This window comes from Typopeltis vanoorti, chromosome 11 (genome assembly GCF_054136105.1).
Source record: "Typopeltis vanoorti isolate ZY-2024b chromosome 11, IOZ_Tvanoo_1.0, whole genome shotgun sequence".
NCBI classification, from domain to species: Eukaryota; Metazoa; Arthropoda; class Arachnida; order Uropygi; family Thelyphonidae; genus Typopeltis; species Typopeltis vanoorti.
Genome location: NC_143559.1, coordinates 17805633 through 17949811, shown reverse-complemented (window position 1 = coordinate 17949811; position 144179 = coordinate 17805633). Strand labels below are relative to the sequence as shown.

The 144179-nt window shown below is 36.5% G+C and overlaps 2 protein-coding genes across 3 annotated transcripts in view; both read right to left on the bottom strand.

Moving 5' to 3' along the window:
* Positions 1-33552, bottom strand: part of LOC150101338 (uncharacterized) — a 51545-nt gene extending 17993 nt beyond the window's left edge. The window contains exon 1 of the mRNA XM_090400670.1: positions 33518-33552. The gene's annotated coding sequence lies outside the window, so the exon portion shown is untranslated. The remainder of the gene's footprint in view (positions 1-33517) is intronic.
* A 36741-nt stretch (positions 33553-70293) lies between these two features.
* Positions 70294-140578, bottom strand: mRpL48 (mitochondrial ribosomal protein L48). Of its 2 annotated transcripts, XM_090400234.1 has the most exons (6): positions 140188-140578; positions 136367-136470; positions 121921-122031; positions 95719-95852; positions 90127-90232; positions 70294-70840 (listed from the first exon to the last, which is right to left on the bottom strand). In XM_090400234.1, the coding sequence occupies exons 3-6, from the start codon at positions 121966-121968 to the stop codon at positions 70640-70642; spliced, it is 489 nt and encodes a 162-aa protein (XP_090256360.1). In that variant the 5' UTR covers positions 121969-122031; positions 136367-136470; positions 140188-140578; the 3' UTR covers positions 70294-70639. The 2 variants fall into 2 exon arrangements, with proteins under 2 accessions (XP_090256360.1, XP_090256358.1); XM_090400232.1 differs by lacking the exon at positions 136367-136470.
* Between the last annotated feature and the right edge of the window lie 3601 nt (positions 140579-144179).

Sequence of the window (144179 nt, the reverse complement as noted above, 5' to 3'; positions counted from 1 at the left end):
CTTCTGGCGACAAGCGTGCTCTTCATATGAAACGTTATGCTCACTACGTTTATCAAAAGGGGCTCTGTTCTCGAGCTGTTTATTATTATTTTTTAAATTTGAATTGGCATATTTTCAGTAATTATTACAATGGACACGCAAACTGTGTATCATTATTCTTTCCAGTCATTTAAATATTCATCCCGATCATACGTATATTCTTTATTTGTTTAGTTATTATCGGTTAAAAAATTATATATACTGTATATATATAAACGGCGGGAATACTCCATGCGATGTCCATATTTGCTAGTCGCCAGTACTTTATTTTATATATCCCCTCCCTCTTCTTCAATGGATACCGACGACCAGGAGTGATCACCAAATAGGCATTTGTAAAGAAATAAGCACTGTTTTTAAAAGTTAAAAATTAACGACGATTATGTATAATATAATATATGTTAATTATTTAGTAAAAAGAAAATTAAAAATAAATACAGGGCGTTAGAGAAAGATGAATTTGAATAACTTTTTAGGAGACAAGTGGCAGTTGTTTTCTTTGGCTACTCTCGCACCCAGAGATGTACTTTGCACGAATTTCAGTCGAACAGAAGTAAAGAAAATAGGTAGTGCAGAAGTGAATGTTTTGACGCGAATTTTTACATGTGTAAGGGAAAACGAGGGTTCATCGCTGGAAATTGAATAACGGGGTGCTGTGAAAGAATAAACTTCTTGCTTAGAGATTAATGAGAAGAACGAAATTAAAACATAAATTAAAGGCTCCTTCCTACAGCTTCAGTACCAGAAGATGCCATCCCACTGTCAAGGATAGCCTGGGGTAAGAACATTACTTTGTAGTACCTAATACATTTTGAACTTTTTTTTTTCTTTCAGTAATTACGTAAATGATACTGCAGTAACAGAAAACTGACGACAAAAGTAGGAATCACTTGTAGCGAAGAGTTATTTACGCATGCTGAACAGAAGTGCAAGTTTGCCGGTCTGTAGTATATTTGAATCAGTGAAACTCTCCGCGTCAGCTCTGCCATGTTATGTGGATTTTTAGCTACACGCACACACAACTATGAATTCCTTATGAATTTTTAAAACTAAATATTCCTTTTAGGACATCTGAAGAGATATGTTCTATCCAACATAAAATCCCGCCGAAACGGAATAGTGTATTCACTGAAATGGTTCAGTTCAGAGTTGCGAGAGAGGGGCGGGTTGCATTTGAGTTAAATTTTGTTGGACTATTTATCGTAAGCTGTTTAACATTTAAAAGGTCTGTTTCGTGAATGTAATTATAATTATCGTATTTAATGTAATTGAAACTTCGGAAATTCTTGTAAAAATTAGTTAGTGGTCATGATTAAACTTAAAAAATGTTAAACGTAGCGAAATCCATATAAAATAAATGTAGAAAAATAAAAAGCTATTAGCTCGGATCTTTCAAAATAGATGTCACCTATAGAAGTAAACCAACCGTAGCGAATCTTCCCTCCCATACTTTCCTAATATATTAGCGAAGCTACGGTCCAACTTGAATACGAAGTTGCTGTCACAAAGAACAAATAAAGTGCAAACTTAAATGGGCAGCTGATGAAAAAAAATTCAAGACATGAGAAATCCTTTAAAAAAAAAAATCCATTCCATCTGCGAGGGGTTGTAAACCTATTAAATATATCCAGTGGCAAAAAGTTTCCATGTTTCTCGTTTATTAATTTTTTTTTTTTAATAAAAATTAGGCTCACAAAAGGGAGGAGGACCTCTGGTTTTGCCAGAAAACATTTGCTAGCAAGTTAATACTAAACTGGCTAGGAGAATATTGTTATCAGGTTGACATCGCCGTACTTGACTTGTGTGATTATGGTGTTAATCATGGATATGTACTTCGAGCCAATACGAAATCCTCTGGTTTGTTTAGCATCCAATTGAATAACTAGTAATGGGACATGCTGGGGCAGTGAAGATTTGACAATCAAAAGCTTCAGTTGGATTCTCGCCATTTCTTAACTATGTAGTAGCTTCCTAGTTATGAAGCTTTGATTCGATATGAAAAAATTTCATTCATTCCACGAAAAACTCATGGAAGTTAAATTGTGTTAAACAGAATTTAATTAAACGTTATTACGATTTTTTTTTTCGAATTAAATTTAACTCTAACATGTTCATTGCCAATCACGCGATATCGTGCGACGCGAGTTCTCACCAAACGGCCGATCACGCGTTATCGCGTGGACGTCGCTAACTAAATAAAAAAAAAATTTGGCCACCACACGAAATTCCAATTTTCAGCTTGGCAATGAAAGTGTTAAAGAACATTTTCTTCGTTTGCCCACCTTAGCCAAAGCAATGTTGTATTCAGACTTCGTTAACATGTATCCCGGTACAACAGTACCACTCTGTAGGGGTAAAAAGGTCAGGCATTCAGCGATAATGAGGAAGCGTGAATGTCGCAGGCATATGACCTCGTATTAAAAAAAAAGAAGAAAAAAGGCTTGGCTTTCCTCGAAACGATATTTTTAATTATAGTAATAGTGAAATCTTAAGAGTTGTGGACACCAGGAACGTTGGGTGTTTAGATTAATATTGATGAAAGCTCTGCTAAGACTCCCCATTCTTCTCCGAACTTTGAGAGACATCCTTGCAATGCCCACATGAGACTAACTCGGATCTAGTTGGAAAGATGTAGAAAATGATCCTCGTCCTTGATGGAATCAGAATTCAAATCTTTCCAACTAAAGTGCAGTTGTTCTCCTGACTACATTACGGAGGGAAGATACCTCGCCGGAAGTAGAGGGATTTAGTTGATGCTTTGTATTTCTGTTCTATGTAAATACAGTAGACACTTAAATAACGAAAATGATGATGTATTGCGTTACGCAGTGATACTTTGTTCGTAACTTCTGTTATTGAACTGTCACTAATGATGTCGATCCTATTTATCAACCTTGGAGAAAACTGGAAGATTAAGTTGTTGGCAGCCTGAGCACTACGCATTCGTAGATACTTCCAGGAGCTCAATCATACAAGGAAGTCTCTTAATTTAGGGGAAACGAATCTGGATATTTTCATAAAATCAGATCTGTGCGTCACTTGTTTGCAAGCTGGTCGTTTTTGGCTGATGAATTTCTTCAGCTATAACAAGGTCTCCTAGTTTTTTTTTTTGAAAGGAATAAAATAATAAAAGAAACGCCGTTTAGCAGTGATCCTGACATCCGGGTATAATCTCTTTAAGAGTGATATCCAGCTCGCCGGCGTAAGCAACTCATTTCCGTAATCTAATAAATAAAAACTACAGTATACAATTTCAGCAGTCATTGTCCGCCATCCTTATGCTGTGGATCAAAAATTAACATCTCAGTTATTATGATATTTCAATTTTATTTCAAGTTCTTCCACCCCGAGAAGTTTTGGGTCCGCGCGCGCGCGCGCACACACAAAGCTCTGATCATGAAATAAACTAAATGGTCCAAATGAATATCTCCTCTTAACTCTTTATTTTCCGATCCCATAGCAAGACCCGATTCTCGTGTGAAATTTTCTATGTAGAAAACCTTCATCTCCTCGCACTCTTAAATTAAATCGTCTGGTAATATAAACATAGAAAATCGAGTGAGTATTATTGCTACCACCTACCTAAAGATCTCCTTCGGAATTAGCACCTTGAACTTAGCAGAGAACGTCTTGTGAGCACTGCCAGGACGGTTGACCTGGAACCGCTTTATATACTCAGGCAATCAGGCCACCAAGTCGACCGAATTCTATCCCCTCCAGTATTACAGCCACAGTTGGTGGCGCGTGCTGGAAGCCCATCCCCATCTTAGTAGTGCCCCTAGCTTTTCTGTACAGGTACTTGGCGGAGAAACGCGTGCAAGCGTCGTTGTCACGGTAGACCCGGAAACTGAAGCCTAGAATGTTGTCGGATGAGGCCGAAAGACGGGGGATGAGTGGGAAATGTTTTTACCGTTTCTGAAGTCACGGTCAGACAGAGCCCTTGAAGACGGAACGGACGAAGGTGAGTCATCGAGTGGAACTGCCGTCATAGTGACATTAATTAGCAAGCATAAACGGTATGGCTCGACAACGAGAGCAGTGAACCTTGGCCTCCAGTCATTGGCAGGTCAATCTTAAAAAAAAGAAAAGAATAAAATGATAATAAAATTATGAGCAATTTCTGGAGCGATTTTCAATGATTGCAGTGAAATGCTTTGTTCTGTAAGGTCAGGGCTTAAATAATGGCTCAAATATTACTGGTAGCATTCTATTTTTTTATCTACTGACTATTTAATATAAAAGATATTCAATGCGTAGGAATTAATAATCCATCGCTGCCCTCTCCTTGCCAAACAGGCTAAGAGTTCAGCTGTTATATACAATTTCGGGATTCGTTTTGCATTTAGAAATGGAAGGACTAAGAGGCCTCATTTTCGCTGATTAGCATTAGTTCGCAACACCGCTTGGTCGGTTTTGAGATCAATAACGTCGACTCTTTTTATCGTACAAGCGAGACCCGGGATTTAAGCACCTCATGGCTCATTTGGAAGAGACGATGCCGATTAATTAAAGATTGATTCGAATGATGTCTAAAATCCGTGGAATAATTACAGAAGCTTTCAATTAAAGATGAATCGGCTGATCTCAAACCGAATTGGATTGCAGTGGGTACCCCACTACAATCCAGCCAGAGAATACGCACACTGCCTCATTGTTAGGTGCTTTGAGATAGTCTAAACAAGTAACCAGCTGACAGGTTTGACGTGCTAATTCCAAAAGAAATATCAGCAGAATACAGTAGAATCTTTGTTCTTTATATTGCAGTGTTGACAGTTCAGTTTCCCACAAGTGGTGGAACTGCCAAACCTACAATGCGGAAGTAAGCAAGGGGGTACCCGAGAACTCGGTCTTAATAAATGCTCACAAGAAACCTGTGTTGAGCTGGAGGAAAGGGAGGGACAAAAGTCGTTATACTAATGTCTTTCCTGTTAGAATTTGCCTCCTTTCCCAGAATTGAATGCTCTGTATCCCTATGCGAAGGAAAGAAATAAGAAATTTTATTCATCTATAACAGCAAAAAAGGTAGAAAATAGCAAAAGAGATAATATGCAACTCAAGAGAGAACTATTAGAATTAACGAGATATTTTGCATTCATGCGGAAAGTAGAAATCTAGAACTTTGTAGCAGGTAGGTGGATTACTTTATTTTTATATATGATAATCCCATTTACCCAAGTTTGAAAACTAACCCATAAGTATAATGGATTGAAGGTTAAATAAACGTGGATCCCATGATCCAAAGACTAAGCATGGTTGTCTTTCATTCCACTTCAGGCTAGAGTAAAGTGGTATGTCATCAGACGATAAATTCATCTGCTACTTGATGAGACTTCTAAGCATCCACCAGTGACATTCATAATTGGCAAATATATTTAGTAAAGCTGGGTGACAAACATGACGCGGGTTGGTATAAGAAAACTACCTTCGGGGGAGGGACAAAAAAAAAACTTCGTCTACAAATGAACAGGAAGAAGCTTTTTATGAAATCATGTATTAATCAAAACTAATTTCTGTAATTTTCTCTCTCACACACATCTAGAGCTTCGGTGCATATAGTGCACTAAAACTTTGTTTTTAAAGTGTTCTTTGTACGTGTGTGGCGTAAGTTGAACGTAGAATGCGTTGAAATAGTTGCCACATACTAAGCTGCTGATGGCTTGCATTTCTTTTTGGTAACGTAGCAACAAGCTTGCTATATTTCTTCTGAGCAATGGAAGCAGGGACGAATTCTCCATACTTGCCATGCTTGCTGCGCAAGCTCATTAATTGAGAAAGAAGTAATATTTATTTGTTAATAAATGCATGCATTTATAAGTATTCCATTTAGGATTTTATTTTTTGTAGACAGAAGACGTTCTTAAGCTTGCGCGGCAATAATTGAGCTTTGCGTTGTGTATCGAAGGCCGATGCTCGGTTGTAGGAGCTTCCAGGTCCTCGCAGCAGTACTGTGATTTTATGCGCGCGCATAGCCATTTCACGTCGTCTCACTCTGTTGCTTAAACACAGGCCATACGCAGTCAAAGTAGCTCTAGCCAGTGAGCTTCAGGCGTGTTGCTTGGGAAAATTAAGTTACAACCAACTTTTTATGACGATGTTATTGACCAGTTCACAAAGAAGAACCGTAGGGTAGAATTCGTATTCAAGTAGCTAAATTGAAAAAGATAAAATATCATTTGTAAAATAAATGTTGTATTTGTATGATTAAATGTACATAAATTTCTAAATATATAGTTTTAAATGGTCAGTAATTCATTATTTCGCTAATCAGGCTATAATCACGCCTCTCACTCCCTGAATGATAACAAGAGCAAGCGTGAATTTCAAGACCAGCATTCACCCCTGAATGGAAGCAGCTACTCTGCCGCATGCCAACAGAGCAAGATTTTTGCTGTGGAAGCACAAACATAACATCATCCATTTAATAAATAAACGATGATATTTGATTACATAAGAGAAACGTGGCTAGCAGCAACTCTCTCCAGCATCACTAAGTCAAGCAACGAACTGCCTTGCATTTTAACATAAATCTACACAATGCACACACGATGTGTCGAATACACCGCTATGGAAATAAGCAAACGAATATTACCCAGCATATTTTCTTCGATTTGTGTGCGTGCGTATGACAGTTTTGTTTGAATATTCCCTGTTTGAAACGATGTGACGTATGGTTCCGTGCACGGGTACCCAGAACTAATTGATAATTATTAATTACTTTAATAATACTTAGCATTAGGAAAATAACAACTTGCAAAATTTTATTAACATCCTTGCTAATGGAAAATAACTTGCTCCTTACATCAGCAAAAACCAGTAAATTGTCTCGAGAGCAACAGACGATGACGTTGTACAACACGGTCTTGTCAAGTTGCTTTGATTTCGTTCTTGATGTAAACTACATGCACTTAATGGCTATTGTATACAAACATGCATCAGATAAGTGTGTGTGTGGGGGGGGGGGAGAATGATGGGCGGCTGGTTCTACTGATATGGTCATTTAGAGTTACTATATTTTCTGAGCCAAAAATCAGGACATTTAACCCGACGCAAGGTTGTTTTTTTTTCCTCCCCGGTGTTCTGAACTTAGGTCTTATTGCCGCACTTGCACGGTTCTGTGCGACACCATTAGCGCATGCTTCAGACTTCCTTGCTAGTAAGTCGAGGTCAATCGCCACCGCTTCCCCCCCGCACGCATACTGTTATGTAAGGAGCTACAGAAATAACGCGCTCTGCTGTGAGTGCGGTTTTCTTGAGTGATTATTTTCTTTAATTCCCAGCTTTCTGTGACTTCATAAATTACAAGGTGTGTATGCGCGTGCACGATGTGATGCATGCATCCAACCGTAAAAGTTGAAAATCTATTTTACATTGGCTAGGCTGTAGCAGGTACATTGGGTAAGCTGTAGCAGGTGCTTCTATCCCAGAGACCAAACATGCAACTCAATCTACTTCATGAGTCCTGTAAGCAGAGGTGATTCCCCGCAAAATATTTTTTGTTATCTATTACCTAAAGACATATTTTACAAACATCCATGCCTCAGTGGGATGATGATGTAAAGAACGTCAAACTGTTGTCCGAAATGCGCAATTTCTGATATATTTACGAGAGGGAGGGACCTCTCGTAAATTAATTTGCGAGAGGTGCCTAAGTCGTTATCGACGTTGCCCTTTGGTTTGGGAGGGGGAAAAAAAAACGTGGTTCAAATCCTGTCTAAGAGGCCAGAACTTTTTTTAAGGACTTTTCGGCTGAAGGTGAGTTAGTCTCATGCGGAAAAGGTTTTCATCCCGCAAAACAAACCGGCCAGAAGAACTCGCGCAAATAAGACATAATACGTTGGCCTCATAACTTTATTGCTTCGGCCATATTCTAAATAGTCCTTTACAAGATATTCAAAGGTTCCCGCAATGGCTAAAAAAGTATATGCTTAATTACAAATCGTTGTAATCTTCCCTTCAAAATAGTCCTCTTGCCAATTAATACCGAGTTCAGCGTTCCTCGCACTGCTGGAAACACTGCCACTTGTCTTCCTTTTAGTTGAACGTTGCCTGTTTTACTTTCGCTGAAACATTCTGAAATCTCTTTGAGCTAGAATTTCATCTTAGGAAAGGAAACCAAAATGAGTAACAAGAAGCTCGGACTAAGGAGTATACGGAGGATATGAAACTGCGTAGTTCTTAGAAATTATTGCATGGACCACAGTGTTTGCCGAGGAATTTTGGTAAAGCAACAAGTTTGTGTAACATCTTCTCGAAATGTCTTAAGGCCCGCAAATCATACATCCTAAACAATTTTGGCTTGTAGAACCAAATTTGTGATGCACTTCCTAACGCCAACTGACATTGTTCATTCTTAAGTTATTGCGAACATTTCGCAAGTCTTCGTTCTCTCCGTTGTCTCGTCTTCGGGTGCTGCTCGTCGTCATAGCACGTGATAGATTCTCTACAGCAGTTAAATTGCGTTTAGTTGAAACACTATGGCGACACAATCATATAACACATGAGGGAGTACAGCAGTATCAAGTAGAGGCAATCTGCCAGGTAGAATCGTACTGCTAGTCATGCACGATTCTTTCTATGACTCCTGGAAGCTTGGATAACACGTAGTACGATAACTATTCTTGTATGAATGCAAAACATCTAGTTAATTCTAATAGTTCTCTCTTGAGTTGCATATTATCTCTTTTGCTATTTTCTACCTTTTATGCTGTTATAGATGAATAAAATTTCTTATTTCTTTCCTTCGCATAGGAATGACTCAAGCTTTCAGTAATCTTACTACACAAGATCTTATTTTCAAAGCTAATGGAATCTATTCTTAGCCTATAATCATTCCAAACTACACCAAGTCCAGAACAGGACTGAGCAACTTGTGGCCCTTCTGACTTATAACTTCGATAGGATAATTGACCGTTTTTTCTTTCTGTATATTGAGCATCCCTGGATAATTTTGAATTCAGTTTTTTTTTTTTTTTAAATCAGATTTTCCTTTTGTTCTTTAAACATGGTTTCAAAGAGAGAGCTATTCTGACACGAAATACGAAATTTTTTACGTCCACGTTACGAGATTTAGTTCTGTGTGGGATGACAGCCCTATTCTAGGAGACAAAAAATTATCTACCTCACCAACATTCGTAATGAAACGGAATTAGAACTTCGAACCCACGGCATGTTGGTCGAAGAGTGGAGATGCTACCCTTCTCGCCAATTGAGACAGTAAATAAACCAGAAGACAAATATGATTTCGCGATTCTTTAAAACGGATAATAGAATGTATTAGCGTTATGTGGAAATTTCCACATGAAATCTAAATAGTTACAGATCGGTAACAACCCCCCCTCCCCTCAACATGCACACATCTCATTCTCCCTCTCCAACCCATGTACTACAGCGAAGTCACTGCTGTTCAGCCAAAAGAATCATTAGGCAAATTTGACATTCTTCAGGTTGTAAGTTGAATATTACTGGTTTGCTGCTTTTATTTTGCAGAAATGTTCAAGCGATCAGTACCTGTCAAATTTAGCGTTAAATTCCATTTTAAATTAACTGGAACACTTTAAAAAAAAAAAAAAAAAAAAAACAGAATTAAAAAGCGTTGTTTTTCTTCTCTGTCTTGCAGCTGTGCATATCGCATCATTCAGATGAGTTTTTCATCTTACGAAAGAAGCAAATTGGCCAGAACAACACACACACACACGCAATTAACAGACGTCATACACTTGGTTGCATCGTCCTGTAATTCAAAATAATCGTAATCCAACCCGCATCATTATAAACCGAATTTGGAATCTAGTTACTCCTTACGTTGTTTATGCTCCCCCGAAAATTTCAACCTTGTCGGACTGAAATGACGAAAGGGGGGTCTCCTCCGAACGCATCTCTACAAATCGCATCATTTCAATCTACAGTATTTCGACGAAATGTGGAACGTCTGTCCTCCATTAATATGCCCTGAGCAATGTCAACACACCTGAACCAAACTGGAGGCCACAATTGTGAAGGAGGAGAAAATAACGTGATGTGTTGTAGACGGCTCGGCGGGTTGCATCATTTAGTCAGTTTTGAAAAAGGATATCAACAGTACTACTGATAAATAAATAAAAAGTACAGTAGCCAATTCTAAGCTGCATTCAACCTCCTTGTGCTTCTTCAGTACTCAGTTCACTCTTACACATGAGATGTTTTCTTGGGATATTACAGTTTTCAAAGTTTATTGACTGTATAAAACTAACCCAGATAACTTTGCAGTGGACGAATGAACGTTTGTCAGTTCACAATGTGTTTGTTAGTTGAAATTCAAGTATAAAGTAACATGTTTACTATAATTGGAAGCATTGCTTGCCATAAAATTTATTTTTGATTTATTAAGGATTTAAATTGTAAGCATTGGCTAAGGTAACTTTAAATTTTTTGTTTGTTCTGTTTACGGTATAGGTATTGTGTTTACTCACGTAATATGTTTGATAACATTATTTGGTTTGCTATTTATGTTCCGATATGTAATTGAATTCTGCTTTTAAATTTAGAAATATGCTGAAATAATTTCGAAATTGGCGTTTCATTTTTTAACGTAACAGCAAAATAGTCAACTTCGCAAAGAACATTTTTGCTTATTCGCTTAAGACAGACATGAGTACTTCGGTGAATAAATTCCTAATATTGTTTCTTTGTGTACACTCATTGAGAACTCGATTGTTTATGGCTTTTTGTGAAGGTAACTGCACCGAAATAGTAGCTGGGAAATTTAAGCAAAAAGCCTTTTCGTGGGAAGCTTTCAGAATACGAAAGGGCTTCGGTGGTAATAATTCAGTGTTATCTAAGTGTAGGGGATGTTCTATTACTGCAATTAATTGGGTCCAAAAAAAAAAAAAAAAAGCAAATTTCGCGAACATTTGAGCAATGGGACCACTGTCCCCCACCCTCATAAAAGTATCTAAATGTTGCTTTTATAAAGATGCAGTAATATGCAGATTGTTCTAATAAAGCATGCGTAAAACAAACAAACAAAAAAATAGGGGTTTGAGACCTTTTTTGTTTTCACGAAGATATTTATGTTGACCACAACTGTAAATTACTCAGATTAAAAAAAAAAAAAAAAAAGATTAACAGAAATTTAAATACGATACCACTAAGTCTCCTTATCCAGTGGAACCCCTCTACTTGTGTTTCAGATTTAACACCCCCATCCTGTCTTGCCTGTAAGTTTTCATACTCATCTGGTATCTTCCAACAGCACGGAAACCATTACCCATCCTCTCTCTAAAAAAAAAAAAAAAAAAAAAAAAAGGGAATAAAAGTCGGTCATCAAGCTATCGTTCCATTATCCTCGTCTCGATACTGTCGAGACCTGTCAGTTATCACTAATAAGGATTCCTCTATTCTCATTCTACAAGCAGATCTTGCTAGCCTTATTAACCTTTGGATATAAGTCATGGATCGCGTCTGGCGTCGAGATAATTTTATTGCTAACTGTACTTTCTGTTCTTCATTCGAGAAATCGAAGTACTGAAATGATTCAAGCTCTAACATTTTCCGTAATTGTCTTAAACGCTGATTTCCTCGCTATTCCCAAGTGGGTAAAGATAATTTGGTTATCTTCTACGTAATTCCTAAGTTAAAAAAAAAAAAAAAAAAAAAAAAAAAACACCTTTTTTTTTTACCTGGAAGAAAGATTACCGGTTGCTTTATATCGCTCCGATTTCCATTCAAGATCAGCTTTCTGTCCATGGTGCTTTACACATGTAGCTTATCCTGGCATAAATCTATTTGCTTCATCCTGCCCAACTCCTAACACCTAATCAATCCGATCAACCTTACAATATCGTTTTCACATTTGAGATTGTGCGCTCAAAACCATCCTAAGCATTCTTGGTTGCATCTAGAAGATGCAGTTCGCTTGATAAGTTACCCTCTCACAAATTTCCTCCAGTTACTTTCTCGTCGACGCTCGGTTTCTGTCTTATGTTATTTTTAAATTTGGTTTTTGCTCCGTTAAACTGACCGCTACTAATCTTCCGCTTTCCTCTTTCCATGCAAGTAGCCACTGGTCAACATTCACCCAGTTCAACTCGAAACTTATTGTTTGGATAATATACAGTATATTTCTGTTCTTTCTCCATACTGTTTTTCCAATAAGTACGACCCCCAGTTTTTCAAGAAACGTGTTTATATATTACTTGCCCCCCCCACATCACCGATATGGGGGGGAAGTAAATGCTCTGGTGTGGACTTAATTATATTAATTTATAAAGAAGCCTATTCAGAGAACGACATAATACACATAAGACCGTCCATTAGATTTTAATTTAAAAAATATGAAAAACTTATAATAAATTGAAATGAAAAAAATGTTTTCTTTGGCCACCTGTTCTGAAGCAAAACACAACATCCATTAAAATCGTAGTTTATTCGAGCAATGCCGCACCCTCTGTGAGACAAGCTAGGGGGCGCTCCCTGTAAGAGAAAGTAAGTTTTATGCGATGAATTTCTTCGGTCATTTTCCTAGTTGCTTGCGGGATCAGCTGCTCCACTTATTTTTGGAGGGCACCCCAAAATAAAGAGACTTTCTACCTCTGGTGTCGTCCGTGTGCAACAAAGTGATGCATGGTATGAAGTTGATATGCAGTATCAGCGACACGTTCTCCTTTTTCAGCTTGTTCAATGATGCAAGGTTTCGTATATTCGTTGCGACTTTTCCGGTTCATTAGATTTGCTTTTTGTTTGAAACAGATTCACTGTCCTGAATCACTAACGGATGCTGAACACTAAAGTTCGCTTTTATTAATGAAAATTGTTCTGAAAAAAATTCCAAAACAAGCAAAAACTGCATTTGTGCTGAGTGCAATCTCTTTACGAGTGTCATCAGCGATACATCATCGAATATTTGTTTTGTTTTCTTTTCGCAAATGATTTCTGCCGACACATCTGTATATTTTTCATGTTTATTTGCAAATCACTTGAACCTTTTCTTTTCAAGAAGCAGTAAAAATTTTTCCTTGGCTTGACATCACTTTTATAGTGTTTACTGATAGTCGTCTTTCATAATTGACCAAGATGCGAAAACTCATATATATATATATATATATATATATATATATATACAAGGTTTTTCATCTGAAGGTAAGTGAGCTTGTCTCATACGAAGATGGGTGGGAAAATTTTTATTCCCGCACAACATAACGCAAGCAGTTGACAGGAGTACATTGGCTTCATTCATTCCTTAGCTGCTTTGGCTGTGATTCCGAAGAACAACTTTTTCGCTTTGGTGCTAGCTACGAAAGACAGGATTTGTTTTTCTTCTCTAATTAGAAACAAAATATAGACAACGCGGAGTAACTCAAAATTTGATATGTGAAAACATACATTGGGTACACATTTTTGTTTTAATATTGATTTTTTATTGTGCGACATCTTGCGATTTCACTGCTTTTCTCCTCAGAACATACGACTTGCTTGCAGCTAATAAGTGGTACATTATCAGTTTCAGCTGATGGGGGGATGGGAATACAATGTCTAGAAAAGCACGGTAATATAGATGTCACGTTCCTAACAATAATGTTAGGATGACGTTATATCCGTCAGGCCTGTTGAATCCGGATTCTTACTTCCGAAGAATCATCGCGGGAGACCCAGACTATTCACACAATCTATCACGTCTCTTCTTGAACTGATTTTCAGATGGAGCACTCGCAACTGAGTCAGGCAACGCATTCCATTCATTCACTACTATCCAAGCGAACAGTCTAGTCCCACACTCTTAATTTTCAGGGATGGCCTCTTGTTCACCACTAGCTAATTGCTGAAATGTTTCCCCTGCATCAATCCTATAAAACTCTTTTTATTCACTTAAATCTTTCTGTCATATCCCCTCATCTCCGCCTATCGACCCACTTCTACAACCCAAAACTCAATCCATCAATGTAGGGTGCATTCCTCGGAGTCGAGTGACCACTCACCAACTTGGTCACTCGACTCTGAATATTAGCTGCACTTCTCAATTTCCGTCAGTAGCACTGCTAACAGTAGTATAAAGAAGTGGCTCCTGTCTAACTATTTGAATGTTAATTTATACAACTTCTGTAGACATCGAAAGAAGTATTGTCCATTCATATAAAATTTGAAGGTAAATGTTACGAACGAGAACTAATTCGTATTGGCAGAACATTCTATGCTTTTTCTTACAGGCCTTCGTTTATGAGAATGACGATGTGAATCTTTATAGTGTCCCTGTAGTGACTCTTCAGACCTGATTAAGGTGGAAAAGTGGGGGAATGAATGCGAGATTCTAATTTAAAGTAGTTAAAGTTTTGAACTTTATTAATACATAAGTTATTTGGAAGCTAAAACTCATGCAGTTGTAAAGCTAGAAGAAGAAGGAAGTTTTTAACTTTGGGATCTACAAATGGGAGGCCATATTCTATTCTGGAACTCCACTCAAGGATGTGGAAGAGGCATGGGATCTTGGGGGTGACAGCGGATAGAAATCACCAGAGCCAGTGGTAGTTTCGCGGAGAGGTTTTCTTAAAACTAAGAATGTAAGGAAGGGTCAGGTAATGGTAGGCGGAAGTCGAAACGGTACAACGTTCCTAGAGGTGTGGATGACTTACTGTGGAATATATAGATCAAAGTTAGAAGTGGATAGAAATATTTTAAATTCAAGGGACATACTACAAAGATGGAAAAGACTCAGAAGATTGTTGCAGTGATAAGGACATTGATCGGAGCTAAAGTGACAGTAGCTCTATTGTCAATAGTTTCGATAAGACCTGGGCACAAATACACTTGGTCATCGACTTACGACCGACTTCCGTTCTGGCTGACAGGTCGTAAGTCGATCTGATCGTATGTCGGCCATATATTCTTTAACCCTTCTAATCTTTTTATCATCTTTATAATTTCTTTTTATAATCTTTTAAATTTATAATTATGTGCATTGTACATAATGTGAAAAATAATACTGTACTGTAAGCACAAAAATACAATCTAAAATTAATGTAAAAATTAATACAAATGAAATTTACAAAATCAATTTTTAATCTTTGCTTGTGCTGGGTTGTGGATCGTCAGGGTCATGTTCTTGGGTTGAGGTAGGAGATATTCTCTTGATGAAGAACATGCTGAGCATTGTTTGAACAGTTTGTTTTTTTCTTCATATATCTCACGATAACAACGCGCAGCATCTTGAATGATACTTTCAACCTTTGTGAATCGTTCGACATTAGGGTCCATTGCTTCGAAACTGGCGAGAGCTTTATTCAGTTGCGAAAAAGAATCTGATAAACTCTTTGCACTGAATTTCTTTTCTGGCTCTTCTTCTTCCTCTCTCGCTTTTTCTTCTGACACTCTCTGTGCTTCCAATTCAATCAACTCTTCATCCGAAAGTTCTTTTATTTCGCAATCCAGCAACTCCTCTGTCTTCTATTTCACATTCTAATTTAAGATTTTTTGAAAGTTTAACAATTTTTTCTGTAATCACTTCCAGTTCCTCTCCTTTTTCAAATCCTTCAAATGTATTCGCATAACATTTTAGACAATTTTTCAAAATTCCCGACATACAATTCTTTGTTACACATTCCCATGCGGTCGAAATATTCTTGATACACTGAAGAATGTTGTACTGCTTCCAAAAGTCTCGCAAAGATACATTTTACACTTTAAATCAATAGTTTTCCTTGACTTCTTAGCTGGCGTATCTGTAGATGAAGGCCTTTTCCTTTTACTGTACATTTTATGGGTAGTATTTCAGTAGAATTTTAATTAATACACCACACGCAACAGATGCTTGAAAGCGACTGAGCGTATGTGAGAGATAGTTATCGTACGCGGGTTATAGTACGATAACAATCTTATCCCATAGTTATCGTACACGCAGCTGCCTGATTTATTAATTTATTCATTAATATTTTTTTTTATTTTTATTTTTTGTGGTCGTAAGTCGACGACCAGGTGTAGTTGATATTGTGCTCAGATCTGGTCAAAGGATTTTTTTATTATTATTATTCGTGACATCTCCAAGGAGTCCGAAGACTCATCACGGGAAGACACCTACTATACAACTGTCTCCACCACTACACCGAACCTCTACTACCAATCATCTCCATCAACGCCATCTACCGCCCACCACCACCATATCTAGTATTTTTTGTCTGTAAATTGCGTGTGTTCTGAAGTACCGATTTGTCTGTATGCGGGATGAAAAACCCGAGTTTCCGGGAGGGAAAAACCCTGCTACCAGCGTATGAGATCGGCTAGCTCACCTTCGATTGAAAAAGGCCACATAAAGATTCCTCCCATCAAAACGAGAATAGAACTTAGGCCTATTCCAATCGAAGGGCACAATGTACCGTCGTTCTTCCAATTGCACTACGGAGGCGTAAAAAAAAAAAAAAAAAAATCATAAGCCATTAATTCACTGTAGAAAACTCATCAATTTGAAATACAGTATATATATATATATATATATATTAAGTGTAAATATTAAGATTAGTGATCAGAGCTTATTCTACTTTTACCATGAGTTGCCTTAGTCTTGCACTACGTGCAGGATCAGCTAGACTTGCAAAACTTGCAGGCTCAAACTTGACTTATTTGTCTGTTTGCTTACTTGGGAAATGGAGTAAAACCAGGTTAAAAATAGCTTGGTATCTTTAACATATATATATGTGTGTGTGTGTGTGTGTGTGTGTTAACTAAGAGGATATCTTGAAGGCGTGTATAAGGTTTAAAAGGCTTGTAAGGAAGAAGATATGATTGAGACATTTCAGGTGTTGAATGGTGCTGTATTTACCGAATGGATATAAGGTCCATTCAAATCCTCTGACCAGATTTCAGCACAAATAGTCCAGATGTCTGATCAAAACCTGTTAGAGCTACAAGAGCTGTTGGTATTTTGCTCAATGCTACAAGCAAGAATTAATTTCCGAGATTCGCTATATTGTTGCAGATGGTGTAGACCCTTCCTCGATGAGTCTGAACTACGTAGAAGTTAGTTGTAATAATAAGCCAGAATATCATTTGTTGAGTCTAGTGAAGAAGAGTAATCACCAGATTAATGTAGAAGAAATATGTCCTAGAATAGAGCGAGAAGGGTAGAATAAGACGCCATCCTTGGAAACGATATAAGGAGATTATGAGCAGGTTCTTTGCATAGAACAGTTGGCGGGCGGAATGCTCCGCCTCAAGATGTGAGTTGAGGGCATAGTTCGATTATCTTTGTGTGGTAGTAGGGACCTCTCCATATAAGTCTCGACTTCATAGGAATCTGTTATTAATATTATATTATAATACCGTACGAAACGAATTTCAAAGACGTTCTTTCTCTCGCGAAAAGATTGCAAGATTTTGTCTTCAACCAGTTAGTCGCAATCAGTATTTAAAGTGGAATAGTAATGATATATAAGAAACGGATGGACGTATGTGTTTACGAATATACACCATTCCGCTGTATCCAGTTTGAATGGTTAAATGTTTTTGATACCGCTTCCGTTTATACATTAAAGGAGACTGTGCATTCGCAATGTCGCTAAAAATCTACGATCAGGAATCTGAATTTGACTTGCATATTTCGGTTTCGTAAAAAAATTCTGATTGCTGTAGCTGGTGCAAAACCTAATGTTCGATTTCTTCTAATCGTTTACATTTTTTAACTTGCATCATTGCAAGTATAGTGAATTAGTATGGGAAAAATTCAAGGCTCAAAACTCGTTATTATTATTATTATTATTATTGCTGTTGTTTATCAAGTGCGCTACAGTTTGACAGACGAGGTCATGACATCACCTGTAAAAAGTATGTGCCCTTGACCCACTAGGAAAAGCTCGTCTTTGTCACCACTGATAATAGAGCATGCAGGGTACGGTGTGGGCCAGATGGGCGTTTCTCGTTTTTTCGAAGTATTCCTGGAAGGTATCCGGATGTGGAGGAAAGACTCGGAGGTGTGTGTGTCAGTAGGGAGGAAGATTTCATGAAACATAAAGTAACGTGCGATTTGCGAAATAACTCTGCATTGACAGAGTTATTTGTACTGCAAGACCGTAGTTCTAAGACTGTAGTTAAATGTACTGCAAGACCGATACAAAAACATACCCAAATGAAGTTTGTCTTTTGCAGAACCCAGGAGAACCGGCCCAAACATAAAGGGATCTCAAAGTGAAAATATTCCTTATTAAAGCAGGAGCTCCAAAAATCACATGCAGTTCAAATAAAAATAAAACATACTAATGATTTACATAACACTTCACTTTTTCATAAAACGAAATTTACATAATTCAGTAAAAATCCTTTCATTTTTATTCCATTCTTTCTTTCATTCACTCATGAAATATTGTGTAAAACGTCGATAATTAAAAACCGAGTTGCGAGAGCCTGTGTAGTTCAGCGAGTGTCGATGACGCTTTTCGGATGCAGATATATTCGAATCCATTTAGGACGCTAAGAACCCTTTATATAGAGGACTTCTCAAGTCATACGGACAGTGGCGGCTCATGGCTTGAAATCGTGGGTTGAAATGCAACTTTCGAAATATACAAACACACTGTAAGTACAGTGTATACGTGTTTGGATAAAATATCAAAATTATGGTAAAAATTTAAAAACAATTAAACATGAAAAAATATTGTTTATTATCGATAAAATTATACAGTTTGGTATAATTCAAAATTACTTTTAAAAAAATATATTCTTCTTGTTTTGTTTCGTGAAAAATATTGTTTATTATCGATAAAATTATGCAGTTTAGTATAATTCAAAATTACTTAAAAATAAAATCCATTCTTCTTGTTTTGTTTCGAGCGAAAAGGTCAATAACGTTTTCCTTGATGTTTGTGTGACTGTTGAAGAATTTTTTCTCCGTTGAAATCATCGCAAGTGCATTTAACTTATCCTGATTCATAGTGCTCCTCAGAAATGTTTTTATTCTCTTTAATTTGAAAAACAGCCTTCAGGTTCTGATGTAGTCATAGGAATTGCCAAGAGAATTTTTATCAATATAGTAATTTCACTAAGAACACAATCTAAATTATTTTCTGTTATAAATTTTAACAAGCCAATTAATTTACAATAATCATGCATGTCGGGTCTACTGTAGAATACTCGAAGTTCAGTTTCATGTTTTTCTTTGTTGATCATGGAATGCATCGTGTTTACGGAGTAAACACGATAAGCACTACGAACACTCTACTACTGGCAATCTGCATATAAACAACAGTGGAACTGCGCGACGGACAGTTCCGCATTACGCTAATAGTTCGCATCTCACTATAACGTGCATATGCTTGCGCGCGTAGCAGTATGACCCTGTGGTAAACACAGTGCTGCTAGCGTCCTTCGTCCTCCTAAAAACAGAATCTCTCCAATATAAAGAAAAAGACGTCGTACCTGTTCCGAGTTGAGAGATCTTTTACAGGAAGTGTCGTCAGAAGCTGAGAAATCGCCATCGAAAATATCGTTTTCTAATTCTACATCTGAATCATCATCATCGCTTGGCATATCTGATGAAGCAACTGACGACACTTCCTCTAAAAGATCTCTCAACTCGAAACTGGTACGACGTCTTTTTCTTCTTGTCATAATTATCTAAAATATCCACAGAAAATAAAATTCTTTATAGAATTTTAAGATATAAAAACTACAACAAAAAAATGTTTTTTTTTTGTTGTAGTAATGATAAGCAGTAATGAAGAAAAACAGCAATAAACACAGCAGATAGGAGTTCGTAATTCGCAAGACAATATCAAATATGAAAACCATGAACACTTACCACTAATTCAATAAAAAAAAAAGTATCTTACTTCTTTGAAACGCTAGCAAAGACGGAACTGAAACTGCATCAGATCATTTTAGAGATGTTGAAATAACGCTACAGTGTACACCAGTAAGCTGAACAAAAATTAACTAAAAACGAAGAAAAATATCCCTGCTCATACAAGAATCCTACATAGTTCCAAAGCGAAGATGGTAGCAAAGCAAAAAATATATATTTTTATACATGAAATATTTTTATACATATAAAAAAATATATATTTCAGGCAACAGGAATCCAAATACAAAACAAACTATGGAAAAATACTAACGCAGATGCCTACAAAAATCGGTTTTTGCATGTAGAATATCGGGGTGCATATGCATCCCTGTACACGGTTAAGCGCTGAGGTGCCTTTGAAGACTTACTACTACATTCAAATTCACCGATTTCAGTAAACTTCTTTTCAAATTGTGTGTAAAACATATCACAAATAGCATTCCTAAGAAAACTGGAAATTTTCCATTCGGCACCCCTGTACACAGAGAGAAGGTTAAATATGGCATTCACACACCCACACCCACACATGTCATTTTCTGATAACTGTCCATCAGTCACCCATTTATCCAGGCCAATGGTTTATACTCCAAACCCATATTCTCCAGTTTCTACACCTTTCTCCTGATGTCCAAAATCCAATAGTATGATAGTGTATCCATACCCTTTATATAACTCTCGTAACATTATAAAATACGAGCACTTTGCTCAGACATAACCTTCCTTTAGGAAACCCATTCTGTTTCTTGGAAAGTATAGCTTATTTGTTTACTAGTTTCTGTATGCGAATTCTTACCAACTTCTCTAAAATCTTCAAATTCACTCCAGAGATACTGATAGGTTGACGGACACATCAGTCTGTGCATCACCCTTGTGCAATGGGTTTATCATACATTCTTTCCGTTCCTGTGGGATCTTTTCTCAGCTAAGACTCAAATTATATAAGCATATCAAGGGCTTGGCCAGTTCGGCCGAACATTTTTGCATAAGTGTTGATATTCCATCTGTTCCTATCGTCGAATTATTATCCAGATTATACGAGGCTAGTCTGAAAAGTTCTCAGCCTAACAAGAAAAAAAACGAATTTATAATTTCAAAATGATTTTTATTTTTCAACATTATCTCCCTTATGACTAATACATTAATTCCAACGATGCTCCAGCGCCATTATCCCCGTCCCTGTAGTGGTTCTCAGTAAGATCTGCAAAATACCTCTCTACAGCTGCAATCACCTCTTGATTCGAAGAAAAACGCTGACCAACGAGGAAGATTTTTAGTTTTGGGAAGAGATAGAAGTGAGAGGGAGCCAAATCTCGGGAATAGGGTGGATGTTCCAACAGTTCATAGTGCAGATCCCTTAATTTTCCCATTGCCAAAACACCTTTGTGGGCAGGTGCACTGTCCTGATGAAAGATGATTTTTTTTTTTTTCTGCAAACCGGGTCTTTTCTCACGAATTTTTTCGTCTAGTCTGGTTAACAGATCGGAATAATATTCCCCGGTTATTGTTTTACCCTTTTCAAGATAATTTGGCATCCCAAAAACCGATGCCATCTTCTTTGGCTCTGAACTTCTGTCCACTGTTTCGACTGCTGTTTGGATTCTGGTGTGTACTGGTGAATCCAAGTCTCATCCATAGTAATAACTCGACGCACAAAATCAGTTTTTATTCTTGTTAAAACGCTCCAAGCACTGTTCAGAGATTTTCATGCGAGTGCGCACCGCACCCATCTTGCGCAAAGCGTTTTCATTTGCAATTCTTCATGCAAAATATATCCTACACGTTCTTTTGAAAGGTCTGTAGTCTTAGCAATTTCACGCACTTTGACTCACCGGTCATCCAATACCATATCGTGCACTCGATCAATGATTTCTGGTGTTATTACACTTTTTGGATGTCCTTCACGTGGATCATCTTCAAGGCTGGTACGGCCACGTTTAAACTCGGCAGTTCATTTCTTAATTGTCGAAAACGAAGGAGAAGAGTGCCCGTAAACTTTTATGAACTTCGAATGAATTTCTTTTGGCGTTAGACCTTCTTTTACAAAGAATTTTATAACCGCACAATATTCAATTTTATCCATTTCAAGGGATTCAGATAGCTGTATAAAACAAACTACTTGATAGAATGATTTGAAATTTCACATGGATGCTTATGACAGATGTACCAACTTTGAAAAAAAAAAAATCTTGCCGATAATGTTAATATCTATGGTTGAGGCCGAAAACTTTTCTGACCACCCACGTACAACAGTTCTAGAACCTCTTTCTCATGCAGCTGTTATCTCTTTATCCAGTGTAGTGGATAAAGTGGATTAATTGAACTGTTGCATCTGTTTCTGACAAGTGCCATCAGCATTCATTCTTTTTTTACTTGTAGCATAAAGATAAAATTCTTATGGGTCGTAAATTGACTTTTCTTTTCATACTCTAACTTAGCTTTCCATACAAGACTCTGGCCTGAGCTTTATGTATTTCATAACTCCTCTCATTCACTCTTATCTTACCATATTTCCTTCACATTATCGTCTTATGGATCTCTTGTTTAATGAGATTCCGCATCCATTTCACTCACATCCTATTTGTTTTTCGAACTCTAGGGCGCATTCAGATACATCTTTTCAAAGCTTCCCATCCCATGCACTGCTGTTATTCTTGTCATTCAGTGACTGATACTGCAACCAAAGTTCCTGAGTTTACCATAATTTCTCCATTTGTAGTTCAGCATGTATACCTGTCCTGATTGGAACTTTTATGTACTTGGCTACTTCCCTGGTCAGTACGTCATGATCACCGTCATCAAGTGGTGGCAAAAATCACATTCTTAACTTAGAGAGCTTCTAATGTTACAACTAAATTTAACACTTTGTCGTCGAGTTGCTTCTTTCACATGCTGCATGAGGAAATCATTTCGCAATAGCTTCAATAAATTCTTCGTTCTTACGAGTTTTCTCTGCTACCCAATCAACATTCGGATAATTAAGTTGTCCACAATAATTATTCATTTAATACTTAAGGAAATTTGGCGATGCATTTCTTCATCCCCAGCTGACGAACCGTCAGGTCTGTGGTAATACTCCTTCCCCACTTCACACCGGATAGCGTCATACTCGTTGCTACTCGTACACGGGACTTGATTGCTTTCATATGGTTCCATCTTGGCTGGACTGAAGTCATCTGATTAGATTAATAACATTCCTCCTATCTCTTCTGTCATTCTATTCCACTTACTATATCCTACTCGGAGAACCTTTTTGTGAAATTGTTGGTGTTTTGCTAATGCCAACAACTGCAGGCCGTTACTTATTAACCGAAGTAAGAGACTCAATCACTCTGTTTCTAATGCGCTTGGCATTTGTGTTTAGACGTAGCAAGTTAAGTCGTCGCTTTTTCATGTACTTAAATAAATGATCTTCTTGGCCCATTTGGGCAACTTTCTCTTTTCCCTCCCCATACACATTCATAATACCCTAATTTTTGGGTAGTCCTTCCCAAAACTACGCTCTGGGAAGGACTACCCAAAGCGTAGTCCTTCCCTTCAGCAGATTCATAACTATGCTCATTGATATTCGTATCACTATTACGTCTGCACATCCTAGTTCAACTTAGATATAATCCTCAGCATTCCTCCTAAGATTATCTTAGGTGTTCTTGACTATGCATTTATTTATTTATTTATTCATATGGAGTTTCCTCCCTTTTCTTCCCCTTCCCTATTGGGGCGAGTTGAGCCCCCCCCGCATGGGGGATTAAGTATTTATGGGTGTAGATCTGTGTGTTCACGGGGCCGGTTTGCTTGCTTGCGGGATGAACCCCCCCCCCCAGATAAACCGGGGGGAAAAAAACCCTGCTGTCCACGCCCAAGACCAACTAACATTGCTATGGCCGAGGAAGATCCTTCAGCTCCTCACGTCGGCGACGGGAATCGAATCCAGGACACTCCTTCCCCAGGCATATGGTTGCGAAGCGCATAGCCACTAGGCCAACCGCGCGGACGACTATGCATTAATCTCATTCCACTAAATAATTTCTCCAGGCAACTGATGCCAAATCCATTCACGTGCAGGTTAACTCTCTTATATTGTACAAGTGGCATTTACCATAATCACTCCATACATTTAAAATCTCGCATTCATTTTTCCATCTCGGTAATAAATTAACTATTTTTTTTAATTTTTCATTTTTCTTTCATATCCTCTCTCAGCATTAGCATTTTAAATCACGTATATAAATGCAACTGTTTTATTTGAAGTGATAAATTTCTAAATCGCCTAATGATATTTTTTAATGCGTATTCTATACTGTACTACATTACCGAGGCAGAAATTACGTGAGAGATAATATGGCGCAAGAGAGAATGGGGGGGGGGGGGTTAATGGCAAAATATTACTATTTACTTTCCTTTACTCATTTTTATAATTTAATTTTTTTTTTAAAGGCGATCTCTATGGGTACTTAAATGTGGGCATATTATTACATAGTTCAGCGGATTTGTACCGGAGTAAGTTCAAAAAATAACACCCGGAACCAAAGCCAGAACCTAGTTTCCTGTGAGGAGGCAATACTTGTAATTTGTTTATGTCAAGAAAGATTGCAGGTTAGATTTTTCTGGAAAGGGATTTCGTCTTGTTTAGAGATTCGGATATTTATTTAAAGGTTTGGCATGAGAAATAAAATCCACCCCTATGAAAAATAGATGTTGGAAATCAGTGTTTAAGCTTATAGAGATACATCGCATTGCTAAAATTACAAAGACACACGCGAACTTCACGGATTTAAATACATCGATCATTCACCTTTTGCCTGCATTTACAGATGCCTTTCTCTTCTCTGTACACTTCGCACTAAATTTGATAAACAGGCATTTGAGCCCAACTCCACCAAACTGGTGATCACTTCCAGTAATAATGAAGTTGAACGTATTGGTAGAGTGGACCGTGAATTCTTAGTTAAAAGCACGCAGTGATGTATACAGTGAAAGTGCGATTTCTATTTTATTTTTCATATGAATGACTTCAGGGGAAAACGCACTGAAACTTTGGAATTGCATGATGTTTCCCGAAATGTATACTCAGAAAAGGCTGCCTCGCTATTAACTCCCGAAGGTTGTTTGGCTAAAATTTCAATAGTTCCAACACGGGTACGCCAAGTTCACTATGACAGCCCACTGCAGCATTTCATTACGCTTCACTGGTGGAGTGGAGCTGAACAAAACTTCGCAGCTTAATGTGTTTGACCTTCCTGAATATTTCTCGCTATCCGAACTCAAAACCAGACTTAATTAGAACTAAGCACGGGTGTCATTTTGGTGCAACGCCGAGTTTTCATTTCTGCAAAACAGATGAATTTCATTAATGGATTTGTGTTGGAGGCTAAGAATATTATCTGGTGACTAAAATGTAAAGTAAATGATGCACAGATTTTAAGTCGAGTTTCGTTACGGGAGGGGAAAACTATCCCCTAAGTTGCCGGCCTAGTGGTAAAGCACCCTCTCTCCAACCAACCGGCTGAGGTTCGATGTTTAAGATTGTTTTTAGGCGACAGATGAATTTCATCGCCCAGCACGAGACCACCACCACCCTCCGGTAGTCTTGCACAGGAAGGCCTGACGCGACTTGAAAATGTTAGAGGAGAGTTTCCAGATTATGTAAAAGACACTGGAAAATAAAAAAAGACAATAATTCAAGCAATCTTAGCTCACCCACGATACTATGTTTGTGGCCCCTTTCACGAAAGGTTGCAAACCCAAAGTCATACGAGCACATTGATACGCAAAACGACCTTATTAGAAGAATATACCAGTGCCAGAGACAGCACCAGGTTAGCCATGAGTTATGGCTAAGCTGGTGCTGTCTCATGGTCCAGTTTATTTGTCCAGCTTATCCAACTAATAGGACAACAATGCATTTAACCAAAACTCTAGAAATAAATTCAATTATTATACTTTGCAGATGGAAGTTGCAAAAGCCTTGATCATCAGCACACTACCAGTCGGCATTAACGTCGCAGGCTTAGCGGTCCAAGGAAGTTTTGCGACTCTAGCGTTGATTTCTCTAATCTAACTATTATCACTCGCCACTATTTTTATGCCTCTGATATTGCTGATGAACTGGTAGTTTCCAAAGCACGAATGTTAAGGGGACTAATTGTTTTCGACTGCCGGACTTCTCCCACATCACCTGACATTCATTCGTTCATGTTTGAACTGGTCGCTTCACAAATTTATAGTATGGCGCGATAAACAATTATCAGCCTCCTACTGATAATTGGTCTTTGATGTCACAATTTGAGAATTAAAACTGTGCTGCATTTCATTGTTCCTTTGAATTAAAAAGATGCTCTGTTTGGGATGTCATCACCACCCACCAAACCCGAGGAACACGAGGATTCGCCTTTCATTTGTATGGACTGAGATGCTAATAACACTACAGTGTGTTTATGATAAAACAAACGTTGATAAAGGCTCTTCGATTTACTAGGAAAATCTAAAACTCGTTGCCGTTAGGATTTCTCTTGGGATGCGTGGGAAGGTCTTGAGCTTAGTTGTACTCAACTTTTTTTTTTTGCTTCATTCCTTACTTCTCTTCTTGCCTTGGTCTGTAGGCAGTTGTCAGTCACATGAACTATAAAACGGCTCATAGAATCCCTGGTTTTTGTTCTTGACAAAGGTTACCTGACCAGTCCCCCCCCGCCCCCCAGGATTCTTCCACGTCCTACAAGTGGATATAGTTTTCTCTGGCAATGCTGTGGGAAGGCAAATTATTATTATTATTATTATTTTTTTTTTTTTTTTGCTCACCAACTTCTCTGCGAACTGAGTAGAGTGACTATTAATCTCCCCATAACTATTTTTTCTTATTTGTCGGGGTAGGGAAAGCTAGTGTATGTAATCTTACTTTCTGCTCATTGAGAAGGTTTACCCCCCCCCCCCCAAAAAAAAGCTTACCCCAGATGTTTTTAAACAGGTAGACAGATTTCACAAATTTCACTCCGATGGGCCACAGATTCGGTATTTATATTAGACCTACCATCTCTGCCCTTTCAATCATCTTTCAATCTCAGGTGAACAATTATAGGTGAGATCTGTAATTGTCATCTCATTAAACTTTACTGATAACCCATTCGCCATCGATTCTCAGTATAGCTTCAAACATTATATCGTTTATGCTTCTTCATTAATTTTTACTGTCTTTAATTGGTGTAATGAACTTCATGCCAGAGTTTTCTAGGTTTTAACCATCTGTGGGTGGCATTGCACCAAAAATAAGGATAAAAAATAAACACAGGCTTCACGACAGGAATAATTGAGAAAGACGATACAATAAAAATAATGAAAAGTACGTTTTATTAATTGTTAATTAGCCACTGCTTTTTGTGTTACCATTTGGTCAAATTTTAGTTTACTCTCAAAACATTAAAGATCACATTATTGTTCAAATATGCATTACAGTTATAATTGGATACTTACTCCACAACGAATATCAGTGAAATCCATATGTTCTGTTTGTTTTTTATGTGCTGCCATCTATCGTATAAAAATGCGTTTTTGATATAACATTATTAACTAGTAGAAATAAATGAACTCAAAAGACTTAATTTTATAATTTAATTTCAACATAATACCCACTACTCAGGTCAAATAAACCTTTTCAATTATCAGTTGTTAATTCATTAGAATAATTATCACGAAGAAATTAAGTATCTTACTTAATTTCTTTAAGTTTAAGGCAGTGTTGTGGAATTGGAAGGAAAATAATGTTCATTAGATGTCAGTTTCTTATTTTCATCTCTAAAGGTGATCGTAAAGGTCTCATTATTTGGTTTGTATTTAATTACGTGGTTGATTCAGATGAATAATGGATGTTTCTCAAATGTACTATCTCAAGTACAGTATTTCTTGTTTATTATAGACTTTTATTCGCTGAAAACTAAAATCGCCTTAAGCCGATTGCGTCTAAAAAGCAAGAAATTTAAAATATGTCTCTGAAAATAGCTTATAAAAACTATAATCAATAAATGTAGTTAATTTTTAATATTGTTTACTAGGATATTTTCGATTTAAATCTAGAAGTTTATGTTTGTGCTTTTAAGCTAGCAAACATATGTCATCGGTGAAATGTAGATCTTTAAGAATGGGGAAATTACGTGAAAAAAAAAAAAAAAAAGTGAGATTAGCGTGTCAGTAATGCATGACTATGCTTTTTCTAGAACTATCTTCCCAGAGATTTTTTTTTTTTTTTTTTTTTTTTTTTAATCTCCGAAGGGAGCCGAACTCTAAACACTGTTTTTGGCATGCATTTAAATTTGTTGAATTTCCTATTCTCCTTACTTTTCCTATATTCTGACTTTTATATCAACGTCTCTGTAAATCACTCTTTGAAAACAGCTTGGTGAACAATGATCATTGAACACTTTTTTTTTTTTTACACCTTCTCACATAATGCGAGATAAAATTATAAAATGGAACTAACAGTTTTTTTAACACATGATGGTGAACATGAAAATATAAGGAATATGTAACTTCATAAAATTAAAAGATCATAGGATATATTTCAGAGAAATATAATTCTAGTATATCCTTCCCCATCCAAATCCGCTTCTTCCCACAGTCTCATTATGGAGTTCTGTTATGCAGGAGGAAGCTTCCTACTCCTGTTGGAGTTTGAAGGCCATCAGCAGATAGTCCTCAAAATTCTCAGTTAGTTCTTGAAGTACAGATTGCTTTATATCAAAATGCACTAATGGAAATTCGGCGAATCCACAAAAGTGAACTAATAAGTGCTAGATATTAGCATGCAAAAATCGTTAAGTGCGTTGCTAAACAAAGACACTTGTTTTCAGAATTCTAGTTCCTTTTATACAAGTTCACTAGCAGAAAGCTAACGAAAACAATTCGCGTAAAGATTTCTCTTGGATTCTAATTCCATATACCATGCCGCGATTTATAAGTTTTCTGATTGCAAACCCATCTTCTTTCTTTAGTATGTATTAGGGCTGAATTTAAGGTTCGGGCCGCAATAACCTTTTGAGGTCCTCATTCTACTGAGTAAATTTTAGGTTTAATCGCCTTCATGCTCATCAAAGAGTGCGTATAAAATGCTACATACATCGGTTTTTATTATTAAAATATTTTTGATATAGGTAACATCAAAACTGATCATGTAAAACATTTTATTCATTTTTATTTTAAAAAATCCACATATTCGACACCTATCATATCTTACCTTAAACTCATCGCCGTCTTGGCACTCACAACTAATTCTGGCAGTCCATTACAATCATTCGCCTCTCTCCAAGCAAAAAATCTAGTCGCACACCCTTACTGACCAGTGGTGGCTCATGGTTCTCTTTCTACTAGTCATGTATTGAAAAATCTTGTGTCAGTCTTATTATTATTATTACGGGCAACTCCAGGGAGTCCTTAGACTCATCGAGGGAGGCCCCAAATCATGTTCATCACAACTATTCGACATTCATACGGTATCTATCATACCTTGCCTTAAACTCATTCACTGTCACAGCATCCACCACCGACTCTGGCAGCCCATTCCACTCATTCACCACTCTAAAAGTAAAGAACCCAGCTCTAACACCCTTACTAACCACACTTTTGCCGAGTTTTCATGGATGTCCCCTAGTCCTCCCACAACCAGCCCTGTTCTCAAAAATATCTTCTGAATTAATTTTATAGAAACCCTTCAGTAATTTGAATGTCTCAATCATATCTCCCCTCCTCCGTCTATCAACCAATTTTTGCAACCCACAAATCCTCAACCTGTTCTCATATGGTTCATTCCACAGACCTGCTATCATCTTGGTCACTCGCCTCTGGATCCTTTCAACCTCCTCCCCATCAAGAAGAAACCTAGGTGACCAAATCTGGGCACAGTAGTCGAGAGGTCTTATCAAGGCTCGATACAGAGGAATAATAACCTGCTTGTCTCTGCTTGTCAACGTATTCTTCAGCAACCAAGTGATTTGATGAGCTGATTTAGCTACTTTTGCAATGTGCCCCCTAAACTTCAACTCCTTATCCACCAACACTCCTAAATTTCGTGCCTCATCAATTTCCTGGAGTACAGTTCCACCAATGTAGTAAACTGCTGCTAATCTTTTCACCCCAAAATGTATAACCTTATATTTTGCCACATTAAATTGACATCTTATAGAGTGTCTTACGTCTACACGTCCCCTCTTATCAACTAGACTCTGCAACCCACACATCTTGAGGTTATCCTCAGGGGTCAATTCAGACCTGGTACCATCTTGGTCACTTTGGATCTTCTCCATCATCTTTAGATCCCAAGAAATCCAGGTGACCAAATTTGAGCACAATAAAGAATGCGGCCGAATCATAGTCTTACAAAAAGGGATAATAACTTCCCTATTTTTAATTGTTGGCGTGTTCTTCAACATCCGAATGATCTTATGAGCTAATCTGCCAACTTTTGCAACATACCCTCAGAACTTCAACTCTATCCACGAAGATTCTCAGATCCCTAGCGTCGTCAATTTCCTGCAATCCAATACCCATCTCTGGGTAAACTTCTTTTCATTTTTAATCTTGAGCAAAATTTATTCTCAGATAAATGGGAAAAAAATGGGAAAAATATTTTTGAAACTTCAGTAAATAATAATAATTTACTATTGTGTTTATTAGGATATTGCGAATGTTGTTGTTATTATTATTATTACAACGGGTCTCCATGGATCGTTTAATTATGCGAGTTAACTACTTATCGAAATTAAATGATATTGTCAGTAGATTTAGTTTGGTCTTTAATTTATGTTACATAAAATGATTCTATTCACCATGCTATTTAAATAGAGATTTTATTCAATAATAGTTTTAATCGTCATCATATACCCTCGGCGGGATGTACAGGATGTTATGGATAGTACTACATGAAAAAAAATTTACATCATTACAAACTTTCTATCTACAATTTTCCTCCAAATCAGTCTGTTACTTGTCAAGACTCCAACATTATCAGATCTTATATTTCTATCTTCTAAGGCACTTTTTACCATATTAATCCATCCATATCCTGGTCTTCCTCTGGGTCTTTTTCCTGCCAACCTGGCAGAGAACACTTGTTTTGCTAATCTTTCCTCCCCCATTCTGTTCAAGTGACCATACCACCTGAGATTAGCTCTGCTAACGCATTCTTGGATGCCAACAATGTCAAGTTCTTTCCCAATATCCTCATTTTTAATGTGATACTGCCAAATGCCATCTGTTCAGTCTTTCTCAGAACTCACATAATATCAGAGGTCTCTAGTCTTTGATCAAGTATTTTATTTCTAACCCAGCTCTCAGATCCATAAGTCAAAATTAGTTTTGAACACTGCTTTGTATACAGCTAATTTAGTATCTTGACTAAATTTATTTGTTATTCGATATAAATTTATTCACTTAACTTCCCACCTTCTCTGATAATTCTGCAGCCTGTTTCAAAATGTAATTTGCCATTTTCACTGAAAAGTTGTGCCTAAACTGCTGAAATGTTTTACTTGATCTGTAGATTCTCCATTCAGGATGCAGTTGTATTTTTCATGTTTTTAATATATTTTAATTTAATAGTTTTAATCTATATATTATTAAACTATTCTTAGTGTTTTTCACGTTAACTTCATACGCAATTACAATAAAGCTTGAAAGCTCTGTTTAATTTCCTTGAAATTCATAAAAAAAATGTCAAATAGAAAAAATCATAACTGAAAGCTGCAGCAGCCCGTTTTCAGTTTCGCTAAGAAATGACCGTTAGGAGAAGGCAAAGTCGTGCAAAATTGGATATCCTTATCTTGGATGGTGAAATCTAGTAGCCAATCTAAGAAATTGCACCGAACAAAGGACTAGCTACCCTGTTTGGGCCTCCACTTTCCGCTACTAGTAAATAAACAATTTATGGTTACCGTTGGGGCATTCCTAAGTTATTAATTCCACGAATAGGTGCACATTGTAAAAACAACCAAGAATTATTATTATTATTATTATGTGACACCTCCTAGGGGTCCAAAGACTCATCGAGGGAGAGTGTACCAACAGCATCGAACGATTGATTCCCTTCCAACTACTAACCACGCTCAAACTTGCTTAATTTTTTTTCGTGAGCCATTAGTAGCAGAGGCTCTACCAATCAACCAACCTTTATTGCGATGATTTTTTTTTTAAATAATAAAACAATTTTCATGCGTTTGTATGCTGTTCGTTAGTTATAAATTTAAGTTGTAACTTGCACATAAATTTAGCTTTGTGTATGCGTGTAATACTGCTACAAAATATATCTCTACACTGTGGGGTATTCTTGGCAAATTAGCCAAAAGATCAAACGGTGAAAGTAAAACGAGCGTGTGTAAATAGAAAACGTAGACGGATATGAGAAAATGAAGACGACACTTATGTTTTACGCACCCAATCCACGGTCAAAGAAGCAGCTCAAGGTGAAAACCACGGGAAGAAATCTGGAGGGCAAATATATTCAGCCAGCATAACGTTTACTGACACTGCGCGAAAGGAATTCAGCTAAGATGTAAGCATTTATTAAGGCTGACATAGCAATCATTGAAGCTTAGCTAAATTAAGCGCAGGTCAGTCGAGGAAAAAACGTCACAGACGTGAACCGCAGAATAACTATGAAAATTTGTTTTCACCAAAATCTCCGAGTTTCCTAAACTGCCCATGAAAATATGGCAATTTCTGCGATATCTAGTACCGCGTCTTATGGGATGGGGGAAGAAGTGATAGAGCAGAGCGCAGTCTGGTTGTCTACGTAACTCGAAACGTGTGTCGATCGACTTGTATTGTAAATGGCATAATTACTTAAATATCAACTTTCCACTTGACCAAAGAGATAAATTGGTGCTAGCTTAAAGTGCTAGAACGATACGAGGTGGTAATAAACAGTGGCGGCTCGTTGCTTGAAATCATGGGGGTGCTGCAACTTTCGAAATATACATACACACTGTAAGTACAGTGGATATGTGTTTGGATAAAATATCAAAATTATGGTAAAAATTAAAAAAAAAATTAAACATGAAACAATATTGTTTATTATCGATAAAATTATACAGTTTGGTATAATTCAAAATTACTTAAAAAAATATATACTCGTATATATTTCTTGTTTTGTTTCATGAAAAAATATTGTTTATTATCAATAAAATTATACAGTTTAGTATAATTCAAAATTACTTAAAAATAAAATCCATGTTCAAAAATAAAAACTATAACATATGTTATGTCTTTAATTGTAATGTCCAAATATTTAAAGAGACGGAGTAAACACGATAAGCACTACGAACGCGACGGACAGTTCCGCATTACGCTAATAGCTCGCATCTCACTATGACGTGCATATGCTTGCGCGCGTAGAAATATGACACTGTGGTAAACACAGTACTGCTAGCGCCCTTTGTCCTCCTAAGTGCTACAACAGCGTTTCCCAAACTTTTCCTACGACGGAACACTTCACAAATCCTGAAATTTTCACCGAACACCTTGGTTATTTTGTAATGTATTAATTAATAATTAGTTGTTAATTTAGCTGATTTTTATTATTAATTAATAATTGATCATTAATTAATAATTAATTAAACATAAACATCATCAAATTAATTTGCTGATTTTCATTGACATATCCCATTCTGATCACCAAAAATTTATAATATTATTATAAGTACTTACCAGTGAATGCAGACTTTCTCCTGTGTGCTGGTAGTTTCTCCCTCCATTTTTACATCCTGGAGATCGCTTTGTAGGCTGGTGGTGGATCACTCACTATCTGTTGCGTCACAAGCACCTTCAATAAGAGATTTCTTAATATCAAAATTAAACTAAGTCCTTTGGCTCTTATTCATATAAAAATATAAATCTGTAGGCCTATTACTTTTAAAAAATCACGGCACTACGGTTTCGAAACTTCCACCCAACAATACGAACTTGCGAAGGAAGTATTCAGTATAACTAGATTTAAGAACCGGATACAGATTACCTTGATCTTCAATTTTAGTGGAAAAATTTTCTTTATACTTAATTGCTGATTGGTCACTAACATTTCCAACTCAGATGTTATTTCGTTCAGTTTTGAGAACAAAGGATAATCCGCCCATTGTTGTAATTGGCTTGCAGGCAATTTTTATGATGGGTCATAAACAGTGGTATTCTCTTTCTCGCTTGTTGAAAGATTTCGATGTGTGAAAACTAACGATAATTCATGAATATTTCCATGTTTAAAAATATGCTGCTTGGTCAATGACATTTGCTACACAGATGTCATTTCCTTCAGTTTTGAGAACAGAGGATATGCCACCCATTGTTATAATCCGGTTGCAGGCAATTTTTATGACTGGTCATAAACAGCGATATTCCCTTTCCTGTTGAAAGGTTTTGATGTGTTAAAATTAACGATACACAGATTCACGAATATTATTCTCCTCAGAATATTTCCACTATAAAATATTTATTCATGAAAAATACTTATGAAAACATTGATTGATTCTGCCAGAGAGGCATGTGGTGAGGTTGTCTGCAAGGATAAAAAATACCAGAACTCCCTGGTGGACATAGGAAGTTAAAGAGGCAGTGAAGGAAAAGAAGAAAGCATATCAAAAGTTCCTGTCAAATAAGTCAATTTGTGCTCTTAGAGAATACAGAGACAAATGCAAGAATGCTAAACACTGTGTAAAACTAGCTAAACAAAAGTCATGGGAGGACTTTGGCAAGAATATAGAAAATAAATATCAAGAAGGTGGCAAAATATTCTGGAGGTTGTTGAAGAAGCTTAGGAATGGAGGAAAGAGTGGTAAAAGGAATTAGAGATGATAAAGGTGATATGAAAACTGGAGAAAAAGATATCCTTGAAGTATGGAGTAATTACTTTGAAAAACTGCTAAATGAAACAAGCAGTGATGACAGCACAGTGGTAAAAAAAAACACTGACCAATACTTGAAGTAGAAAAAGCCTATCCATACTTGAAGTAGAAAAAGCCATCAAAGGCTTGAAATGTGGAAAGGCAGCAGGAGTAGATGATATTTGACCAGAAATGCTGAAGTATGGTGGTGCAAGAGTCTTACAGTGGCTGCACTGCATAGTTCAGAAAGCCTGGACAGAGGGACAAATTCCCGATGATTGGAGTAGAGCTCTCATAGTACCCATATATAAAAAGGGAAATAAAACTGAATGTGAGAATTACAGAGGTATTTCCCTACTGAGTGTTCCTGGCAAGATCTATGCAAGTATACTTGAGAAACGGTTGAGAAGAATTGTGGAAGAAAAGCTTGGTGAAGAACAAGCTGGATTCAGGCCAAATAGAGGCTGTCAGAATCAGATCTTCACTTTACAACAAATAGTCGAGAAAGCATGGGAATATAACAGAAATCTGTATTTAAGTTTTGTCGATCTGTAAAAGGCATATGACAAGGTGCCAAGAGAGAGAAGCTATTCAATGCGCTACAGTTATATGGTGTCAATGGAGCATTATATCAAGCAATACTTAGTCTTTATTTGAGTTGTAAGTCAGCAGTTAGAATTGAAGGAAGTACAGGAAGATGGTTTAATGTTAAATCTGATGTGAGACAAGGATGTACATTATCCCCTCTGTTATTCATTATCTATATGGATCACAATTACTATTATTATTACTATTATTATTACGGGCAACTCCAGGGTGTCATTAGACTCATCGAGGGAGGCCCCAAATCATATTCATCACAACTATCTGACATTCATACAGTATCTATCATACCTCGCCTTAAACTCATTCACTGTCACAGCATCCACTACAGACTCAGGGAGCGCATTCCACTCATTCACTACTCTAAAAGTAAAGAACCCAGCTCTAACACCTTTACTAACCACACTTTTGCCCAGTTTCCATGGATGTCCCCTAGTCCTCCCACAACCAGCCCTGTTCTCAAAAATATCTTCTGAATTAATTTTATAGAAACCCTTCAGTAATTTGAATGTCTCAATCATACTCCCCTCCTCCGCCTATCAACCAATTTTTGCAACCCACAGATCCTCAACCTGTTCTCATACGGTTCATTCCACAGACCTGCTATCATCTTGGTCACTCGCCTCTGGATCCTCTCCACCTCCTCCCCATCAAGAAGAAACCTAGGTGACCAAATCTGAGCACAGTAGTCTAGATGGGGTCTTATCAAGGCTCGATAGAGAGGAACAATAACCTGCTTGTCTCTGCTTGTCAACGTATTCTTCAGCAACCAAGTGATTTGATGAGCTATTTTGGTCACTTTTGCAATGTGTCCCCTAAATTTCAATTCCTTATCCACCAACACTCCTAAATCTCGTGCCTCATCAATTTCCTGGAGCAGGGTTCCACCAATGCAGTAAACTGCCGCCAATCTTTTCATCCCAAAATGCATAACCTTACATTTTGCCACATTAAACTGACATCCATTCTCCTTAGCCCAGACCTCCAATCTATCCAAATCATCCTGCAAAATTTTGACGTCGTCTGCATTCACTATTGCCCTACCCAACTTCGCATCATCCGCAAACAAATGTACTGTTCCTCTCAGATCATTTCCTATATCATTTATGAACAAATTAAATAGCAGTGGTCCAAGAACAGATCCTTGTGGCACACCACTAGTCACAGGCCGTCTTGTGGACTCTACTCCCGAGTAAACCACTCTCTGATATCTCTCCGTCAACCACCCTCCTATCCATCTCACCAACCCTATGTCCATTCCCATATGCTGCAATTTACTGATTAGAATTCCATGTGGAATCCTGTCAAAGGCCTTGGCAAGGTCCAGTAGAATCACCGTAAACCCATTACCCTTATCCAGTTCAGCCGTCACTGTGTTATAATACGTGAGCAAGTTACTGAGGCATGACCTACCCTTCACAAAACCATGCTGTCCCCGATACAGTATCCCATTTTCTTCTATCCAATCTTGTATTTTCCTCTTGACTATTTTCTCTAAGACCTTGACAATGATTCCTGATATGCTAATCGGTCGGTAATTTACAACAGTAGTCTTGGAACCACCTTTATGCAGTGGAACTATTTTCCCCTCTTTCCACCCGCTCGGGACTAACCCAGACCCGAATGAAGGAAAATCACAATATGAAGGAAAGTGGTATTAAACATGATATCAAAATTGGAGATGTTAATGTCAGCTCTTTGCTTTATGCGGATAATGTTATACTTCTAAATAAATCCGCTACAAGTCTGCAAGATTCTCTGACAAAATTGAATAGCTGTTGTAATAGATATGGTATGAAGGTCAGCAGTAAAAAGACAAAGACGATGAAAATAGGCAGAATCATTGAAAATGTCAACTGTGTTGTGAATGGAGAACCTGTGGAACATGTGAAACATTTCAACTACTTAGGCATGATTTTTAGTGAAGATGGTAAATTAAATATAGAAATAGACAACAGAATCAGCAAAGCTGGTATAGTAGGAAGTCAATGGAATAAATTCATATGGAATAAGAGAGAAATTAGTCGGAACACTAAATTAGCTATATACAAGACAGTGTTCAAACCAGTTTTAACTTATGGATCTGAGAGCTGGGTCAGAAGTAAAACACTTGACCAAAGACTAGAGACCGCAGATATGAGAGTCCTGAGAAAGATTATAGGCGTGAGCAGATGGCATCAATGGCAATATCATATTAAAAACGAGGATATTAGGAAATAACTTGATATTGTCAACATTCAAGAATTCGTAAGCAGAGTTAATCTCGGGTGGTATGGTCACTTAAACAGAATGGGCGAAGAAAGATTAGCAAAACAAGTGTTCTCTGCCAGGTTGGCAGGAAAACGATCCAGAGGAAGACCAAGATATAGGTGGATTGATACAGTACAAAGTGCCTTAGACGATAGAAATATAAGATCTGATAATGGTTGGAGTCTTGACAAGTAACAAACTGATTTGGAGGAAAATTGTAGATAGGAAGTTAGTAATGATGTAATTTTTTTCATGTAGTACAGGATATGAATACTATCATATCCTGTACACCCCTTGAGGGTACATGGCAGGAATTTGGTGATGATGATGAAGATGAAAAATACTTAGAAAACTAAAATGACAAATTCCAGGAGAACTTCTCGTGGAACAGTTATTCACCTTCCATGGAACACAGTTTGGGAAACCCTGTGCTACAAAAGGGATTTTTATTATTTTTTTTTATAAAATAAGAGAATTGTATAGGATTGTTGATCATAAAATTAAATATTACAAGCAAATATAAATAAATTAATAAATATATTTATATATCAAGAAAAATTGGGGATGCTGCAGTTCCGCAGTGCCTATGCACGAGCCACCCCTGGTAATAACTTGGGGTCAAAAAAAAAAAAAAAAAAGAAAATGCAGCTCACGATTGCTATGCAACTGTAATGCAAATATTGTGCACTTAAAATAAAAAATAAATAAAATAAAAAAATGTAATGGATGAAGCTTTAACACTAATACTTGCAAAGGAGATTAGTGAGCACCTGTATGGCATTGTATTTTCCATGACAAGCAGTTGACATTAAAAATACCATTGGTTACAAAGTATACTAAAGTATATTCCATCTAAGTGTGCACAGCCACACAGTGGCCATACGAGACTAAAAAAAAATCAGCTAACGCCTTTTATTCGCATATAGGGAGTAGGCAAGGCCGTTTTTGCCCCAAAACTTTTCAGAGACAGGTGGTGGTGGTGGGTTCAATCTCCACCAGTAGCCAATCAAAGAAATAGCTGGCCCAGACTCACTAATTATACATGGAATCCAGTGAAGAGAGCCTCTGTAGCTCAGTCAGTATAGACGAAGTCCTTTGGTGAGAAAGATGGATTCGATTCCCGTCAGTGACATGAGAACCTTTATCTGGTCTCTTTCGACTTAAGGTGAGTTAGCTGGTCTCATACGGAAGTGGGGGGGTTTCATCCCCCAGAACAGGAAAACCGGCCCCATGAACACACATGGATTTACAGTCATGAATACATCCCAGTCATATGCTAGTCCTGAGCCTGGTTAAAATTTGAGGGGGGGGGGGGGAGCAATGGTGAACTACCCTGTAAAAAAAAAAAAAAAAAAAAAAAAAAATCACCAAGAGCACTTTGTGGGCAATACCTACAAAGTCACCTAGAATCAGAAACAGCTGAAAAGGAAAAACCACCACCACACCAGTGAAGAGAGGCAACTGACTAGTGTTGCTATCTCATAGTCCCTAATCCTAACACTATGTTTACTTTCTGAAAATAGCGTGGATTCTATGGTCAGTCAATTTTCATGAGTTCACAGGACGAAAAACCCAAGTGCCCGTGCCAGAGATCAACTGACTTGAGAACCAGTCGAAGAAAGGATTAGTGAAAGTTTCTCTAGTCGGCGACTAGAATCGAACTTATGATACACACACCACTTCCACTGAGCTACAGTTTAAACCTCTTCTAGATTTCTGTACATTATAGAAATAACTGGCCCAGACTCACTAATTATACATGGTATAAAAAAAAAAAAACTCATATTGCTGAGCATGCATGAGATTCATGTGTTCATCTTATAGCTCAGCTCTGCAAAACTTGTTTTTCATCTTAACAACATTCATAACTGCATTAAGTTCAATATTGAATTAGAAACAAAAGATCTGCCTTTTTCTTTCCTTTTTTTTTTAAATAGACATTCCTAGATGTCTGGACAAAATAAAGTTTAGGTCACCGATGACTAGGGATCCCAGATACAAAATACGGGACACTTATGACTGAGGGTGAAAGTTTAGTATGCGCGTCCATCACATATGCCAGTCTTACAAAATGATTCTAACTTTCCAAGTGTGTGCGTGGTAAGGTTTACTATGCACACACTTTACTAAGTATAAGTAAACAAATAGTAAATCCAATTGTTAGGCTGCATATTTTCATTAAGCCACTTTAAGTTGCCTTCAAATCGTTTTTTACTTACTATTATAGATACAAAATAGATTGTTAATACAGTAATGCTCTTCTCACCCGACAATATTCTTATTAATCAATCAGTCTTGCTCACTCTTGCAATACTTTTCTGAAGAATGAATTTCGTAAAACGTCCATAAAATACGGGACGTCTGGGATCCCTACAGATGACACACTTATAGCATCATCAAAGCATGACAAAAATTGATAGGAAGTGATAATTGTTTGTGCTAAGTTGTTTTGATATACGTATATTTTTATGTACAATTATATTTTCTCAGTTTTCTTAAATAATTTTGAACCTTTATAAACTATTTATTCAAGACATCGCCTAAAATATTGGAACCAAAATGAAGGGTCCTCAACTTCTGGATAATATTTGTATTTAAAAAAAAAAAAAAGTCAATTCAAAAGGAAGTACACCTGCAAATATCCAGCAAAAATTCCTAGTACGATGTGGCACTAACCCTGCAGCCACATGAATAAAATTACAATTTATTTCTGTAATGTGAGTGAACATCAGATTGACATTCACCAATTGTTGGGGTTTGAAGGGAGGGGGGGAAGTAAAAATCTCTTCTATTTTTGTGAATGGTTTGAGACAAAGTAGTACAAAAAATTAATGATAACTCATTCTCCAGAAACATCTTAACTGTATAAGGGTGTCCATGCCTTAAACACTACAATGCTTTACAGTTAGCTTTTTTTATATTAAATCTTGATTTACTGGAAAGTTATTATTATTACGGGTATCTCCATGGAGTCAGTAGACTCATCGCGGGAGACCCAAACTAGCAAAACAATATCTGTCATATCTCTTCTTGAATTCATTTACAGACGAAGAGCTCGCAACTAAGTCAGGCAATGAATTCCACTCATTCACCACCCTCCAGGCAAAAAACCTTGTTCTGACACCTTTGTTAACCACACTCTTCTTTAATTTCCAGGGATGACCTCTTGTTCTTCCATCACTATCACACAGCTGAAACATTTCCCCTGCATCAATCCTATAAAAACCTTTCAGTAATTTAAATATTTCTATCATATCCCCTCTTCTTCGCCTATCAGCCAATCTCCGCAATCCACAAGCTCTCAATCTATCAATGTAGGGAGCATTTTTTACATCACTCACCAACTCTGCTGATTTATCATTTCTTATATTTGAGTTCATATTGATTATTTTCTAAGAATTTCACCTGATTCTTGCTAACTGAAAAGTTAATGGAAGAGAGTGCTGCCATCTTAATGTAATTTGCAAACAGCTGCTCTGTTTCTGTTGCTACAGCAATTTTCTGTGGCTCCCATGAAAAGTGAAAACACAGAACACATTGGTATATCATCCCTCTACAGTACTAGAATACCTTCTTTAGATAACATAGAATTTTTTTTACCATTTCAAGTCTCCTCTAAGCAGGGTGGTGGTTTCATACTGGGTAGTAAACTCATCTACCACCAAAAGATATTCACAAAAATCCATTCCCAGGGTAGGATATGAAACCACAGCTAACCCGAAATAAGAAAGGTGAGTCACATGGAACTACATTCATTCCTTTCTACTAGCATCTACCAAGTTCTGTCTGAGTCTTACTTTTCTTACTTTGGACAAACTGGCCTTTCAATGGAGAAAAAAGATGTCAGAACACCAATCCATCATGATTAATAGAAAATCTGGCCTTGCACAACATGGAATTGATACAGACCACAATATAATATGGTCTGAAAGCACCGAAGCCTCACTCTACCGTCCAAACCTGAATCAGAACGACTGCCTCTGGAGTCTTATTGTTATCATGCATCATTAACATTTTCGTCTCTTTTTTAAATCTGTTTAATTTATTACTAATTTGTGCTGTTCTGTGTATAATGGCACTTGCTGTTTTAATTAATCCATTGTTTGTATTCAACTGCCTGATGACCTGTAATTTTCATATTGAAATACATGGCTATTAAATGCATTATTCACTTTCTTCTTGCTAATTTGTGAAACCTTCTGGCACAAGTATCACTGAAACAACAATTACAGTTGCTATAGCTGCACATATACAAAGCTGAGAGTGGTGATTGAATTCCTTAGTGGGGAAGATCTATTGGAAATTCATACCTATCTGAAAAATGTGTAGGAAGATGATGTGAGCACAGTTAGATGCCGAGTTGGAAACTGAGTGGTGAGGCCCTTCTCCCTGACAACCTCACACCAATTTGCACACTAGAGGTGCAATTGCAACATTTGGCTAGACCGATCTCCATCCCACTCAGTCTGGATCTAGCACTTCTGACTACCACCTGTTTGGCTTTGTGAAGGATGCAGCCTGAAAATGTCATTTTGTGGACAATGACCAGCTGAAACAATCTGTTTGGAAGAATTTGGACAGCGAAGTAAAGATGTATAGGTCAGTATACCATGTCTGACTTAGCAATGGCAAAAGTGTATAGAGAATGATGGAGACTTTGTTAAATAAAAAAAAATAAAAATGACCGTAGTATGAGGCAATGATCCAGATGTAGGATTAGTCCATTGTTAAAAAGATCATATTTTTTTTGAGAAAAAAAATAGGAGGCATGATTTTCATACAACCTGTCATATATTATTTGACAAGATATTATTGTTAAAGGAAAATTTAATAATATTAATAAATAGCTTCACGATTATGCTGGAAAGTAGCATACTTGTGGAGAAGTATGTTGATGTCTTATGAAGCTGCTGCTATTCTATAATACACAGCACTTTTTGCAGTATTTATCTTTTCAAAAGAAATCTTGTTACAGATTTCAAAAGAAATCTGCTTCCCAGATTTCTTTTGAACGTTAATGAAGTCAAAAGTACAGAGTACCCAAAAACTAAGTGATCTTTTATATCACTTACATGCATCATTAGTTCTGCAGACACCGTGCCAAACCAAATCTCTAGCAGTAGCAAACTGGAACTGCCTCTACTCTTGGGATAATTGCATTCTCCTGAATGCCTTCATTCAGGAGAATGCTTTCATCAGTGAGAGCTAGAGCTGTTGGAGATGCTGAAACATATTTCAATAGCAGAAGTCATTCTCAAGAACCTTCTTTGCTACTTGTATATCACCATATTATTACTATACTCTGGATTTGACAATTGTAGCATAGTTATTTGATATGTACATACAGCACAGTAAATAACGTTACTCAAAACAACCGAGGTTTTAAGTCTTGTAAAATATCTTTAGTGTAAGTTGAATAATACTAGAAATTTGAATACAACTGAAATGCATGCATTTCACTGTTTAGTCATTTGATTAACGAAGTTAATTACCATGGTATATATATATATGTATGTATATGTGTATATATATGTATATGTGTACATATATGTATATATGTATATATAATGTATGTGTATATATGTATATATAATGTATGTGTATATATATGTGTGTGTGTCAAATAACCATGGAAGTCCCACAGGTGTCTTTTATTTAACAAGTTGCATGCTTTTCAGTGGATTAGAAGTTTATTATTCTTGGCAAGAAATCATATTCTTGTTTTCATTCATATTTTACATAGTGTACGCACATGATTTTGCAAGACTTCTGCTTCAAGATAACTTATATCTCAACCACTAGCTCCCAATGATGAGACGTTGGAGAATGACACCAGTTTGGGTTTCAGTTTTAATATACTTCCACTATTATTGTATGGCATTTTACCTTACATATCCTGTAAAGGGAGAGTGATGTACATAATGCAGAGTACTCGATGTGAAGTCATGCAAGTAGCTTCGTTATAAAGATACATAATGTGATACCCTGTTTGCTTATGCCGGAGCAAAATATGGATGAAAACAAGAATTGTCAGGTAATAAAATATTTTAATTAAGGAAAATGCATATTAAAGAAACTCTTTTATTGTGAAACTGTAATCTACAATATGAAGTTATGTTGAGAGAAGATTCATCTCATGTTATCTGATTTTTATTATTATGAAAGAAACACTTCAGACAGCTGACCGAAGATGGGTTATTCTAAACATGTTTCCCAATTTGTCAGTGGTGTTAGATCTGTTTTGCTAATCTTGATATATCTCCAGAATTCCTTATCTTCAATGCTTTTTTGTTACTGTTTCATTAGACTACAGATGACGAAAGGTTTGTTTATTTTTACCTATGAGAGAGTAATCTCATGAAAACAGCAACTCATTAGTGATTCGACTTGTTTTGTATAGCAGAGAATTATTTTTTTTAATGCTTGAAAAAAAGTGGTAAATTAAAAATAATCTCTAGCAAATAAATGCAAGCTGTATCACAGGTCTACATCGGTCTGCTTAAAGTGAGAAAGGTATATCAACTGTTTCAGAACACCATAAACTTAGTTTGTATTTTTGTACAGGTAACAACAACTAAGGTGCAATTTTTTTTTTCTTACATAACAAGACCGTAAATGTATTATTATTATTATTATTACAGGCAACTCTAAGGAGTCCTTAGACTCATAGAGGGAGGCCCTAAGCATCATGTCGAGAACTATTCAGCATTTGCACAGTATCTGTCATACTTTGCTTTGAATTCATTTAGTCATGGCACCCACAACAGACTCTGGCAACCCATTCCACTCATTCATCACTCTCCAAGTAAAAAACCTAGTTCTAACATCCTTGCTAACTAAACTCTTGCTCAGTTTAAATGGATAGCCCCTAGTTCTCCTACCACCACACCTGTTCTGAAAAATTTCCTCTGAATTAATCTTGTAAAAATCCCTCAGTAATTTGATTGTCTCAATCATATCGTCCCTTTTCTGCCTATCAGAAAGTTTCTGTAACCCACAAATCTTCAACCTGTTCTCATAAGGTTCATTCATAGACCTGCTACCATCTTGGTCCCTCGCCTCTGGATCCTCTCTACCTCATCCCCATCACCAAGAAACTCTGGCACCCAGATCTGTGCACAGTAGTCAAGTTTATAAGGCTTTATTGAGCCTTATCAAGGCTCAATAAAGAGGAACAATAACCTGCTTGTGAAAGTATTCTTCAATAACCAAGTGATCTGATGAGCTGCTTTAGCCACTTTTGCTAAAGTGGCTAAAGCAGCTCATCATATGCCCCCTAAACTTTAATTCCCTATCCACTAATACTCCCAAGTCTCTGGCTTTGTCAGTTTCCTGGAGTACAGTTCCACCAATGGGGTATACTGCTGATAATCTTTTCACCCCAAAATGCATAACCTTACACTTTGCCATATTAAACTGACATCCATTCTCCTTAGCCCAGTCTGCCAATCTGTCCAAATCATCCTGCAAAATTTTGACACCATGTGTATTAACTATTGCTCTATGCAATCGGCATATAACTGAAAGTTCCTCTCAGATCCTTTCCTATTGTTATATCTCCTTTCTTTCTTTGTTTGTGTGTGGCGTCACTTTCTTGTAAATTTTCTATCTTAAATCCTTGTTGTACCAACTAAGCCTGAAATCTCTAACCTATCTCTCTGGGGCCGTTTCTCCATTCGGAACTTCAGCCATACTGATCCGCCTTGGAACTATGAGCAATAAGCTCGCTGCCACCCTGCCGTCTTATCAGATATCAGCCGTGCTGACCCGCTTCGGAATTACGAACCATAAACTCGCTGCCACCATGCCGTCTTATCAGATATCAGCCATGCTGACCCGCTTCGGAACTACGAGCCTGTAATCCATGTGGGGGGGGGGGGGCACGCGCGAACAGGGAACACCACAGGAACCAAAATGTAGAGGGAACTAAGAGAGAGCCTCCAGCCCCGTGAGTTCGTTTTTAAACTCTTCTATAGCGCCCTCTTCTGTACTCCAAGCTTGTCTATGACGCTTTCCAATTGGCTGTCACCTCCTCGCTGAACGAGGATCGCTCTCTTCGGGGAATGCAAAATTCGAGCGCCTTCCACAAATGCCTACTCATCGTTTGTTACATCGTCTTTGGTGGTCACACAGCAACCTTTGTACTTTCATTTGCACGACAATATGCGATTTTATACATGGCATAGTTTAATATTGGTGCTTTTGAAAGTTTAAGATTTCCATCTGTTTTAGACAATACTTTAAACATAGTACAATCTAATACTTATTTCCTTCTTCAATTTCATTTTAATTTAGGATTCAATTTCTTCCTTTATATTTTAATTCCCTTCTTAAGCAAAGTTAACATCTGCATTTTTACATATTATGTCTGTTTTGCGAAGAATACAAGTGTGCTTTTGCTTGATATGGTTGTTCTTGTTAAATCTTGAATGGAGGTTTTATTCCTGATAGAACCATCATTCAAGATCTAACACTATATCATTAATGAACAAATTAAATAGTAATGGTCCAAGAACAAAACCCTGCAGCACACCACTAGTCACAGGCCTTCTTTTGAACTCTACTCCTGAATAAACTACTCTCTGATATCTCCATCAACCACCCTCCTATCCATCCCCATGTACTACAGTTTACTGATTAGGATTTCATGTGGTATCCTGTCAAAGGCCTTTGCAAAGTCCAGCAGTATCACTGTAAACCCATTACCCTTATCCAATTCATCCATCACTGTATTATAAAATGTGAGCAAGTTACTGAGGCATGATTTACCTTTCATAAAACCATGCTACCCCCACCCCCCATACAGTATCATATTTCCATCTATCCATTCCTGTATTTTGCTCTTGACCAACTTCTCCAATACTTTGATGATTCCTGATATGCTGATCAGTCAGTAATTTGTAACGGCAGTCTTGGAGCCTCCTTTCTTTCCTGCAATATCACTGCAGGAAATGTTCCCTCATTACACTGTCTGGATGATATACTCTTGCAAAGTGTTCATTTAGTAATTCTACCATTTCAACTGATTCAGTTACCTTCCCACCATTGGTATTCCTTAAAATCATTTTGCCATATACATTTTTTCTTTTACTTGCAGCATATCGAAAGAACTGTTTGAGATTCTCCCGAGCCTGCATCGCTAACTTCCTTTCATAATCTGCTTTTGCTTTTCTTACCACATTAGTTACCCTTCTGAACTGTGCCTTGTACTGTTCATGTGCCTGCAGGTTACCTTTCTCCTTAAATTCCCTCCGCAATTGTTTCTTTTTTTTGCAGTTCCAGCTTAATGGTGTTATTCATCCATTTAACTCCCGCTTGATTTACTCTCCTGACTCAGGTATGCAGTCAGCTGTTACCTCCCTCAAACACTTCTTTACCACTTCCCATGCCCTATCACCATCCAGCCCTTGCAGTTTTACATGCCATGGCACTGATCCAAGCAATCTCCTAAGCTTGTCATACTTACCAGCCCGGTAATTCCACATATACCATGTCTTAACTGAAAATTCCACGCATTTAGCCACCTCCCAGGTCAAGATCATATGATCACTCTCACCAGTTGGTGGCAAAGTGGCCATATTTGTTATAGACAAATATGGCCACAAATTCTCATATGCAGTAGATTGAGCACTCTCAAACCTCTAGAATATTCCACTGCATGCTGTCTCAGATAATTATCCCTTAGTAACTGCATAAAATTCATTTCCTTCCTCCAATGTGTCCTGTCCTCTCTCTAATCAATGTTGCCATAGTTGAAATTCTCCATAATAATTACCTGTCTGCTATTCATTGAGTCTATTTGCTGATGCATACTACTCAGTCATCTTTTCCATCCCCTGGTCTATAATGGTCTTAGTTTTAGATGGTTATAATGGTCTTAGATAATAATCCACTGGTCTTTCCATCCCCTGGTATGTATAGCATTAATATTGCATAAGGGTGGTAACAGACTGGAAGTGTTTAATTATAGGCCAGTCTGTGTGTCATCAGTAGTTGTTAAGATCTTGGAGAAAGTAGTGAGGGACTGTATATAGCATTGGGCAGATGAGGGTAATGCTATCCGTGAGAGTCAACATGGATTTGTGAAAGGGCGCTCTTGTTTTAGCAATATGTTAGTCTTTTATAATAAAGTTACAAGAACATTAGATGAGGGAAAGGCATATACTGCAATTTTCTTAGACTTAGCGAAGGCATTTGACAGGGTGCCACATGATAAGCTGATATTTAAGTTGCAGCACATGGGTCTGGATGTCAGATTGGTCAACTGGATTCAGGATTGGCTGTCTGATAGGTATCAGAGAGTTGTAGAATTGTGTATGGTGGAGCAGTTTCAAGGAGGCAGAGGGTTACAAGTGGGGTCCCACAGGGCTCAATACTAGGACCTATATTGTTTAACCTTTATATCAATGACATTGCAAGGGGATATTCAGTTGTTTGCAGATGATGCGAAGCTGGGAAGGATTATTAGTAATAGTGCAGATGTGGTAGCCCTGCAAGAGGATTTGAATAAGCTAGATGGATGGGCAAATGAATGGGGGGTGTCAGTTTAATGCAGCAAAATGTAAGGTCTTGAGGTTTGGGAAACATCGATGGGATGCTGCATTCTCTATGGGAGGAGTTATACTGGAGGAAATAGGGGAGACAAGAGATCTGGGGTTGATGATTGATAGAAACCTGAAATTTAGGGGACATATTGCAAAGGTGGTGAAGGTAACACAGAGGATTGTTGCAATTATGAGAAGGACACTGACCTGCAGAGATAAAAGGGTTATCATTCCGTTGTATAAGTCTCTGATCAGACCACACTTGGACTATTGTTCTCAGATTTGGTCCCCAGGATTTGAAGGAGATAATTAGAGGGAATGAGGATCGGCTGAGGGAATGTGGACTGCAGAGTTTGGTGGATAGAAGAAGGAGAAGTGATATGATTGAGACTTTTAAACTGTTGAGAGGTGGTTACAGGGTTGACACTGGGGAGTTCTTTTGCTTGGTTGAACAGCGGGAAGGAGTGATGACAAGAGGTCATCCCTGGAAGTTACGAAAGGAAACTGTGAGCAAGAGGGTGAGGAGTGGTTTCTTTGTGTGGAGGGTGGTTGAACCATGGAATGCATTGCCTGATGGAGTGGTGAGAGCGAGAATGGTCAATGAGTTTAAGGAGTGGTATGATAGACTTTGTGTTTCTTGGGGGGGGGGGACCTCCCCTCGATGAATCTTAACAGACTTTATGTTCTTAGGAAGGACCTCCCACGATGAGTCTTTTGACTCCATGGAGGCCTGAATAATAATAATAATAATAATAATAATAATAATAATATTTTACTTTTCCTTTAATGTAAGAAGACTGTGAAATAGTGCACACAGATTGTATTCATAATTTCTAGGATCTATATCTGTAACTTAGCAAACTATTTTTAATTACTTATATTAAATTAAACTTAAAAGTAGGATTAAGAACATTATTTAAATTAAGGAAATATTAAATTCCACATTGTTTTAAAACCGAATACGAAACTCAAAGATTGGAATCAGAGAGTTTCATGCCAATATAGAAAACTATAAAGTATTGGCGACACTAGCGTTAGCCAATGCAAGTGACCCTAGTACGTAGTACAATACCAGACAACTTGTAGCAAAGGTGGTGAAGTTCTGATCGCTATTCTTAGGTATTTTCCATAATGTAGAAACACATTTCCTAGGAAATGTATGCTGTTATTACATTATGGTGGAGGTCACTACCCAGACTGGTTTCAGCCTTTTTTGAGGCTTCATCAGTGAGTAGCTAGACCATATTGATACCAAAGTGTATAGCGAAAAGAACTTATATACTCTGCTGTACGAGTTTCCAAACAGGTGCAACCGTTAAGTTACTTAAATATAAAGAGCTAATAAGCTTCATTTCTGCGATATAAACATTATTTAAATTAAGGGGATACTCACTGATGAAGCCTCAAAAAAGGCTGAAACCGGTCTGGGTAGTGACCTCCCACCATAATGTAATAACAGCATACATTTCCTAGGAAATGTGTTTTTACATTATGGAAAATACCTAAGAATAGCGATCAGAACTTCACCACCTTTGCTACGAGTTGTCCTGTATTGTACTACGTACTAGGGTCACTTGCATTGGCTAACGCTAGTGTTGCCGATACTTTATTTATAGTTTTCTATATCGGCATGAAACTCTCTGATTCCAATCTTTGAGTTTCATATTTGGTTTTAAAACAATGTGGGATTTAATATCCCCTTAATTTAAATAATGTTTATATTGCCGAAATGAAGTTTATTAGCTCTTTATATTTAAGGGATTAAAAACAGTTTCTCATTTCTCTCCTTCAAATGAATGTCAGTATAAAGTTTCTGCTCATCATGAAAGAATTAAACTTGATCTTTTCCATGCGAAAGGTGCATGTCCCATCATTCTCCCAATAAATACTTATGTATAAAACATATAAGTATTTATTTTCTTGCTTGACTACTTTCCCCTGGAAGTAGTTAAACAAGAATTTTTAGGGAAGCTTTAGGTGCACTACCCTAAATGTGTGACCAGTATTCTAAGGTTAGTGGATTTGGGATTTATATAGGGTTTAGTAGCTTGGGGAGGGTGGGGCGGCCTGGTTGGCCGAGTAGTTGGTGCATCATGGAATCTGCGACCCTACCACTTCTTCTAGTGGAAGACTCCACTTCCAAAACCGTGAGGTGTGGGGAGTGACATATGGCATCTACGGACATCAAATGTGGAGTTCTTTTATTAGTGGTTGAATGAGTGTAAAAATAGCATTCTTGAGAAGTAAAAAATGCTCAGTTTTTTAGAGACTCAGGAAGCTTGTGATGTGATGTGTTTGTGCCAGGAGAGGCTGGAGGGAAATTTCAATCCAAGGAGGAAGAGTTGGGGGAGGGGAGAGAGAGAGAGAGAGAGAGAGAGAGATTTGATCTGATTCTGTCTGGTGGTGTGTTTTATTGAGTAAGGGAAAATGAAGTGAGATCCCTTTTGTGTGAAAAAAAGGTAAGTGTATTTTGAAGATGACCAGGTTATCTTGGCCCAACTGAAGTATGGTATGAAGATCAGTATTTAAGGCATTGGTTGCAGATGAGTTATTGATGCTTGAGATATCTGAGCTAAGAACTACATAATTTGTTGGAGTAGGATGGATGGAGTGTGCTATTATTATTATTTAGTTATTGTATGGGTATCTCCATGTAATCAGAAGACCTATCATGGGGGGGGGGTCAAACTATCCATACAGTATCTGTCATACCTTTCTTTGAACCCATTAACAGACAAAGCACTCCCAACAGTCTCTGGCAACCCATTCCATTCATTTGCCATTCTCCAAGCAAAACAAAATCTTGTCCTCATTCCACTTCCAGGGATGACCTCCTGTTCTACCCTTGTAACCGAGTGCTGAAACATTTCCTCTGCATTATTCCTATAAAATCCTTTAAGTAACTTAAATGTTTCTATCATTATCTCCTCTTTTTGCCTATCAACCAACTTCTGCAACCACAAATCCTCAATCAATCCTAATTAGGGAGCATTCCACAGACCACTCACCATCTTGGTCACTTGCCCCTGGATCCTCTGCTTCTTCGTCCCCAAGGTGACCAGACTTGAACACAGTAATCCAGGTGTGGACATATCAGGGCTTTATAAAGAGGAATAATTTCATTTTGTCTCTACTTGTTGGTGTGTTCTTCAATAGCCAAATAATTCTATCTGCTATCTTGGCAATCTTAGCAATATGTCCTCTAAACTTTAACTCTGTCTACCACCATCCCAAAATCTCTAGCTTCATCTATTTCCTGGAGTACAGTTCCATCAATGTGGTACACAGCTTGTAATCTATTTATCCCAAAATGTGTAACTTTATATTTGTTCATATTAAACTGATACTCATTATCTTTTGCCCATACTGACAGTCTATTTAAATCATCCTGCAAGCTCTCCTTATTGCCTCATCAGCAGCAAATAACTGAAAATATATTTTGTTTCATATTACTTCTTATATCATTTATGTATAATTTAAACAGTAATGGCACTAGCACAGAACCTTGCAGCACACTGCTAGTCACTTGCATTCTCCTGGATTCTGCTTCTCCATATATCACCCTCATATCCATCCACATTTGTTCTTAGTTGCATAAGAGTTCCATGTGATATTCTGTAAGATGCCTTCACAAAATCTAGTAGTAACACTGTGTAGCTATTTCCTTTATCCAACTCAATTTTCACTCTATTATAAAATGTCAGTAAATTACTAAGGAATGACCAACCATCCACAAAGCCTTGTGTCTCTCATACAGTATCATATTCTTATCCACCCATTCCTGAATTCTCATTTTGATCATTTTTTCTAGTACTTTTATCACCACTCCTGAGATACAGTAATTAGCTGATAATTTGTGACTGTAGTCTTAAAGCATTCCTTATGGAAAAGAATTATTTTGTCCTATTTTCACCCCTGTAGAACTCTGCCAGAGATGAGACAAAGAGCCTAGTCGGAGGCATTGCCAGTTCTCTTGCCCTTTGTAAAATGTGAGTTGAAATCCCATCTAATCCTGTGGCTGTATTTTACATTAAGATTCTATAATATCCTAAGAACCTCCAATTCATCCACCTCTGTTCCCATACCAGTCCCTGTTTCATAAGTCACAGCATTAACTTCACTTGGATGATATACCCTTGCAAAGTGGTCACTCAGTAACAACTATTTTGTCTGCTTCTGTCATGTCACTCCCATCAGCACTCCGTTAGGTCATCCTTCCACTTACTTGCCAAGTAGTGAAAGAACTCTGTGTGATTTCCTTCGGGCTTGCTCAGCTAGTTTCTTCTTACAATCTGATTTTGCTTTCCTTATCACATTGACCATGATTTTTGTCTGAATCTTGTACTGTTCATGAACTTGCTGGTCACCTTTTCCTTGTCCTCTATAACAATTTTTTTTTTTTTTTTTTTTTGCAGCTCATGCTTAATGCTACTATTCATCGATGTAACTCCTACCTGATTTACCCTCCTTACTTTAGGTATGCAGTTCAATATTGCTTCTTCCAGATGCGCTTAACTATCTCCCATGCATTGCTAACGGTCTTTCCTCTGTAGATGTTTATGCCAAGACACAGCTTCAAGCTTCCTCCCAACCTTATCATAACTTCTTGAAAGACTATTCTTCATGCTTTACAACATCCCAAGTCAAGACCTGCATGGTCATGCTCTCCAATTGGAGGCAATGTGATAATATAACCTTGGTGATAATTCTCTCTTTTAAGGTTACACAGTGGTCAGCATCATGGTGTAAAATTTATGGAGACACAACACACGTGTTAGAATAATTGCTTTATAATTAATAATATTCAACATTTTGACCTCTGTATTGAGGTCATCAGGAAAAACATACATATGTACAGGACACAAGTAACATGACACTACACTTAATCATTTACCTTAGCTTGACCTCTTGGTGCAAAAATAAAAAAATAAAAATATTACTAAATAAAATATATACAAAATTAAAAATTAATTCACAAAATAAAATAAACTTTTCATACATTATCAGTATAATAATATACAGATAAAAAGTTTTATAGCGGAACTACGTTAATCAATTTCTAAAATCCTTTCATATTAGGGTTTTCTTCTGTTTTAGGGTTGTTCTGGATACTACATGGGTTGAAGATGGGTCCTCCAAATTCTTGGAATTATTAACCCATCATTTTTGTTTACATTTGGATGATGATTCAGCATCTCACAGGCTTCTTTGAAATGTCTTTCAAACTAGGTTTGAAAGACATTTGGAAAGACACCAAGTGCTCTGTAGGGACTTGGTGTCTTTCCACTCAATTCTGTGCCATGTTTGAAGTGTGTGGTCTGACACACCTGTTTTACCATAGGGGAGGAATTTAATGTGACATTTGTGTTCTTATTGGGATGGTGCACCCTGTTTCCCCCCTATGTAAGGTAGGATGCAGGTGCACTGAATTTGGTAAACCCTTGGGTAGGCAAGGTATGGAAGATGATCTTTGGATGAGCAGAGTAGATTTCTTAATTTTGCAGGAGGTTTGAAGGTTGCCTTAATATTGTTTTTTTGCAAACATAATTTATTTAGTGTTCTATCTATATTTTCTGATATTCCCCTAATGTATGGTATGGGCCTGTGTGTATAGGTTTGCAGTAGACTGTGAAAGAGAGGCATATTATTTTCATCAAATATTGTTTTCTTAACTATAGGTAAAGTAATTATTCTAACACGTGTGTTGTGTCTCCATAAATTCTTAACTATGACACCTTGCTGATGGAATGCTCTTCTTCCCTGAGTCCCTGCCATAATAATTACTTGACCTGCACCTCATTGTATTAATTTCCTGAAGCATGTCTTTGCATTTGTTGGTCATTCTCGCATGCTCACTTGCATCTACCCTAAATGTTTGTTTTAATTATAAGTAAAGTAATTATTCTAACACGTGTTGTGTCTCCATAAATTCTTAATTATGACACCTTGCTGATGGAATGCTCTTCTTCCCTGCCATAATAATTACTTGACCTGCACCTCATTGTATTAATTTCCTGATGCATGTCTTTGCATTTGTTGGTCATTCTCGCATGCTCACTTGCATCTACCCTAAATGTTTAAGTTTTCCTGACTGTGCACTTCAGCACTCTTGGTGAACAAAACTCACTCTCTCTCTAGAACTCTGACACTAAAACTATTTAAGTGCAGACCATTAGCATTATACAAGTTCTTCTTTCTGTCAATCACAGACCATAGATCCACAAACCCTACATCATTCTTACTCACAATCTGCATATTAACCTTTTCATACGTGTCCCCCACATAAAATTTTAATTTATTTGCAACCCTTTACATCCATTGGGACACGTGTCCCATGAAATTCTATAAAACCTACGATTTTTTCCTACGTAATGATGATGTTTTATGTTAAATAGATACCTTAATATCATTTTAATACCTAAAAACTTTGTATTACTTCATAAGTCCTTCTGGTCGTGAAAGGGTTGAGAATTGAGGAAGAGAGCAAAATATCCTTTCCATCTGTTGTGACTAGTGTCATATTCTTGGCTGTTTTTTTGCAAACATAAGTGGAAAAAAAATAACATTAATTGTATGAATTTTCCGTGAATTGTAAAGCTGTGAAGGGAGTCCAATAAATTTTTTTTTGCAGGGGGGGGGGAGAAAGAAGAAACAGTTATGTCACTACCCAAGATTATCTATTAGTTATACAAATTAAATATTCTTTCAGTACTGAAAAAAAAAGCATGATTTATTAGATGTAAACTGATCAGATTTAATTGATGAATTAGCATTTAATAAAGCAAAAGTGCTTAAGGGTTAAGGCTGGATAACTGGGAGGAGACCTTTGCATGGCCTTCTGGGAAATGCAGAGAACCAACCAGGGCTTCTGACTTGATGTCCAATCTTCACCTTCTTGTGGTGCAGCCTGTTGGCTGTACCACGAGAAGTCAGAAGCCCTGGTCGGTTCTCTGCATTTCCCAGAATTCTTTCGGTTCTCTGCATTTCATTCAGCACCTGATACTGAATGAAAGAGGATGGGCTGGCAATTTGGGATTTAGCTGAATAAATTGCATTCTTATTGGCTTAAACCATAACTCAAAATAATGGTATGACATAATAGCATTTCATGCTGGCTGGGGCATCGCCCAGTTGAATGAGGCCCCTCTTGTTTTCTTCAGGGAATCAGGACAAATAGCAAAAAGTCAGCTACTGGAACAAACCCAAACCCCAACATCAGAAATCAAGATTGGCACCATCAACATAAGAAGCATCAGCAGAAAAGAAATGGAATAAGATAAGAAAATAAGATAAGATAAGAAATGGAAAAGAAATGGAATTGGATAAGTACCAGATCAACATAATAGGAGTTGCCGAAACAAGGAAAACAAAAACAGGTGAGATCTTTCTAAGCAATAAATACAAGATGTCATATTCATGAAATAACAATAGGGAAAAGTAGTAGCTATAATATTGAGGATAATCTTCTTGAATGGCCAGCAGTATCAAGTGGTGATGTGGGCTAATATTATTAAAATGGGGAAATGGACAATGAGACTTATTTATGCCTATAGTCCTACAGAAGGTTCTACAAAAGTGGAGGAATTTTTCGAGGTATTAGAGAAGGTACCTGACAAAAAAAAGGAAAAGTTGGTCCTTGTTAGAGATCTAAACAGCAGAGTAGGAAATGATTACCAGACATATAAGAATGTTTTGGAAAAATTTGGAGGAAAGAACAAAGATAATAATAATGGTAAGTACCTGCTAGATTTCTGCTCAGGACATAGACTAGTTATTACTAACACCATGTTTCAACATAAAAAAAAATGTGCACAAATCCACATGGAGAAAAGATGCAAAGAATAGTAAAAGTCTCATTGACTATGTTATTGTCAACAGTGATGTTTTCCCACTGGTTCAGGACACGAGTATACAGAGAATTTGAAATAGAAAGTGATCACCATTTAGCATTGAGCAGGATAAAATTGAACGTCATCTTGAAAAGAAGGGTGTGTAAGAAATTTTTGATCAGATGTGAACAGTAGATTCAAATACACAAACATTATTCAAGAAAAACTGAAAGAGTTTGAAAACAAGAAACAAACCTTGGAGATTCGGTGGGAAACTCTAAAGAAAACTGACTGATTCAGCCAGAGAGGCATGGTGAGGTAATCTACAAGGATAGAAAAATCAGAACTCCATGGTAGACTTAGGAAGTTAAAGAGGAAGCCAATGAAAAGAAGAAAGATCGAGAAAGTTCCTGGCAAGAAAGTCAGCTTGCTCTTAGGGAATAATGTAAGAAAGCAAAGCACTGTGTAAAACTAGCTAAGAAGAAAGCAAAGCACTGTGTAAAACTAGCTAAGCAAGTCATGGGAAGACTTTGGTAAGAACACTGAAAATAAATATCACAAATGTGGTAAAAATGTTCTGGAGGCTACTGAAAAAGTTCAGAAATGAAGGAAAAGGTACTGTAAAAGGAATTAAAGATAATAAAGAGGACAGGAAAACTGAGGATGAAGATATTCTTGATGTATGGAGTAATTACTTTGAAAGATTGCTAAATGAAATGAGCAGTGACAGTATGGTGTAGAAAACACTCGACAGAAATGCCATCTGGAATATATAGGAATTATATGTAGAAAGTTTTTACCTTGGGTTTATAATATGTTAAAGATACCAAAAAAATTTATACTTGGTTTTAATCCTTTTCCCAAGGAATATATTTCATGTGCAAAACTTTGTTTTGTTTCCTTGCGAAAAGGATTAAAACCAAGTATAAAATTTCTCAGTATCTTTAACATATATATATCTGTACTTAAAGTAGAAAAAGCTATTGCAAACCTCAAATATGGAAAGGCAGCTGAAGTATATGATATTCATCCAGAAATGATAAAATATGGAGGTATAAAAGTTTTAGTTGCTACACTGCATAATTCAGAAGGCCTGTCAAAGGGTTCAATTCCAGATGAATGGAGCAGAGTGCTCATAGTACTCATCTATAAAAAGGGAATACGGCTGAATGTGAGAATTACAGAGGAATTTCTCTACTGAGTGTGGCTGGTAAGATTTATGCAGGTATTCTTGAGAAATGGTTGAGGAGAAGCTTGGAGAAGACAATCTGGATTCAGGCCAAACAGAGGTTGTCAGGATCAGATTTTCACTTTAAAACAAACAGTTTTAAAGTGAATTTTCACTTTTTATATTCCCATTTTCATGGGGATATAAAAAGAATTTATATTTAAGTTTTGTAGATCATGAAAAGGCACATGACACAGTACCAAGAGGAAAGCTGTTCAGAACTCCCCAGTTATATGGTGTAAATTAGACATTATCAATACATAGTCTCTACTTGAACTGTAAATCAGCAGTTACAATTGAAGGAGGTACAGGAAGATAGTCTTATATTAAGTCAGGTGTGCATTTCCACTGTTGTTCATCTATATGGATCAGAGTACGAAGGAAAGTGATATTAAACCTGATATCAAGATTGGAGATGTTGATCTCATTTCTTTACGTTATGCAGATTATGTTATATTCCTAAATAAATCCAGGAAAAGTCTGCAGAATTCCCTGAACCAAACTGAATAACTCCTGTAATAAATTTGGTATGAAAATCAGCATTAAAAAGACAATGAAAATAAGTAGGAACATTGAGAACAACTGCATCCTGAATGGAGAACCTATACAAGAAGTAAAATATTTTAGCTGTTTAGGCAAATTTTTAGTAAATATGTCATTAAATTTGGAAATAGACAGCAGAATTAGCAAAGCTAGTTTGATAGGAAGTCAATTAAATAAATGTATATGGAATAAGAGAGAAATTAGTCAAAACACTAAACTAGCTGTATACAAGACAGTGCACAAACCAATTTTAACTTATTATTATTATTCATGACACCTCCAAGGAGTCCGAAGACTCATCGCGGGAGGACACCTATTGTACAACTCTCCGTCTCCACCTACTACCAATCATCTACATCAGCGCCATCTACTGCCCACCACCAATCACAGCTACTATTTTTTGTCTGTAAATTGCGTGTGTTCTGAAGGGCTGATTTGTCTGTATGCGGGATGAAAAATCCGAGTTTCCGGGAGAAAAAACCCTGCTACCTCCGTATAAGATCGGCTAACTCACCTTCAATTGAAAAAGTCCATATAAAGATTCCTCCCGTCATGACAAGACTCGAACTTAGACTTTTTCCAATTGAAGGGCGCAACGTAATGTCATTCTTCCAATTGCGCTACTGATCTGAGAGATCTTATTTATATGAGAGCTGGGTTAGAAATAAAAGTCTTGTTCAAAGACTGGAAATCACAGATATGAGGGTCCTGAGAAGGATTAGGGTACTGAACAGATGGCATCAATGGCAGTATCATTAAAAAAAATGAGGCTATTAGGAAAGAACTTGACATTGTTAGCATTCAGGAATGTGTTAGCAGAGCTAATCTCAGGTTGTATGGCAGGAAAAAGACAAGGAGGAATTTTTTGCATCTGGATTCCATTTTAGAAATAACTTAATCTATACTGGTTTCCATAAATTAAGGAACAAAGAGAAAAAATGTTGATAACTTAGGGTTGGGGACATGAAAGTCAAGTACATTATGTGAGAAAGTGACACAAGTCTAGTCTGGTTATCATATACAAATGAACCAAAGCATAAAAGTAGGTGGAGTGGTTTTCCATTTTGTGTCTGCAGTTAGAACAACACCTTTTGTGAAATACAATTCTTGGATATGGCTACAAGACATCAGGTAACTGATGAATTCAGGTGGTGAGCATCTTAAGATTAGAGGGAGGCAAAGATAGCCAGATGACAGTTCCCTTCTGTCCTCAAACGCCCTCCAAGCATCCACGTATTCCAATCCACTATTCTCACACATTCTGGCTATTATGCGATTCAGTATTGCTGCTCTTCTGCTCAGCTCTTCACTATCATACCTGGACAACACACACACACACACACACACACACAATCTTCCCTCTCTGTGTTTTCTTTTGCACAACTTCAAGCAAGAACCTCAGATCTCTCACCGTCTGATTTACACTGCCTCTCAAGTCATCTGTGCCCACCATAATCATTTCGTCCATCCTTTCACCCCTCTTAATTGCCATAGCCACATTTTCTATAATCCCTCCAGGCAAATACACCTCTGGCATCCAATCTTGCACACTAGAGATCATCGAGTCTCCATACATCACACCTCTAACCACTCTGTTCCTCGATTGCTCACCTGCATCCCTCTCTCTCTCTCTCTCTCTCTCTCTCCTCTAACCCTTTCTCTCTGTGTTCCCCCTACTTACCTGCTGTCCTCGCATCACTCTGTCCCTGGTTCCAGCACTCCCTCGCATTCTTCTCATTTCCTCTCTCTGACTGTTTCCATTCTCCCCTCCTCTATCATTCCCATAACTCTCTCACTCCCTCTCCTCTACTGTTTCCATTCTCTCCACTTCTATCTTCATACGCTTCTCTCATTCCCTCTCTCCTACTGTTTCCATTCTCTCCTCTTCTATCATTCCCAAAACTCTCTCCCCCCCCAATCTGATTTGCCTTGCATTTATCTCTTCCATTCTCCTAATCTCATCTTTCATACTTCTCATCTCATTCACAAGACATTCCACTTCCTCTTTCAGCTTATCTCTCTCTCTACAAGTCAGTCACTCTTAATCGAAATTCATTCTCCAAAACAAAACCATCTCCTAAACTTTCACAGACACTCAAGCCTTCCTCACTATCGACTATTATTTTCTCATTCGTATTTTTTCTTCATTCTCTCCTATCACACTACTCGTCTTCGGATATTTGTTTCCCGTTCCTGGAGCAACTAAGTCAGTTATCGATATCTCTAATTCATTTATTTCCTCCCACTGCCTGCATTTTGAGCACATATGCACTCCTCCCCCCCTCTCTCACCAGCCACATATCCAACTCCTGAGATGCATATATGCCGCAAGCACTGCATGCCACAAAGTCCCCTAATATATTACTTATAATAGAGTTCTTAAATGGCAGAGGACTTGGTGACACGCCATTTGCGATTGTAGCTGAATCCGCCATCATTCCTTACTGCCGAGGAACCACTAAAGTAATCATTAATGATATATAAATGCTATATAAACACTGTATTATATACATACATATATATATAAATGCTAAATATATATATACATATATATAAACGCTATATTCATCTATACCAAATAGCAAAAATTATTATAACTAAAGTTGATAATGGAAATACTAGTTATTATGAACCAAGCAGATTACAACAGAAAAATCATCTTAAAGACTCCTCCACTTATCAGATGGACTGGGATCTTACTAAACTGCAAAAGAAAGTATAAATGATTATAAAAAAAAAATTACATTTTGGTCCAAAGAAATTACCAAACCAATCAAACCTCATCATCATCAAATTCCTGACATGTATCGTCAAGGGGTGTACAGGATATTATCATACGAGAAACTTACATCATTACTAACTTCTTATCAACAATTTTCCTCTAAATAATTCTGTTATTGCCTGCAAAGGTTGGTCGATTGGTAGAGCCTCTGCTACTAATGGCTCACAAAAAAAGTTAAGCAAGTTTGAGCGTGATTAGTAGTTGGAAGGGAATCAATCGTTCGATGCATATAATCCAGCTCTCAGATCCATAAGTTAAAATTGGTTTGCACTGTCTTGTATGCAGCTACTTTAGTGTTTTGACTAATTTCTCTCTTACTCCATATACATTTATTCATTTGACTTCCTACCATACTGGCTTTGTTGATTCTGTTGTCTATTTCCATATTTAATTTACCATCTTCACTAAAAATCATGCCTAAGTAGCTGAAATGTTTTACTTGTTCTATAGATTCTCCATTCAGGATGCAGTTGATATTTTCATTGTCTTTGTCTTGTTATTGCTGATTTTCATACTCAATTTATTACAACAGTCATTCAATCTTGCAGACTTGTACTGGATTTATTTAAAAGTATAACATCATCTGCATAAAGTAAAGATCGCAAAGATTTATTAATAGGAGACTCAACCTATCATCTGACAGATAAGAAAGAAGAAAACGTTACCTGCATAAAGTAAAGATTAACATTTCCAATTTTGATATCAGTTTTAATACCACTTTCCTTCATAATGTAATCCATACAGACAATTAATAAGATGGGATACTGTACATCCTCGTCTAACACCAGATTTAGCATCAAACCATTTTCCTGTACTTTCAATTCTAACTGCTAACTTACAACTCTCATATAAAGATTAAGCATTACTCGATGTAATGCCTCATTGACACCATATAACTGTAGCGTTTTCTCTTGGCATATGCGTTTTGCAAATATAAGAACTTTCTTATATTTGCAAAATTTTCTCAACTATTTGTTATAAAGTGAAAATCTGATCCTAATGGCTCCTATTTTGAATGAAACAAGCTTGTTCTTCACCAAGCTTCCCTTCCACAATCCTCAACTGTTTCTCAACCAATTCTTACTCTTGCACAAATTTTACTAGGAATACTCAATAGGGAAATACCTCTAATTCTCACATTCAGTTTTATTTCCCTTTTTATATATGGATACTGTGAGAGCTCTACTCCAATCATCTGGAATTCTTCTCTGTCCAGGCCGTCTGAACTATGCAGTGCAACAGACTTTTATACCTCCATACCTGAGCATTTCTGGTCGAATATCATCAATCCCAAAATGCTTTTCCACATTTCAGGCTTTTGATGGGTTTTCTATATCAAGTATGGATACGTAATCCTGATTGTATGCCTGTTGAGTGTCTTTTACCACTCTGTTGTCACTGCTTGTTTCATTTAGCAATTTTTCAAAATAATTATTAATCAAGGATACCTTTTTCTCCAATTTTTATGTCACCTTTATCATCTCAAATTCCTTTTACAGCACTTTTTCCTCCATTTCTGAGCTATTTCAACAACCTCCAGAATATCTTGCAACCTTCGTGATATTTATTTTCTATATTCTTACCAAAAAATTCTCATGACTTTTGTTTAGCTAGTTTTACACAGTGTTTAACTTTCTTACATTTGTCTCTGTATTTTCTTAGAGCACAAGCTGACTTACTTGCCAGGAACTTTTGATATGCTTCTTTCTTTTCCTTAACTGTCTAACTTCCTGTGTCCAGCATGGAGTTCCGATTTTTCTGTTTTTGCAGACAACCTCACCACATGTCTCTGGCTGAATCAATCAATGTTTTCTTTAATAAATTTAATTTAATCCTTTATCCAAGCATAAACAAACAGAGTTTTCACCTGAAGTATCTTCAGGACTGAGGCAACTTGTGGTAAAGGTGGACTAAGCTCTCATCACTTGTCTTAGTATCTTCCATAATACAAAGCACATCTCCTTGCTGACATGTATAATGCTATGCATTAAGGGAAGGGCCACTACCCAGACCGGTTTCGACCTTTAGTGAAGTCTCGTCAGTGGAAGCCAGATCCAGAAGTGATGATACTAAGGCAGAAGTAATGGAGAATTCATACTTACTGGCACGTACATACGAATTGCCAAAAGGTGTCTCACCTTATTATTAAATCACTCTGGATTTAGAGAAAGATGTTGGAAGTTTTTTTTCCACTTGGTTAGACTATAATAATTTTAGTTTAATCCTTTATCCAAGTGTAAGCAAACAGAGTTTGAGCCTGAAGTATCTTCAGGACTGAGGCAATTCGTGGTAAAGGTGAACTGAGCTCTCATCACTTGTCTTAGTATCTCCCATAATGCAAAGCACATCTCCTTGCAGACATGTATAATGCTATGCATAAGGGAAGGGCCACTACCCAGAACGGTTTTGACCTTTATTGAGGTCTCGTCAGTGGGAGCCAGACCCAGAGGTGGTGATACTAAGGTGGAAGTAATAGAGAACTCATATTTATACGAGTTGCCAAAAGATGTCTCACCTTATTATTAAATTACTCTAGATTTAGAGAAAGATGGTGGACGTTTTTTCCCACTTGGTTAAACTATAATAAATCAGATGCAAACTCTGTTTGCTTACACTTGTATAAAGGATTAAACTAAATTTATTATAGTCTAACCAAGTGGAGAAAAAAACTTCCAACAATGTTTTCTTAAGGGCTTGCCACTGAATCTCCAAGGTGTGGTTCCTGTTCTCAAACTCTTTCATTTTTTTCTTGAATAATTTTTGTGTATTTTAGTCTACAGCTTACATCTGAGAGCTGCTCGACTTTTATTCGCTTTAAAACTTTCTTACATGTTCTTCTTTTCTGTAATAAATTTAATTTTATCCTGCTCAAGACTAAATGGTGATGACTTCCAATTTCAAATCCTCTGTACACTCTAGTGTCCTGCACCAGTGAGTGAAAAACATCACTATCAACAATAACATAGTCAATGAGACTTTTCTTATTCCTTGCCTCTTCTCTCCAGATATATGGGATGGTTTGTGGAAAGATTTAAACCTAATGTCCCTCCCCCCTCATCTATAGTAGACAGTATTGATAGTCCCCACCTACAAACTGGTTAAACATTTATCCAAATCAGTTTCCTCCCATATAGCAACTCTCTTTCACTTTAAAACATTAATAGAAAATCTAACTTTGACAGATTATGATATGGTAAGTTTCAATATTACTTCTCTTCATGAATGTGCACCTTTGACAAAGATTCTTAACCTCTTTAAGCCACATTTCCTTCCTGGCCTAACTGAATTATTCAAATTCACTGTATACATAGTTTATTTCCCTATGGAAAGGAAATGGGGAACTTTGTAACACCTTTTTTAGCCAATAGCTGCCCATAGAAAATAGATAAAATGCTACATCCTTCCTACATACAAGATGACATCAAAACCATTCCTATCCCATATGTTAAGGGTATATCAGAATAAATAGCCAAAGTTCTCTGCAAATATGATCTTCATGCCACTTCCAAACCTTTCATTCAGCTAGCTACTTCCATACGTTCTCCTAAAGATCAACTGTGTCCTCTTGAACATGTTAGATGTGTATAAAGTTCCTTGTGCATGCAGTCTGGCCTACTTTGGACAGACTGGTATATCGATTAACATATGCCTTGAAGAACACAAGAATTACACCCACAATCATATGTATGGGAAGTCAGGATTAGTACACCATGCTCTGGATACTCCCTCACATAAGATCAGATGGAGGAAAACATCTATTGCATAGAAGTTGTTAGGGATCTAAGAGACTATTTTTAGAATCAGCTATGACACGTTCTGCTAATCTCAACAAGCATGGTTGCATTAATTTACCAAAGATCTGAGAGACCATCATTTTAAAACCTGATAGCCTGACTTCTCTAAATACTTTGTGGTTATCTGAAAATAGAGGGCACCATGTAAGGATATCAGTTCTGTTGCCAGTTACAATTTAAATTATTTTCCTCAGTTCGTAATTTAGTGCTGTGTGCCTATCACAATTAAATTGCTCAAAATATTAGTGAGTTTAATAAATATTTTTGCCTCTCTTAGTGCTGTTTATACTGTAAAACATTATTCTGGCATGTGAATCATCCACAATACTTAAGCCTTTCTATATGCATTCTGATTTAAATTTGGCCAGTGTAGAAATGCTTCAGCACTCTCTTTAAATAATTGCTTGAACTTAAACCTGTGCCGATGTAAAAGGTAAGTAGGATATTGTAGCCAGTGTCCACTCCATGCTGATCAAGGCCATTTTTTTTAGGTTTATTGTTATAAGATTGGTGTTCTTGTAGTTAGTTATTTAAAGAGTGCTAAAGTATTTCTACACTGCCCAAATTTAAATCAGAATGACTACCCTCTCTATTGCCAATACAGGAAGGTCCATCCTCATAAACAGCAAGCAGTAATGCATTTCCCCCATTTTAATTAAAATTTTAAATTTAATTTACTAATTCGTTTCATTATCTAATTAAATTTTATTTCAAATTAACTTTAAATCTTGGCCTTAATTGTAATTTTATTTTATTGTAACCACCTGCTAGGTGGCATTCTGGCACATGGCTCAGATCTGTAAATAGGATTAACATTGTGATTATGCTGATGCACTGATGATGACCAGTTAGTTTTTGGCTAAAACATTTGCAGTAATATTATTATATTATTGGAAACATGTATCTCTAATAAACTGTATATCATACAGTTGGAAAGTTGAACACATTAATACTATCATCAAATTCTTGATATGTACCCTTGAGAGAGATGAGTACTACATGAAAAAAGTTATACCATTAATAACTTCTGATCAACAATTTTCTTCCAAATTCTGGGAGTTGTTCCAGTAACTGACTTTGTGCTGATTAAAACAGTACCTTGTTTAACTGGGTAATGCCCCCAGCTAGCATAAAATTCTGTCAGGCTTTACAGTTTAAGCCAATAAGAATACATAATCAGGTAAATACCAAATTGCTAATCCATCCTCTTTCATTCAGTTGCCAAGTCAATACCTAACAGGGTGTACCACAAGAAGGTGAGGATTGGACATTAGGCTAGAAGCCCCAGTCAATTCTCTTTATTCCTTAAATGGCTGTGTGGAGGTCTTTTCTCAGTTATACAACTTTGACCTTTAAGCACCCCATTAATACTAATACATTTTAATTAAGATAAAAGCCAAACAGCTATTTTTTTTCTGGCGAAGTTAATTAAATTAAGGGGATAAAAATCCCTTATTATTTTACAGCCAGTATGCGAAACTCTGAGATCGAAAACTACGATATCGTAGTTTTCGATCTCAGAGTTTCGCATACTGGCTGTAAAATAATAAGGGATTTTTATCCCCTTAATTTACATTTTAATTAAGGAATGGCAAGAAACACTAAGTATATAACAAACATCATTCTGCATGTAGGCTAGTCTAGTGAGTCTACTCAAGCTCTCATCATAGCAAATTTCTTATGGACCAAAGGAATAAGTTATTCTAGTACAATGCTTGCTGTAGCACATTTCCCATTAAAAATATGGATATTCTGGAATGTCGCTACAGTAGTTTCCTTCAAGTAAGTAGATTTGTTATATAAGCTTGGACTACAGTGACAGCTGAATGATAATTTGGGTGAAGTAACACTATCTTCCAGAACCTTGGTCATTTCTTTTTTGTACCTTTTGCTTTGTATACAGAAGTAAACTAGAAGAGCCCTTTTTTTGTGTAGCTCTCATCCATGAAAGATAAACGTATAATACTTCAGTACTGCAGATGGGTTAAGGAATTATTTTTATTAAGCTTTTATTTTTTACATAATCTGGAAACTCGCTTGAAAGAACTTTATTCAAAGCCTGAAGTAGTTTAAAAAAAGAAAACGAGAGGGGCAATGGTCTTGCACAAATGATATTCATCTTTCACCGGGTATTTGTCATCATCAAATTCCTGACATGTACCCTCAAGGGGCGTACAGGATATGATAGTACTATGTGAAAAATTTACATCATTACTAACTTCCTATCTACAATTTTCCTCCAAATCAGTCTATTACTTGTCAAGACTCCAACATTCTCAGATCATGTTTCTATCGTCTAAGGCACTTTGTACAGTATCAATCCACTTATATCTTGGTCTTCCTCTGAGTCGTTTTCCTGCCAACCTGGCAGAGAACACTTGTTTGGCTAATCTTTCCTCGCCCATTCTGTTTAAGTGACCATACCACCTGAGATTAGCTCTGCTAACACATTCCTGGATGATGACAATGTCAAGTTCTTTCCTAATATCCTCATTTTTAATTTGATATTGCCATTGATGCCATCTGTTCATGCCTCTAATCTTTCTCAGGACTCTCATATCTGCAGTCTCTAGTCTTTGGTCAAGTGTTTTACTTCTGACCCAGCTCTCAGATCCATAAGTTAAAACTGGTATGAACACTGTCTTGTATACAGCTAATTTAGTGTTCTGACTGATTTCTCTCTTATTCCATATGAATTTATTCAATTGACTTTCTACCATAGCTTTGCTGATTCTGTTGTCTATTTCTATATTTAATTTACCATCTTAAGTAAAAATCGTGCCTAAGTAACTGAAATGTTTCACTTGTTCCACAGGTTCTCCATTCACAACACAGTTGACATTTTTAATGATTCTGCCTATTTTCATTGTCTTTATCTTTTTATTGCTGACCTTCATACAATATCTATTACAACAGCTATTCAATTTAGTCAGAGAATCTTGCAGACTTGTAGCGGATTTATTTAGAAGTATAACATCGTCCGCATAAAGCAAAGAGCTGACATTAACATCTCCAATTCTGATATGTTTAATGCCACTTCATAATGTAATCCATATAGATAATGAATAACACAGGGAATAATGTACATCCTTGTCTCACACCAGATTTAACATTAAACCATCTTCCTGTACTTCCTTCAATTCTAACTGCTGACTAAGTATTCCTTGATATAATGCCCCATTGACACCATATAACTGTAGCATATTGAATAGCTTCTCTCTTGGCACCTTGTCATATGCCTTTTACAGATCGACAAAACTTAAATACAGATGTTTGTTATATTCCCATGCTTTCTCAACTATTTGTTGTAAAGTGAAGATCTGATCCTGACAGCCTCTATTTGGCCTGAATCCAGCTTGTTCTTCACCAAGCTTTTCTTCCACAATTCTTCTCAACCATTTCTCAAGTATACTTGAATAGATCTTGCCAGAAACACTCAGTAGGGAAATACCTCTGTAATTCTCACATTCAGTTTTATTTCCCTTTTTATATATGGGTACTTTTAGAGCTCTACTCCAATCATCGGGAATTCGTCTCTCTGTCCAGGCTTTCTGAACTATGCAGTGCAACCACCGTAAGACTTTTATACTACCATAGTTCAGCATTTCTGGTCGAATATCATCTACTCCTGCTGCCTTTCGACATTTCAAGCCTTTGATGGCCTTTTCTACTTCAAGTATGGATATGTATTTCTGACTGTATGCCTGTTGAGTGTTTCATTTAGCAATTTTTCGAAGTAATTACTCCATACTTCAAGGATATCTTTTTCTCCTGATTTCATGTCACCTTTATCATCTCTCTAACTCCTTTTACAGGCACTCTTTCCTCCATTTCTAAGCTTCTTCAACAACCTCCAGAATATCTTACCACCTTCTTGATATTTATTTTCTATGTTCTTGCCAAAGTCCTTCAATGACTTTTGTTTAGCTAGTTTTACACACTGTTTTGCTTTCTTACATTTGTCTCTGTATTCTTTAAGAGCAAAAGCTGATTTATTTGCCAGGAATTTTTGATATGCTTTTTTCTTTTTCTTCACTGCCTCTTTAACTTCCTGTGTCCACCATGGAGTTCTGATTTTTCTATCCTTGCATCAAAACTCACCATATGCCTCTCTGGTTGAATCAATCAGGGTTTTCTTCAAGGCTTGCCACTGAATCTCCAAGGTTTGGTTCTTGTTCTGAAACTCTTTAATTTTTTATTCAATAATCTTTGTGTAATTTAGTCTACGGTTCACATCTGAGAGCTGCTCAACTTTTATTCGCTTTAAAACTTTCTTACATGTTATTCTTTTCAATATGAAATTCAATTTTATCTTCCTCAAGACTAAATAGTGATCGCTTCCAATTTCAAATCCTCTGTACACTCTGGTGTCCTGCACCAGGGAGTAAACATCACTATCAACAATAACATAGTCAATGAGACTTTTCTTGCCTCTTCTCTCCGTGTGAATTTGTGCACATTTTTATGTTGGAACATAGTGTTAATAATAACCATTCCATGTCCTGAGCAGAAATCCAACAGGTCTTTGCCATTATTATTTGCTCTTTTCTCCAAATTTTCCCAAAATATTTTTGTATGTCTGACTATCATTTCCTACTCTGCTATTTAGATCTCCAACAAGGACCAACTTTTCCTTTTTCGTTGTGTCAGTTGCTTTTTCCAAAGCATCAAAAATACCTCCACTTCTACCTTAGTAGAGCCTTCTGTGGGACCATAGGCACAAATAAGTCTCATTGACCAATTCTCCCATTCTGCTATTTGCTGACATCGCTTTACTTGAGACTGCTTGCCATTCAAGAAGATTAGCCTCGTATTTTGTGTTGAATACTATGGCTACTCCTTCTTTTCCTTGATTGTCATTTCCTGAATATAACATTTTGTATTTATTGCTCAGAAAGATCTCACCAGTTTTTGTCTTTTTTGTTTCAATCACTCCTATTATGTTGATCTGGTACTTATCTAATTCTTCAGGTAGCTCCATTTCTTTGCCATTCAGGCTTCTTACGTTGATAGTACCGATCTTTAACTCTGGGGATGTTGAGTTGGGGTGTGTTTTAGGATTTGGTCCAGTAGCTGACTTTTTGCTGTTCGCCCTGGTTTCCTGGCAAAAACAACGGGGACTTGTTTAACCTGGCTACGCCCCAGCCGTCATGAAATTTTGTCATGTTGTACCATCATTTTCTATATTGGTTTAAGCCAATAAGAATACAATTTGGTCAGATAAATCCCAAATTGCCAGCCCATCCTCGTTCGTTCAGTATCCAGGTAGCACCACGAGAAGGTGAGGATTGGACATTAGGTCAGAAGCCCTGGTCTGTTCTCCGGATTCCTTTAAAGGCTATGTGGAGGTCTCCTCTCAGTTATACAGCTTTGACCCTTAAGCACCCCATATTTATTTGTTGAACATTTAAAACCCAGTAATTATTATTTAAGCCTTAATACACATAGAGAAATCTGATTTGTGAGAAAGCAAGGAAAGTAGAAGCAGGAGGGTGTGTATATAAGGAATTACAAGATTATTCCATGATTGTGAGATGAAATATGACCAGAAATGACTATATCAACTGGATCATAGCAAAGATATTTCTTGTGCAAGAAGAGAAAGTTGCTGCTGTTAAAGGAAGTATATCAGGGCTCATAACACTAATGGTGATTCCAAGAATATACAGTGTGAGTGGGTGGTTCTTCTCACTACTTGGTGAGATCATCAGCCAGCCTGAAGTGGCTTGAAACATACCATGTTTGGTCTTGAGACTTTCCATTTACCTGACTCTTAGCCCCGCATAGTACCATACGAAAGGCTTGATTTATATAAACTATAAACCTCTTTTCAATGTACATATCAGCTCACCTAACAAACTTCAATTTATAAGCACCTGATTTTTAGAATGACGATACTGCTTGTGTTCACATATGGACGTCAGTTTATTCATTTGATTTTTGTTACAATGTAAGTGAAATCAATATTTTTGATTCTGCAGAATAATTATCTAGGACTGTTTGTTATGTAAGATATTGTAATAAAAAAAAATGCACATTTGTCTATTTATATCAGAATTTTTATTAATACTCCCACCCATGAATAAATATTTGAACATCGTTATGCTTGGGAATCACTTTTAACTGAAACAGCAATCCTATAATATTTTATCAACTTCTTAAATTAACACTTTCCAAGTTTTGTTTATAGGTTTTAAATCTGTTTTGTTCATTACAGACACTGAAATAAGATACAAATTTGTACCATTTTCTATAAATAATGTGCTATTTAACAAAGTTATATGAATGAGATATTTACAATTATGCACAAGAAGTTACTCCATGTGCAAACTCTTGTTTTTTTGCAGATTCGTATGTATGAAGACAGGTAGATTATATATACTTTACAGTTTCTTCATATGTGGTTTGGGATTTTTAATGTCATCTAATTGCTTCTTCAAATCAATCAATTCATGATCCGGTACATAACGAATTTCATCATACTTTTCATCATGGGGATGAATGCTAACCCTAACACCTGCTGGTAATGATGACTGGACAACTTCAATTAATACAGGTAAAAGTACTGCACTGAGATTTGCTACCTAAGTCAATGGGAACAAAAAATAAATTTTAACTAAATATTTCAAAATATAAATAATTCCATAGGTTTTAAAAACTATGCACTGTTATATAAATATCAGTTTCAATATTATCATTGTTATTTACAAACATATGACCAACTGATCAACATCCAGGTTCTTGTCGCACTTAACTATTTTTAAATTTTATTAATAATTAAAACACGAAAAAGAAATTAATTATTTCAGCTGCTGCTTTGGATATAGCAATCAACCATTGCAAAAGAATTGTTTTTCTGTAATTGACTTAATACAGTCAGGACTTTGGTAATATAAAGGTGTTTTAGGAAGATATTTTCTCTTAACATTATAAATTTTATAAGTTAGAAATTTTGTTATGGAATTATAACATTTTAGTTATAACGTAGTATACATAGCTTTCTTCTTATCAGAATTTTCTTCCCAATTAATATTGTTTTTCAGGAATCTCATGTATCAATCTTCCAAATGTTGGTCTTCCTCTTTTTCATCATGGCATCAAACATCTGCAAATCCTTCTCTCATTTTAGAATGATCACTTAAACAAAATGAGAACATAATTTTCCTCAGAGCACTCACAAAGTTTAACTGTTTGCTTTTGGATCCATAAGTTGTTTTGTATACTGCTTGTTAGTTTAGTGTTATGGACAGTTTCTCTTATTCCATATAAATATGTTCAACTGTCAACTCATTATACCAACTTGCTTATTCTATTATCTCTTTCATATTTAACATGCTATCTTTATTGAATGGTGTGCATATATAAACCAAAGTGTTTTATTTACTTAGAATATAAGTTCTTCATTTAGAGTAAATTCTGTTTTCTATGCTTAACATCTTAGAACATTCAGAGCACTATGGACTTGTAGGCAGATTTATTTAAGAGGACATCTGACGCAAAGAAAGATTATAGAGAGATAAAGATGGGTTTATAGGTAGATTGTTTATAGATTGCTAAATGAAACACTGTCAGCACAGTGGTAGAAAATTCCCAACAGGAATGTAGTCAGAAACACATATCAATAATTGAAGTAGAAAATACCATAAAAAAACTAAAATGTGAAAGGGCAGCTGGAGTAGATAAAAATTCGAACCAGAAATACTGATATACGAAGGTATATAAATTTTTCAGTGGATGCATTGCATAATTCAGAAGAACTGGTCAGAAGTATCAAATTCCAGATGATTGGAGCAGAACTCTCATAGTACCCATCTATAAAACAGGAAATAAAACCAAATATGATTTCCAGTAAGATTCATACAAGTATACTTGAAAAATGGCTAAAAACAACGGTTGAAGGGAAACTTGGTGATGAACAAGCTGGACTGAGGCCAAACAGAAGTTGCCAGGATCAATTTTCAGTTTAAGGCAAATAGTTGAGAAATCTTGGGAATATAACAAGAATTTATGTAGATCTGGAAAAGGCATATGACAAGGTGCCAAGAGGAAACTATTCAAAATGTTAGTTATATGGTGTAAAGAGGATATTATATCGAGCACATAGTCTCTATTGAGCTGTAAGTTAGTTGCTAGAATTGAAGGAGTTACAGAAAGATGGTTTGATGCTAAATCAGGTATGCAACAAGGGTGGACATTATCTCCACTATTATTTATTATCTATATGGATCACATTATACAAGAAAGTGATATTAAATCTGATATCAAAATTAGTGATGCTAATCTTAGCTGTTTACTTTATGCAGGTAATGTTTTCTTCTATCTCATCTGTCAGATGATGGGTTGAGTCCCCCTATGAACAAATCTTTACGATCTGGTTCTGTCTTTTCTCTGAAGCTCACTAAATGGTGACCTTTCCTTCAACTAGTGTAGCCAAGTTCTTTTTTGGTTTGCCTCTTGATTTCTTCTTCCCATGATTCCATTCAAGATTATATTTGGTAACCTTTGAAAGGACATTCTCTGGAGGTGTCCAAACCAGTGAGTCTTATTTATTTTTCTTAAGCATTTCAGTATTTATTTCTAATTGAATGTCCAGATTTTGGCCCCATACATTGCTGTAGGTATAATAATGGTTTTATAGTTTGAGGATTTTTTTGAAAAACTGTTATTTTTTCATATTTTAATTTATTTGTATTAGACCATCCTTTGTTAGGTCTGTATTTTCCTGTTTCTACGTTATCGAGGTTGAGTAATGAGACTGCCAAGATATGATTTTCTAAATTGATTGAAAATTTTTCATCTCTTTGCAATATGGATATCTTTTCTATGTGGAATAGTTCATGTGAACAACTAGATGTCTTCTTACAAAAAATTAATGACCTTCCTCATACAACAAATTTCATTATGGAACTATATTTTCCCTTGATGTTCTCATAAAAAGAGAATTGGATGATGTTATACCTCTGAATAACCCAGCCATACGCCAGTCCCAAGCCCAGAAAAATGAGGATTGGGGAAAGCAGGGGTGAGCTATCCTGTAAAAAGAACACATTATGGCAAGAACTCAACATGCTTCAAATATGGATTGCCATATTTGAAGTGGTTAGTGGTTAGTGTATCCGCTCACCAGCCAAAAGGCTGCAGGTTCGAATCCTGCCATGGGCTTGGATGTTTGTGATCTTCTGTGAAAATGGTAGTTGTGGGCAGTAGATAGCATTGGTGTAGTTGTGCTTCATTGTAGTTGTGTGTATTTGAGTGTTGGAGACAGAGAGATGTAGATTAGATGCCCTCCCTCGATGAGTCCTTGGACTCCCTGGAGGTGTCGAATAATAATAATAATGGATACTAACAGCAAAACCCTTGCGGCTGGGTGATAGCCTGTAAATGATGGGGGAAGAGCAAGGGCTTATACCTAGTAGTCTGGGAGTATATGATGCAGTTGGGTTATATCCTACAGGAAGTCTAACAGTTGTGGTGCCCATGATGAAAGAAACAGCCTGCCCTGCATAAAATGTTACCAAATTGGAACATGGAATGTCGGGGGGGGGGGATGTCACTTTCAAAACGTGAGATGAGCAGAACAAACATAGATATCTTAGGTATTAGTGAATTACATGGGACAAGAAATGGTCAGCTTCAGTCTGATGAATTTACAGCCTATTTTTCCAGAAACAATATTGTTAGAAGAAGGGAGAGTTGCCTTCAATGCAAACAAGCAGATGGCTAGATGTGTTGAGAATCACAGAGCACATAGTGATCATATAATATCCATCAGAATTCATGGCAAACCACTCAACATCACCATACTACAAGTTTACGCACCAACATCAAATGCAAGTGAAGTTTCAGCCACTATTGAGTGATCTAGGGATCGTCCGAATTTTTAGAGGTCACCTTTACTTAAATATCGGTGATTAATATCCTTGGAGGGTAATGGATGGCAATGCTGAGGCTCGGCTATTGCTAATATGAGTACGTTCTCTTAAGGTTTTTGCCTTAAGGGCGCAATTTGAGTCTCTGGGGAAAGTATTCTCCGGTACGGCCCGGTGAGGGGCTTTGTCGATGAATGAATGCTTTTCTTCGGAATATGAGTGGTTCTGCTCAGTGGTGTGAAGCCCGTAATTGAGTGGAACCAACGCTGCAGGTTGGAGTTAGGTGAAAGAACCAAAGTTAGTGATCACCTTGTGCATTTCTGCCAGGAGAATCGTTTCAGCATTGTGAACACGATTTATCCAACCTAAACAACATTTGTACACATGGACCTAACCAAATGGACAACATCAGAATCAGACTGACTTCATTTTAAGCTAGCAACATTGGAAAAGTTTCATCGCCTGTGCAAAGACACTACCTGGTGATGATTGCAGCACAGACCAACTATTAGTGGCCAGAATGAAGCTCAAACTGTAAAAGAAAGACCTCATCTAGAAAAAGTTCAATGTCAACAACATATTAACCAATGTATACTGTGGAAGTGAAGAACAAGCTTAACTTTTACCTTGATGGCATGAGATTAGAGATACTATCAGCAAAACTGCTGAGAAACATGTGCCATACCAAAAGCCGAAGAAAACAAATGGCTGTCCGATAACACCATCACAATAGCTGATCAGTAGAGTGGCCAAAGCCAGGAAGGTCAAGGAAAGACAGATAAATAATGTCATCTAGAAGAAGTTAACAGAAAAGGACATACCAGAGCCCTGTTTCTCATCATCTTCACTTGCTGAAGTGAAGATGATGAGATCCACTTTCTCTGTACGACAAGGAATAGTCAGGGACTGCAATGGAAATGAACTGAGCAACCAGCAAAAAAATCAACAGATAGAAAGAATACACAGAAGAGCAATATGCCAACCCAACTGAACACCAAGAAGACAATGAAAATGGCCTTATGGACAGAGAATCAAACATCTTGGAGAGAGAAGTAGCTTGGGCCATGAAAAAAAAAAAGTAGCAAACAACAAAACCTCAGGTATTGATAGCATACCTGCAGAACTCCTAAAACCAGTGCCAGTCAATATTATTACAGCTTTATGCCAAACGGATATGGTCAACTTGCAAATGGCCTAAGTACTGGACAAGATCAATATTCATCCCATTACCAAAGGAAGGTGATGCCAGAGATTGCTCCGATTATCACACAATAGCACTGATTTTGTAAAAGTTCGATGGAGCAGAAATATTCGTTCGCCTAACGCATCGACCTTTTACTGAAGGTCAAACCTAAAGAACGTGTTTAAAGAAAGTTTACTCCTTACAAAAACAAAGCATGTAAAATTGAAAATGCCAACGGCAACATGGAGCAGTCAGGAAGCCGTTTGATTTCTGTTTGCATAGTCAGTCGCAGGTAGCCTTCAAGGTCAGAGCAGAAAGGAACGAGTGAAATCAAACAGGAGTTCTGCAGGCCGACCGAATGGGATTAAGAACATAAGAGAGGATAACGGCAAAAGTTCCAGAATCCACTATTGGATTAGTAACATGAAAGGAGATAGCGGCGAAAGTTCGAGAAACCAGCTATCACATGATATTGTAAGGGGGATCCAAAACTGAACCCAAGGCATAGGAATTGGGGAGTGATAGGAATCGACACCCAGAGAGATAGTCACCTAGTGAGTGAACCAGGAGGAGAGAATCTGATGGAAGGAATCTGGAGGTCGATCTGCCATAAAGCTGTTCGAGCCTAAAAGCACGGATGTCCCGAGGCGAACAAGGAGGGAGAAAGAAATATCCAGATGCTATTCCGCTCCTACAGTCTGTGAAAAGCCGACGATCGTAATCTCGCCCGAGGTTTTCCACACTGGAAAGTTGTCCCTCGCACCCCGCTTGCTGACCCGACAAAGCCATGACTGATAGAAATAGCCAATGCATCAATAGAAGAACATTTCACGTGAGTGTGATATCATTTGTTATAAGTTACGTGTGCTGTAAGAAAGATATAATAACTGACTGTTGAGATTTATAGGATAGGATAGCCAGATAATAACTAATGCGCTCTTTGTCATAGAAATTAATAGTTGTGTAGAGCGGAGTATAGCTAATTCCTGAAGAGTCACATGGGTTTTAAGAGTGATCTGTAACTTGTAAATAGTTAAGTCTGTGTTTTGATATAATTGATAAATTAATGTATATGTTCTGATAATATAGCTGCAATTTAAACTAAGGTACAAAAATTCATGTGATAAATTAAGTAATATAAGTTAACTGAGTGACCGAAAAGGATTGACATGTATTTTAATGAATCAGGGTATTTGCTATTAATATCTTGTTATTGTTGTGATATCAGAGGATTTGACATGTGAGATGTTAACTTGGAAAAGTTTTATCAATTAACGGAATAATCAGAAGGATGTTTGTTATAAGAGGTATTTAGATAAACTGCATGAATTTGATTGAATTGAGATTTAACAGAGGATAGTTCCCCTGTACCTTTTTGTATCGTATATCTCTTACTTAGCATTCATTAAATAAGTCCTTTGAATTTTTACAAAAATGTGTTGACTGATCTTATTTCATTGCAATGCATTGATCTGAAATAGACCGAGCATGTAAGCGGATAATCACTAGAATCATACTAGAGAAAGAGATGCCACACTGTTAAGACTTTCAGAGATTTTGAAATTTGGTTAAATCATAGTCTGCCGGAAGTTTTCATAATTTCTCGTACCAATCTCGGGACATGGAGGCACAGTCAGAAATTAATATAAATATCCATGGTTCTCAGGTATAAGAAGTACTGAATAATATATAAAGGGACCATGAGTAAATGGTAAGAAAGAGTATAAAACTGAAAGGAAATGATAGAACAAACAAAAAAATATTACAATTTCTCATGCAAGCAAGATCCTCTGAATAAATGTTGTAATAAATTTGGTAGGAAAATCAGCAATTTTTTAGTAAAGATGGCAAATTAAGTATAGAAATAGACAAAAGAATTAGTCAAATGAATAAATTTATATGAAATAAGAAAGAAATTAGTCAAAACACTAAATTAGGCTGTATGCAAGACAGTGTTCAAACCAATTTTAACTCATGGATCTAAAAGTTATGCTAGAAATAAAACACTTGAACAAAGACTAGAGATTTCTGATAGGAGAGTCTGAGAAAGATTAGTGGAGTGAACAGATAGCATTAATGGCAGTAACACACTAAAAATTGAGTATATTAAGAAAGAAGGTTGCATTGTTATCATTCAGGAATGAGTTAGTAGAGCTAAGGTAATATGGCCACTTAAACAGAATGGAAGAGGAAAGATTAGCAGAACAAATGTTCTTTGTCGGGTTGGCAGGAAAAAGAACCAGAGGAAGACTAAGATGTGGATGAATCGATACAGTAAAAAATGCCTGAGAAGACAGAAATATTAGATCTAACAATGTTGATCTTGATAGATGACAGATTAATTTGGAGGCAAATTGTTAATCATAAGTTAGTAATGGTGCAACTTCATCTAGTACTATCATAATTATCTTGTATACCCCCTAAAGATGCATATCGGGAATTTGATGATGAAATTTCCATCAGATATTCTAGCTGGAATGAAAAGCTATATCAACACACTGAAGTATAGCGATGGGTTTTTCAATATCTTCTATTATTACCAACCAGAAGAGGAAATTTTGATGATTAATCCAAAACCTTCACTATGGATGTCTTTTCTGTGTAGAATAATTCATGTGAACGAGACATCTTCCTCACAGAATCAATTTCACTATGGAAATATGTCTTTCCTTGATGTTCTCATAAAAAGAGACTTGGATGGATCTTTATCAACATCTGTTTTCACAAACCTTCCTTTATGAGTCAATATAATCATCAGACTTTGGCTCACAATTCCCCATTCAAATATGGCATTATTAATATGAGCTCTGGAAAGAAAGCATGTATCTGTTCTTTGTCTAATCCAGTTTCTCAACTGCTGGGCGACAGCCCAGTACTGTGCCCTGGCATCAATTATACCTGACTGCAAGGGGTTCTCCTGGAATTTGTCATTTTAGTTTTCTAAGCATTTTTTAAGAATAAATATTTGATAGTGGAAATATTCTGAGGAGAATAATATTCGTGAATGTGTCAAAGCTCAGACTCAGAACATCTGTGTAGCAAATGTCAGTGACCAAGTCTTGTATTTTTAAACATGGAAGCATTCATAAATGATTGGGAATTTTCGGACATTGAAATCTTTCAACATTTGGGAAAGGGAATACACAGCTGTTTATGACCGGTCATAAAAGTTGCCTGCAAGTGAATACAACAATGTGCAGCGTATATCCTCTGTTCTCAAAACTGGACGAAATAACATCTGTGTTGCAAATGTCAGTGACCAATTAGCAAGGAAGTATAAAGAAAAATTTTCCACTGAAATTGAAGATCAAGGCAGTCTGTATCCAGTTTTTAAATCTAGTAATACTGAATACTGTTTCTTCGCATTGTAGTGTGTAAGTGCTTGTTTCAAAACCCGAGTGCTGTGATTTTTTAAAAATAATAGGCCTACAATTCTTGGAATCTCAGATGGAAAGGAAAAGGAGATATGAAAACAGAGAATGGATTTAGATTTATTTACTCAGGAGAAGAACATCAAAGACGTGTTGGAATAATGTTGGATAAAATGATAGCTGATATGGTAGAGGGATATTGGCAGAGATCTGAAAGAGTGATTGCTTTAAAAATAAAGTCCAAACCTAGAAATATTCTTATAATTCAAGTACACTCATCTACAACGGATCATACAGATGAAGAAGTCGAAGAGATCTATCAACAAATAGAGGAATGTTTACATTTGAAAAATAACAGAGATATACTGATAGTAATGGGAGATATGAATGCAAAAATAGGGAAAGGAAGAGAGGATGGTCTGGTGGGCCCTTGGGAGAAAGAAATGAAAGGGGAGACACTGGTGGAGTTCTGTAGAAGCCATGAATTGATAGTGACTAACACCTGATTCCAACAGCACAAGAGAAGACTGTATACTTGGAGAGCACCTGGATAGAGAGGTGAAGAAATGAGTTAATTAGAATGTAATCAATCTGATTTCTCAAGATACAGAAATGTAATAAAAAAATGCAAAAACTTATCCTGAAGCAGATTGCAATGGTGACAATCTAAAATTAAGGGGATATTAAATCCCACATTGTTTTAAAACCGAATAAGAAACTCAAAGATTGGAATCAGAGAGTTTCATGCCAAATATAGTAAACTATAAAAATATCGGCGATTACTAGCGTGAGCTAATGCAAGTAGTCCTAGTACGTAGTACAATACCTGGCAACTTGCAGCGAAGGTGGTAAAGAGTTCTGATCGCTATTCTTGGTATTTTCCATAATGTAAAAACACATTTCCTAGGAAATGTGTTTTTACATAATGGAAAATTACGTACTAGGACTACTTCCTAGTAATCGCCGATATTTTTATAGTTTACTATATTCGGCATGAAACTTTCTAATTCCAATCTTTGAGTTTCTTATTCGGTTTTAAAACAATGTGGGATTTAATATCCCCTTAATTTAAATAATGTTTATATCGCCAAAATGAAGCCTATTGGCTCTTTATATTTAAGTGACATAATCTGTTCATAATTAAAGTAAATATCAGATTTGATGGACTAAAAAGAAAATATATCAGAGAGAAATATCAAGCTGAACTAGAAAATAAGATCAGCAATACTGATACTGATAGACCTCTAGAAGTAATCTGCACTGGGGCAGAGAGAAGAGGAAGGAAGCCCTGGATTACTGAGGAAGTGATAGAAAAATGGATGAAAGAAGAAAATGGAAGAATAAGAACAACAAAGCCTAAGTCAGTCAGATATAAAGAGATCAATAAGTAAAAATTCTGGCTAAAAAGGCAAAGGAAGACAGGCTCAATCAGGTCTGCAAGGAAATAGAGGAAAATGATACAGCAAAGGATATGAGAAAGGTCTGTGAAGGCTTGAACTTGATTTCAGGGAAGAAGAGAAAGACAAAAAGCAGTGCTTTGAAGGATGAAAGAGAAAAGATTTTGTTGGAAAAAAAGGATAAGGTGGAAGAAGTACGTAACAGGACTTTATGGAGATGAAGATAATCTGGAATGTGATCAGATAGAAAATGATGATACCCCAGAAATTAAGGAATGGGAAACCGAAGCAGCCATTAAAAGAATAAAGGATAGGAAAGGGGGTGCTTAACGGTCAAAGCTGTATAACTGAGAGGAGACCTCCACATAGCCTTTAAAGGAATGCAGAGAACCAACCAGGGCTTCTGACCTAATGTCCAATCCTCACCTTCTCGTGGTGCACCCTGTTGGGTATCTACTTTGATACTGAACGAACGAGGATGGGCTGGCAATTTGGGATTTAGCCGACCAAATTGTATTCTTATTGGTTAAACCAAAATAAAAAATGATGGTACAACATGACAAAATTTCATGCCGGCTGGGGCGTCGCCCGGTTAAACAAGGCCCCCGTTGTTTTCGCCAGGGAACCAGGGTGAACAGCGAAAAGTCAGCTACTGGAACAAATCCGAAAACAAACCCCAACTCAACATCACCAGAGTTAAAGATCGGTACTATCAACGTAACAAGCCTGAATGGCAAAGAAATGGAGCTAGCTGAGGAATTAGATAAGTACCAGATCGACATAATAGGAGTGACTGAAACAAAAAAGACCAAAACTGGTGAGATCTTTCTGAGCAATAAATACAAAATGTTATATTCAGGCAATGACAATCAAGGAAAAGAAGGAGTAGCCATAGTATTCAACACAAAATACAAGGCTAATCTTCTTGAATGGCAGTCAGTCTCAAGTAGAGTAATGTGGGCAAATATGAGAATGGGGAACTGGACAATGAGACTTATTTGTGCCTATGGTCCCACTTAGTAGAACCTTCTACCTTAGTAGAAGGTTCTACTAAGGTAGAAGTGGAGGAATTTTTTGAGGCTTTAGAAAAAGCAACTGACACAATGAAAAAGTTGGTCCTTGTTGGGGATCTAAATAGCAGAGTAGGAAATGATTGTGAGACATACAAAAATATTTTGGGAAAATTTGGAGAAAAGAGCAAAGCTAATAATAATGGCAAATATCTGTTGGATTTCTGCTCAGGACATGGACTGGTTATTACTAACACCATGTTCCAACATAAAAATGTGCACAAATTCACATGGAGAAAAGAGGCTAGGAATAAGAAAAGTCTCATTGACTATGTTAAGAAAGCATATCAAAAGTTCCTGGTAAATAAGTCATCTTTTACTCTTACAGAATACAGAGACAAATGTAAGAAAGCTAAACAGTGTGTAAAACTAGCTAAACAAAAGTCATGGGAGGACTTTGGCAAGAATATAGAAAATAAATATCAAGAAGGTGGCAAAATATTCTGGAGGTTGTTGAAGAAGCTTAGGAATGGAGGAAAGAGTGCTGTAAAAGGAATTAGAGATGATAAAGGTGAAATGAAAACAGGAGAAAAAGATATCCTTGAAGTATGGAGTAATTACTTTGAAAAACTGCTAAATGAAACAAGCAGTGATGACAGCACAGTGATAAAAAACACTGACCAGGCATGCAGTCAGGAATACATATCCATACTTGAAGTAGAAAAAGCCATCAAAGGCTTGAAATGTGGAAAGGCAGCAGGAGTAGATGATATTCGACCAGAAATGCTGAAGTATGGTGGTATAAGAGTCTTACAGTGGCTGCACTGCATAGTTCAGAAAGCCTGGACAGAGGGACGAATTCCCGATGATTGGAGTAGAGCTCTCATAGTACCCATATATAAAAAGGGAAATAAAACTGAATGTGAGAATTACATAGGTATTTCCCTACTGAGTGTTCCTGGCAAGATCTATGCAAGTATACTTGAGAAACGGTTGAGAAGAATTGTGGAAGAAAAGCTTGGTGAAGAACAAGCTGGATTCAGGCCAAATAGAGGCTGTCAGGATCAGATCTTCACTTTACGACAAATAGTCGAGAAAGCATGGGAATATAACAAAGATCTGTATTTAAGTTTTGTCGATTTGGAAAAGGCATATGAAAAGGTGCCAAGAGAGAAGCTATTCAATACGCTGCAGTTATATGGTGTCAATGGGGCATTATATCAAGCAATACTTAGTCTTTATTTGAGTTGTGAGTCAGCAGTTAGAATTGAAGGAAGTACAGGAAGATGGTTTAATGTTAAATCTGGTGTGAGACAAGGATGTACATTATCCCCTCTGTTATTCATTATCTATATGGATCACATTATGAAGGAATGTGGTATTAAACCTGATATCAAAATTGGAGATGTTAATGTCAGCTCTTTGCTTTATGCGGATGATGTTATACTTCTAAATAAATCCGCTACAAGTCTGCAAGATTCTCTGACTAAATTGAATAGCTGTTGTAATAGATATGGTATGAAGGTCAGCAATAAAAAGACAAAGACAATGAAAATAGGCAGAATCATTGAAAATGTCAACTGTGTTGTGAATGGAGAACCTGTGGAACAAGTAAAACATTTCAGCTACTTAGGCACGATTTTTACTGAAGATGGTAAACTAAATATAGAAATAGACAACAGAATCAGCAAAGCTGGTATCGTGGGAAGTCAATTGAATAAATTCATATGGAATAAGAAAGAAATTAGTCGGAACACTAAATTAGGCTGTATACAAGACTGTGTTCAAACCAGTTTTAACTTATGGATCTGAGAGCTGGGTCAGAAGTAAAACACTTCTGACCCAGCATATATACTAAATTGAATAGCTGTTGTAATAGATATGGTATGAAGGTCAGCAATAAAAAGACAAAGACAATGAAAATAGGCAGAATCATTGAAAATGTCAACTGTGTTGTGAATGGAGAACCTGTGGAACAAGTAAAACATTTCAGCTACTTAGGCACGATTTTTACTGAAGATGGTAAACTAAATATAGAAATAGACAACAGAATCAGCAAAGCTGGTATCGTGGGAAGTCAATTGAATAAATTCATATGGAATAAGAAAGAAATTAGTCGGAACACTAAATTAGCTGTATACAAGACTGTGTTCAAACCAGTTTTAACTTATGGATCTGAGAGCTGGGTCAGAAGTAAAACACTTGACCAAAGACTAGAGACCGCAGATATGAAAGTCCAGAGAAAGATGAGAGGCGTGAACAGATGGCATCAATGGCAATATCATATTAAAAATGAGGATATTAGGAAAGAACTTGACATTGTCAGCATCCAGGAATGCGTTAGCAGAGCTAATCTCAGATGGTATGGTCACTTAAATAGAATGGGAGAGGAAAGATTAGCAAAACAAGTGTTCTCTGCTAGGTTGGCAGGAAAACGACCCAGAGGAAGACCAAGATATAGGTGGATTGATACGGTACAAAGTGCCTTAGACGATAGAAATATAAGATCTGATAATGTTGGAGTCTTGACAAGTAACAGACTGATTTGGAGGAAAATTGTAGATAGGAAGTTAGTAATGATGTAATTTTTTCATGTAGTACTGTCATATCCTGTACACCCCTTGAGGGTACATGGCAGGAATTTGATGATGATGATGAGGATAGGAAAGTTCCGAGAGTGGATGATATTCAAGGAGAGCTGCTGAAGGTAATGGGAAAGGAAGGAATAAAGCTTCTATCCATCATCTTTAATAGAAGTCTGGAGGAGGATAGAATACCTAAAGGCTTTGCAAGATCTATTTTTATTCCTATTCCCAAGACTACAGGAATGATGGATTGCCATAAGCATAGAACTATCAGCTTGATTAGTCACGTTATAAAAGTCCTAATCAACATAATATATAGAAGAATGGAACAGATGATAGAGAATTAAATGATGCACAGTTTGGTTTCAGGGGAACCAGGGAAGCTATTACAACACTATGGATATTGGGAGAAAGAACGATCGAGTGCAATAAAGATTTATATCTATGCTTTGTGGATTACAAAAAAGCTTTCGATAATGTTAATCACTCTATTTGATATTTTGCATAAAATAGGAATAGATGAAAAAATTATCAGACTGTTGTTCAGAATATATAAAACTCAAGAAGCAGGGTTAGATTTGAAGGAGAGGATACTGAATGGATCCCCATAAGAAAGGGTGTAGGATATCTCCACTCCTTTTTAATGTTCTATACTGAATGGATGATGAGGGAAGCCTTGGAAGATCTGAAAGATGGAATAAAGATAAATGGACATCTGATAAATAATATAAGATATGCAGATGATATTGTACTTATGAGCAAAACAGAGAAAGATTTGCAAAGAATTTTGAATAGACTGAACAGGGTTGGAAATGAGAGATATAAAATGAAAATAAACATTCAGAAGACTTCAAGGAAAGGAAATAATGAGATGGAAATCACTTTGAATGGACAGAGAATGTAAAATGTTTTGAATACCTTGGGAGTTGGATAATAGATGACAATAGATCTAATTATGAAATTAAGAACAGAATTAAAAAAAGCAAAAGCAGCATTTTTTCCAAATATACTACATATTAGGAAACAGAAATCTGAACAAATAGTTAAAAGTAAGAATCCTCAAGACAATGATCTGGAGCGTAGGGACATATGGATGTGAGTCCAGGACTCGCATCCATATGTCCACTTGAATGCATTCAAAATTTGGTGCTTGAGAAAAATGGACTGTATCAGCTGGACTGAAAGAGTGAGCAATGAAAAGGTTCTTAAAAGATTCAAGGTGAAAAGGGACTATATGACTAGTATCCAAAGAAGGAAAATAGCATTTGCAGGATATTTGATGAGGGGTTCTTCTGGAGAGCTCCCCAGAATAGTATTGCACAGGATGGTGGAGGGAAGGAGAGGAAGATCCCGACTGCAACGGAAAAAAACAACAAAGATTAGATGGGCAAGTGTCTTACAGAAGCAAGAGATAGAGAGGCATGGAAGCGGACTGTTCATCAGCTGCAATCCCTCTTAAAAGAGGAGGCCACAGGATTAGATTAATAGGCCTACAGATTTAAATTTTAATATGAATAAGAGACAAGGGACTTTGTTAAGAAATCTCTTATTGAAGGTGTTTCTGATGCAATATGCAACAAATAGTGATTCATCCACATCAAGCCTACAGAGCGATCTCGAGGATACAAAAGGAGGGGAAAACTACCAGCACACAAGAAGAAAAAGTCTGTATTCACTCATAAGTATATGGACAGCTATTTAAAATTTGGTTTCATACAATGCCCTCGCTGGCTAATTGCCATGACCTCAATGTGTCACTTGTGCTACTGTTCTGGAAAATGAAGCTATGAAGCCATCGCGACTTACCCAACATCTCAACACAAAACATTCCGTTCTAGTCGACAAACCCATTGAATTCTTTAGCCGTAAAAGAGATGCACTTGAAAAAGAAAATTGTTTCCCAAGCTTCAACCACTATCCTATTTAATATCATTACAGATAGCTAAATGTAAAAACCGTATTCCATTGGCGAAGAACTCATTAAGCCTTCTTTGATTGTAATGAAGAATTAGGCCAGTCTGCAGCACGTAAAATGAAAGACATTCCATTGTCGAATGATACAGGTGAAAGATGGATATCTGATATGGCAGAAGATACAGAAATGCAACTCGTTGAAAAAAATTGAAATTGTTTGCATTACTGGACAGATCTATTCAGAACAACAGCATTTTACTTACACATGTACGATATATTGACCATGAAGGAAAACATTTTAAGTGTTTCTGAATTACCTGTGCACACTACCAGCAGCGAAAATTTCAAAGTTTTAAATGGTTTCATTGAAGAGAGAGGTCTCAAATGGAAAAATTGCGTTGGAGTTTGTACTGATGGTGCTTACAGGTAGAAATTCAGGTTTAGTCACTAAAATTTAGGATATGGCAGGCAATAACTCATTGTCAGCGCACTGCTACATTCATAGGCAAAAAATGGCACCTGAGCTTAATGAAATCCTGTCTCATTTTAATTATATTTTATATAATTAAAATTATTAATTATATAAAAAACAGTACTTTTAACAAGACTGTTAAAAACATTATGCGATGAAATGGGCTCTGATCATCAAAATCTTCTTTTCCATTTGGAAGTTCGTTGGCTGTCCCATGGTTCAGTTCTCAAGAGGTTATATGAACTTCAAAAGGAAGTTGAGCTGTTTCTAATTTATAAGAAAAGTGACTTTTCCCATTATTCATTATTTCCAGGATAAGAAATGAGTAGCCAGGAAATATATCTCAGCGACATATTTTCTTACATAAACAAGTTGAATTTAAAACTTCAAGGTCCAGATACAACAATATTTAATGCTTGGAACAAGATCGAATCATTCAAAAAGAAACTCAAAGTCTGGTTTAATATGATTGCAGAAAGAAATAATGAAATGTTTCAGTCATACTTAGATTATATTATGGAAGCAGATTATTTTTTTCACATAATTCAGTTTCAGATATTATTGCCATTTGAAAAGTATTATCCCAAACATGAGGCAAAATATGTGGATTGTGAATCCCTTTGCTGAACACACAGAGAGAACCCTTTCCCATGAAGAAACTCTTCACCTTATTGAATTATTATCAGACAAAGAAAGGACTAGAAAGTACTTTTCATTCTATGAGTAATTTGAAATTTTGAATAAAAATGAAAATCCAGATTTACATGAAATAGCAATTAGATTTCTTCGTTTTTCCACCACATATCTATGTAACTCTGCATTTTCTGCCATGACTGTGCTTAAAACTAAACAGAGGAACTGCCTGCAACTTTCTGACTGTCTCTGTTTAGTTATTGCTTCAATTCAACCCAGAATTAACAAGCTAATGGACAGAAAACAAAAGTCTCACTAGCCTAACTAAAACATTCAAAAACTCAGCTGTAATAAAAGAAACCAAGTTTAACTGTTTGAATAACTTATAATTGCTGTGTTAAAATGCTGCATTTTTAAATTCCAAAATATTAATTAGTGTTGGAACTAGTGTTTAGAATTGAGATTCATACATTTTTATTTATTAAATTACATGCTTTGCATATATAAATATTTGGCGTGTTTCGCTGACAAGATGACATCCTTCTACTGCTTCCATGGTGAGTTTACAGTGCATAAATATTTTTCTCACTACCGTTTGTTTTTCCTTCAAACCAACATGATTATTACATTATTAAATTGATTTTACATTGAATAATATTTTAACTTTTTGGTGATCAGAATGGGATATGCCAATGAAAATCAGCACAAAATAATTTAATGATGTTGGCATGAGGAAATTACAATATGCTAACAAGATTTCATTAGTCCAGTGATTGATAACTAATTTAAATGTAATTTTATATTTGTCATTCCATGCTGTATACATAATGTACTAATACCCATAATTAATTATTAATACTTCTGTTAATATATGAACTTTAAAAAAAAATTGGAAAGGTATTTGCAAGTAAATCTGTTGGGACTGGGTCCTCGTCTTATAAGCATCTCTTTAAAGAGTTCAAAGTACTTTGGCATTGCCCAAATCTCAATGATTGACTCTGTATACCAAAAATCTGGGAAATTATTAAGAACTATACTGTTTATTTTATTTTATAATCATAAGCAAGTACATAACTGATCCTAATAGTATCATTTTTTCCCAGGCTGTCTTGCGACCTCATAAGAAGAAATTCTTACCTTCATTTTGTTTATTTTTTGGTCTTCAAACTGTTTTATACTGATATGTGAATCGAAATATTTGTATTAATCCATATTAGTTAAATATTTTCAACTGTGTCTAGGTGTTACTTCTTCAGAATTCATTTATTTTATTTTAATTGTGATTTTTTTTTTTTTTTTAGTTAGGATTGACCTAATGACTGTGGGTCAAGTTAGTCTGTAATCACAGTACAAAGAAGATTTAGAATTCTTTACAACAACAAAATCCCATCTTTAAAGAAACATATTCCGTCAGTGAAAATGGCAATCTATAGAATAATCGTTTACTGCAATTCCACAGAGATCAATAAAACAGGCAACTTTGGAGCTGGGTATTCCCAACTAGTGCATAAAATTCTCAGAATGACACTTCACTTGAAAGCCTACAAAATTCAAGTCCACCAAATGTTGCTGGTAGAGGATTACCAAACAACCGATATTTCTATCACCAATTTAACGAAAAACTTGACAGGAATGCTTTGTTTATAGACCATTTAATGTTTCTTGATAAAGCAACATTTCACATTAGGGGTAAGGTCAACACACATGGGGTACTGAAAAGCCACCAGAAGTTGAGATGTAAATGATTTTCCAAAGGTCAACGTCTGGTGTATAGTAGGAAAGGACAGCATAAATTAGCCATTAGCCATTCTTTTTTGAAAGACCAGTTGTTAATGCTGCAGAATTACTTTATTCCTGAACTGACATGTTTTAGACTTACAGGTGATAATGTTTCAGCAGAATAGTGCACATTGTCATTTTGCCCTGAGTGTTAGGAAAATTTTCATTTGGATACTGCCTAACAAATGAAGTGGAAAGATGGGGATTCATCTACTAGCCACCACATTCACAAGATTTGAGCCCAGTGGATTTTTTTTCTATGGAGACATGTTAAGACTATCATTTATTCAACAAAACCTCACCCTGTAGAAGATCTGTGGACTAGAATAATTAATGTGATTCAGGGTGTTACTGAAAACCAACTGCAAAATGTATCTTTATCACTTCAGAATCACACCTTGGTTTTATATGTAATGACAGCAGACATGTTAATTCTTAACAATCCAAAGACAAAATGTATGTATAACTATAATAAATTATTTCTCTTATCCATTTTTCAGACTGATTTTATCATATACACAACAGAAGTTATGAAAATTTACAACTGCACAAGGACTTCAGAATGACTCTGTATATTTTAATAACTGTGCAGACTTCAGCTCTCTAGGATCAGTTTGTTCTACATCATTATCAACTGTTACCATACAATATCACATTGCTCACATATTTTATGTTAATGATATGTCTGTGCTTCTTTCATCTTTTGAACAAGATGCCAATATATGAGGGTGGTCTGAAAAGTACTCAGCCTAGCAATGAAAAAACGAATTTATAATTTCAAAATTATTTTAATTTTCAATATAATCTCCCTTAAGACTAATACATTTATTCCAGCGATGCTCCAGTGCCATTATCCCATCCCTGTACAGGTTCTCAGTAAGATCTGCAAAATACTCCTCTACAACTGCAATCACTTCTTGATTCAAAGAACAGTTTTAGTTTTGGGAAGAGATAGAAGTCAGAGGGAGCAAAATCTGGGGAATAGGTGGATGTTCCAACAATTCATAGTGCAGATCCCTTAATTTTCCCATTGCCAAAACACCTTTGTTGGCAGGTGCACTGTCCTGATGAAAGATGATATTTTTAATAAATTTAGTTTAATCCTTTATACAAGTGTAAGCAAACAAAGTTTGCACCTACTGAAGTATCTTCAGGACTGAGGTAACTCGTGGTAAAGGTGGACCAAGCCCTCATCACTGCTTGTCTTAGTATCTCCCATAATGCAAAGCACATCTCCTTGCAGACAAGTATAATGCTATGCATAAAGGGAAGGGTCAGTACCTATACCAGTTTCGACCTTTATTGAGGTCTCGTCAGTGGGAGACAGACCCAGAAGTGGTGATACTAAAGTGGAAGCAATGGAGAAGTCATACTTATCTATACGAGTTGCCAAAAGGCGTCTCACCTTATTATTAAATTACTCTGGATTTAGAGAAAAATGTTGAAAGTTCTTTTCCACTTGCTTAGACTATAATAAATTCAGTTTAATCCTTTATCCAAGTGTAAGCAAACAAAGTTTGCACCTGAAGTCAGTCCAGTTATCATACATGGAAACACTATCTTGCTGATAGTGTTGCCATGTATGATAGAGGCCGAGAACTTTTCAGACCACCCTCATATATACAACATAAAGTATGCCACTGCATTATTTACTAACCTGAACATTTCTCTCATATGTATTCAGATTATACTGATCTTCAGTTGCTGACTTCTTCCCTGATGCTAATGAAGTTATATGCAATGATTGGTGTGGTGTTGCCCAACTAGAGTACAATATATATAAATATTTATTAATTATTTTTGGAATACTAATTGCATCATATTTTTCCTAATTTTTAAAATTTTAGAAAGATATTTCTAGAAGGGTTGGAGTATTAAAATGGAAAAGGGAAGGGTTATTTTTTAATTGCTTATAAGCAACTAAAAAAACTCATCATCAAATTCCTGCCATGTACAGGATATGACAGTACTACATGAAAAAAATTACATCATTACTAACTTCCTATCTACAATTTTCCTCCAAATCAGTCTGTTACTTGTCAAGACTCCAACATTATCAGATCTTATATTTCTATCGTCTAAGGCACATTGTACCGTATCAATCCACCTATATCTTGGTCTTCCTCTGGGTCGTTTTCCTGCCAACCTGGAAGAGAACACTTGTTTTGCTAATCTTTCTTCGCCCATTCTGTTTAGGTGACCATACCACCTGAGATTAGCTCTGCTAACACATTCCTGGATGATGACAATGTCAAGTTCTTTCCTAATATCCTCGTTTTTAATTTGATATTGCCATTGATGCCATCTGTTCATGCCTCTAATCTTTCTCAGCACTCTCGTATCTGCGGTCTCTAGTCTTTGGTCAAGTGTTTTACTTCTGACCCAGCTCTCAGATCCATAAGTTAAAACTGGTTTGAACACTGTCTTGTATACAGCTAATTTAGTGTTCCTACTAATTTCTCTCTTATTCCATATGAATTTATTCAATTAACTTCCTACCATTCCAGCTTTGCTGATTCTGTTGTCTATTTATATATTTAATTTACCATCTTCAGTAAAAATCGTGCCTAAGTAACTGAAATGTTTCACTTGTTCCACAGGTTCTCCATTCACAACACAGTTGACATTTTCAATGATTCTGCCTATTTTCATTGTCTTTATCTTTTTATTGCTGACCTGTATACAATATCTATTACAACAGCTATTCAATTTAGTCAGAGAATCTTGCAGACTTGTAGCGGATTTATTTAGAAGTATAACATCATCCGCATAAAGCAAAGAGCTGACATTAACATCTCCAATTTTGATATCATTTTTAATACCTCTTTCCTTCATAATGTGATCCATATAGATAATGAATAACAGAGGGGATAATGTACATCCTTGTCTCACACCAGATTTAGCATTAAACCATCTTCCAGTACTTCCTTCAATTCTAACTGCTGACTTACAACTCAAATAAAGACTAAGTATTGCTTGATATAATGCCCCATTGACACCATATAACTGTAGCGTATTGAATAGCTTCTCTCTTGGCACCTTGTCATATGCCTTTTCCAAATCGACAAAACTTAAATACAGATCTTTGTTATATTCCCATGCTTTCTCGACTATTTGTCGTAAAGTGAAGATCTGATCCTGACAGCCTCTATTTGGCCTGAATCCAGCTTGTTCTTCACCAAGCTTTTCTTCCACAATTCTTCTCAACCGTTTCTCAAGTATACTTGCATAGATCTTGCCAGGAACACTCAGTAGGGAAATACCTCTGTAATTCTCACATTCAGTTTTATTTCCCTTTTTATATATGGGTACTATGAGAGCTCTACTCCAATCATCGGGAATTCGTCCCTCTGTCCAGGCATTCTGAACTATGCAGTGCAGCAACTGTGAGACTCTTATACCACCATACTTCAGCATTTCTGGTCGAATATCATCTACTCCTGCTGCCTTTCCACATTTCAAGCCTTTGATGGCTTTTTCTACTTCAAGTATGGATATGTATTCCTGACTGCATGCCTGGTCAGTGTTTTTTACCACTGTGCTGTCATCACTGCATGTTTCATTTAGCAGTTTTTCAAAGTAATTACTCCATACTTCAAGGATATCTTTTTCTCCTGTTTTCATGTCACCTTTATCATCTCTAACTCCTTTTACAGCACTCTTTTCTCCATTTCTAAGCTTCTTCAACAACCTCCAGAATATTTTGCCACCTTCTTGGTATTTATTTTCTATATTCTTGCCAAAGTCCTCCCATGACTTTTATTTAGCTAGTTTTACACAGTGTTTAGCTTTCTTGCATTTGTCTCTGTAGTCTCTAAGAGCACAAGCTGACTTATTTGACAGGAACTTTTGATATACTTTCTTCTTTTCCTTCACTGCCTCTTTAACTTCCTGTGTCCACCATGGAGTTCTGATTTTTTTTATCCTTGCAGACAACCTCACCACATGCCTCTCTGGCAGAATCAATCAATGTTTCCTTCAGAGTTTGCCACTGAATCTCCAAGGTTTGATTCCTGTTCTCAAACTCTTTCATTTTTTCTTGAATAATCTTTGTGTATTTTAGTCTACAGTTCACATCTGAGAGCTGCTCAACTTTTATTCGCTTTAAAACTTTCTTACATGTTATTCTTTTCAATATGAAATTCAATTTTATCCTGCTCAAGACTAAATAGTGATCACTTCCAATTTCAAATCCTCTGTACACTCTGGTGTCCTGCACCAGGGAGAAAACATCACTCTCAACAATAACATAGTCAATGAGACTTTTCTTATTCCTTGCCTCTTCTCTCCATGTGAATTTGTGCACATTTTTATGTTGGAACATGGTGTTAGTAATAACCAATCCATATCCTGAGCAGAAATCCAACAGGTATTTGCCATTATTATTAGCTTTGCTCTTTTCTCCATATTTCTGTATGTCTCACAATCATTTCCTACTCTGCTATTCAGATCACCAACAAGGACCAACTTTTCCCTTTTCATTGTGTCAGTTGCTTTTTCTAAAGCATCAAAAAATTCCTCCACTTCTACCTTAGTAGAACCTTCTGTGGGACCATAGACACAAATAAGTCTCCAGTTCCCCATTCTCATATTTGCCCACATTACTCTACTTGAGACTGACTGCCATTCAAGAAGATTAGCCTCTTATTTTGTGTTGAATACTAAAAAAACTGATCTACTAAAAGAAAGTTTAACTGGTTTGATTGCTATTTTGGTTATTTTTGTACATTCAGAATGTGAATAAAATAAAAGTAATCCAACAGTTGACATTTTCACCTGAATATCATAAGTGAATCCAAGAAATGAGTCGTGTTGGGAATTAATGAATGAAACACCTAATATTAAGGATATAAGGCAGGATTATGGAAGTGTTGTGGAGAATGTAGTGTAAGCAGTGAATGATAGTGTACAAAATACAAATGAGTGCATGAAGAAAATGGAGGAAAGTAATAATGTGAATGATGAAATGCCAGTGCAGAAAGAAATAGCATGCTTACATGGGACTACTTCACAGGACAAAATATGAGCTGGAGAAACAGATGAAACGACTGGTAGGAAAAAGAAAGTGGTGAAAGCATGTTTCCAAGGTGCAAAGATAAAGATGTTAGAGAAGCTATAAGTTTGCAGAAGAAAGAAGTTAATTGTTTGGGCAGGCACAAATGATTTGAAAGGTGAGAAAGGATCTGAAAGAGTTGTTGGAAGAAGCAAAAATGAAGAGCAAGAAAGTAAAGACTGAGTCTGCTGCCTTGGCATGATAGGGCAGAGTTGAGAAGATTGCATAGGAGGAATGGTGTGGAGTTTATAATGGCCACTAGGACAAAAGTATCAAAGCAACCATTGGGAGTATGTAGCGGCTGCTTCATACTCCCAATGTAGCTAATGCAGAAGCCATAAATTTAGAAAAATAAGACTTCTGCATTACTTCAACCTTGGTATCAACTTGGGTCTAGCTCCCACTGATGAGACCTCAATAAAGGTCGAAACCGGTCTAGGTAGTGACCCTTCTGTAATGCATAGCATTATACATGTCTGCAAGGATATATGCTTTACATTATGGGATACTAAGGCAAGTGATGTGAAGTCATACCACCTTTACCATGAGTTGCCCCAGTCCTGAAGATACTTCAGGTGCAAACTTATTTGCTTACACTTGGATAAAGGATTAAACCAAGTATAATTTCTTGGTATCTTTAATTTATAGCGTAACCAAGTGGGAAAATGTAAGCAAGGAAATCACTATGTAAAGCCAGCTACATAAATCATGGGAAGACTTTCATAAGAACACAGAAAATAAATATTGGAAGATGGCAAAATATTCTGGAGGCTATAGAAAAGCTTAGAAATGGGGAAAAAAGAGTACTGTGAAAGTAATCAGATGATAAAGGTGACAAGAAAACTGAAGATAGATATTCTAGATCTCGGTAGATTACTTTGAAAGTTTGCTAAATGGCACATGCAGTGACATCACGGTTGTATAAAACATTCAAAAAGAATGCAATCAGGAGTAGTACATATCAATATTCGAGGCAGAAAAAGCTTTCATCTGACCAGAAATGCTCAAATGAAAAATAAAATAAGGATACTTGAGAAGAGTAAGAAAAATTGTGGAAGAGAAACTTTGGAGAAGAACAAGCTAGGTTCAGGTCAAACAAATTATCAAGACCAGATTTTCATTTTACAACAAACAGTTGAGAAATCATGAGAATATGACAAGTAACTGTATTTAAGTTTTATAGATGTGCAATAGGCATATGACAAGGACCCCAGGGAAAAGCTTTTCAAAATGCTATAATATGAATGTGAACTGTATCCAGTGCAAATCTCCAGGATTCGCTAAGTAAACTGAATAACAGCTGTAACAAATTTAGCATGAAAATCAGCAACAAAAAGACCTGAAAACTTCAGCTGTATTCTCAATTTACAGAAGATGTAGTAAAGATGACAAATTAAATGTAGAAACAGACAACAGAATAGGCAAAGCTGTTATGGTGGGGAGCTAGTTAATAAATTATATGGAATAAGTGAGAAATTAGCCAAAAAAACTAAATTAGCAATAAACAAGCCAAAGTTCAAATAAGTTTTAAGTTATTGATCTGAGTTGAGTTAAAAATGAAGCACTTCATTAGGGACAAAAGGCATCAATGGCAGAATTGTATAAAAATGAAGATATTAGGAGGGAGCTTAACTTTGTTAGTACTGAAGAATATGTGAAGCAGGGCTAATCTAAGGTGGTATGGTCCCTTAAACAGACAAATATTACAAGGCATCAAACAGGAGTTTTATGACAGGAAAGATGGACTGATTCAATCAGAAGTGCCTAAGAAGATTGAAAGTTAGATACAACAATACTGGAGTGATGACAAGTAATAAACTAATTTGGAGGAAAACTGTTAACAGGAGGTTAGTAGTATAAACTTTAATCATATATTACTGTCATAGTAGCCTGATCAGGAAACTGATGATGATAAATAAATGTTAATCATTTCATCTATTTATTCCATTAAACAAATACATGAGTTAAAAATGCATTGCTGCCTTGTGACTCTATTAAAACTATTCAGCAGATATTCAAGAATGGTTTATTTAGTTACCAATGCATTATAAAAATCAAGATTAACTGTTGTGTGGATGCAAAAATGTAAATATGTGCTATCAGGAATGAAAACCTGAATAAAATTATAGCAAGCAATTATACTAATGCTCTCTAAATTATTTGCAACTTTAATTACTGCTCTTTAGGTAGACTTACCAATCATTAACCTCAATTCCTATGTTCCTAGCCACCTTATGAACATATCTTGCAAAGGACTCTAATACTACAAAATCACAGGATTTCATCTGAATGTTAAGTAACTCATGAGATGGCAACTGTGGCTTTAAATACTGAAAAGAAAAGAACAAAAAACAAACTTTATTTAATTCATATTTCAATGTAGTTCAACATTATACCAAAGAACTTGATTTATCAGTTTTATAGTTTTTCAGTTTTAACTGAGTCACATAGTTTTATCTATGTGACTGTCAGTTAATCTGAGAGAAAGCCGGCAGTTAAGGAAAAAAGAGACATTCTGCAATTATTTCATTAAACTGCATAATAAAAATGTTTGCCAAACCAACAATTTATTTAATTAGAACAGTATTATATTAAAATAGCATATTACATATACTTGAGTATATTTTCCACTGAATATATATACTGGTATATTATTATTGTACAGGCACCTCCATGAGTTAGAAGACATTGCAGGAGATCCAAATTATCCACAATCTATCATACCTCTCCTTGAACCCATTAACAGATAAAGTACTCACAACTGACTCTGACAACCAATTTCACTCATTCACAACTCTCCAAGCAAAAAATCAGTCCTCACACCTTTATTCAACTTCCAGGGATGACTTCTTGTTCTGGTCCCTCTAGCCAAGTGCTGAAACATTTCCCCTGCATCAATCCTATAAAACCTTTTCTTAAATTATAAAAATCAAGTGGATATTAAATTAAATCCAGCATTATTTCAAAGCTGAAAACAAACTATAAAAGTTTTGTATGAAATTTGACTAGCGGGCTTGTGGGAATACAGTTGCCAGTGTTGAAGAGTTGCTCTAGCTGGACTTGTAAACACCAGCAAGTGTATTCCCATAAGCTCTCTGGTCAAATTTCATAAGAAACTTTTATAGCTTCTGTTTCAGGTTTGAAATAATGCTGGATTTAATTTAATATCCACTTGATTTTTATAATTTTGCATTGCCAAAGTGAAGCCTTTGGGCTCTTTATTTTAGTAAATACCTTTCTTAAATGTCTCTATCATATCCCCTCTTTTTCTACTATCAATCAACTTCTGTAATCCACACACCCTCAATCTATCCTTATATGGAACATTCCACAGACCACTCACCATCTTGGTTGCTTGTCTCTGAATCTTCTCCACTATTTCCTCATCCCCAAGAAACCCAGGAGACCAGACCCAAGTACAGTAATCCAGATGTGGATATATCAAGGCCTTATAAAGTGGAATAAGTTTCTTATCTTTACTTGTGTGTTCTTTAATAGCAAGTAATCTTATGAGCTACTTTAGCAACCTTAGTAATATGTTCTCTAAACTTGAATGTGTATACAGCTTATAATCTATTTATCCCAAAATGCATAACTTTACATTTCTCCACATTAAACTGATACCCATTATCTTTTGTCCATACTGGCAGTCTATTTAAATCATCCTGCAAGCTTTCCTCATTGCCTTCATTAACTATAACCCTGCCTAATTTTGCATCATCAGCAAACAACTGAATATTTCCTTTCAGGTTATTTCCTATACAATTTATGTACAAATTAAACAGTTGTGGTTACCTCACCAAACCCTGCAGAATACCGCTAATCACCTGCTTTCACCTTGATTCTTCCCCTCCATATACCACTTTTTGATATCTGTTCAGCAAAGAGATTAAACCCTATTACATTACATACTAAGAATAAAATTAAATTTAGTGGAGGAGTATCAAACACTGAGATAGGCTGCAGGCTAAACTTACATTACTGTTACAGTTGATAAAAACAAAGATAAAGTGAAAAGTGCTACACTAGTTAATACTACAGTTATCTTAAAAATGACATATTGCTGAATTTGTAACTAATGTAAATTAATGCTTTATGTCATTTCTGCACATATATGACTGCTTAAAAACATTATTAAACCATTACATGACCTTACAAGTGAGAGCAAAAAGACAATTTGCAATATGACAATGCTCTGGAACCAAACATGTCATATGACCAGGGTATACCTGTATAGTAAGAATTTGACTATATACATATTCAGTTGTTTTGATATGCAAATGGGTTTAATCCATTTACATCAACGGTAAAGCTACTACTAATATTCACTTTGAATATTCAGTAAAATTCAAAAAGAAAATTTTTCAGTGGTCAACTATTCTAAAAAAAAAAAACTTACCAACTAAAAAAAAGGAAAAAATCTTTTGATATATGCTACCACTACAGAGGAAAGTAATGACAAAGGCAAAAAAACTGATATGAAGAGGTAATGTGGAAGAGCAATAGACTAAGGAAATTGAAGAAAGTGCTTATGAATGGAAAGGTTAGTAATATAAAAGAATGAGAATGTAAGATTGATAAAGAAATGGGAAGATTAGGATGAACAAGGGGACTCAGTGTTAGAAAGGCAAACGGAAGCTGCAGTGAATACATGCATGTGGCATATCAACAAAGGAGTGAGATTGCCTGAGTTGCAAGGAGAACATTTAAATCTGGAAAAAAGTATAAGATAGATCGTAACAGACAGAAACAGCTAGGACATATGTGGAGAAGTCAGATGAGAGGTATGTAGGAGTGATTACACTATACATAGACTCAGAAATGATTGTTTATTCACAAATGCCAACACTATTGGAAAGAAGATGAAATTGTAGCAGTAATCAAATTTATTTATTTGAAAATGGTTGGAATCAGAAAAATGTGATTTCTTACCAATATATATTTACCATTATTATGATAATATATGTTAGTAAAAAGAGATGGCATTTGGGATATAAAGAAATACATTTTTTGAATTTTTTAGGGATAACTCCCCTAGGTATCAGTATGTAAAGGAAGATATGCAAGGATTGAATGTGTCTTTGATTTTGACCATTTCATGTGAGGGTGTTTTTAGTTTAAATAGAGTTGAATTCCCATTCAGATGGTGAAAGTGACCATAAAGTTATCACCTGGGAGGCAGTCAATCATATGAAGAATTCTGTGAGGAAGTCAGATGGAAAGGAGATCATTATTACTTGGGAGCTAGTCAAGAATTGTTTAACAGTCATGTGAATGCATTCCAAAGGTTAGGAGGTTAAATAAGGTAAATGTAAAATGCTTGAAGAGATGAAGCATACAATCACAAAGAAGGCAGAAGATGTGTAATAATTGGCTATATGAGGGATTATAAAAAGAGCATGCCCAGAAAAGTAATAGGTTGATAAAGACAGTAAGGTGATAAGTTTTCTGTAATATAAACAGAAACTTATAAAGCATAAGTTTCTGTTTATACTACAAACCAATGAATAAAGAAAAACTGCATAGAGTAATTTCAATATTGCCAGTAGAAAAGAGATCATAGGAGGATGACATTAACAGGTGAAAATGGTGGGATAACTGCTACAGAGAATATAGATGACACAGATGAAATATTTTGATAAATTGTTCATCTGTGCCATCAGATGAACAATTCATCAAAGTATTTCATCAGTGTAGTAACAGTATGCAGAGTTGAAGGTAAGAAAGACTGAAAGTGATGAATTAATGGAATTATATATGAATAATTAAGTGAACTTAATGTTAATAAGGCTGGTAAGACAATGACATATCACCACTTGTTTTGAGGGACTAGCTCAGTGAGTTAACAACAGACTCGACAAACTTGTTTAACAAGTCTTGCAATGGAGCGGAAAATTATTTCGTCTTACAAAAGATGTGACCTACTTCAAATTATAGGCCAATCTGTGTGTCTGGAGTGTTCAAGTGTTGGAGAGAACTAGAATCCAAAACCAAGTAGATAATGACTGGTTTTGATTATTATTATTATTTTTTTTTTTTGCACATCAGCATCTGATGCTCAAATGTGTCATATTTTAGCAGTCTACTTACATATTACAACATGGTGACAAAGACATTGAAAAAAAAAAAAGAGAAAGATGCACATACAATGATATACATTCTCCAACACATGACATGTTGGTTAGAATGAATGGGACAGATAACAGATACAAGACTGGCTGTTTAATAGGAATCTGAGATATTGCATCTCCATATATGAATTGTGTATGAGGAAGCAGCATTCTGGTATAGTCACTAGTACTCTGCCCCAGGGGGGGGGGAAGAAATTTAAATGGAATTTGCACTTGATGCAAAGTTGGGAGAACTAGGAATAGAGCACATACAGTAATCCCTCGATTAGTGCGTCATTTTTTTTCGATACCCATATTCGATTAGCGTGCCTATATACATCTTCAAAATAAATGTTACAGATTTTAAAAAATTTCTATCTATACATTTTTATGGCTAACTATTTTAAAAAATCACTCACTAGAATGAAATAATTTAAATTTAGTTACCTATTTAAAACATTTTACAAGGTTATTTTTAATGGCCTACTACACTACTTCCATGTACACCATGTTCCAAAATTTACCGCCAATATTTATGTCATCTGCTATAGTATGCCAAAAGATTCGAGACCCTTCGACACTTCTGCGCACAAAAAGGAGAATCCATTCCGATAACAGGGTAATCAATCAGTCTTCTGGGATGAGTTGTTTATTATTACACGTCGGAAAATTAACTTCTCTTTTATGATCATTGTAGTTTTTAAAATGGTAACTATTTTGGGAAATTTTATCTATAAAGCATGTGATTTCGCATGTTGGTGACCGATTCGTATGTCCTTCATTTCTTTCTCCCCTTCAGCATGAATCGACTATTGTTGGCATCAAGACGAGCGAAGCTGTACAAAAGTGTGAGCATACTATAATTACATAGCGCTTTGATGGTCGTATCTTGTACCTCCTTTGCAATGTTATATGAGTGTTTTCTCCTTACTTTTTTATTTTAAAGTATTTTCCCAAGCTTTAATCATGAGTAAAAGAATTAGTGAACAAAAAAGTGGATGTGTGAAAAAGATTTGATGATGAGGAGAGAAGCAGTAAAATTTGCAGAAGAGTAGAAGAGGCAATAGGGCCATACCGCCGGTTGTATGAAAAAAAGAAACAAAATGCCCGCCAAACTACGTTAGCTCAATTCTTTGTTAAGAAGTAGAATAATAAAATTTATATTCTGAATATGTTTTATTGTCTTTCGGTTTCATGGTTTTCCTTTAACTAGGCCCTGAGACATACCTTAATTCTTTTATAAAAAAATTAAGGTTCAAAAAAGAGATTTCAGAAACGAATTATACTGTTTCGAATTATACGAGTTATACATAATAACCTATGTATATAGGTTATTATGTAATATATATATTCGATTAGTGCGTTTTCGATTAATGCGCCTGTTTTAAAGAACGCATTAGGTGCACTAATCGAGGGATTGCTGTATTGTGGCTTTACAAGAAGATTTTAATAGAATTCATAAATTGGCAGGCAAGTAGAGTCGTTAATACCATGAAGAAAAGTTGTATAAAGTTTATTTGTGATGGATTTTCAGTTTTTAAAATTTAGAAAACAAGCAGTGAATATGATTAATGGGATATCTTAAGGAGGTGAATAAGAGAAGAGATCAGGAAGCAATGGACAAGGACATTGACATGTAGAGGTTCAAAGGTTATGGTTCCCTTGATCAGGCTACACACAGATTTACTCACCTGGTTTTCAAAGGGATGAGAATATACTGGAAATGGTTCAGAGACAATATTGAAGCATTTCTGGTCTCTGTAAGGTTGGGTATGAAGAATGCTTGAAGAAATGCAATTTGCAGAGCTGTTGTAGATAAGAAAGGGAAAGGGATATGATCAAGACATATAAGTTGATAAGAAAGGGAAAGGGATATGATCAAGACATATAAGTTAGTAAAGAGTTTTCAGATTACTGTGCAAAATAGGGCAATAATAAATAAGAGGCTGTTCCCAGTAGAGACATAAGGAGAATGTGAACAAGGTAGGAAGGAGTGGTTTTGTGCCGAATGGCTGATAAGTGGAATGCACTGTCTGAGTCTTTTGACTCCATGGGAGTTTAATTAGCAGTAATAATAAAAATGCTTATGAAGCAAGAACTCATACAAAAGGTAATAAATAATGCTAAAATAACTTGGCAAAAAATTCAAGTTGAGCTGTAGATATTTGAAGCTGTTAAAAATAAAATAAAAATGGCAATTTGAAGCAATGTGCGAGACAGGAGGTAGAATAATAATAATACTTATTATTATTATCTGAGACCTTCAGGGAGTCAAGGACTCATCAAGGGAGGCTATAAATCACCCAAAGCAGCTATCATACCTTTCCTTAGATTCATTCACACTAGATGCACTCGCTATCCCTAAGGGCAAATTATTCCACTCACTCACTGCTGTCCGAGAGAAAAACCTAGCTCCTACTCCTTTCTTGACTGTGAACAAACTTAATTTCCATGGATGCCCTCCTCTGCATTCTCTCCCCACCTTCCATATAATCCTTGTTCACATAACGAGACCAGAAACACTTCAATATTGTCAATGCATTCCACTTACCACAGTGGCTGGTAAGTGGAATGCATTGTCTGAGTCTTGACTCCGTGGGAGTTTTATTAGCAATAATAATAAAAATGCTTATGAAGCAAGAACTCGTACAAAAGGTAATAAATAACGATAAAATAACTTGGCAAAAAAAAAAAAAATAAATAAATAAATAAATTCCTAAGTCAAGTTGAGCTGTAGGTATTTGAAGCTGTTAAAAATAAAATAAAAATAAAAATGGCAATTTGTAGAAATGTGCAAGATGTGGAAGAATAAGAGGCTGTTCCCAACAGTACATTAAGGAGAATGTGAATAAGATAGGAAGGAGTTGAATGAAAGAGTTTGAAAATAGGAACCAAACTTTGGAGATTCAGTGGCAAATCCTAAAGAAAACATTGATCCAGCCAGAGAGGCATGTGGTGAGGGGTTGTCTGCAAGGATAGAAAAATGGTGGATACAGGAAGTTAAAGTGGCAGTGAAGGAAAAGAAGACAGCATATCAAAAGTTCCTGGCAAGTAAGTCAGCTTGTGCTTTAAGAAAATACAGACACAAATGTAAGAAAGCTAAATACTGTGTAAAACTAGTTAAACAAGTCATGGGAAGACTTTGGTAAGAACATAGAAAATAAATATCAGGAAGGTGGGAAGATATTCTGGAGGTTGTTGAAAAAGCTCAGAAATGGAGGAAAGAGTGCTGTAAAAGGAATTCGAGATGATAAAGATGACATGAAAACTGGAGAAAAAGGTATCCTTGATGTATGGAGTAATTACTGCAAAAATTGCTAAATGAAATAATCAGCAACAGCACAGTGATAAAAATCACTCAACAGGCATGCAATCAGGAATACATGAATTAATACTTGAAATAGGGAAAAAAGCCATCAAAAGTCTAAAATGTGGAAAAGCATACGATATTCAACCAGAAATGCTGAAGTATGGCTATTAAATAACTAGACAAGGTGCACTGTGAAGCATGTACTTGTAGCAGTGGGATGCACTTGCGCCATGAATGACTTTGAAGGTTCTAGAAGCACATGAGATAAGCATTGTTCACTGTCGCTCATAGTTAGTCTGTAGGCAATTATAAAAGAAATATATGTGTGAATGGGAGAGGAAAGATTAGCAAAACAAGTGTTGATTGCCAGGGTGGCAGGAAAAAGACCCAGAGGAAGACCAAGTTATAGGTGGATTGATACAGTAAAAAGTATCTTAGAAAATAGAAATTTAAGATCTGTACACCCCTTGATTGAACATATCAGGAATTTGATGATGATGACATGTGTGAAATCGCTTTACCAGAATAATGTCTAACATTAAACTCGAGCAGTACATTAATATCAAATTCCTTGTAAAATTGTCGCAACGAAGTGTTTGAAAGTTCTGTAGGAGGTGTACGGTGATAATGCAATATCACATGCACAAATGTTTGAATGGTACAAAAGCTTTGCTGAAGGTCGAGAAAACGTTGAAGACGACAAACGACCAGGTCGCTCTGACGTGAGACTGGGTCATCCTGCACAAGCTGAGAGAATGAGTGAGGAAGAAGAGACCCAATCTGTGGAAGAACAACACTCCAGTCCACAGTGCACTGTCTGTAAAGCTGTACCTGGCTGATAAGAAGATCCCAGTGTTGAACCATCCACCTTACTTGCCGAACTTAGCTCCATGAGACTTTTACCTTTTTCCAAAGTTGAAATCCACATTGAAGGGGCCCATTTTCAGTGGATGAGGTAAAGGAGAAAACGGCAGCGCTACTGAAGCAGATAGCACCTGTTGACTTGCAGCACTGATTCCAACAATGTAAAATTCATATGCAATGGTGTATAGATAGAGGAGGGGAGTATGTTGAAGGGGATAACAATTAAGTTGTACAATTGTAATAATAAACCACATTTTTACAATCAGCCTCATTATTTAACAGCCACACCTTGTATAAAAGTCTCACAGTGGCTGCACTGCATAGTTCAGAAGGCCTGGACAGAGGGACAAATTCTAGATGATTGGAGTAGAGCTCTCACAGTATCCATATATAAAGAAAGGGAAATAAAACAATGTGAGAATTAGGGGTATTTCCCAACTGAGTGTTCCTGGTAAGATTTATACAAGTATACTTGAGAAAAAGTTGAGAAGGATTGTGGACGAAAAGCTTGATGAAGAACAAGCCAAATAGAGGCTCTCAGGATCAGATTTTCACTTTACAACAAACTGTTGAGAAAGCATGGCAATATAACAAAGATCTGTATTTAAGTTTTGTAGATCTGGAAAAGGCATATGACAAGGTGCCCAGAGAAAAGCTATTCAAAATAATACAGTTGTATGGTGTGAATGGGGTATTATATCAAGCAATACTTAGTCTTTATTTGAGGTTTTTACGTTAGCAGTTAGAATTGAAGGGAGATGGTTTAATGTTAAATCTGGTGTCAGACAAGGATGTACATTATCTCCTCTGTTATTCATTATCTATATGGATCACATCAAGAAAGAAAGTGGTATTAAACCTGAAATAAAAATTGGAGATGTTAATGTCAGCTCTTTGCTTTATGTGGATAATGTTATACCTCTAAATAAATCTGCTACAAGTCTACAAGATTCCCTGACTAAATTGAATAACTGTTGTAACAGATATGGCATGAAGGTCAGCAATAACAAGACAAAGACAATGAAAATAGGCAAAAACATTGAAAATATACTGCATCGTGAATGGAGAACCTACAGAACAAGTGAAACATTTCAGCTCATTAGACATGATTTTTAGTGAAGATAGTAAATTAAATATGGAAATAGATAACAGAATCAACAAAACTGGTATGAAGTCAACTGAATAAATTTATATGGAATAAGAGAGAAATTAGTCAAAACACTAAATCATTTGTATACAAGACTGTTCAAACCAATTTTAACTTATGGATCTGAGAGGTGGGTTAAATAAAACACTTGACCAAAGATTAGAGATCACAGATATGAGAGTCCTGAGAAAGATTAGGGATGTGAACAGATGGCATCAATGGCAATATCATATTAAAAACGAGGATATTAGGTAAGAACTTGACACTGTTAGCATCCAGGAATTTGTTAGTAGAGCTGATCTCATGGTATGGTCACTTAAACAGAATGGGGGGGAAAGATTAGCAAAACAAGTGTTCTCTGCAAATTTGGCAGGAAAAAGACCCAGAGGAAGACAAGGTATAGGTGGACTGATACAGTAAAAAGTGCCTAAGAAGAGAGAAAATATAAGAGCTGATAGTGTTGGAGTCTTGACAGGTTACAGATTGATTTGGAAGAAAATTGTAGATAGGAAGTTAGTAATGATGTAAGTTTTCATGTAGTAATATCATATCCTGTACACCCCCCTTGAGGGTACATGTCAGGAATTTGATGATGATGATAAAAATGGTACTGAAAAAAGAATGCAAGCCAAGTTATAAATGGAAGCTTAAAGCAAATTTCCAAATAACTAAATGAACCAGTTCATAAAAATAAATATATAAGTTGGTCGATTGGTAGAGCCTCTGCTACTAATGGCTCAGTTAAGTAAGTTTGAGTGCGGTTAGTAGTTGGTACACTCTCTCTCAATGAGTCTTTGGACTCCCTGGTGGTGTCAAATAATAATAAACAAAATAATAATAATACTATACACAGAAAACATGAATTTATTAGTCATTATGTAAATAGAAAAATTACTGACTAGCTTCACCACCTAAAAAGAGAACTAGTGGATACTGAAGTATCCACCAGTTCATGACATTTGTATTCACTAGCGGATAGAAATGTCACGAAGTCGATTAATGCTGAAAAAACATTTCAACGCCAACAGGAAAGTTCATGCTAGACAGTAAACAACACTTTGACTGGCTATAATGAAGGCTGTTTTTTTTTTTTTTTTTTTTTTTAGTGGTGAACATCTACAACGTTTCTTTTTTCTCACCTCAAATCCTTGTCTGTCACACTGTAGACCAAAGAACCACACACACATGGAATTCTATATACTCCTGAGTATTTGTAGAAAGGTGTACTATCTTTAGATCTCAGAAGGTTATGTACAGCCTAAATTGGCTTAAAAGTTACTCAAATGTTGTGCTCTTTAAAAAGAGATGCTATTTTAATTGATAAACTTTCAATATATGGTATTGTGATGGAGTCTCTGTGTTGGATATTCTAGTTATTGGGAGCTGAGGGATTCAAAAAATAAAATCCTATCAACTATTTTCTTGGAACAGCCATTGAGTACAAAGAAATCAAGGAGCTTCTGGAATTTGGTCTCGAGTCAGTCATCATATTGTATAATAGAAACTGCTCTATCCTTTAGTGTGTGGATTATTCCTAATTTTTAGAAAGAATGGTGAAGAGATTAGGCATGAAGATAACATCCTGTATGTGAAGGTTTATGATAGATATCAAGTATCTCTAGCAATAAGGCTTATATGTTGGCTATTCATAACTGTATTTTTTAAGGAAATTACAACGTAGACTAATATTAACTAAAATAAATTTAATTAATATTCAATATTTTGACAAATCAAATTGCCATTGTATAATATAATAAGATACATGCATGCAGGCACCACACTAAGTCACGAAGACGAAGCATGTCAACTGACAGTAGGCCTAAATAGTGCCCTCCCTAGTGGAATAAATTGGATGTCCTTGGCTATTGGGCTGAAATACAGAGGATGAGAGCTTCTCAAATTTGGGGCAGTTTCATGCAACCAAATTTGTTGAGGTTAGGATAATTTCTTAAGGCAGAAGCAGATTCAAGGAAAAGTCTTTCATATTTATATTTACTTTGTTCCATCACAGCAAATATAAATATTTGCTGTGATGAAGCAAAGTAGCTTTCTTCCAGTGTATTCTATGGTGGGTGTCAAAGCATGGTCAGCAAGTCCTGAGTGGCTGTAGAAATGGAAATGGAATAGTTCTTATGTTCAGCCATAGTAGAATGGATAAGGTTTGCTAATTTTTTATATGGTCTGTAAGTGGTTGAAAGGTTGTCACTATATGAAATAGTGATAGCTTTAGTGTAGTCTGTTCTGGGGAGAGGGTATGTGGATTTGGGGTTTTAATAATTTTTGGATATGACAGGAATTGTAGCCATTGCCCAAAAAGGTTTTGTGAAGGTGGTCAAAGTTCAGTGGGGAGGGCACTGTTATCTGAAATAATTAATTTAGTTCCTGTTATTTAAAATTTTAATAATTCCATACTGTTGAGAAGGTGGAGAGCGGGTGATGTGACTGTGAATGTGTGTGGGTTTTCTGTAAACAGAGAATGCCAGGGATTTATCAGAAGCTGGCATGTAATTAATGTATCCAGGAAGGGAAGGCGTGTCATTTTTTTTTTTTTTTTTTTTATAATGAGAACTGGATCCTAGAATGTTCAGTGTTTAGGGTGTTAGAAATATGTTGTGAGTATCCATGCCATATGGAGAACACATCATTAACAAAGTGTAAACAGTGTCTTATATGGGACAGAGGCTAACGCTTTCCCTTCAAATGTTTTCATGAGGAAATTAGCTTGGGGAGAGAGGGTGAGGAACCCATGTCTGTCTCCTCTCTTTGTCTGTAGAATTTTCCTTGCCAAATGACATAGCCAGAGTTCACACTGAACTTAAACAAGGCTAAAATATCAGGAGGAAATTAAGTTTGAATAAGGTCTAAAGTGTCTTTAAATGGGCACTAGTGAATAGAGAGGAGAAATTGAAACTGACCATGTCAGTGTGGTGGAGTGTGAGGTTTTCTATACTGGCTTTTAAGTGAGCTGTTTTTTTTTTTTTGTGTGTGTGTGTGAAAAGGTGTTATTAGTATATTGTGAGAGCATCTTGGCTAATTTGTATGTGGATGAATCAGTGGCATCTACAATTGAGCATAATGGCATATTCCGTTTATGAATTTTCGGTGGTCTACATATACAGGGAATTATATGGTTTTAGCTTAATAACTTCAACAAAACCAGGATGTAACCTTTTTAAAGAGTCTGTGCAATATTTTTGAAATGACTTTATACATGACGTCAGAAAAGAAAGAAAAATCACACCATAGCTGATTTATAAGATTTAATTTCTCCTTGTATTAAGGATGCCGTTTTTTGTATGTTTGGGGAAGAACATGTCTGTAAAATCAATACTATCTCTTTTTCAAACAATACAATGTCTCGAAGAATTCAGGATATGTCTGATGATGGTGAAGCTGCAGTAGTAGATAGAATTAAAAAAAGTAAATTCTTTTCCATCCAGGTCGATGAAAGTGGCAAGCTGAAATTGAAGCTTTCTAGATAACTGAATAGATTAGCCATTCTAAGCAAAAGCTTGCAATCAAATTACAGAGTTCAGGAAAGAAGCCATGAGACGGTAGTTTGTTCAGGGCTCGAAGCACCAGACATGATCGAATGTCTTTGAAATATCAAGAGCAACAAATGAGTTTTTCCAAATCTTTCCATGATCTGTGTCCAAAGGTGGTTAAGATTGGCAAGGAGATCAGGTGTAAAATGAGAATGGCAGAATCCATATTGGTGATTGTTAATTAAATTATGAGTTTCCAGGTAGTGAAGAAGTCGATTGTTGATAACCTTCTCTATCACTTTTGAAAGTACTGAGGTGAGACCAATGGGACGATAGTTAGATGTGGGAAATTAATCATGAAAAAGTTCATAATCCAACAATGAACCAAAACTGTGCACTTTTATTTTGAAAATCAGCATTTGATTATTCTAATGCAAAGAGCATATAACTTCATGAAGATCTGCATTAATTGGCCATCATATTCTCCATATCTGATGGCTCCCAACTTCTTCTTATGGGGGTTACCTGAAGGAAAAGGTGTATGTGAACAAGTTTCAGACAATCGAACAGCTGAAGGAGAACATTTGTGTAAAAATTAGGGCACTGCAGCCAGAAACATTAACAGCTATCATGAAACATGAAGTAGAAAGGGCCTATCTTTGTGAAGCTGAAAATGAAAGGCATTTATGTGATGTGGTTTTTCAACTAATAAAATCAACCTCCAGGTTCTACATTTCATTATAACAAAAAAAATTCAAATAATTAATACATAAAAGTTATTAAATATTTAAACCCCTTTATATGACTTATGGGCTATCCTGTATAAAAGTGGGATGAAAAGGAGTCAATTTTTTAACATGAGTTGTGGTGAGTGAAATGCATTATTACTGTGAATGTTAGGAGGTATTGTTAACTGAATAGACCACCCATTAACTCATTCACTGTCAGGATACTCACCTAACTACCACCTCTGATAATCTATTCCACTCATTTAACACTCTCAAAGCAAAAAATCTAATCTGCACACCCTTACTAACCACACTCTTATGCAACTTCCAGGGGTGAACCCTAGTTCTGTATTTGTCAAGTATTGAAAAAAAAAAAAATCTTTTGTGGCAATCTTATAGGATCCCTTTAGTAATTTATAAGCTTCTATTGTGTCTCCTCTTTTCTGCCTGTGAACTAACGTTGCAACCCACACACTTTCAATCTATTCTCACTATTCTCATAGAGAGCATTCCATCAACTAATCACCAGATTGGTCACTCATCTCTGGATCCTTTCTACCATCTCCTGATCCCTAAGAAAACCAGGTGACCAAATGTGTAAAGATGCAGCCAGATCAGAGCCTTATAAAGAGGGATAACACCCTTCCTATTTTTAATTGGTAGTGTATTCATCACTATCCAAGTAATCCTTTGAGCTATTTTGCCAAATTTTTCAATATGCCTCTAGCCTTCAATTCTCTTTCTACCACCTTCTCCAATTCCCTAACTTTATCAGTTTTTCTGTAATCTAGTACAATTAATATGCATAACTTACACTATACAACATTTGACAACCATTATCATTTGCCCACATTGCTAATTTATTTAAATCATCCTATAATTATGCATCACATTTATCAACTGCTGCCTTCTCAGTTTTGCATAATCAGCAAACAACTGAATATCTCATTCCCTTAAACTTATCCCTATATCATGAAATTCTTGATATGTACTGCCAAGAGGTGTACAGAATATTATGACAGTACTTCACGAAAAAGTTTACATCATTATGTAAGTAAGAGAAACAGTGAGCTGTAGTGGAGTAGTGCGCCCTCACATAATGAGTTCTGAGACACCTTGGAGGTGTCATGTAATAATAATTACTGACTTCCTATCAACAACTGTCCTCCAAATTAATCTGTTACTTGTAAGGACCCCAATATAATCAGATATTAAATTTTGGTCTTCTAAGGCAGCACTTCCCAAACTGTTGGCTGCGGCCCCCTTGGGAGCTGTTAGTTTTGTTGAAGGGGGGGTGAAATAATGAAAACAAATTTAAAATATTTTAAGACTGAGTGTGCCATGTCAAATATGTATGTTTCGTATTGTTATATCCCGGGGGGGGGTAATATTTCTTTTATATTTCATTTTTGGCTCTTTCATATATATATTTTTTCTATACACTCAATTGTTTGTTTCTGCATCTCTCAACTCTCTAACCTGTAGTCTTAGTACACACCTTTGACCTACTTAGTATAGTGATATTATATTTCTTGTGCGAATAATAGGAGGTGGTATTCCTATGGATGAACCAGCCCTTCTATTCTTCTGATAATTGATTCCTATTTCGACACAGAAAAAAATTATTTGAACTGTGCCACCCTGCGTCTAGATAATCGAAAGCATAATGTCCAGGAATCAATGATCAGGGAACACAATACCACTATTACTTTAAAGACTTACTATATATTTATTTCTATCCTTAGACACATTATAGTCATGGTCTTATACTAATAAATTGGGTTCCCGCTTAGATCCGAAATTTTATAAGTGGTAAAGATGAAATTAAGTCAGGCAAGCACATACTTCAAATTAACACAAAACATTTATTATACTAAAATACATAGAAATTACACACACTTTAAGATCTGCACGCATTTAAATATCAAGGTTAAACACTTTCTTCTAGAACAACACAACTCAAACTTCATTAGCTTATCTGGCTACTTAGCAGAATATCTCAGGATTGCACTTAGCTCACATCAATAGAACATACAATTTTATCAACTGAGATCAAACATAAACTCATATACATACAAAATATTATTCAACTCGATCATACAAATTAATCTCAGCTCCTTCCCTATAAAATTCCTGGAGGTCCTTTTCTCTAAATTTCGTTACTCTAAATAAATCTTATCAAACTTCCTACACGTTCTCAAGGAACTCACATCATCTCAATACACAGATTTCTATGAGCTTACATTAACTAAACACACGTTCTCAAGGAACTAATTAAGATATCACAATCTGTTCTTGAGGAACAAAGAAATTACTAAGCCATGTTTCCTTGGAACAAATATTAAACTCTCGCATTCGTTCGACATGAACACTTATTAAGACTACACACGTCCCTTCTTTATGAATCCAAAATGTGAAGACAAAGAATTTCTTACCAGGACTGAAGTCATACTTTCCTTCTCAGCTCGATATCTGGAATGGTGGTTCCTCTTTCCTGTTCCATAGACCCTTATATTGGGAGACCGTACTGCATACCACAGGTGGACGGTGAGTCTTCGTCAGTAACATACAGCATGGCCCTGAGGTTCCTTATCTGCCTTGGCTATCACAGGAGTGCATACTTTCTGACTACACGACATCATTCCATAGGTTTACTACCTTAGAGGTCTCCGCAAGTTTCGGCATCTACATGCTGGAACGCTGGAACACGAGCTGGCACAAGAGCAAAAGCTCAGAGATGCTGGATCAGAGATAAGAGAGCGTTTTCGGCTGTGCTATTCCGTTTTGTATCTCGCGCCTTCTTCTACCATTGGTTCTTCTCTTTTCGTGAACAGCGCATGTCTCTTTGACAACTAGCGCCAAAATTCACTGCCGACTATCGTCCTTGCCACATCGCATGACGAGCAGCACCAAAATTGGACTCTAGCGGATGATATATCTTTTTTTGCGTGCATCACTCATACTCGGAATCTTGTGTCTTGCCCTAGGCAGGCACTCTAAATAAGGGGATTAAGTTCCAAGGTCCCATGCATAGTTTACAGCATACATATAAATTACTAAGAATTAATCCTTTTTGTGAACAGTACTGCTTACAATTCAAAGTTGTTACTTATATCTTACAATTTATTTTACAATTAAGTGGAATAAAATATTAGACAAAATTTTACTATTTAGTTCTGATTAACAAGAATTTGCTTTAGGAATGGCAGATCATGTTAAATTCTGAATGAGATACTACAATTATACAATTCTTATCATTCAGAATTTAACAGTATTGAATATAAATATTATAAATAATAATATATGTCTGTATTAAGATTTTTTTTTTGAGAGGGACCATGAAATATTTTAATTTTTCCAAGGGGGTCTTTACATCCATAAGTTTGGGAAGCACTGATCTAAGGTAATTCTTACTGTATCAATCCACCTAGATCTTGGTCTTTCTCCTGCCATCCTGGCTAAAAACACATCTTTTACTAACTTTTCCTCTCCCATTCTGTTTAAGAAACTATAGTAATTCAGGTTAGCTCTGATCACACACTCCTGAATGATAACAACATCAAGTTCTTTTTTAATATCCTCATTTTTAATATGATGATGCCATTTGTTCACTCTCCTAATTTATCTTGGAATCTCAATGTGTGTGTTCTCCAGTCTTTGATCAAGTTTTTAATTTCTAACTTCTAACCCAGCTCTCAGATCCATAAGTTAAAATTAGGTTGGACATGGCTTTGTCTTTAGCTAGTCTAGTGTGTTGACTGATTTCTCTCTTATTCCATACAAATTTATTCAGTTCCCTTCCTACCAGCTTCGATAATTCTGTTTATGTATTTCCAAATTTATTTGCTGCCTTCCCTAAAAATTATGCTAAATAGCTGAAATATTTCACTCGTTCAATAGATTATCCATTAAAAATGCAGTTGATGTTTTCAATGTTCCTGCCTATTTTCAGTCTTTGTCTTATTATTGCTGATTTTCATACCAAATTATTACAGTAATTATTCAATTTAGTTAGGAATCCTGCAGACTTGTAATGGATTTATTTAGGATCACTTTCCTTCATAATATGATACATATAGATGATGAATAACAGTGGAGATAATGTGCATCTTTGTCTTACACCTGATTTAACATCAAATTATCTTCCACAATACCTTCAATTCTAGCTGATGATATACAACTCAAAAATGGAGTATGCACAGCTTAATATAATGTCCTATTTATACCATGCAACTGTAGCATTTTGAACAGCTTTCCTCTTGGCCCCCCTTTCATATTCCTTTCCTTTATCTACAGAACTTAGTTACAGATAGTTTTATTCCCATGATTTCTCCACTATTTGTGTTAAAGTCAAAATCTGACGTCTTTCCAGCCTGAACCCAGCTTGTTCATCTACAAATTAATTTTTCTTAGCTCTTTTCTCAAGTATGCTTGCTTAAATCTTACCAGGAATAGTGAGGAGTGAAATTTCTCTGTAAGGATTCACATTTAGTTTTATTTCTCATTTTTCACAGATGATTACTGTGACAGCTTTACTCCAAAAATACAGAACTCAATCCTCTGACCAGGCCTTCTGAATTATGCAATGTATTCACTGTAATTTTCTGGTAAAATATCATCCACTCCTGATGCCTTTCCACATTTCAGGTTTTTGAAGACTTTTCTTAACCTCGCATATTGATTATGTACTCTTGACTGCATTTCTCTTCAATGTCTTCCACCACTGTGCTGATATTGCTTGTTTCAGTTAATAATCTTTCAAAGTAATTACCCTAGACACCCAGAACTTTGTTATCAGTTTTCATGACACCTTTATCGTTTTTTAATCATTTTACAGTATTCTTTCCTCCATTTATAAAGTTTTTCAATAACTTCCATAATACAGTAGAATCAGCTTATTGTGATCGTTGACGTGGATAATATTATCAGCTATTGTTATCAAAATCAGTCAGTCCCAAAACACACCATTTAAAATGAATTAAAAATAATCTGTCTATTATAATCACATCTATTATATAAAGTTCCGGTTATTGTTATCAAAATCCTTGAATGTTTTGCCTTTTGCGTCTCAGAATTCTAAGAAATAAGGGTTAATCAGGAGAAAATTTGACAAACATTTGTTGAAATCTGATTTTTGTTAATCTTCCTTTAATCTTAAATCTTCCAGGCAAATGCAGAGGAGGGGGTATAAATAGTCTAATTGTGATTTTTCAAGTTTATTTTCATGCTCTCTTTCAGTAAGTGAATTTGAACTTAAAGTGCTCATTAAAACAGCTCTTAGCATTATGGCAGAAGCAAGTAAAAAATGTAAAGATTTATCTTTTCTAGAAAAGCAAAGAAGTTTGGAGTGCTATGATAAGTTGCCCAAAATGAGTCAGCGTAGTGTGGCTGTACATTTAAAAATTTCACAACCACTCTTATGTAAGATCTTAAAAAACAGATCAAACATTGAAACTTCAGCTCTTACTTACTAATGAGAACATGGATATTGGAAGAGAGCCCGATCTCGTAAGGATACTCGAGTGGAATCAACATTAAATATTTGGTTTAGTAATGTTCGTGAAAATAATGCTTCGATTAATTGGCCTTTGATGCGTCAAAAAGCAGAAGAACTTGCAAAATCAACAGGCAAAGAAAATTTCACCACAATTGATGGATGGTTTAACAAGTGGAAAAAATGAGAGAATATTGTGCACAAGCGTATTCATGGTGAAGAAAAAAGTGCTGATTTTTTATCAGCTGATGCGTGAGAGAGGACTTGAAGGAATTACTCGAGGTAGCAAAAGAAAAGAGTGAGAGAGTTAAGATAGTGAGTCTGCTGTCATGGTATGACAGAGAAGAGTTGAGAAGGAGGGCCATAATTGCAAATGACTGTGCAGGTTATGCAGGAGGAGTGGTGTGGAGTTTGTGGACGTGTGGAGTGATTTTGATGGGAGAAAGGATTTATACAAGATGGATGTTTTGCATCTAAATGGATTTGGTATGCAGAGACTGGAAAAAGTGTTGCTAAATGAAGTGAAAGTGGATGCGCAGAATCAGGGAAACTAGAGCTATTAAGGGGGGGGGGATATGCAGACATCAGTGAGACAGTTGAGTGTAAGAATGTGTATAATATGCCCGAGCTAGTACGAAGAACAACAAATCAGAATAGGATAGTTAGTATAAGGCATCAAGATAGGGGTGGGACTAATGGGCTTCTGCATTTCATGTATACTAATGCCAGGAGTATTAGGAACAAGGAGGAAGAATTTTTGGCCTTGATTGGCTCTTCCTAGCCACAGGTTATTGGCATTAGTGAAACATAGCTGACAGAAGATGATATAGCTAGTGGGATAGAATGTGAAGGGTACAGTGTGTTCAGGAGGGACAGAGAAAATAAAATGGGGGGGGAGGAGTGTTATTGATGATAGCTGATGAACTGCAGGATAGTGAAAAGAGCACATTTGAGGCTATTTGGTGTGAGATTGAGACTAGCAGAACAAAATATACAGTTGGGTGCTGCTATAGACCAGGTGATGGAATAGATGGTATGCATAAGCAAATAGATGCAATGAGTGGAAGGAGGGTAATTATTATGGGGGATTTCAACTATGGTAACATTGATTGGAAGGAAGAGAGGATACATGGGAGGAAGGAATTGGATTTTATGCAGTTATTAAGGGATAACTATCTGAGAAAGCATGTAATGGAAATACTAGGGGTTCGAGAGTGCTTGACCTAGTAATTGCATCTGAGAATTTGACTGTAACGAATCAGGTGTATGAGGACCTCATTCTCATACACCTGAGTTTCTTCATCCAGTGAAGAAGTAGCAGTGAGCTCAATGTTGCGTACACCAGGTTGATAGCTTTTAACAAAACGGGCACTCATTAGTTGAACACCTCTTCTGCATCTGTGACCCTCAATACCATCTGCAGTTAGAAGAGTTATGTTATTCTTTCATATTCATTCTTACTTTTCCTTGCAGAATATCGATAGAGTTCTTGTAGGTTGTCTTTAGCATGCAGAGCCAGTTTCTTTTCATACTCAGACTTTGCTTTCCATACAACAGTCGTGACTATTCTAACCTGTTTACGAATATCTTGCTTAATAAGAAAACATATCCATTTGACTCCTACCCTATTTATTCTTCAAACTCTCGAGACACATTCTGATATTGCATCATTTAAGTATTATTTAAATGCTTCCCATTCCATTATGTAATATTCAATTTTATCCTGCTCAAAACTTAATGTGATCACTTCAGACTTCAAATCCTGTATACACTTCTATCATGAACCAGCATGAAGATATTGCTGTCAATATTAACATATTCAACGAGACTTTTCATATTCCTATGTGAATTTATGCACAGCTTTATGGTGGAAATGTGACAGTAATGACTGAGCAGAAATCTAGCAAGTGTTTATCATTATTATCAGCTTTGCTCTTTTCTTCGTTTTTTTTCCCCCAAAACATTTCTATATGTCTAGCAATCATATCTTACTTCACCGTTTAGCTCTGCAACAAGGATTAACTTTTCTTTTTTCTTTGTGTCAGCTGCCTTCTAGTTCTTCCTTAGTAGAATCTTCTGTGGAAACATAGGTACAAATAAGTCTTGCTGTTCAGTTCCCCTTTCTGATATTTGGCCACATCACTCTACTTTTTTTTTTAAGAGAGGCCATTCAAGAAGATTCCTATTGTGACTCCTTCTCTTACCTTGTCATTATTGCCAGTATATAGAAATCTTGTATTTGTTGTTTAAAAGAATCTCACCTGCTTATCTTCCTTGTTTCACCAACACTTTTTTTGTCAATCTGGTACTTATTCATCTAATTTCATTTATTTTTTGTTGATGATACCAATCTTGAACTTTGCTGATGTCTTGGAATTTGTTCCATTAGTTAGCTGGCTTTTCACTGTTTACCCTGATGTCCTGATGAAAACATCTGGGGCTTTGTTTAACTAGGCATAAACTGTAACTGGTAGGAAATCTCATCATGCGACATCAATGTTTTATTTTGATTTACACCAGTAAGAATATAATTTACTTGGCTAAATCCTAAATTGCCAGACCATCCTTGTTTGTTCAGTATCCAGGTAAATACCTACTAAAATGATGCACCATAAATAGTTGATGTTGGACATTTGGTCAGAAGCCTTGGCTGATTCTCTGCATTCCTTAGAAGGCTACATGGAGGTCTCCTTCCAGTTAACCAGCTTTGACCCTTAAGCAATCCTCTTCCCTATATCGTTAATATACAAATTAAAGAGCAGTGGTCTGCTCCACTCCACAATATACTACTCTGATATCTGTCAGCACCCACCTCCACATCCATTCCTATTTGCTCCAACTTATGCAATAGTTTCCCATGTGGTATTCTTATCAGTATCATTGTGTAGCCAATTTCCGTATCTAATTCACCTGCCAACTATTATTAAAATTTAAGTTAATTCTAAGGCAGGACCTAACTTTTGCAAAATCATGCTGCTCACTATAAAGTATTATATTCCTATTCATCCATTCCTGGATTAAAGAACTTTCCTGTTCTTTAACTCAAAATATCTTTAATTACTACTACTGCTGAGATACTAACTGATCTGCAATTTGCTGCTTCTGTCTTGGAGCCATCTTTATGTAAAAAAAGTATCCAGGACCACCCTGTGTGGGTGTGCAGGTTGTGCCCTGCACAAAGGCACCTGATCAGGAGGGGTGCCATTTCAAAACAATAAATAATAGTAAATTTTTATACAATGCTCTTATTCATGAAATGAAACTTTACTAGATAGATTGCATGACATAAGATAAACAGTAAGGCGATAAAAAATTAAAGTAAACTCAACAACCGATTAGCTGCTTTGCTTTGAAGTCCTGCTTCATGAGTGGTGTGATTTTTTTGTGAAAATTGAAAAAAAAAAATTTTTTTTTTGAGATGCTCTATTTTTATGTACACATATCTTGTATTTATATACTAAATAAAATAAAAATTTCTTGAAATTAATTTAATTTTAAATTGCAAATTCAAATTTTATGGGGGGGGGGGTTGCTGAAATATAACTTTGGACAAAGGTGCTTCTTACCCACAGGGTGGCACTGGAAGTATCCTACTCTCTTTCTACTCCCTTGGAGCCTTGCCAGAAGTGAGACTTTGAATAACAACTTTGTCAAGGTACTGCCCTGTTCTCATGCACATTCTTGTAGCACACATGGGTCGACATGCCATCCAGTTCCACTGCTGTATTTATATTGATATTTTTCAATATGCTGAACACCTCCGGTTGGGCTACCTCAATTCTGACCTCAGTCTCTGTCAGATCTGAGGCTCTTGCAAAATGATCACTCAGTAACTCAACTATTTCTTCTCTCACTTTCATACAATGACAGTGATTAAAAGTATCCATTGCTAATCATTCTTCCTCTTAGTACCCACAGAAAAAAACTCTTTTTGATTTACTTTGGCCTGCTTAGCTAATTATCTCTCAATCTGATTTAGCCTTCTTTACCATACTAATTATCCTTCTTGCCTGTGCTTTATATTGATCATGAGCATGCTGATCATCTTTTTCTTCATATTCCCTCCATAATGTTTCCTTTTTTTCACAGCTCCTGCTTTACTCATCCATTTAACCCCTACCTGGTTTATTCTCTTAACCCTAGGTAAGCAGGCTGATATTACTTCTATCATCAAACAATTCCTGATCACTTCCCATGCACCACTGATATTCTTTCCCTGTAGTTTCAAAAATGCCTCCTACATCTGTCATAGTCACCAGCTTTGTAGTTCTGCATAAGCATGACATAAAATAAACAGTAAGGCGATTTTTCTCAGTCAAGAAAAGAAATTAACTTTTCTTGACTGAGAATTGCACGTTAGCAACTTCCCAGAACCAAAGTGCATGGTTACTTTCTTATGAATGAAGGATGAATATCTACTGTAGTTATGGGTTCATTTTCTGATGCTATTACCAGATATTGCACTCTCAAACTTCTGGTATCCACCACCACGTTTCAGATAATTATTCCTTAGTAACTGTAAAAATTCCATTTTGCCATGTACCCTTTCCCCTCCTATAGTTGCAATCTCCCCATAATAATTGCACAGCCTTCATTCGATGCTAATCTGACATGGCAGCCACATCTTTCTACAGACTCCTAGTCTGTAGAAAGATGTGGCTTATCGACAATATATTTTGTTATACTGGCCTCTATCTCACAAAGCTTTTATGTAATTATTATTATAAAAATGAAACACATTTCATTAGGAGGCTATTAATGTAAAGCTACATCAGTGTTATATTACTCCAAGCAAAGGGAAAAAAACTTTGAAGCTAGTTATATTTTCTATTTTCCTTTTACCTGATTCAAAACAATTTAATTTCAACAGATTTACAACATAATTATTAAAATACATTGTAAATCTGAATGAAAATCAAATACTCCACAATATACATTACATAGAGTGAATAGCTAAGCAATGCTCCTTTCAGCCTTAACATAGCCTCAACTCAGAGCATGGACTTCATGAAGGGCCAAAAACATTTTGCAGAAAGAAAAACATGAAAGCCCATCATTCCTGAATAAATCTGTGCTTTATGAAATGATGCATTATCCTGCTGGAAGTAACTATTATCGGATGGATAAACTATGAACATGAAGGAATGCAAATGTGATGCCACAGTGTTCAAGTTGGCTGTGACGTTCACTGGTATCAAGAAATCCAATATAAGCCAAGAAAACACTCTCCACACTATCAGCCTGTAGTGCAGCCACTCTGTCCTGTGGCTGATATTTTTAGCTGACAGAAGTAGATTCGAGTGAGGTTGTCTGCTACTATACTGCACCTCTGACAGGGTTTGACATTCTGTACAGTCTAATGTGACTATCTATATACCAATGTTGCAATGCACTACCATATGACCATCTAGTAGACTATAGCACCTCCTTGGTATAGATGGAAAGACAATATAGCATTCACTCAGCAGCTGGAAAGACCTGGATTGGAAAGTCATCTAAAATATGAGGAATCTTTAAAAGAGCTTTTCAGATGAAGGTGTCAACTAGTTTCATATTTTTATATATCTGAAAGGTTATAAAACATATAGCACATCAGTGCAGTGTGTGAGTAAAGAGGACATAGACAGGCAAATATAGAAAGAATTTTCCTCCTGAAATTTTTGGTTTTTCATCATATAAAACAAGCAAACTGGCTGGGGAACGTACAATTAACATATATGATACACTTGCCTCTTAGTTTCAGTTGATTGTCTGCATTTCTAATGACTTTCAAAAAATACCCTTCCTACTATTTCCCATGTTAGTAGGTAAAGAGCAAAGATGCCATCCACTCAGTCAACCAGACTAGCTGTGAGGCAAGTATAATTGGCTGAGTAGATGGCATCTTTGCTCTTTGCCAACTAAAATGGGAAGTAGTGGGTGGGAAGGGTATTCTTTTGAAAGTCATCTGATGGCAAACAATTTTTGTCACTCAATGTGAGATCACTGCCCTACTTTATTGGAAGTCTGAAGATACTTGGGTAAAAAAAATATCATGCGTCTGGTTTCTACAGCAGGGAGATACTGGATTATCTAGTCCTTAACCCATCTATAGGATTAAATGTATGATAACTTTAATCTTTTGTGGATAAGATGCTCATAAAAAAATTGCCCCAGGCATAATTTCAACTAAAAACTAATCTGTTAGAGTATGCAATTCTTAGAATTCTCTGTCAGCCTCTCACATTGATAAATTGCAACTTGACAATGCTGCGATTCACTGGATATTTTTTGATTTTTGTACAATTCTTGGTAGAATGGTTCCTTAGACAATGTCTGGCATGAATAATCTATGTTATTAAAGGCAAACAGCATGGAACCACTCATCAGCAACTCAGTATTTGGCATGTTCTTGCAACTAGTCAGTCATCTCCACAACTGATTACTCACTGATGATTGTATTTTTTATTTATTTTTTTTTTTTTTATGTGGTTACCACCCATGAAAGGTAATATATTACTAAACCTATAGTACGTCTGTACTGGGAGCGGGCAAAGATTTTCTTTCCTATTTTTGTCAATTTTATATATATTTTTGTATTTTTTTTTTATTTATTTTTACATTGTCTGGAAACCCTGAGACTAAACATGGAACTTTTTCAGCCACTTCAGACCTCCAATAAAGGGGGGGGGGGGGGGTCTCACACCAAGTGATGAAATTCATCTTCCACCTAAGAGCTAAATTCTAACTGCATGACTTAATGTATCTGCATCAACACATATGGTGCCTATCATACCACACTTAAAGCCACTCAGGTCATGATGGCCAGTCAGTGTTCATCCAACTGTAAAATCCCTCTGATCGAGGATGCAGTAAAATTTTTGTTTTCTTATTTCAGTTAATATACAGTGATTTAAGTGTCACATGTTCAATTGACTGAGTAGATAGCACATCTACTATCCAACTAATAAGCAGTGAGTTGAAATCCCTCCATGAAAATGAACATTTATGAGCATCTTTAAGGTGGCAGATGAATTTCACTGCCTTTTGTAAAATTTCTGTTTGGTCTCTAGAGTTACCAGATTATCTAACCCATGGTGTAATAAAATAACAGAAGTTCACAACTTTTCTTATGTGGGATTCACATTAAAGAAAATTTTTTTTATTTAGTTATAAGATTCCAAACACCTACCCCCCACCCCTTTTGTAATAAATAATGACATATTCACAAATGGCAAATATGTTCAACTTCAAAAAACCATTAAAATGCAACTTTCTTACCTTTAAATACTCTGGCTCATGAAGAGAACTAAAATGTTTTATATGCATATTGCTAAAACTTTTCTGGTGAACAAACTGCCTATTACAGCAAAGGATTCTTGTGATAGTATTCTATTCAAAACAAATAATATTATTTTTTATACACAAAAGAGAAAATATACTGCACACTATATGAAATATTAAATTTTTAATAAAAGTAAAATGAAAATTTACTGTAAGCAGTTTTTTTTTAATGCAAATCAACTTACTGATCTTTACACATAAAGTAAGACAGATTAAATGTTCATAGTTTCATTTAGTCCACATACCCAATGTACAGTATTACCATACAAATGAGCGTCTTTCTTTTTCCCTGTCATTTTTTTATAGCTAACTATGGTTCAGACAAAATACAGAAACACACGCACAGTAAATTATTATTTACTGATCACTTAAACATTAAATATTTTGGGAAGAATAACTCATTAGTGAAACAAGGACTACAAGCTAGTTTAAACATAGTAAAAATATTTAGCAAATGGATAACCATTTAAGGCATGTGCTGCACATATATAACAGAAAGCAATCATGGTAAAAAAAGAAGTAACTGCAATAATTACAACCATTTAGGATCAGAATCTCCCATATCTTCATCATAGACAAACCATCATTCCAACACAAATTAGAGCAAATAATAAGGACCTAGGAAATCACTTTGAATAAGTGTTCATGTTTGTATATATAAACTGGTTTAGGCATGAACATTCAAAGTGTTATGTCTTAGTGTCTTTTCTAAAGGATCCTGTGCTACTGTTGATGCCATGCTGGGCCAAATGGATGTGTTATTTGCCACATCAGATGTAATTTTGGTGTACATTAATCCTTTTTTTTTAATGGAATGGTCAGTTTACCCAAAATGTAAGATGACAGTGATAGGGTATTTGATACACATTAGTATATTAACAAAGCTGATTTCAAAGGCAGAAAAATGCTACTTTTTATTTTTACACAGTATAATATTTATTTTGACAAATTTAAGAATATAACTATAGTTAGTCATGTTTCTAAAGTTCTTAAAATACATACATTGTAAGAAAATTCTATCTCAAAAGTTTTTCTTTACTCTGAGATTTAACAAGTAACAGAAATGAAGTACTGAAGCACTATGTATTTTGACCATTATGAACACGATACATCACATATCAAGCACCAATAACTATGTGGGCAGTTCTTCACACAAACTGATGTGATACATACCATGATTTTTAGTTTGTCATACATGCAGTGTTGTGATGTATTGAAAAAAATCTGTAAATGACTTCTTGTGGTATTGAAGAGCCTTATAAAAGTCTTTGGTGATTATAAATGAATAGAAATAGGAGATGATAAAAATTTATCCCTATTTCATAGCCAAATGTATAAAACTGAATGCAAGAAACTTAAAGTTTTGAAAATAGACCAAAAGCTTATGAGAATATAATCCTCAGCAAGTTGGCTAGGCTTAAAGACAGAGACCAGAGAGTTTGGGAATACAATCTTTGGCATTGGGATTGCCTTGACTTTCCCTATTTAAGACAGGAGCTTGTATAACATTTATAATGACCAAAATGAAACCTTTTAGGCTCTTCTTCAATAATTACAATTACACACCAACATAGTTTACTGATGAAAACACAACTCTCTGAAACACAATTGCTAGTATGAAAAAGAGGATTTGTGTTCTCTTAAGGCCTTGCAAGAAGACTTGAATAAATTGAGTGATTGGGCAAGCAAATGGGGATGTGAGTTCAATGTTGCAAAATGTAAGGTTTTAAAATTTGGAAAACAAAGATGGGATGCAGAATTTATGCTTGGTGAGAATATATTGTTGGAAGTAGAGGAAATAAGAGATCTGGGAGTGATAGTGGATAAGGATCTAAAATTTAGGGGACACATCGCCAAAATTGTGAAGACAACACAAAGACTTCTGGGAATGATGAGGAGGCCACTGACGTGTAGAAGTAGGGAGATTCTTGTTCCATTGTATAAGGCTTTGATTAGGCCACACATGGACTATTGTGCTCAGATTTGGTCACCTGGTTTTCAGAAGGATGAAGAGATGTTGGAAAGGGTCCAAAGGCGACTGACTAAAGTAGTTTCTGACCTCTGGAATGTCGAGTATGAGGAAAGATTGAAAGATGTAATTTGCAGAGTCTAGTGGAGAGAAGGAAGAGGGGAGATATGATAGAGACCTACAAGTTGGTAAGGGGTTGTTATAGGATCAATGGTGGAGAAGTTCTACAGAGAATAGTGGGAGAACCAGATCAGGGGAGAACCAGAGGTCATCCCTGGAAACTGTATAAAGAGGGTGTGAGTAGGGGAGTGAGAGGCAGGTTTTTTTCGTGCAGAGTTGTGAATGATTGGAATGCCTTGCCTGAGAGTGTGGTGTCTGCAAGGAGTTTGAATGTGTTTAAGACCCGGTATGATGAGATGTGTGTGAGATAAAAGGACCTCCTAGATGAGTCTTTGACTCCATGAGGTCTTGTTTAATAATAATAATAAAAAAATAATAATAATATTAAGGTTTCTGCTGGTCTCTGATAAAAGCCAACAGTCTGAAACAATTATCAGGCCAGTGAAACCTAATCACAGTGCACTAATAATAAAATGCAAACGTATTGGCTCCTAGGCAGAGCTTGTGTCTTAAATAAGGAAAGTCAAGGCAATCCCAAAGATTGTATTCCCAAACTCTCTGGTCTGTTTTTGAAACTTTAGGTTTCTATACTTGCAGCTATGAAATAAGGAGATTAATTAGGCCACATTTATAATATCTCCTATTTCTATTAACTTCTTCTAGTTCCCCCCCCCCCATTTGGTACATTTTTTTGATTCACCCAATTCTGCTTATTCATTTCAGCACTGATCACTCCACCAATATGTTAATTTATTTTCAACGGTATTGATGAGAACACAGACTGATAAGAAAATAATTACTATTTATTAACTTATTTGCAGATATTTCACTGATATTATATCAGCATCTTCAGAGCACAAAAACAGTTTGTCACAGTTCATAAAACAACAACAATCTGGTATAACAATGGGACTAGTTTAAACAATTGCAACAGAGAACACGAAGACTAAAGTTCTAATTAGGTGCCATCTATGTTGGAATAATAATAAAAAAAAAAAAACAGAGAGAGAGAAAGCAGGTATTAATTAGGTCTTAAGATGACTGTCTCCCAAATATTTGCTAAATTTATACAGCCATACTTGGAATATGTTTCAAGGCTTCTGTTGATTCCAAAAAAACAACCTCTATAACTTATAACAAATGTGTAGCCCTTTTGTTTTTTTTTTCCAATTGATCCTGTGTGCAGGGATATCTGAAAGATGGTCTGCTAGACCTGACTTGACATAACGACAGTGCTAGATGTATTTTTTATGTTCACTGAGGTGGATGTATGCAGTTCTTTCTGTCTGTCCATAGTAAACTCGATCACATGAACAGGGCACTTCATAGACTCCTGGATGTGATAAAGAGATTCTGTCCTTGGGTGAACAGATGAGAGTTGCCAATTTGACATAAGGTTTAAATATGGTGCACAGCTGATGTTTATTAAGCACTCTAGATATCTTTTCTGATGTGCCTTGAATGTATGGGATAGTGATAGTTTTGCTGTAGTCTTCTGTGGTAGACAGTGGGAGGGGAGGAATTTCTGGGAAACATTTGGTACTTTTTCTATCCTATGGGAATTATAGCAATTGGCTAAAAAGTTGTGATGTAATTGAGTGAGTTCAGCAGGGAGAGCATTGTCATTGGAACAAATCGCTCTAGTTCTGTAGGTTAGTGTTTTTACCATACTAATGAGATGGGTGATGGTGTGATTGTTTGTGCAAATATCTGTATGTGTGGGTTTTCTAAAAACCAAAAAAGAGAAGGAACCATTTGGAAGACATGTGATTAGTGTATCCAGACAGTCATTAGCTTCCAGTTCCATTGTAAAGTGGATTTTCGGGTGTTGGCTATTTAAATGCACTAAGAATGTATCCTATGTGTCTGGACCATGTGGCCAAATAGCAAGCACATCATCAACATAGTGCAGCCAAAGTGCTGGTTTGACTGGTGTCAGCCCATTACCATCCCATCTAATTGTTTATATATTTTCCCTTTCCATGTAAAATAACCTGCATGTACTGGGAATTTAAATAGTTCAAATATATTGGGGGAGGGGGAGTGTGACTTTAGTAAATCAAGGGCTTCACAATTAACAGTACATTTGTGAATAGTGAAGTGATATCAAAACTCACCATTATGTCTGAACTTTTTAAGGTAAGGTTTTTTTAAAATACTTTTTAGGTAGACAGAATTTTTAACAAAGGAGGGAGAATTGATGTGATAATGGCTAATAGTTTAGCTAAATGTTTATCATGTTTGTATGTGGGACTGTTTATACTATTTGTGAATTTTTTGTTTGTTCGTTTATCAATTTTAGGTGCTCCATGTTTTCTGGATGCTTTAACATAGAAGGGCCTGAGTTTGTTAACTGTTTCTTTAGGCCAGATGACTTTTTTCAATAATTTGCACACTTTATTCTTTTGCGAGTTGGTGGGATCCTGATCTATAATTCGGTATGTTGACTGATCTTGTAGAAGTGTGTGCATTTTGCTTTTATATTCTGTTGAATTCATCACAACAGTTGCATTCCCTTTGTCTGCATAGTTATAACAATGTGGTTATTACTGTGTAGCTCTTTTAAAGCAATGATTTCCTTATGTGGATATTATTTTTAGGAGGCTTGGAATGGATTAGGATGCTGGCCACATCTAAACGAATGTTATTGGCTGATGTTGGAGGCAACAGACCTCCTGATTTACAATCAGAAAGATCATAAACTGATCTTTTCAGTTTATGATCTTCCATTTCAGTTTGCAATCTTCACGATTATAGAGAATCCTTTATGCTGGCTGTTGTAAACAACTTCCCAAAGAAGGACTGTCCACTTTGGATGAGATAGAGAGTTGTGAAAACAACCATGCAAGTCTCAGGACAACTTATTTAAGAATTTCATAGTCATCATTAATATGACCTAGAATCAATTATAGCCTGTCTTCAAATGAAAAAAAAAAAAAAAGCTTGATGTGACATATTGTTTACCTAAAATGATACAAAATTTCCATATATGTGTATATAAAACCCAACAGAAGTGCAGTATATCATAATGCAGTCAAAGGCTTTCAGGACAGACTGTGGATTTGATATATAACCTGATAAATAATCAATAATTATTAATGAAATCACTGATTAAAGACTAAAGTTAATCTAAGCGAAGTTAGCTAGGAAATCTAAATTATAAATAAATTATTTGACCTAAATTCTTTCAGAACAATTATGGACACTCTAAAAATTAATCTGTAATGTTACACTTCTAATTTAGGAATGCAGAAGTGTAATGCTACATACTATACTAGTTCAACTCAGTTTCAGCAACTTTGATGCCATTTAGGATCTTTGGATTATAAATGACAGGCATCTGAATTTTAGGGAACACTTGAAGATTTATAACAACCATGCAGTGTGTTACCACTGTGATATGGTCGATGCTGACAAGTACACACAAGTTACATAATGTTAAACTTTATGTTAACATGAATAAGTAACCAATATAGTGAAACTTGTTTATAGTGAAACCAATATAGTGAAACTATAGTCAAACTTGGTTATGAATAAGGAAGTAAGTGGCATGAGTATGGAAAATGAGAGAATGGGTGTGCAAGATGAACAGGGAAATGGGGAGACTCAGGGTGGATAGGAGATACAAGGAGAAAGGTGAATGCTCCAAGAGGATGTGTGAGCATGTGTAGACAGCAAAGGAATGAGATGACCTGGGATCAAAAGGAAACAGCTGGAATTGAAGAGGGTTCTAAAATGAATAAGCAGAAAGGGAAATGGCTCCAGTTGAGCATGGAGAGATCACATCAAATGAGTGTTATCAGTGGAACTAGCTGTAGATCCAGGAATGAGCTGTTGTTAGATATATGAAGAGCCAAAGGCTTCAATTCGGCGACATATGACTTGTTTAAGTTAAGGGATATTACATCCCATATCGTTTCTTAGCCGAATATAATAGAAACTATATAAAGTTCGGCGATTCCAAGCGTAAGCAAATACCTGGATACTGCAGCAACTGACCCTAAAGATAGTGCAAGCTGAGGCAACTCATGTCTAAGGTGGAGCAAGCTCCGATCACTATTCTTGATATTTACCCATAATGTGAACTTAGCTCCTAGGAGCTGTGTTTCTGTTCTACATTATGAGAGAAGGTCACTACCCAGACCGGTTTCAACCTTTATTGAGGTCTCACCAGTGAGTAGGTAGAATGAGAGTTCATGTCTTTCATCATCGGCCTTTGGAGTATAAAGATTGCTGAGGGTCAGCAGGTAGTAATAGGGGAAGTTAAAGAAAGGTAGAGTAGGATAGTAGGAGGTAAAAAGAGGCTTCAGTCAACCTGTTTAGCTGTGTAACCCAGAGGTTGTGGCTAAAAGGTCTGTAAAACATAATCTCCTTACACCTGTTCTAAAAAAAAAAACTTAAAATTTACACTTCACTTAATACGAAAAAGATAACTTTAGGTTACATTAATCCAGGTGTCTGAAGACGTCATCTTGTAACCCCTAAAAAAGTTGTTAAAATTTGGAACTTAGATTATTCTTAAACCATGCCTTACAACTGAAAAAGAAAAAAAAAAAAACTGCGATAGCGGGATCTATATTGAGGTGGACTTTATCAACCAGAGAACCGAGAGTTGGGGGAAGAACCCAGCCCGAGTGATGCAGCCCACAAGGAGCTGCAACGCCTCGACGTAAGCCTTCGCAGCCCGGGTTCTCAGGTCTACCCCCACCTTAGTGAACTAGAGAAACCAACAAGTTGTACAATAGAATTAAGTATTTAGTTGGTCCTGAAAGGAGGACAAGTTTTTAGTTTGCCCTTAACTCTTTTTTCATTGTATTTTTCTGTAAGATTTGAAAAGCTACTGTTTTTTCCCGGCCATTTATTATTTGGTGAAGAGCTTTATACAGACTCCTTTCCATTTCTTCGTTTAATTCAGGGATTCCTTTTAGCTGTGCTGGGTTTAGTTCACTTAATTTTTCTATATAGAGGTCTCCCCATTCGAAGCTTATAGTCTCAGGACCTGTGAGGAGTAAAGGTGCTCCTATTTTGTCTATTGCCCTTTGGAGGATTACCTCGGAGTCTTCTGGGATTAAACGCATTAGAACCCTTTGGGCGTCCACAGCGGGGATGGATTCTTCCTCTGATTCCTCGGCTGAGGTAATATTGCCTTTTCTTGATTCCTCAGTCTCTTCTTGGTTTTCTATTCTGATCTCCCTTTCTTCCTCTTCCTCAGAGTCAGATACTTCTTCTGGGCATCTGTTATCTGGTTTTGTTCTCTTCGTTTCTCCTTCATCAGGGCTGATTGGTCTTTTTTCTGTGTTGTTGTTGCTGACTTCCATTTCTTCTACTTCTGTGGTCTCTTCCGTCTCGATGCAAGTTTTCCTTGCGTTATGTTTCTTTTTTTTCCATTCTGAGTTTTTCGTGGTGGTGGCTTGATTTCCTGTTGTTACTGTCACGATAGCTGTGGGTTGAATGACTGGAGAGTCTTCCTGCTCTGTTGTTTTAGGCTCCTCTGCTGTTTTGCCTATAACTAGAATGTCGTCCTTTTTTTCGGGTTCAGGTTTATTTACTGGAGTGGTTGCTGGGGTTGGCGATATAGTACCTCCTATTCGTTCTGCTTGTGTCCTGTTGGAACAAACGTCTACCTTGTGGGTTGTATTTCCACATTTCAGGCGAGGTGCCTCACACTGGGCTAGGGCATGTCCTGCCGCCATGCAGTTCCTGCATTTGTTCTTGGGGAAGTCTGCACCTGGGTGTTCGAGTGATCTGCACCGAAAACATTGCTTTCTTACACCACGGTAGTTGACTACTACCCTGGCAGAGCCTAGAAATACAAAGTTGGGGACCTCGGCCTTCATCTCCATAAGGAAGGTCACCTCACCAGTCTTCCAGTCGGGGTAGTCAGCATCGTTGGTGATTTTGACATCCTGTACGTCTCCCCATTTTGAGAAAACCTTTTTTATTATCGCACTGCCTTCCTCGAGATATTCTACAGGGAACTTTCTATTCGTAGTGTCTTCAGTAGACTTCCTACTACGAAGGGATAGATCATTTTCCCTTCACATTCTACACCTGCCATTAACTTATTCCTGGTTTCTATATCTTTCACCACTACCTGGTATCTACCTGCTCCATAAGGGGTAAAACCAAATATCTTTTGTGCCCCTACTATGTTGGCGAGAGCTCTTGCTAAAGTCCTCTTCGGTACGTTGACGCCTGCCTCTATACCGAGGGTCTTCACTCACGGCAGAAATGAAGTCATTTGGAAGAGAGAAAAATATCTCACTATGAATTAAGTTCCGGAAAAGTGGATAGACCTTTAAACCAGGGCCAAGCGTTCCCCGTTTGCAGAAATCTCCTGCTACACTACGTAGAGGTGGAAGACTACAAGCAGGCACAAGGCAAAAATAAAAGACAATCTGGCAGCAGGACTGGAACATGCGGCTCTCTTTCAGATTCGCTGGATTGGGCACTCCTCACAAACTGGATCTCATCAGTAGGTAGACCTAGTTAATATCAAGGTTGTAGCGAACAGAACTTACAACCCTTCTATGAGTATTGCCGAGAGGTGTCCTAATAAATTATTAGATATATGAAGAGCCAAAGGCTTCGATTCGGCAACATATGACTTGTTTAAGTTAAGGGATATTACATCCTATATCGTTTCTTAGCTGAATAAGAAACTCAAAGAGTTTCATGCCGAATATAGTAGAAACTATACAAAGTTCGGCGATTCCAAGCGTAAGCAAATACTTGGATACTGCAGCAACTGACCCTAACCGGTCTGGGTAGTGACCTTCTCTCATAATGTAGAACAGAAAAACAGCTGCTAGGTGCTAAGTTCACATTATGGGTAAATATCAAGAATAGTGATCGGAGCTTGCTCCACCTTAGACATGAGTTGCCTCAGCTTGCACTACCTTTAGGGTCAGTTGCTGCAGTATCCAGGTATTTGCTTACGCTTGGAATCGCCGAACTTTATATAGTTTCTACTATTTTCGGCATGAAACTCTTTGAGTTTCTTATTCGGCTAAGAAATGATATGGGATGTAATATCCCTTAACTTAAACATGAGCTGTTGTGTTTATATACAAGTGCTAGAAGATTGTAAGAAACAAGGCAGATGAAATGGTTGCACTAATTGAATCTGTTCACCCCAGTCGAGCATGGAGAGATCACATCAAATGAGTGTTATCAGTGGAACTAGCTGTAGATCAAAGAATGAGCTGTTGTGTTTATATACAAATGGTAGAAGATTGTAAGAAACAAGGCAGAGGAAATGGTTGCACTAATTGAATCTGTTCACCCAAAAATTGTTGGAATAAGTGAGACATGGTTAGATGAGGACGACATCCTGACAGGAATAGAGATGGAAGGATATGATGTGTTTCGTGAGGATAGAAGGAGTAAAATGGGAGGGGGAGTGCTATTGATGATAGAGAAAGAGTTATGTCCATACAAAGTAGAGATGCAAAAGGGAAATGATGCCAGTGGTTTTGAGGCAGTATGGTGTGAGATAGAGGTGAATGGAATGAAATACTTGGTTGGATGTTGTTATAGACTAGGAAATGTGGATGGTAGTGACTATGAAATGTATAATCAAATTAGCCAAGCAAATAAGAAGAGTGATCATTATGGGTGATTTTAATTATGGCAATATAGACTGGAATGATGAGATAGCAACTGGAAGTAAAGAAAATGAGTTTCTTGAGTTTTTGAAGGATAACTATCTCAGACAGTATGTAACAGAGTGCACATGAGGATTGAGGGTCTTGGATTTGGTCATCTTATCAGAGAATGTAATTATAAATGAAGCGTCAAATCACCCACCAATTGGTGAGAGTGACCATGAGATAATTACCTGGGTGTGACCATTAGATAATTACCTGAGTGGTTGCCAGCACTGTGAGGACCTCTGTAAGAAAAGGGTATATGTGGAACTACAAGAGGAATGATTATGAAGAGCTCAGGAGACAGCTTGCAGGTATAGCATGGAATGAGGAGTTAGCTGAAAAAGAGATCAATGCAACTTGGGGGATTTTCAAAAACTATCTAGTAAATGCAATGTCTATATGTATTCCAGGGTGAGAATGTTAAATAATGTAGGTGTGAAATGGATGAATAAAGAGATTAAGCATGCAATACAGAGAAAAAGGGCATTATGAAGGCAGCATAAGAGAAGTGGAAATAACCAATTCCATGAGGACTACAAAAACCAGGCAAGGCAGATGACTTGGTTGGTGAGGATAGCTAAAGAGAGGTGTGAACAGCAGTTAGCTAATGAAGCCAAAAAGAATCCTAAGGAGTTCTTTCAATATGTAGCCATCAAAAGAAATAATGATTATGGAAGGATGACATTGATTGGAGAAAATGGTATAAAGATAGCTGTTGCAGAAGGTGTGGTGGAGATGGTGGAGATTAAAGGTCTTTCAATCTTGTGAATGTGACTTCATGGAGAGATTGGGAGCAGTTGATGATGGGGAAGAGAGACTGGCTGTAAGTGAGCAAGAAGTGTATGGGGAGTTGAGCAAACTAGATGTAAATAAGGCTGTAGGACTTGATAATATATCACCACGTATTCTGAAGGAATGTGCCAGGGAGTTGATGCCGGCCTTGACATATTTTTTTAATACGAGTCTTGCACTCAGTCAAGTTCCTAAGGAGTGGAAGGAGGGCAAGATTGTGCCACTTCATAAAGGAGGTGGTAGAACTCAAGCATGAAACTATAGGCCTATCTGTGTCAGGTGTTATAATTAAGTTGTTGGAGAAGCTTGTGAGAACTAGGATCCAGAAATGGTTTGACAATGGTATTATCTTTGATGGACAGCATGGACTTGCTAAAGGGAGGTCATATTTTAGTAATATACTTACTTATTACAATAGGGTGACTGCTTCCATGGAAAGAGAAGGATACACAGTAATATACTTAGATTTTGCAAAAGCTTTTGATAGATTACCACATGATAAGTTGATAGTCAAACTGAAGTGGATGGGGGTTGGATTAGATTGGTGCATTGGATTGGAGGCTGGCTATCTGATAGGTATCAACAAGTTGTGTATGGGGGGAGCAATATCCAGGAAAAGGAAAGTTACTAGTGGTGTGCCTCAGGGGTCTGTTCTAGGGCTGTTGCTGTTTAACTTGTATATTAATGATATTGGTGAAGATTTGGATGGAGATATTCAGTTGTTTGCAGATGATGATGCAAAGTTGGAATGAACCATGAAGAGTACAGAAGATGCTGTGGCCTTACAAGAAGACTTAAATAAATTGAGTGAATGGGCACAGGAATGGGGATGCGAGTACAACTTTGCAAAATGTAAGGTTTTAAAATTTGGAAAACAAAAATGGGATGCAGAATTTATGCTTGGTGAGGATATATTGTCAGAGGTGGAAGAAATACAAGATCTGGGGATGATAGTGGATAAGGATCTGAAATTTAGGGGACACACAGCCAAAATTGTGAAGACAACACAAAGGCTTCAGGGAATGATGCAGAAGTTCCTTGTTCCATTGTACAAGGCATTGATTAGGCCACACATGGACTATTGTGTCCAGATTTGGTCACCTGGTTTTCAGAAGGATCAAGAGATGTTGGAGAGGATCCAGAGGCGACTGACTAAGGTAGTTTCTAACCTCTGGAATGTCGAGTATGAGGAAAGATTGAGAATGCAACTCGCAGAGTCTAGTGGACAGGAGGATGGGGATAAAAGGACCTCCTAGATGAGTTTTTGACTCCATGGGTAGTTATTATTTTTATAATAATATTCACCATTATTATAATAATAGTCACTATTATTATTATAATAATAATAGTGACATTGTGGATTGTTTCACATGAGAGAGAGAGAGAGAAAGAGACTTAAGGACTGCAAACTAAAATACTCTGGATTAGAGATAGATGCTGGAAATTTTTTCACATGGTTATACTATAAATTAAAATTGCCAAGAAATTATATTCCTGGTTTAATCCTTTAAGTGTAAGCAAAGTTTGCTTTATGACAAAAACATATGTTAAGCAGTTTTAAAGGGTATTCTGAAGAAACTTTCCATTACATGACAGGAAATTTTTTTTGCTTGAAGAGCAGCAAATGAGTGGAATGGGATGCCAGAGGGAATCATGAAGTGAATGAAGTTAAGAGATATATCATAACCACTATGTGAATAATGTACTCCATAGAAATTCTTGTATAACAATAGTACTAACTTAAAATACTACACCAGAACAAAATAAATATAATTTATTAAACTGCTGATGCTTTGCTGCATTTCAAACCAACATTACCACAGAAACATGGTTAAAGCTAAACTGACCATCTCTATTTCTGATGCTAAATTACTGGAGCACTAAATAATTTTTGTTTTAGACAGTGATTAACAGAACCCTAACATGAAACATGCCATTTACCTCTTTTAAGCAATATTCTCAACTTTTTGGAAACAAGGTAGTAAAATCACTTTCATTTACACACACATTTAAATTTGGATTTAAATCATGAAATAAACCACTACAAACATAAACCATCCAATGGAAAAAAGCAAGAAAAAAATAATAAAAATAACATTAATGAATTTTTCCTATTTAAGGTAATGTATTCCACCTATGCATTTGTACTCTAAAGCATTAGAATGAGTCTTCATTTATTCTAACTCTTTAAAATACATTACCCATATTTTATTTTAACAATTTTGGAATTTTTTTTTTTTTTATGAAGTTGATTTAAATCAAAACACAAAGCATAAATTATCAACACAATTGCAAATATTTAAGAAGATATACAAATTAATAACATGTTATATTGCTAAACTTTAACACTGATTGACAATATCACGGATAAACACATCTGATGTATTTATCCATGAAAATGAAAACCAGGATCACAGATGTTTTATGTTTAGATGCAAATAGTAAAAATCTCATGAAACCAGATTTTTTTTTTCAAAATCTGAAGTTTTCACAAATCTGTTTCACAAAATCTATTCTCAAAGCAGAAAATTTATATTAACACAGTTCACTTATATTCTGATCAACAGCCAACAGAGAGTTTCACATTCCTCAGGGACTACAGTGTTGAATTCAAACTGGCTTTCCTTCTCTGGGACCACTATTAAAGCTTAAAGGAATGCCAAGATATTGGCTTAGTAAGGACCTAAAAAATTATCTATCCATTAGCATTAAAACAGTACCATATGAGATGATTTCTACTCCTTCTTTGCATGGTTTGATTGTTTCAACTAACTAAAGATACTTTCTCCAACTAAATAAATGAAATATTTGATGGAATGAAACATTTCAATTCTCAAGTTCCATCAGAAACCCCTGATCACTATCCAAACCTTTTGCTCTACACAGCAAATGATAACAATCCACATTTCTTAAGTGCCTGAATGTGAAGAACTCCAGTTTCACACTCAGCCTACATCTGTAAAAATACCATGAACATCCAAATCAAACTTTGAAAGGGCCAAATACAGAAAACTTGTCTTTTACTAAAATAGCAGTCTAGCTTTTCAGTATCTAACCAAGGTTTCCAAAATAGCAATTCCACCTTACACACTTTCACCTCTCACAGCCAGCTGATACCATTGCAATCCAAAGATAAGGTCAACTGCCAAGAAGCTAACCAACCTGCTGGCAGCTGGCCTTTTCTTCCAATTGTATGGGCAACCAAAGTGAATTGTCTCCCATTATATCAAGGTCAGCTCACTGCATGCCTCTTTCATTCTTTTGCTAGAAAAAGATCAAAATTATCCTGGATAGCATAGATACCATCAAATATTCTAGTACTAATGTATTCTCCCCTTCCCCTATTTGGTTCAACAGTTGTGCTCCAGAATTAACATCTATCCTACATCATCTGCAAAAGCTATCATGCTTGTTTGGCATTTGCTCAAAAGCAAGAACCTATAGCCAATACCTTGGCATATAGGTATTGAAGAGCTAGAGGAAACTCATGAGGAAGGCTGTTCCAGAAGTACATGGAATACATGATGACGAGGAGAAGAAGGGGTCAAAGTAGAGGAATAATAATCATCAGTTCTCTGGAACAATGACCATGGAAGTGCTGTAGGAGAGACAGAACTGAAACAATCTGTGAGACAGAGGATGAAGTGAGTCTGTGGAAAGGGATCATCTTATGAGTTGAATTGCTCTCTGGATAGCATCAAGCATTTTTAGGGAAGTTTTAGGTGCATCACCTAAAACATGTGGGCAATATTCTAAGGATGAGTAATTTGGAAGTTGTATAAATAGTTGGATGCATGAAAAATGGATCCCCTAATTAAAGGTGTTCGGCAATTCAATGTGGCTGACTTACTATATTCCTCTGCTGCTGCTTCCCTCTAAGGATAAGTATTGTATGTCTGTAGATGCAGTTCACAAGCTGGTTTGCCCTTTGAGGGATGAAAATTCCTCCACTTCCTTATGAAACAGGCAAAAATCAGAATGAGCTACAGAAAAAGTAAACATATCATATAATTACAATAAAATTAGAATTTGCTTATCTTCATTTTGTCAGTGGCCTGTCAGGTTCTCTGAATATTTCTTCAAAGCATGTACCATGCTTGCAATTTTGGCTTCACCAGTTTCTTTAATTTGATGATGATCCCATATATTTAACAACTCTGATTTATGTTGAAGTTTCTATTAATAGAGTGCAGCAATACATGTATGCAGCCTACACAGAGAGCTTCGAGTTACAACACAGGACAAACACAGTTCACAGCGACTTGGAATCCTAAAAACTTGTGCACTTGGGAGGGGGAGGGAGGGGAGATAAAATAAAGTCTTCGAGGGCTCTATATGTTTGCTTATTCTATTTTTCTTACTAAACATTAATGAACCATTTTGCATAAGCCTCAAATCCCATCCACAGTCTGTTTGTTTTTTTATTCATTTGACAAACCTAAAGTGCTCAAATGATCCAAGCTCCAAGACCTTTGATTAGGAGATGGATGTTTGAGATATTAGTCATCATTTTCCAGTGGGGATGAATGAACTGCAATGTTGCTGAAACACATCCTGTCTTAAATTCAAGATACCAAAAAATTACACTTGGATAAAGGTTTAATCCTTTATCCAAGTGTAAGCAAACAAAGCTTGCACCCAAAGTATTTTCAGGACTAGGTCAGCTGGTATAAGCAGGTGATGCTAAGACTTAGCATCACCTGCCTTAGTATCCCATAATGTAAAGCACATCTTCTTGCAGACAGGTATAATACTATGCATTATGGGTAAGGGCCACTACCCAGACCATTTTCGACCTTTATTGAGGTCTCTTCAGTGGGAGCCAAAGCCAGACCCAGAGGTGATACTAAGGTTGAAGTAATGCAGAAGTTATATACGAGTTGCCAAAAGGTGTCACACCTAATTATTAAATGACTCTGAAAAACTTTTAAGAGAAAAAACTTCTGACATCCTGTCTTATTTCTGTTTCTCAGTTCACTATCTCCTACCTTTGACAACTGATAGTGTTTCAGTAGCAAAAATGAAGATATAAAGAGAATGGACAAAATCAATATCACTTTCTATATTCACATCTTTGATGCATTAGGGGGAATACAAAATTAGCAAATATTGTGATATGATACTGCTAGACTTTGCAAAGGCATTTGACAGAATACTGCATGGAAAACTATTACATAAGCTGGAGCAAATGGGAATGGATACGAGTCTGGTGGGATGGATTGGGGAGGGTGTCTGGACAGGCATGAGAGGGTTGTATATGGAGTGGAATTAACGCAAATGAGGGTGACTAATGGATTTCCCCAGGGCTCTGTACTAGGGCCACTACTTTTTAATTTATTATTATTATTATTCCTGACACCTCCAAGGAGTCCAAAGACTCATCGTGGGAAGACACCTACAACTGACTCAACTGATACAACTGTCTCAACCACTATACTGAACCTACTACGAATCATCTCCATCTACTGCCCACCTCCACAACCACCACAACTGGTATTCTATGTCTGAAAATTGTGTGTGTTCTGAAGGGCCGATTTGTCTGTATGTGGGATGAAAAACCCTGCTACCTCCATATGAGATTGGCTAACTTATCTTTGATTGACACATTAACGATATAGCAGAAGATTTGATGGGGGGGGGTATTCAGTTGTTTACCGATGATGCAAAACTGGAGAGGGCAATATTTGCTAAAGCTGATATAAATATCTCATTGGTTGACTTAAATAAATTAGCAGTGTGAGCAAATGATAATGGTTGTCAATTTAATGTTGTGAAATGTAATGCACATTTTACAACATTAAATGTAATACAGGAAACTGATGAGGCTAGAGATCTGGGGGTGATGGTGGATAGAGATTTGAAATTCAAAGAACAAATTGCAAGAGTTGCCAAAATAGCCCAGAGGATTACTTGGATGTTGAAAAGCACAATGTGAAGTAAAGACAAGGAGGTCATTATCGCTCTTTATAAATCTATGATTCAGCGACGTGTTGACTGCTAAGCACTGATTTGGTCACCTGCATTTCTAGTAGACAGGAGGTGGTTTAGAGGATTCAGAGAATGGTTACTAAACTCACAACAGGTCTGTAGAATGTTACCTATGAGGCCAGACTGTAGGTGTATGGTTTGCAGAGATTAGTTGACAGGCGGAAGAGAGGAAATATAATAGAAACTTATAAGTTACTAAAGGGATTCTAAAAGATTGACACAAAAGAAATGTTTCAATACATGGGAAGTAAGGGGAAACAAGGGATCACATCTGGAAGTTATTATTATTAAGAGAGACCTTCAGGGAGTCAAGAACTCATCGAGGGAGGCCATACTATTTACACCAGCTATCGTACCTGTTCTTGAATTTATTCAAACTACATGCATACACACAACATCCAATGGCAGTCCATTGGATGTTGTGTGTGTGCACGTGCACGTAGCACACCACTCTATGAGAGAAAAATCTAGCACTCACTTCCTTCTGGACAGCATTCATTCTCAACTTCCATGGATGGCCTCATTGTCCTTTTCCCACCCACCATAAAATTAAAAAGTCCATCTACTGAGATTTTATATAATCCTTTTAGTTTTTGGAAGTTTGTAAGTCTCAAGCATATCAGCCCTCTTTCTCCTTGCTAGTGTCTGCGGCCTACAAATTCTCAATCTATCATTATAATCAGTATTCCACAATCTTGATATCATTTTTGACACTCCATTGCACTCTCTCCACTGTATCTGAATAACAACAGAATCCAAGAGACTGGACCTGCATGCAATAGTGTAAGCGAGATCTTATCAAGGTCTTGTAAAGAAGCAAAATGACTTCCTTATCTTTACATGTCCAGGTTCATTTCAGCATTGCAATTATTCTCCAAGTTGTATTTACAATTTTTGGTATATGACTCTTGAACTTCAACTTCCTGTCTGATAAAACTCCAAGATCCCTAAACCTGATCAGTTTCTTCTAGTATAATCCTACCAATATAATACATTAGATATCTAATCACACCAAAGTACATGACTTCACATTTATTAACACTGAACTGACAAATACTGCATATCAACAGCACGCCTGATTACCTACCTACCTATCTCATCATCAACAAATAGCTGTATGTTGCATGTTAAATCTTTCCCAAGTTATCTAAGAGTGTGGTTAGTAAGGGTGTGCGAATTACGTTCTTTACTTGGAGAGTGGTAAACGAGCAGAATGACTGTCAGAAGTGGTTGTGAGAAAGTGAAATAGTTTAAGGAGATGTATGATAGGTATTGTATTAATGGATAGTGTGGGCCACTCACAATCGGTGTTTTGACTCCATGGAGAACGAGTATAAATAATAACAATAATTATCCAGATTCGCTAATACAATTGCGTTATCAACCAAGCAATGAGAAAGGAAAGCAAGAGTGCATAGTGCAGTGCAGAACATGCACTAAAATGTTTTAGGTTGTCTGGAATAAAAGCAATGTAATGCTCGTGATAAGAAAACAGGGATATAAACAAGATCTATCTGATTGTTTTATTATTATTATTATTATTCACAGTGCTAATCAAGACTTTACAGTCTTCCATTTATTTTTAAATGGTCTATGCATTTTGCCCACTGTTATGAGCTATTACATTTGGAAGACAGAAAAATTAAAGATTGCAGAAATTACACCAGTTCAATCATAACTTACCATATGGAATACAAAATTAGTCATTATGAAGATGAAATAAATTTTATGTAATGTTTTTGATCCAAAAACATTTATCAAACATTCCATACAACGAAAGCACAACACAGACCACACAATCGGTGATAACTGTTTAATCTATACCAACAGGCTATTGGTTAATATAAGCTATTAACGCAATTGCCAAAAGCGTTAATCGCTAAAAATAAAAATTCACTAAAAGAAGTTACTAAATCGCATAACTACACAACAAAAATTCTTCATATCTAGCTGATAGCTAATATTATAACAGAAGATCGTAAACTAAATCGCCCATCTTAAAATTCATTGAAAATGGAACAGAACATTATACGCTACATTCTCAAAGACTTAGACAGCCCGCCATTGAAGCAGAGTACAATATGAGTTGCGAAGTTCCCAAAAGGTACAAGTATGTTATTTGCAAGAACCAATAGCCACAGGCTTATCAGCGTTTACAGTATCACCATTTGCTAATAATGGTAAAAGCGATGATAAGTAAAGCCCTTTATTGACTTCACAGATTATTATTATTATTATTATTATTATTATTATTATTTTAACGGTGTCTCCATGGAGTCAAAAGACTCATCGCGGGACACCCGACATTGACACACTAACCATTATTTACACAATACCTGTCATACCTCTCCTTAAATTCATTCACAGTTGAAGCATTCACAACCAGTTCTGGCAAAGCATTCCACCCATTCACAACCCTCCAAGTAAAAAATCTAGTCCTAACACCCTTGTTAACCACACTCTTACACAATTTCCAGGGATGGCCCCTCGTTCTCTCACATCCTGCATTGGTCTTAAGAATATCATCAGTATCAATCCTGTAAAATCCCTTTAACAATTTAAATACCTCTATCATATCTCCTCTCCTACGTCTATCAGCTAGTTTTTGGAGCCCACAGATCATCAATCTATCCTCATAGGGAATATCCCCCAGACCTGCAACAATATTTGTAACCCGCCTCTGAATCCTCTCTACCACTTCCGCATCACCAAGAAATCCTGGCGACCAGATCTGTGCACAATAGTCCAAATGCGGCCTTATTAATGCCTTATAGAGTGGAACAATAACTTCCCTATCCCTGCTTGTTAGTGTGTTCCTCAACAACCATGTAATTTGATGTGATGTTTTGGCAATCTTAGCAATATGCCCTTTAAACTTAAATTCTCTGTCCACAATAACTCCCAAGTCTCTTGTCTCATCAACTTCCTGCAGTTCAGTTCCGTTAATATAGTAAACAGCATGCAATGTCATCCTCCCGAAGGTTAAGGAACACTTGCTGAGAATGCTGCTTATCATTATTATTATTATTATTATTATTATGTGACACCTCCAGGGAGTCCAAAGACTCATCGAGAGAGAGTGTGCCAACGGCATCGAACGATTGATTCCCTTCCAACTACTAACCGCACTCAAACTTGCTAATATATATATATATATATATATATATATGTTAAAGATACCAAGCTATTTTAAACCTAGTTTTACTCCAATTCCCAAGCAAGCAAACAGACAAATAAGTCAAGTTTGCGCCTGCACGTAATGCAAGTCTAGCTGACCCTACAGGTAGTGCAAGACCAAGATAACTCATGGTAAAAGTAGAATAAGCTCCGATCACTAATTTTAATATTTACTATATATACATAGTAGCGAACAAATTAATCCGAACAGGATTCGCTATTGACTTTTGATGTGATCGGACAGGTTATTTTAGGCTGTACCTAATTGAATTTTATATAAGGTTTTTCAGGAAACTCATATTGCACTGGAGTTAACACAGTTTGAAACCTACTGTCTCCCCCTCTGTATGAAACATGCACGAGGTCTGATGGCGGTGTAGGCCCCACCCCCTATGAGGACCAATGGTGGATGTATGGTATTTTAGGGAGGTAGGTTTTCACTGTGTGACCAAGTGAGTTCTTGACACTCCTTTTCCCATTTTATTATTATTATTATTACATAACCCCTCAAAGGAGTCCAAAGACTCATTGAGGGAGGGCACCTACTCTACAGCTCTTCATCTTGACCAACCCAAACTACCTTTATCATCTACACCAACGCCATCTACGGCCGCCCACCACCACTAGTATCACAAACATCCATGCCAGTGGCCTTTTGGGTGGAGAGGGGATATGCTGACCACTCGGCCAACCAGGCTGGCATCTAAACCATCAGGACATACCACCCATCAGGGTCAGCAGAATGATCAAAAAAGACAAGACTCCGATGCCACTACTATTAGTTGAGATCAGTCAAGCTTACAGACATATATATGACCTGACGTCCATGTGTGGACTGAAAATCAGCCCAGAACCCTTAAGGAAATTTATTAGGGTACTATAAAAAAAAATTGCTGTTACTTCACGCGTTTTTACAATGCTTGGTTTTGCTGGCAGTCTTTTTTGCGGCTGCGGGATTCTCTTTGTGGATAGACCAGTGATTGGCTCTACGGGACAACTACGTGGACTCAAGGACCCACGAGATTGAGCAGTGATTTTGCACCTTGTTTTCTCGGTATGAGTCGGGTTGACGCTGACGCCCTGATAGAGTCGCTGGACAGAGGACTAGCCATAAATATACTGAAAAAATTCTCAAAAAATTTGAACTTAATTTATACTCTATGTCAGAGGATGACGACGACAATGCTCCAGCAGATGAGAGGCTGGACTTGGTGATCTCTGCCCCTCAGACTTCACGGAGGTCCGTGGGCGCAAGAAGCGCAATACCACGGCCTCTGAACCACCAAAATAGGATGGATTGGAAGAAGACGGTCCCGTTTCCGACTCGTCTACCTCTACTAGAGAAAAGATACTTCCGATTATACTGCTCGAAAAATAAAGATGGCTGTCTCTAAGGTGCAATCTCATATGCAATCCACAGATCTCTTATAACTATGCAAAGATTTCACTGACGGCATCAATATTCAGCCCACCACATTTCAGACACTTCAGAGGAGTGTCTGAAGACGTATCCACAGAAGAAGTGGCTGCTGATCTAACCATCAGGACCTACCACCCATCAAGGTTAACAGAATGACCAAAAAAGACAAGACTCCGATGCCACTACTATTAGTTGAGATCAGTCAAGCTTACAGACATATATAAGACCTGATGTCTATCTGTGGACTGAAAATCAGCTCAGAAACCTTAAGGAAAAGGGCTTCAATAGGTCAGTGCCACAGATGTCAAAAATTTGGCCAAGCGCAGAAAATGTGTAAGGCTGAGTTGAAATGTCTAAAATGTGGGGACAGCCACCCAACCAATATCTGCACAAAGCCAAAACCACCCTGGCTAAATGTGCCAACTGCAGTGGGCCACACACAGCCAACTACATGGGATGCATTCAAAACCAAAAAAATAAAAAATAAAAAATCGGAGACAGACAGACAGACACTCTTCCTCCCCCAGTAGATCCACATCAGAGGCCTCAGCTTCACAGCCTCTCAAAGACCAGCAAAAATTGTCAGAAGCCCATCTGCAGCAGTCAGAGGCCTTTAAAAGAACAAACGACAGACAAGGGCATATGCGGATGTAGTCCGTTCTAAACAGATAACTCATGAACAGGATCAGCTAGTACAACACACAAACCTGACAGCCATCATCACCTCTTCTCTGGCAAATATGCTACTAGACTTCAGCAGATCCAACCCTACACTATCCTATACCAAAAGATTCCAAAAGGATACAGAAACCATCCCCACAGCGCTCACTCATGAACAGGAATAAACTAAATCCAGACTCAGATTAACGCGTGGAACACGAACGGCCTCAGAAATAAGGTCGTGAAGCTTAAAGAGTTCGCCCAAAGACATCAGCTGGATGTGGTTTTGATAAGTGAAACGCATATGAAATCATCGGACATTCCCAAAATCAGAGGATTTCATCTGTACAGAACTGACAGGCTGACCCACAGAGGCGGCGGCACTGCCATTATAACCAAGAATTACATTAGTCATTAC

Bases quoted from the DNA above. Each gene is read 5' to 3' on its own strand.
- mRpL48 (XM_090400232.1), bottom strand. From the start codon at position 140,274: ATGGAATGTTTGATAAATGTTTTTGGATCAAAAACATTACATAAAATT. The intron at 122,032-140,187 runs GTAAGTTATGAT...TGTTTTGAATAG, and splicing joins CTAATTTTGTATTCCATATG to AATACTATCACAAGAATCCT. The intron at 90,233-95,718 runs GTAAGTCTACCT...ATTGTACTCTAG, and splicing joins GGAATTGAGGTTAATGATTG to TTGGGCAACACCACACCAAT.